This window comes from Mus caroli, unplaced genomic scaffold (genome assembly GCF_978045245.1).
Source record: "Mus caroli unplaced genomic scaffold, Mus_caroli_1 scaffold_6, whole genome shotgun sequence".
Lineage (NCBI taxonomy): Eukaryota > Metazoa > Chordata > Mammalia > Rodentia > Muridae > Mus > Mus caroli.
Window position 1 is genome coordinate 111,731,474 of NW_028227261.1, and position 118,100 is coordinate 111,849,573.

The 118,100-nt window shown below is 44.3% G+C and overlaps 1 protein-coding gene and 1 pseudogene across 1 annotated transcript; both read left to right on the forward strand.

Annotated features, from left to right (window-relative positions):
- The first annotated feature begins 1,938 nt into the window (after positions 1-1,938).
- Positions 1,939-110,157, forward strand: LOC110292950 (phospholipid-transporting ATPase FetA). The gene is made up of 29 exons (XM_021160642.1): positions 1,939-1,991; positions 5,341-5,384; positions 27,269-27,358; positions 33,748-33,803; positions 35,829-35,942; positions 36,929-37,027; positions 39,849-39,910; positions 42,824-42,896; positions 43,258-43,328; positions 51,797-51,879; positions 53,574-53,732; positions 56,048-56,136; positions 68,285-68,481; positions 76,647-76,855; positions 78,646-78,689; positions 88,370-88,532; positions 90,363-90,551; positions 91,778-91,893; positions 99,218-99,382; positions 101,423-101,534; positions 102,888-102,993; positions 103,341-103,488; positions 103,997-104,180; positions 105,322-105,545; positions 106,265-106,348; positions 107,200-107,445; positions 107,585-107,723; positions 108,966-109,096; positions 109,193-110,157. The coding sequence occupies exons 2-29, from the start codon at positions 5,357-5,359 to the stop codon at positions 109,376-109,378; spliced, it is 3,567 nt and encodes a 1,188-aa protein (XP_021016301.1). The 5' UTR covers positions 1,939-1,991; positions 5,341-5,356; the 3' UTR covers positions 109,379-110,157.
- LOC110292951 (FAS-associated factor 2 pseudogene) lies at positions 93,694-95,556 on the forward strand (annotated as a pseudogene).
- Positions 110,158-118,100: the final 7,943 nt, after the last annotated feature.

The window sequence follows — 118,100 nt, forward strand, 5'->3', positions numbered from 1 at the left end:
AGGCTGCTATGTCAGCCCAGGTTAGGCTTTGCATCCCAGTTCTTTTCAAGGCAGATAAGCTGTGGTAGCAAAACTAGGAAGGTAGAGAAAGGAAGGTTAAAATGAGGCCTCACAGAATCAGAAAAGACTTGACACAGAAAATACAGGCCACACATCCTCCTTCCTACCGTAGCCAGCACCTGCAACAGGAAACTGGATCCATTTCCATTGCTTCCTAAACAGATCCTTTCTAGTCAGTTGCCAAGTCATTTTAAAGCTTTCCCCCCCCCCACCCCTCCTAAAGCAGCTTTCTGTCACCTCTGCATCAAAATCATCCCCAGGGGCTGGGTTGGGTGGCTCACACTTTAAGACCAGCAGTTGGGAGACAGGCATTTGGATCTCTGTGAATCTGAGCCAGCTTGGTCCACATAGCAGTTCCAGGCTACAGCTAAGAAAATGGAATGTCCCTGTGAACCTACTCTCTATTTTCTAGTCCACTAATCTAGCTAAGGGGCTTGACTGGGTTCATTTTCTCTGCCAGTTAAAGAACTACAAGGCAGAGGGAGAAAAATCTCGACCATGACAGGTAGCTGTAGAGAAATTGCAAAAGGGCAGATTCAGCAGTCGGAAGAAAGCTTTTTATTAAAAGTGAGAAAATATTCCCATTCAGCAGGGACACAGAGAAAGACCCTCCTGCAAAGCAGAAGTCTATCTTCTTGATGGCTAGGAACTTGTAAAGTGTGAAAGGGCTTCCTCCTAATTTGGGGTTGGTTGGCCCATAACTGTTGTGTAAATATGTCCTGATCTGGCCTTGGGCTTGCTGAGGCACTCGGTCAGCAGGGGCTCCACTGACAGGAGGAGGTAAAAAAAAAATCTCACAAGACATTATTATTATTATTATTATTAATTATTATTCCCAGACCTTTGTCTTAGGTCAAGAGGGTGAAGAAGCAGCCAGGCATCTTGGAAGTTCACAGTCTTTATTACTTAGTCATGGCCCCTCTCATATCAGGAACTCTAACTCCTAGTATTTTTTATTTCCCTCCTCTGTATCACTGATAAACCCCAGCCTTTGTTCCTGCTCTCTCTCTCTTTTTAAAAAGTACTTTAACGTTTTATTTACATTTGTGTGAGCGAGTGTTTTGCCTGCATGTATGTTGCCTGCACGTATGCTAATGCACCACCTGGGTGCCTGGCACCCACAGAGGTCAAAAGAAGGCACCTGATCCTGGAACTGGAGTTGTGGATGGTTGTGAGACACCATATGGATGTTCTCTGCAAGAACAAGTGCTTTTAACCACTAAGCCATCTCTCTGGGTCCGTCCTCTTTCCTCTTCAGTTAAAAGCCACTTAGTGTTGTGAAGATTATATGCCCCAGTACAGGGGAATGCCAGGGCCAGGAAGTGGGCGTGGGTGGGTTGGGGAGCATGGCGGGGTGGGGTATAGGGGACTAAGGGGATAGCATTTGAAATGTAAATGAAGAAAATTAATTAAAAAAAAAAAAGCTACTCAATGGTCACAGTGGCTTCTAAGCTAAAACTTAAACCCCTCCAGGAATGCCCTCCACATACCCACCACATACCCATACACACAATTCCGCAGCTGAATGTGTCCTCAGTGCCATTTTACATTCTTGTGTCCATTCTTGTTAATGTCCAGGCACCTTTTCCACTACCTTTCAGTTTGTCACCTCTGGGAAGCCATCTGGACCCCACCAACTCTGGGCAGCACTCCCCTTTGTTATTCTCCCCTCATTAGCATGCGGTTAGCCCCTGGAAGGATCTGAGGATTTCATCTCAGGACTTGGCCATCTCACGGATTTAGGACTCAACTACTTCAAAGCCAGACTTTCCAGCTTCACCATCTGCAGAAAGGGGCGTGGCTGGAGACGAGCTCGCGGCAGCGCGTGGGCGGGCAGGTCCAGCTCTGGGCGGAAGCTGTGGTTCTGTGGCACAAGCGCAGAAAGGTGCGTTAAGATGGAGGTTGCTGGAGTAGGAGGCTGTGAGGCGACGGTAAGTAGGGGGCGCCCGAGGAGAAGTTACGGTTTAAGTTTCTGACAACATTGCTTGGAGACCTTATATTACTTGAACTACCGGGTGGTATTCATCCTCCCACTTCTTTGAGAATTATTGTAATACTCACCAAGAGAACTCGGTCAGTACTCCTCAGATATACAGCTTTCCCTGGCACTCCCTGAGATGTCTATCCAGACGTTTTCCGAAGACATTTATCCTCCTCCAGGTAGCTCCCAAAGGGCACACATTTGTCCATTTATTCCGTAAAGCAGGTTAACCCTAAGTCTCCCAGCTGTGTCATATCCCTGGTAACTAAGGAAGTTTGCTCATTTCCCCAAGACTGTTAAGATTCCTGGGCATTTGCTATCATTCTTTTCCTTTTATTGCCTACTTGGCAGGAAAAATTAAACTCTCTACCACAAACTTTCTAATGTGAATAAGTAGGTGTCTATCTATCTGAGGAACTGCCAAGGTAGACATTATTTCTTTGCTTCGAAACAGGGTCTTGATGGATAGCCCTAACTGGCTTAAAACTCACTGCATAGACCAGACTGCCCCAGAACTTGTACTGATCCTCCTGCCTCTGCCCCCCTGCTGCTACCATCACAAGTATAAATTGTACTTGGTGTCCTTGGAGGCCATCAGATCCCTTGGGACTGTAGTTAGAGACAGATAGGAGCTGCCATGTGGATGCTGGGACCCTATGCCACTGAAAGAGCAGTCTCCCTCCAGCCAGCCCCTTGATACAGTTTTAAACAAAAGTAGGAAAAAATTTCAGGTTAGAAGGTCTGAACTAGTGGATTTTTAAAGGATAGAATTACCCCCTTTAGCATGTTTTGACTGATCCCCGCGTGATCTTTCCAGACCCAAGAGCAGAAAGACCAAGCTGAAAAAGCAACATAAAATGGCAAAAGGACTTTTAGCTTGAGGTAACACCAACCTAGCATTAAAATGGTAACTAACTTCAACAAGGTGGTCTTTTGGTCTTTGGAAACCGTTTTTTTGTTGTTTTGATGAAGTAATATTTTTTGCCGACACTGTGCCCTTCAAGATTATGCCTCCTACATCGAAGGAAACTGATAGCAAATATATCCTGTTCCTTATGTGGTAGATCTTCATATGCTGCTTATAACCTTATAAAAACTATGACTGGCTCAGCATAGGTCATGATAGGGCACAGTGATGAGGTCTTTTTGTAGAACCCCTTTCTAAGCACTGCTGTTTGGCAGGGCTCCTTTTTGACTGTGTGTAAAGTCACCTGCCAGTCAGAGACAAATAGGTTGATGAGGGAAGGACGTTTTTTGCTCAGTATCCTCTTGCCATGTAGGTGCTGGGAAGCAAACGGCGGTCCTCTGCAAGAGCAGCACATGCTCTTAACCACTGAGCTGTTTCTTCACACTCCATAGATGTTTTTTCTAAGGTCGCAGTCAGAGTCTTGGCAGAAAGATAGTTGATATGGTCACAAAGATTTGACTTAAAGGCCTGGTCAGCAATAAAAGAACTGTGAAGGAGTAAAGACAAGGGAGAACAGCAGCAGTGAGTGGCGCCCCTAAGGCTGAAGGGGTAAAGGCAAGGGACTGTTCAGACAGAGTCAAGCTACAGCTAAGGCTCTGGGACCAGGGTCTTCCAGACCAGAGCTATGGTCTTAACTACTGCAGGGGCTGGAGAGATGGGCTCAGCGGTTAAGAGCACTGACTGCTCTTCCCAAGGTCCTCAGTTCAATTCCCAGCAACCATATGGTGGCTCACAACCATCTGTATTGGGATCAGATGCCCCCTTCTGGTGTGTCTGAAGATAGCTACAGTGTACTCATATAAATAAAATAATTGTCTTTAAAAAAGAAGAGAGGGAGAGAGAGAGAGAGAGAGAGAGAGAGAGAGAGAGAGAGAGAGAGCTAGCTAGCTAGCTTGAACAAGGTGCAGAGGAATAAATGCCCTAATGTTTTCCATGTGCTCCAGTTGCCAGCTAGTACTGTTCATTGGTAAGACCTAACAAGCAGTCTAGAGTCAAGACAGTATGAGGGATATAGTCCATAGAAGTCAACTTCCCAGACTAGGACAAGAGAGTTGGGGGATGGGAGAGAAAACAGCAAACTTTTTCTCAGGGAAAAAATAACCATTATGGATGCTTTCCAAATATTGTAGTGTTCCCTATGTTGAAATACTATAAGATTCAGTCTCAGCTGTCTGAGGATGCTGGTGCCTTTGTTGAAGAATGAGTGTGAAGATTCTGTGCTGTGGAATATGAAAGTACTCAGCATGTAGCCTGCATCCACCCTGGATGCCCACTTCATATTAGGACCTTTCTTACATGCCAGAATTGCTCCTTGGCTAAAATACCTTCTCTAGCCAAGGTCTCAAAGTATAAATGGACTGACTGAACGAAGGGAAAGATAACCTCAATTCCCAGGGGCCTGTTGTCCATTATAATGACTTCGGCTTTTAATGGGAGAAAGCTAAGAAGTCATTGAAAAGTTCTACAGGATCCTTACATCACAACATCAGGGCTTTTAATTCATCCACTAGGGGAAATCACCTGGATTTTTGTTCAGTGAGTTTGGATCACTTTTAAATTATTTAGATGTTGAGTTCCTTTTATATCGTATGAGGAAGTATATATTAATGGTCTTCAGCTTTGAATACACATTGGAATCACTTGATACTGGATAATACTGAATACACTATTTTGTTGGTAAGTTGGTTGATTGGTTGGTTTTTTTTTTTTGTTTTGTTTTGTTTTTTTTTCCAAGGCAGGGGTTTCTTTGTATAGTACTAGCTGTCCTGAAACTCACTCTGTAGACCAGGCTGGCCTTGAAGTCACAGAGATCCGATCGCCTCTGCCTTTCTGGAATTAAAGATAAGCATCACACTGCCTGGCTTGAATCTGCTACTTTGGTTAGTTTAATTTTGGCTGCTTGCTAGGCTTTTGACTTTTTTTTTTCAACCTGAACTGGATGCTGCATGTGCCTGTAATTCTAGCTATTCAGCAGGCTGAGGCAGAAGATTGTGAGTTCAAGGCCATGGTGCAACATAATGAAGCCAAGTCTCAAAACCAAACTGAGAGAGGCTAGAGAGAAAGCTCAGCAGGTAAGGGCATCCCTGCTCTTCAGGGAGACCCAAGTTCAGTTTCAAGCACCCAGCTTTGAGTACACTTAACTTGCACACAAACACAGGCACATCATTTTCAGATAGAAATACTTAAAATCCCCATTTTAGTGAGAAGCAAGATAACGTACATAAAGCACTGAGTAACGTGTCCAGCACACTAAATTTGTGATGAATGGTAGGTATTATTATAACATCAGGATGCCAGCTAACTGACAAAGCAGTTTTTGTTTCGTTCTTAGGTGGTGTTTCTCTGAGATGAAATACGTAAAAGCTTTTGTTTCAGGTAAGTGCTCAGCTCCTATCAGTTGAGGTGCGGGCCTCAGCAAGCAGCCCTGTATTGTCCCATCCTACACTGTACTGTACTTCACACAGTTTGTGCTTCCAGGACTCCTGTCCAAGCACCGAACTGACCCCTTCCTAGGAACACCGTATAACCTGGGGTCTGCATCTAACTCACTGAGAGGGGCCTGCCTAGCATGCACAGTGCCCTGGGTTCAGTCACCAGATCAGGATGGGGTGACACTGTTTGCCAGGTGTGCTGGGACACATCTGTGAGTCTAGAATGTGGGAGGTGGATGAGGATGGTCAAGAGTCTGTGGCCACCAGCTTCACTTACATGAGTGCCTGTCTAAGAAAAAAAAAATTAGAACTTTAAGACATTTGGTTAGGATTCAAACTTGATTTGCCTCTGACCTGGCCTGAAACTACTTTTGCTACAACTGTGAGAGGGAAAAATTGCAAAATTGAACTGAGGTCATTATTGATGGTATTAATTTGTACCTGAGAGTAGTGTTTAAGGGTACTCTTTAGAGGACAATAAAAACAATGTTTAAAGAGCTGAAACATGTGGATAAGTAATTTAATTCTGAACGTTTGTAAGCAGAAAACCGTGCTATGGTAACCAGAGTGAAAATGTCTTCCCCAAAGCTTAAGGTGAGCATGTTTCTGGTCTTTGACTTAGAAGGCGGACAGCAATCCAGCAGACTATTGCTGAGTGTATCTGTTTAACTGAGATTACAGAGCCATCGCTTCTTAGTGTTTGGTAATCCCAGCCATTTGGCCCATTGTAAGACTTAAAGGAGGAAGGAAAATACAAGAGAAGTTATTGAACGTCTCTGAGAGACGTGCTGGAGAAGAGAAATTCCTGAAAGGGTTTGAGGATGGATAACACGGAGTAGAGTGCATTTGAGAATTAAGGTAAACAGGAAAGCTAAGATGTTCAAGGTTAGTGCTAGGGAAAAGTGAAGTATTCATACTTTGTTTGGTTGGCTGCCCATGTAGCAGGCAGATAGATCAGCTAGATATTAGGGCTCAGATCCCTGGAACATAACTCATAACTCAGTGGGCACACTAGCTCCTGATGGAAGACAACCATAGAGAAGATAGACGGAGCACCACATCAAGTACTACATTCACGGGCTAGGTACTCGTGTGCTTCAGTGCTAGGCAGCTGAGAAGAACTCAAGTTACAATTTAGACAAACCCTGCTACTGACCCTTCCTAGCCTTTCAAGGTTTCATAAGAGTCAAGAGAAAGTATATGCATAAAGGAATTTATAAACAGAGCTGACTGGAAATGGAACAGTTGTCTGAAGAGGCTTTTTTCACTGCAAGTGTTTAAGCAGGGTGGACATAGAGGAAAAACTACTCAGGGTAGATAGGTAAACTAGATAGCTCCCTGCGCCCGTCTGATTTCTGCAGTTTCCAGAATCAGAGTGATCCTAAGAGGTCAGCAGATATCCAGAGTGACTCCTAGCTCAAGAATTCTTGGTGAACACGGAAGGCAGTTCTGTGTTTTGTTGTGTTTAAGACAAGGCTTCACTATGTAGACCTGGCTGGCCTGGAACTCTTCTGTGTAGACCAAGCTAGCCTCAAATCCACAGAGATCTACCAAATCCACAGAGATCTACCAAATCCACGGAGATCTACCTACCTCTGACTCCCAAGCGTGAGGATTAAAGGGTTACATTGCTCTGCCCAGCTGAAAGGCAATTCTGATTTTTTTTAAATACCATGAGATTTAGTTTAATTTAGGCATGCTCAATTTGATATCCTTGTGGACGTACAGAGCCTGGGAGCCTCACATGGGAGTGACTTAGGCTCCCATTAGAAATGTGCCGCTTTTTACTGTAAAGTACCATATGAGACTGAGTCCCCCGGTGTAGGAAGCCGGGTTAACTTAGTCACAGGAGTGCCTCACTCCATGGCTACCACGTTTGTATCTAATGAAGTAGGGCGGCTAAGGATAATGTGCCTTTGGGTTGCTATTACCTGAGAGACACACAGATCCCAGAGCTGATTTTCAGCATCAGCCAGATAATGTGCATGCAGTCTTTGTAGCAATTGTCTTAATGAATTTATCAGCAGGAGACATCATGTAATGTGTATTTTTCGGGAGATTTTCCTTGGACTGTTATTTTAAATAAATCTACCTATTGTTTGTGTTCACTCTTTCTTTAAAAAAAATTCATTTTGTGTGTGTGTGTGTGTGTATACACATGTGTAAAGATCTCAGGAATTGTGTGTGTGTGTGTACACATGTGTAAAGATCTCAGGAATTGGTGTGTGTGTGTGTGTGTGTGTGTGTGTGTGTACACATGTGTAAAGATCTCAGGAATTGGTCCTTCCATGGTGGATTTCAGACACTGTGCTCACACAGCACAGTCCCTTTTCCCACTGAACCACCTTGCCCAGCCTGTGCCCACTCCTTACTTCTTCCCTGGCCTTCCCTTCTCGCAGGAGAATGGGAGGTGAAGATGGGGGAAGGGATGGGAAGGTGGGACTGGGAGGAAAGAAAGAAGGGGGGCTGCAATCAGGATTAGTGAATTGTAAAGTGAATAAATAAGTGAAAAAATAATGACTGTGGCTCCAGTGACAGTGGCAAAGAAGATAAGATGCTTAAAAAGGGTTATAGCACAAACAACAATAGTTTATTTTGGAGAATAAAATCAAAGTATTATGGGAGTTGGGGGGGGTAAAGTATTTTTGTCTGTGGGATCATGGAAACTTTATTGAGAAGTCCCCAGAATTTCCACTGGCCTTTGTGAGATGGCTTTGGAGGACTCTAAGATGGAGGGAGGCATCACTTTTAGAAGTGACATTACAACCATGGCATGGATGATGAAAATGTGGGCCACATAGAGACCAGTGTGCATAGAGGTAAATAGTGGAAGAGAAAGATAAAGCAGTAGTTTGGGTACAAATCCAAGCATCTTGACTGTGACTCTCGACAGCTGGGCCTCACTGCTGCTAAGGCAATCAGTGGTTAAGATACCACATTAGCTGTTGCTGCTCAGTGCTCAGCCCTGACTGCTGTCAGAAGATGCACTCCTGCTTCCTTGTTTGTGTTACCTCACCTTTTGAATGCTTGTTCTACTGTGTCCTGTGTAGGTTTGAGCACGAGAACACAAACCATTGGTGTATTTGACACCAGAGGAAACTGGAGACTTCCCTGTAATATCTAGTGCTGTGACATGGTCAGCTTAGAGTCTACACTAAAGCATCAAATGATGCTGAGAAGGAATGCCAAGCCTTCACTACTGTGACTACTTCCTCCTGTAGAACACTCTGGAGGGCTGGTGAGATGGCTCGGTGGGTACAGTTACTTGCTGGGAAGCCTGAAAGAGTGAGTTTGATACCTGGAGCCCACACGATGGAAGAAAGGAACCATCTCCTGCAAACTGTCCTGTGACTTCCATATGTTGCTATGGCATGTATGGATACATGTGTACATGCAATAAATGGTAAACCATTTTTCTTTCAAGAATACTCCTGGATTGCCCCTCTCCAGAGGACTGGAGGTCCCTGGCCCCTACTATAACAACATTATCACCAAGAAGGAAATAGCCATACCGGTCATTGACCCTTTTTTTTTTTTTAAAGATTTTTAAAGTTTAGAATGTTAGACAGGAGGTTAACTCAGAGACTGACTCACTAATAGCCCCCCCCAAAAAAGGAAATAACTAATAGGTGTAGTGGTGTGCTAGCTCATGGCCCTTACACAGTTATATAGGTGGTATTGGGAGATGCTCGGTCCAGTCAAAGCAACTTAAAGACAACTTCTCCAGGGAATTGTGCAGAGTGCTGTTGTCCTTTCCCCTAGCAAATAATGAAACCCCTGTGTGAATTTGTGTACCTTTTACAGCTACTTAGGAAAGACTGGATTCTGGGTAAGTAAGGCTTCTCTATTCCTGGAAATGCATTCATGGAGTTACAGAATAGTGAGGCAGGGAACATATGTCTGAGATCAAGGAAGGTAAACTAGCCACTGTGGTGTGTGCCTGTAATCCCAAGGCATGAGAGGCTAAAGTAGGACTGTTATGAGTCCAGAGCCAGCTGGAGCTACATACCAAGCTCCAAGTCAGCCAGGGCTATGTAGCAAAACCATTATTGGCCTTTCCTTTTCTTTTTTGAGAACTATCTGTTCATTTCATTAGCCCACTTATTGTCAGTTTTGTGTCTTTTGCAATTCTTTATATATTTGAGCTATCAACTCCCAGGGCAAGGATTTTCTCCCATTCTGTAGGCCATCTGTCTCCTCTGCTATTGATTTCCCCTGCTATAAAGAAGCTTGCTAATTTTTTGTAGTGCCTTTGTTAGTACTTGGGACTATTTCCTGTGCTAGTAAGTCCTGGTCAGAGATTCTCGCTTATACCTATAACTTGAGATGTACTCTCTGTGCTCTTTTATAGCAGCTTCGGGATTTCAGTTCTAAATTTGGTGCATATCCAGCTGGGTTTTGTGAAGAGTGAGAGGTGTGGCTCTAAGTCTGTTCTTCTGTAAATAGATGGCTTTGCCAGCAGCATTTGCGGCATCTTTTCCCCATGCCTTTGTCAAAAAATTGGTAGCCACTGCTGGGTATGTATGTATAATTTCTGGGCCCTCTATCCTACTGCATTGATTTAACTGCATGTTTTTGTGCTGGTACAAGGTGATCCTATCCCTATCACTATCACTTTCACAATCACCGGGTAGTTTAATTTTTTTAAAGATTTATTTAATGCATATGAGTACACTGTAGCTGTCCTCAGACACACCAGAAGAGGGCATCAGATCCCATTACTGATGATTGTGAGCCACCATGTGGTTGCTGGGAATTGAACTCAGGACCTCTGGAAGAACAGTCAGTGCTCTTAGCTGCTGAGCCAGCTCTCCAGCCTCTCCGTAGTTTAATTTGAGGTCAGGTATTATGATCTGCCAGCAGTGTTTTCTCTGCTTAGGATTTTCTTAGCCATGCATAGCCCTTTGTGTTTCCATGTTTGATTGTTTGTTTGTTTTTCTGTAAGTCAGGTTCTCACTATGTAACCCTAACTAATCTAGAACTCACTAGTAGACACAGCTGGCCTCAAAGTCACAGAGACTACGTGCCTCCACCTCATGAGTGCTGGAATTAAAGGAATGATGGGCCACCATCCTAGCCTTACATAAGAGTTTTTGTCATTAGGAAAATGCCAGTAAACCATTTTGAAATTCTATTTTACCCCATACAATCATAATAGCCCTAAATATTTTTAATTGAAAATAAAACCACCATATGACTCAGGTACACCACACACCAAAAGGACTCTATATCCTACCACAAAGATACTTGCAAATCTGTGTTTATTACTACACTATTCATGAGCCTGGACCCAGTCTAGGTGTCCGTTAAATGAAGAATGGACAATGAGAATGGCATAGATGAACCAGGAAGTTTCTTCCTAAGTGAAGGAAAGGTTGGAGTCAAGGCTGCATGTAAAACAGTTTCCTAGGGCAAGACACACCAGGAAAAACAGCTGGCTTATACAATACGGAATTACTTAGAGTAGAACACAACCTCAGCTCAACATTTTGGTTTAGGTTTTAGTTTGAGGTACCACATGCTGCCCCAAATTTATGGTGCTCTGATGCAAAGTTCTGAATGCTGGGATTACACGTGAATACCTTTTGTGTAACAATTTTCTCCGTTGTTAAAAACAGTTCCTTCTCACTCTCATGACTTCTCAGTGGCCTGCAGTTAGCTTTACTAAGGTGACCATGAAGTTCATCTTGCTGGATCCAGGGCCTCTTTATCTGGTCTCTCCTCTCCTAGGCCTCTCAGCTGGGATGAATGTCCTGGAGCTTATGCCTGATCTCTCTTCCCAGCTGATCTTGTGTCTTCCAAAGTTCTAAATATGCTTGTTATATTGGTATCAGAAGCAGAAAATGAGACCCAAAGCCAGGAGAAAAAATCAGTCCGAAGAAACAAACTTAGAAGTAGGAGAAATAAAGAGAAAATACGTGAAAGAAAGGAAGAGAGCAAGAGAAAAGAAGATCTGCTGGTAGAAGAGTGAATAATTTTCCTTCAGTGCTTCACAGTTATACCCAGTTGTAAAATGTGATGCTCCTCAGTGGCGTAGCAAGCCACGGCGTACAGGGAACTCTGGAGCCACATGCCCCCAAGCATGCCTCTCCTGTGCTTATTCATCTTACTTCATACTTGCACCCAAACCACTGACAAAGCCTGTCAGCTTTAAGACCTATCCTCTAATCAACCAGTTCTTGTCATCTTTATTTCATAGCCTAAGGTTTCTCTGCTACCATGTCTCAGATACCTGCAGAAACCTTCCAGTATTACTGCTTCCTTTCTCTTTTGTTTTCACCCCCCCCCAGCCCTTATTAAATAGAATAAAACAGAATGAAACCAGATGGTGTTCCTGTATTTAGATCAGCTTTTAACATTTTTTTTTTTTGAGACAAGATCTCACTATATAGCTCTGGCTGTCCTGGAACTCATTGTATAGATCTGGCTGGCTTTGAACTCATAGAGATCTTCCTTCCTCTGCTTCCTAGGGATCAAAGGTGTGCACCACTATGCCCAACAGGTTCTAATTCTCTCATTGTCTTAGTTAGGGTTTTACTGGTGTGAACAGAAACCATGACCAAGACAAGTCTTATAAAGGACAATATTTAATTGGGGCTGGCTTACAGGTTCAGAGGTTCAGTCCATTATCATCAAGGTGAGAACACGGCAGCATCCAGGCAGACATGGTACAGGAGGAGATGAGAGTTCTACATCTTAATCTGAAAGCTGCTAGCAGAATACTGGCTTCCAGGCAGTTAGGATAGGGTCTAAAAGCCCACATCCACAGTGACACACATACTCCAACAAGGCCACAGCTTCTAATGGTGCCACTCCCTGGGCTAAGCATATCCAAACGATCACATTCCACTCTTTGGCTCCCCATAGGCTTGTTCAAACATATGAATCTATGGGGCCATATCTAAACATAGCATAAGGCAAAATACATTTAGTCCAACTTCCAAAGTCCCCATAGTCTATAGCAGTCTCAACAATGTTAAAGGTCCAACATTCGAAGTCTCTTCTGAGATTGTCCTAGTCATTTAACTGTAATCCCAAAGCAAGATGGGAAACCAGCTGGGCAAACTCCAAACTCTGCATCTCCATGTCTGATGTCAAAGAGATCTTCAGATCTCCAACTCCTTTTTCATCTTTGTTGACTGCAACAACTGTCTCCTAGGCTGGTTCCACTCCCTGTTAGCAGCTTTCCTCAGCAGATAGTCCACAGCTCTGGTATCTCAAACAAGTTGTTTGAGATACCAGAGCTGCCTTGGAGACAACTTGAAAAGGTGACAATCTCCAATAGGCTTGTGTCTTCCCCCTGCTGCATTGTGACAAGCACCTATGGCTGGGCAGCCAACATGGAGCGGATCATGAAGGCCCAAGCACTGCGAGACAACTCTACAATGGGCTACATGATGGCCAAAAAACACCTGAAGATCAACCCTGACCACCCCATTGTGGAGACCCTGCGGCAGAAGGCTGAGGCAGACAAAAACAATAAAGCTGTCAAGGACCTGGTGGTGCTGCTGTTTGAAACTGCTCTGCTCTCCTCTGGTTTCTCACTTGAGGATCCCCAAACCCACTCCAACCGCATCTACCGCATGATTAAACTAGGCCTGGGCATCGACGAAGATGAGGTCACTGCAGAGGAGCCCAGTGCTGCTGTTCCTGATGAGATCCCCCCGCTGGAAGGTGATGAGGATGCCTCTCCCATGGAAGAAGTGGATTAAAGCCTCCTGGAAGGAAGCCCTGCCTTCTGTATAGTATCCCCGTGGCTCCCCCAGCAGCCCTGACCCACCTGGCTCTCTGCTCATGTCTACAAGAATCTTCTATCCTGTCCTGTGCCTTAAGGCAGGAAGATCCTCTCCCACAGAATAGCAGGGTTGGGTGTTGTGTATTGTGGTTTTTTGTTTGTTTGTTTTATTTTGTTCTAAAATTAAAAGTATGCAAAATAAAGAAGATGCAGTTTTATACCAAAAAAAAAAAAAAAAAAAAAAAAGGTGTAGCCCAGGCTGGCTAATTATTCTTCAAGTTGTCTCCAAGTTGTCTCCAAGGCAACTTCAGTGTTACAGCTTCTTGTTCCAATGACTGGGAACTACATATGATCTTCTGGGCTCCTCCAAAGGGCTGGCATCACTTCTCCAGCTCTGCCTTCTGTAGCACTCTAAGCTTAGGTTGATCCACTCCACTGCTGCTGCTATTCTTAGTTATTATCCACGGCACTGGCATCTCCAGTACACTGGGGTCTTCTGTTGTGACTAGGCTTCACCAAGAGCCTCTCATAGGCTCTCTTCATGATGCCAAGCCTCAACTCCTTTGCATGAATCCTTTAGTCCTGAGCCATCAACTACAACTGAGGCTGTACCTTCAGCAATGGCCTTCCATGGCTTCTCACATTACCAAGCCTCAGCTGCTCTTCATAACCCTTCATGCCTTCAAACCCAGTACCACCTGGGTTGCTCTTACATATTACCAAGTACTGCTGCAGCACTAGGTACAATCTTGGCTATCTCTGGAACACAGGTTCTTTGTGTTCTCAGAAAACACTTCCCAGATTTCACCTCAGTGATGCTGATCTCTTCTTAATCACCACTAATTTCTTAGCCCTAGCTAACCAGCATCAATTGTACCAGTAGTCCCTTCTATTCTGGATTCTAAAGCCAGAGCCACGTGGCCAAAGCTGCTGAATTCTGCTGCTTGCTGGAGCTGGAACATGGCCCTCTTGTTCTTTTACATAATCCTCACCTTTCTGTTTTCCACTTCTTCACTGTCTAAAGTTCACTGTTCTGTTACTTGCTCTGTTCTAGGCTGGCCTTGAACTTAGAAATCTGCTTGTCTTTGCCTCCGGGGAGTGAAGGCTTGTACTACCTTGCCTGGACCTAAACTTAGCTGGATGGGATCTTTCCCCAAGGTCACTACTCCCTTAATTCAATTTAATATCCTTGAACACAGGATTCAGCTCCATTTCACTCCCTGGTGCCCCTTTGACACTCGAACCATATATTTTATATTTTCCCTTTTTCAGCTTGCTACACTTACTTAAAATGCTCTTCATGAGACTTAGCAAGAGAACAAACTACATTATGGATATTTCAGAGACTTCCTTTGTCAGTGCAATCAATCTGAGTCTCCTCACCTTAGACTCAGGCAGACTCTTCAGACAAGGGCAAAAAGTAGCCACATTCACCAAAATACCACCAAAACAGTCTCTAGGCCACATATTGAAATTCTCATTGACACCTCTTGGGCAAGGTCCACACAGTTCAAATCACTCTCAGTAATAAAGTCTTCCATATTCCTAGTAGGATAGCCCATTAAGCCTCATTTAAAGCATTCCACTGCTTTCCACATCCAAAGTCCCTAAATCCACATTCTTCCAAACAAAAGCATGGCCAGGCCTAACATGGCAATACCCAAGTCCCTGGTACCAACTTCTGCCTTAGTTAGGATTTTACTGCTGTGAACAGACACCATGACCAAGGCAAACTTACAAAGGACAAAATTTAATTGGGGCTGGCTTACAGGTTCAGAGGTTCAGTCCATTATCATCAAGGTGAGAACATGGCAGCATCCAGGCAGACATGGTACAGGAGGAGATGAGAGCTCTACACCTTCATCTGAAGGCTGCTAGCAGAATACTGGCTTCTAGGCAGTTAGGATAAGGGTCTTAAAGTGCACACTCACAGTGACACACCTACTCCAACAAGGCCACAGCTTCTAATGGTGCCACGCCCTGGGCTGAGCATTTTCAATCCATCACACTCATCCTTTTTTTTTTTTTTTTTAATCTGTCTTAAACTCTTGTGCTGGCTTCTCATTATAATCCCACAGTGAAGTCAGACTTCTAGCTGATCTTCTACAGTGCCCAGCATGACCTGGTCTTTACCTAATTCTTAAATCTGACTCCTGTTCTCAATGCTCTTGAGTTGCTGGCCCTTTCTCTGTACAAACACATCAAGTTATATTTTATCTCAGAGTTTCTAGCAGTTGCTGCTGGTTTTCAGCTTGCCATGGTCTTCCATATCTCAGAGCTGTGCCCATTGTCCCATCATTCAGGTCTCATTTAAAGAACACTGATTCTCACCACAACCAATTATTCCCTGGGCCACTGCCCCATTAGACACATTCATAAAGCACGTGGTAACTTCACTCAACCATCAGCTGCACTGTTGGCAGAAGTTTGTCAGATTCCCCTGTATACTGATAGCTATTATAGAGCCTGGCTGTTCATTTGTTGAATAAGTAAATTATACCTCCTCTTGTTCTGCATCCTTAACATGGGGGTGGGGCTCGCTGTGCTACAGATTCTTACAGTTGTATTGGTTTTTTTTATTGTTGTTGCTGTTGTTGTTTTTCAGTACTGGGAATTAGACCTAGAGGTTTTATATGCTAGGAAACCCTTACAACTGAGCTTCATCCTCATCCTTAAATTACTGAGTCAGAGTCGCACTGAGCTGCTCAGCCTCGCCCTGATCCTGCTCACTGTACAGTCCAGGTTATCCTGAACCAATTCTCCTGCCTCAGTTTCCCAAGGAGCTGGGTTACAGGCCTGTACTGTCATGCTAAGCTTGCAGTGACCTCTTAACTTGCTTCCCTGTTCTCAGAAACTTTCCTGATCTTCAATACATCACTATGAAACTCTAATTTTCTTGAATTTTAATGTTCTTGAATATTAGTAGTTGTCTGTTAATCAACAGACCCGCCCCCCCACCAGAGCTCTCAGGGACTAAACCACCAACCAAAGAGTACATACACAAGGAGGGACCCATGGCTCCAGCCGCATATGTAGCAGAGGATGGCCTTGTCGGGTATTGGTGAGAGGAGAGGCCCTTGGTCCTGTGAAGACTTGATGCCCCAGTGTAGGGGAATGCTAGGGTGGTGGTGGGGGAGCACCTTCATTGAAACAGGGTAAAGGGGGGATGGGATAGAGGCCTTGCAGAGGAGAAGCCAGGAAAGCGTATAACATTTGACATGTAGATAAAGAAAATATCCCCCCCCAAAAAAATCTTCAATGACTTCCCACGGTATCATAAAGTGGGCTGTTATAAGTGGTTTCTTCAACTATTCAAGGACCTATGTGAGATGAGAAAAGTGAGCATAATTCTAGCCCTTCCCAGAGGGGTTTTATGTTCCCTGTTGATTTGATCCAAGGACAAATTGAGGAGGGAGACAAGACAAAGCAGGAATGAGTATTTTCTTCTAAAGAAATCTATCTTCCCTTCCTTCCTTCCTTCCTTCCTTCCTTCCTTCCTTCCTTCCTTCCTTCCTGTTTTGTGGAGCTGAGTGAGTATCAGACCCAGGGCCTCATTCACACTAGGCAACCACTTCCTCCAGTATCCTTGAAAAAAAGATTTCTATAAGAGATTATGGGATCTTTGGGGGGAAGTTGGAGAGGTAAAGGAAAAAGAGTTATGCTTGAGAGACTTCTCTCCCCCAAATAATCTAGCTGTGAGAAGCCAGGGCTGTAACTCAGGTCAGGTGAAACACTTGACTGGCCTGGGATGTACAAGGCCCTGTGAGGGTCCCCAGAACTATAAAAGAATGAGAACTTTGAAGTTTTAACCATTTTTTTCTCCCTTGACTATGAAACACAGAGAAACAAACAACAAAATGAAACGATAGACATAAACTGACTGACATGGACAGAGTGGTGGCACTCCAGGGACAAACAGTAGAGTTGGGGGAATACCAGAGAGGGAGGAGAACCAGATGTCCAGCCAGAGGGACCCAGGACCAGAACAGGGCGTTCCCACGTGGAAACGAGAGAGGAAGCAGGATGTCTCCTGATCTCCTCTTGACCCTAGGAGATTTTGCTGCATCCAGGCCTCCTCCTTTGGGACTCTAAAAGTCTAGGCCAAACCAGAAACAAAACCAAAACAAAAAAATACTTCACAGGTACAAGGAACTTACCTCCTCATGGAGGAAGCAGGCTTGGTGCCTTGTTTTATGTTAACTTGACACAAGCTAGAATCATCAGAAAGGAATCCTCAACTGAGAAAATGCATCCCTAAGATCTGGCTGTAGGCAAGCCTGTAGGGTATTTCCGTAATTAGTGATTGATGCTGGAGGCCCCACCCCATTGTGGGTGGTGCCACCCTGAGGATGGTGGTCCTGGATGCTATCTTGCCAGCCCCTAAAATAAGAAAGCAGGCTGAGCAAGCCAGTAAGCAGTACTCTGTTGGCTCTACCTTAGCTCCAGCCTCCAGGTTCCTGCCCTGCTTGAGTTCTAGTCTTGGCTGCTTTCATGTTACAAGGAACTCTGAGCGAAATAATCCCTTTCTCCCCAGGTTGCTTTTGGTCGTGGTGGTTTTGTCACAGCAGTGGCAATGATACTGCACCGTTGAGTTCTAAAGTTCCTATGTTTGGGAAGTCTTTGCTGTTAGAAGTCGTGAGTGCCTTATGGAGTGAATAACTAACAAAGATACTGAGCGTTTATAATGGCAGTTCTGGCTCTGCCTTATAAATGGCTTTTTTGTTACCTTTTTATTTGTATATGTTTATGCTACATGAAATAAGTAAACATTTCACTTTTGCTGAGATTCTGTGGAGAGACTCAGGATGGGAAACTTGATTTCTGGGGTCTGACTTGGGCTTGATAGATAGGTAGGGTGTAATAGCTAAACCAGAGGGCTGGGGAGACTATGGTTTTAAACATTGACTTTAAGAAAATATAGTTCTTATTTTAGTCGATCAGTGATAGGCACATCTGCTTCGGTGAGAGCTCTTTAGATTCTTAAAAGCACTTGAGCCTGCCAGGAGTTTGCTCATTTGCAGTCTCCTCTGCTCCTGCCTTCATGATGAAGAGCCTCCTCCCCCGTGAGACAGATTTACTCACTGAGAGCCTAGCACAGCCTCCATGGCTGCACCTCTGGCAGAGAGAGTCACTGGTGGTGCTGCGCACAAAGAGCTCATTGCTGTACCCCACCGTGCTTATAGTTTACCTGGCGTTCAGACTGAGACACAGACAAGCTTAAGACCTTTCTCCCAGTTTTTTACTTAGTAAATTATTCAGTTGTCTGTGTATAAATAGGAGTGGTAGAGGAACACCAACAGCAGTTACAGTTGAAGTTGGTCTGCCATAGTCTGCAGTGTGGTCCAGTCAGAAGACTATAGGCTAATGGTTCATCAATGTCCTCTTCCCATCCCTAAGTTTCAGGTCATCTTCATTCCTATTTTATGAATTCAGACCAGGGTCTGGGCAGCCAGGGCCTGTGAGTCCAGGGTAGTCGGGTCACTTATTTCCTCCTCTGGAGTCTGACATCTAAATGAGAGAGCTTAGCTCCTGCAATGGCTTCTGTAGTCTACTGTTATTCAGTATCTTTTTAAATAACTCTAACGTTTCTCAAAATAGTTTTTATGTGACAACTTCCCCCTTCCTATATTTATTAATTAAAGGGGAAATGGTTCACAGTAGTCTTAGCTAGTTATCTCGGTTCACATCACTAGCAGCAAGGCATCTAGAGCATGGTCAGCCTTCTGTTGTGTACTAGAAAAGGCACAGCAGACAAATCAGAGACACATTCAACAAATCAGGCTGGCAAGATGCCTGAATGGGTAAAGACTTTTGCTGCCAAGCTCGACCGCCTGAGTTCAATCCCTGACATCCACTTGGTAGAAAGAGAAAACAACCACGTGTTGTTTCCTGGCCTCCACGTGTACACCATGATTTGTGTATGTGCATGTGTGTGTGTGTGTGTGTGTGTGTGTGTGTGTAAATGTAAATAAGTAAATGTAAAACTTTAAAAAAAAAAAAACACTGAGTAGTGCTCTTCAAAAGTGTCAGAGTTCAAGGCAAGGAAAGAGTGAGTGACAGTTACAAGTTAGAGGATCTAATGGCCAAACACCATGTGAGATTCCAGACTAGCCCTGGAACCAAAAATATAGGAGAGGGCAAAACAGATATCCAGTGCAAACCTCAGTTAACAGTGACACCCCAAAGTGTACTTCTTTCTTTGTTGAGTGTTCTGTGGTTACATAAGGTTCTAACAGAAGGGCAAGGCACATAAAGCACATATGCACATATGGAAATTCTCTGTAGTTTTTGCTACTCTTCCTTAAGTTATCTCAAGTAAGACATTTTAAAATAAACACAGTGACAGGATTGGCAAGATGGCTCAGCACTTAAAGATGCTTGCCACCAGCCTGACAACCTGAGCTCAGGCCATGGAATCCACGTGGCCGAAGGAGCGAACTAAGCTATGTGATAGCCTCTGACCTCCACAGAAAGACAGACACATGTGCACTCACACACACACACACAGAGTTTAAAAACCACAGCAACTGATTAGACATGTTTTATTTTAAAGCAATTTAAAAATTATTCCACTTCAGCGTTCTTCATTTTCTTTTTTTTAATTTTTAATATTTTTTATTACGTATTTTCCTCAATTACATTTCCAACGCTATCCCAAAAGTCCCCCATACCCTCTCCCCCACTTCCCTACCCACCCATTCCCATTTTTTTGGCCCTGGCTTTCCCCTATATTGGGGCATATAAAGTTTGCAAGTCCAATGGGCCTCTCTTTCCAGTGATGGCCGACTAGGCCATCTTTTGATACATATGCAGCTAGAGTCAAGAGCTCCGGGGTACTGGTTAGTTCATAATGTTGTTCCACCTATAGGGTTGCAGTTCCCTTTAGCTCCTTGGGTACTTTCTCTAGCTCCTCCATTGGGAGCCCTGTGATCCATCCAATAGCTGACTGTGAGCATCCACTTCTGTGTTTGCTAGGCCCCGGCATAGTCTCACAAGAGAGAGCTATATCTGGGTCCTTTCAGCAAAATCTTGCTAGTGTATGCAATGGTGTCAGCATTTGGAAGCTGATTATGGGGTGGATCCCTGGATATGGCACTTCAGCGTTCTTCATTTTCGTTAGTATATACTGAGTTGGTGTAAAGTTTTGACAAATATGTAAGTTGTAAAGAGTAATAACACAGGCATAAGAGGAGCTTGAGTTTTTTGTGTCCAGCCTGTCCCTACCCATCTCTGTACCTCAGTCCTGAATTGCCTAGTTTTTATTTCCATACTTTCCATATGGGTTTATCTTAATATATTTGACATAAACCTCTAATGATATGTTTTTGTATGATATTTAAATCGAGTAAGTAAAATAATAACTTTACATATTATTTTTATTTTTTTATTAATCATTTTATTCATTTATATTTCAAATGATATCCCCCTTCCTGGTTAACCTTCCACAAACCCCCTATCCTATCCCATCCCCCCTCTTTCCCCTCTCCCCTTTGACTCTATGAGGGTGCTTCTCCACCCACTCAGCCACTCCCCCCTCACCATTCTAGTGTCCCCTATGCTGGGCCATCAAGCCTCCATAGGACGTGGGCCTCCCTTCTCACTAATGTCAGATAAGGCCATCCTCTGCTATATATGTATCTGGAGCCATAGATCCCTCCATGTGTACTCTGGTTGGTGATTTAGTGCCTGGGAGCTCTGGGTGGTCCAGCTAGTTGATATTGTTCTTCCTGTGGGGTTGCAATCCCCTTCAGCTCTGTCAGTCCTTCCCTTAGCTCTTCCATTGGGGTCCCTGGGATCAGTCCAATGGTGGGCTTTGAGTATCTGCATCTGTATGAGTCAGGTTCTGTTAGCAAGCGATTCTTGGTGTCAGCAGATCAGATGGATTCCTAGGTGGGGCAGTCTCTCGATGACCTTTCCTTCAGTCTCTGTTCCATTTTTTTGTTCTTGTCTTTCCTTTGGACAGGAACATTTCTGGGTTAAAAAATTTGAGATTGGTGGGTGGCCCCATCCCTCGTGCCTGTCTACGGGATATGGTCTCTACAGGTTTTATCTCCCCTTTGTTGGGTATTTCAGCTAAAAGTCATCACCCTTGGGTCGACTTTTATTTATTTTTATTTTATATACATTGGTGTTTTGGCTGCATTTATGTCTGTGTGAGGGTATCAGAATATCCCCTGGAACTGGAGTTACAGACATTTGGAGCTGCCATGTGGATAATGGGAATTGAACTCAGGTCCTCTGGAAGAGCAGCCAGTGCTCTTTAACCACTGAGCCATCTCTCCAGTCCCAACCTTATATATATATAGTCTTCTGTAATTTATTTCTTCCCAATTGGACTCATGAGATTATCAGTTGATGTATATAATTGTGGCTTACTCATTTTAGTACTATGTAACTTTCCACTGTATGATCAGACCATAAGTTACTTTTTTCTGTTTTGTTTGTTTGTTTGTTTGTTTGTTTGTTTTGGAGATAGGCTCTGGTGGTTTGAGTGAGAATGTCCCCCATAGACTTAGATGTTGAACACTTGGTCCCAGTTGGTGGAGCTCTTTGGATAGGTTTGAGAGGTATGGCCTTGTTTGGAAAAGGTGTGTCTCTGGAGGTGGGTCTTGAGGGTTTTTGGGGGGGGGGTGTTTGAGACAGGGTTTCTCTGTATAGCCTTGGCTGTCCTGGAACTCACTTTGTAGACCAGGCTGGCCTCGAACTCAGAAATCTGCCTGCCTCTGCCTCCCAAGGGTCTTGAGAATTTAAAATTTTTGCCGTTTGAGTTTGCTCTTGGCATCTTGGTTCAGGATGGAAGTCCTCGGCTTCCTGTTCCAGCTGCAATGCCTGCCTGATGACATATTTCCCTGCTGTGGTGGTGATGGGCTCAAAGCCCAAAAAGCCCTTCTGTTTATAAAGTACCTTGGTTGTGGTGTTTATCACAGCTGTAGAAAGGTAACTGATAAAGGGGCTCACTGTGGTGTAGCCCAGGCTGGCCTGGGACTTGCTCTGTTGCCCAGCTAGCCTCAAACTCAGAGATCTACCTGCCTCTGCCTTCTGCTAGAGAAAAGAATGCAGCACCATTCTTGGCTGTAAGTTACTTTGTTGTTGTTGTTGTTGTCTCTGTGGAGCCTTGGCTGTCCTGGATCTTGCTCTCTAGACCATGCTGGCCTTGAATTCAGAGATCTGCTTGTCTCCCAAGCACTGAGATTAAGGTCGTGTGCCACCACTGCCTGACCAGAAGTGACTTCTTCATCTGATGACTTCTAGTCTTGCTGTTACGAGCAGCTATTTCAGATATCGTTATATATAACATAAGAGTTTTGCTCTATGCCTGGACGTGGACTTGCTGACTTATAGGTTAAGTGTTTCATCAGCTTTATTAATTTATTAATTTTTTTTTTTCGAGACAGGGTTTCTCTGTGTAGCCCTGGCTGTCCTGGCACTCACTTTGTAGACCAGGCTGGCCTCGAACTCAGAAATCCGCCTGCCTCTGCCTCCCGAGTGCTGGGATTAAAGGCGTGCGCCACCACGCCCAGCAATTTATTAATTATTAAGGCAAAGATATTTTTCCAGAGTGGTTGTCCAAATTTTTGTTGCTGTTTTGTTTTGAATTTGGAAATTGAATCTAGAGCCTCACACATGACAGGGTGATGGTTAATACTGTCAGCTTGACAGGATCTAGACTCACTTCTCGTTATCCCTGGGAGGGAGTCTCTGGGTCAGGCTAATGAGGCAGGAAAGCCTACCTTAAGTGTGAGTGGCCCATTCCTCAGGCTCAGGTCCTGGGCTGAATAACAGAGGAAACACGCTAAACACAGGCAATGCTCTGTTTGCTGACCGCAGGCACAGTACTAGCCACCAGGACTTCCCTGCCACAATGCACTGTCCTTGTACTGTGAGCCAAACACACTTCCCCCTTCCGTTGTTTTTGTCAGTGTGTTTTACCACAGCAACAGAAAGCAACACGCTAGGCAAGTGTTCTCCCACCCATCTGTGCCCTCTGCATTTAGTTTTTATTCTGAGACAGGAACCCATTAAGTTGCTCAGATTGGCTTTGCACTCACTGTGTAGCTCACTGTGGGCTGGCTTTGAACTTCCAATTCTCTGCCTTAGTTAGACTTCTAAGTAGCTGTAATTACAGGCCTATTGCCATCAGGTCTAACGTGGTTGTTCAATTTTGAATATTACTGACAATATCTATGTTCCAGTTTCACTTTCTCCCTAACACAATATTTTTAGACATATTTTTTCCTAATGGGGCACCTGTAAATTAAAATTTTTAAATATTGTTTTTTGTTGAGTGGCTATTTTGTGCAGAGCATTGTGTCAGACAGTGACTGTTCAGCTGGAGCCAGGCGCTCATCCGATCTGAGTGTGCATCATATTACACTGGAGCTAACTGGAAAGAATATTGAAGCTATTAAGTTAGAGGAAGAATGAAAGAAGGCAAGTGGGAGAAATGGGTTCTGGGGGAAGCAGGAAGAGATGGATAGTCCTACAGTTCTTACTCAGCCTCATAATGGAGACCAGGAATGCATCTTGTTTTTAATTATCCCTAAGCATCTCTAACAAACCTTTTCCTAAATTGCTTTCTCCATTCTGCTTCTATCAAATTTCTTTATTTTTAAAGATCATTTGCAAGAAAAAAAAAGAAAAGAAAAAAGAAACGAGACAGGAACTGGTTAATAGCATCGACGTGAATTAGTAGCAGGCTACAATAAAACCCACATTTCTAGCCCCAATCCATTCTTTGTTCCACCTCTTCCTGTATCCCTCCAGGACCCATTTCTTGTTTCTCCCCCTCACATTCTTTCCTTTCTCCTCTAACTTAATAGCTTCAATCTTCTTCCCAGTTAGCTGCAGTGTAATACGTGCGTGGAAGTCAGGGGACAGATAGGGTGGGTGGGTGCCTGGCTCCAGCTGGACAGTCCTTTCTGGGGCCACTCCAGGCTACATACGTGCTTGCTGACCCTCTCAGTGGGCGTCTCCCACTATGCTCTCACTGGGTCAGAGAGCATCCAGACTTCAGACCATCTCATTCTTTAGTTATATAACTTTAGCTATGTGTATGCATGTGTCTCGTGTGTGTGTGTGTGTGTGTGTGTGTGTGTGTGTGTGGTATGTGTGTGTGTGCGAGCCTGTGTGTGTGTGTGTGTGGGTAATTGCCTGCAGAGGCCAGAACAAGGCATTTAATTGGTCTCTGTGTGTATGTTGTGTACACACGTGTGTGGAAGTCAGGGGACAGTGTTGAGGACCTGGTTCTTTCTGGTCTTTCAAGCTTGACAGCAGGAACCTTTCCCTGTTGAGTCATCTTGCTGGCCCCGACCATCATATTTCTTTCTTCTCTATTTCAGGAAGGCTACCATGGAGGTGTGGTGTCCTGAAGGAGAATGAGAGAAGGCCCCTATAGGCTCATGCATTTTTGACTGTTTGGTTCCCAGTTGGTGGAACTGTTTGGCAAGGATTAGGAGGTGTGTTCCTATTGGAGGAGATGTGCCCCCTGTGGGTTGCATTGAGGTTTAAAAGGACTCACAGCAGCCCCATCATGGGCTCGCTGCCCTGCCTCTTGCTTGTAGATTAAGATGTGAGCACTCAGCTACTTCTCCTGTGCCATGCCTGCTGCTGTGCTCCATGGCTGCCATGATGGATTCTAGCACTTTGAAACCATGAGTTCCAAGTACATTCTTCTATAAATTGCCTTGCTCATGGTATCTTATCACAGACCATGAACAACAGGCCAATAGAAATGTAACCAATAGAGGAGATGAAAATTCTCAGGGGGTGGACTCAGTGCCTCAAGAACCATGTTTCAGAATTGCTGTTATTAAACAAACCCTACTGTCACAGCTGAGACCTTTACTCTAGAGGTTGGACTAAAGAATTTATAGTCCATGCAAGTTTTATTTCACTTGCCATTCCATCCCTGGGACCACATGGGTAGAAGGAGAGAACTGGCTCTTTTAAGTTGTTCTCTGACCTCCACATACATGCCATGGTGCGCACGTGCACACACACACACACACACACACATACACACACATACACGTGAACACACATGTGATAATAAAATTATGAAAACTAAAAATCTGGACACTTTTATAGGAAGTTTGCACTTACCAATTTGTCAAAGCACTCAGCATTTCATTTTCTATGATTCTACAGCTAATTGTATATGTCTTCACACAAGTGTCCTAATCTTGACTCATCTACATGTGGTAACTTGTGGGACCTCAAAGAAACTGGTTAGAATAAATACATTTTATTGTTGGGTTAAAAATAGTGTATCGGTTTTTCTCATACCTGAGGGACAATGTCTGAAATAAATATCTTAAGGGAAAAGGACTTAATTTAGTTCAGAGTCTTTGATCCATGGCTGCTTGGACAGAACATCATGGGAGCAGGAGCCTTGCAGAGGAGCAATAAGAGGTAGAGAGCAAGAAAGGCCTAGGGTCTAGGTCACCCTTGTGCCCATTCCCAGCAGCCTACTGCAAGGCCCCACTTGCAGAATTTCCAGACCCTCCTGGAGTGGCTTTAAACATTCAGCACACGATCCATGGAGGGCATTGCATATCCAAACCATGGTGGATGGAGGAGGAGGTGGTCAAAGTTAAAACAGTTTTCAAAAAGTTAAAACAAACATGGCTTTTATCTAAAAGGACAGATGACCGGCTAGCAGAATGGCTTGGTGACTAAAGGTGTTTGCCACCAAGCCTGAGGACATTAATTAGAACCTCAGAACCCATATGGTAGAAAATGAGAACCAACTCCCACAGGTTGTTCTCTGAACTCACAACTGTGACATAAAAACTAATTAATTAAACAATTAATGTAAAAGACAGATATCAAAAGACATATTGACTATGAAAGAGGCCTATCTGGGCTACAGTGTGAGTTCAAAGTCAGCCTGGGAAACTTAGCAAAAGAAAGAAAGTCTGGTGATACAGCTCAGTGGGAGCATTTACCTAGCATGTCTGAGACCCTCGTTGCAATCCTTAGTATTATTAAGAAGCAGAAGAAGGCGGGAGGAAGAGGAAGAAGGCAGGAGGAAGAGGTAATTGTTTTACTTATGAGAGAACCAGTAAGATGTTACAGTCAGTTAAAGTGACAATTTAGGAGTTAAATATGTATAAACTAGTCAATAAAGAAACGTAAGAAGACAGAGGCAAGAGGATTAGAAAGTGAAGGCCAGCCTGGGCTACATAACAAGGCACTAGCTCAGACAAATTAAAAGAAAGATGAAGATTTCTGAACTGAATATAAAATGTGTAATGGCTAAAGTACAATATGCCACAGCCTTTGGGGTTATCTTTTACCTCAGGATAAAATACTTGTATCTCTACTGGATAAAAGTCTACAGTTTACCTCTGCTCTAGAGACTAGTAGAAAGCTAACCCCAGCTGTAAGCCCAGCACTGCATTAAGATATCACCCAGCAGTTTCTGATAATTTCTTCTCCTGGCAGACTATAGTCATCTATATGCTGTCCTACATAAAGCTTGTTTCTTGTAGCCACCTGCGGCCACACAAACTGGGTTCCTGAGTGGGAGGCTGGAGCTGTAAAGGAGAGAACAACAGACAAGAAAAGAGACCAAGACAAAATTTCTGATCATGGCCCAATGTTTCCTAAGAGTCTGTGCTTTTAAAGGGGGGGGGGGGAGGCCCATCCCCTGCCTTGCCAGGCTTCTTGATGCTTTGTTGTCAAGTTGTTAGCACTTAGTCTGCCAGAGCTGTTAGCATTAGGTTGCCAATACCACAGGCTGTCAGCTATCTCAGGATTATCTCAGGAAGACAGTTGGGTAGAAGAGCAGTGGCAGGTGACAGAACAATAAAGCCATCTAGGTGAGAAGGCTCCACCCAAGGTGGTCTCATTCTCAGTGGCAGCAAGGTCTGAGCCAGCCTACTCAAGACTAGGGGAGGCTACAGTTTTTCAAGCTCTGAAACTATCTTTATAATGAGGGTAAATGCAGTGAATTCTAAAAGCTAGTCATTTGTGTGAGAGTGCGATTATTTTGGGTTTCAGAGATGGAGTTGCAAGTTTCTTAAGCACGTGTCAGGATGAGATAGTGCTGGTGTGAAGACCCTCACTGCAACCTCTTCATTTCCTTACAGAGATTTCATGGGATTGTAGCTGTTACTGCTCTGCAATGCAAGAGAGGAGGAATGAAGACAGACAGAAGGAAGACAGACAGAAGGAAGAAAGTAGGTGAACCAGAAAGGTCCGAACATCCTTCCCGCTGCCTCAGAAAAGCATGTGTGTTTCTGTGTGTGTGTTTCTCTGTGTGTGTGTGTTCATGTGTATATTTATGTGTATGTGTATATGTTTCTGTATGTGTGTGTGTTTGTGTGTTCTCCTGTGTGCAAGCACGTGCATGTAAATGCCAGACTTGGCCAACATACCAATCAAAATAGCAAGAAATGATCAGGAAAAGAAATACATTTTGCAGAAAAAAAGTACTTCATGCTTCTAAGAACAAAAATGTCCCAGTTTTGCTATATGAGAATTCTAATTTCAGTAGTTTAATATTTTTGTTTTTATACCTTTCCAGTATTTAGAAATTCAGCAGGAAAAAGGCCATTTCTTTCTCTCTTCCCACCTTTATAACTGCTTCTTGCTAGCTAAGGTATTTAATATCGTCTTTTTGTGGACAGTTGGGTCTAGCTGGTGCTAGGAAGGATTCCAGTATCACTTCATGAAGTCTTGGGTCAACCAAAGCAGTAAAGGGTGCAGGAGGGAGCACACCCAGCTATCTTTCAGGGTGGAGCTGCCTGGCTTGGGATAAGTTAACTTTTGACATGAAGTTTTAAAAAAGCAAGCCAAAATGTCCTTCCAGACTTAGGATTCCCTTTGAGAACTGGGTAAAGTGCAGAGGATGAAGTTAACTTGCTGATTAAAGGCCACACCAGCCTAAATCCTGACTCTGCTACTTGCTCTGTCTTCTTAGACAAATCTTAGTTTCTCTGGGCTCCGTGGGAAAGTGCTCGCTGAGGGCGAGCAGGCCTTGGGTTGGTACCTAGCACTGCACACAGAGGCTCTGGGTCGCAGCATGTATACATTCTTAACTTGATTCTTTCACTACTGTCCTCAGGATCATTCTGGGCAGAGTCTGTAGCATCTTTTATTACGTTTCTGTGGCCAAGTGATGCTCTATTGTAGAGACTCGCTGTAGGTGTCCTTTTGTCAGTGAAAAGGCATGGTTATTGCTGTACTTTTTGTCTATTACAAGTAACTGTTATGTCACAGATTTGTCCCAGGTTTTTGTGTGGCCACCCAGTTTCAGCCCTCGTGGTTCCTCACAGGTCACCGTTGTTGTTAGTGAGGAGGCGTGGAGGACACTGAAGGACTTTACATCTTTCCCCAATAACTTGGTTTTGGAGTCTTCTACAGTGAAAATGTATTTCATATTGCTTTGAATAATTAAAACCAGTGTAACCACATTGGGAAAATCAATGGAAAGGCGAGAAAATCAGGGACAGAAAGGGAGAGAAACCAGTGTGGGAGGAGGAAGACACGATAGCATGGCATCTGGACAAAGCTCATCAGAGGGCTGGAGGCACCAGAGGGGAAGAACATGTGCTGTTCTTCAGAGGACCTGGGTCACTTCCTTGCACCCATCAGTAACCCCAGTTCCAGGGGACCCAGGACGCTCTGATCTCGATGTACACCAGGCATGCACATGGTACACAGACATACATGCAGACAAAACACCCATACACACAAAATAAACATTTTAAAAGAGTTAAACAGCATTAGAACTAGAGTACAGTCCAGTAAAACATTTAAATAAACACACAAAAAAATGGGCATTTAGGTTACACAACCCTGTGAATACACTAAAGCCACTAAGTTATACATTTTAAGTGGGTATACTCTATGCTGTGTAAGTTACTCAGTCATCTGAAGTGGCTCGAGCTTGTTTCTGGAATTATTTTTATCTCATCTATCTTCTTAGAAATAAGTCTGATTATTTTAAAGTAATTGTTTCCTTGAAACTTGGTTCAGCTTTCCCTCACATTGCTGTTTTTTTTTTTTTCTTCAGAATTTAAGAAGATGTGAGTTATATTGTCTTGGATTATTTCCCTAGGAAGTCATAAGAGGGCCACTTGATGAGGACAGGGGCCTTTATCACAGCTGTGCTTAGGGAAAAGCTGAGGATTCTTTGAAGATGTGAAGAAAGAGGGGAAATCCTTCCAGACAAGTACAGTGGGATTAGGGATTTCTTGACCTTAGTAGCAGGGGCTGGACATAGAGCCTCAGTTTAATGCACAACTTTTATTGTTAATTGTTCCACATGTAGGTTGTAGGTTGTGGGATATCATTGTTTGCTCGCTCTCTCTCACTCTCTCTCTCTCTCTCTCTCTCTCTCTCTCTCTCTTAAATCAGGCAACTCTACACAGAAGGGATTAATTGCTAACTCTGTTGAAATGACTTAGTTGCTGTCATCTAGGCACCTTCTCTCTAAGGGGCCTGTGTTACAATGTTCCCAGCTCCTAGTTTCCCTGCCTGGGAAGGCATTGTGGCAGGGCAGCCATGACAACGATGTCTAACAAGACCTTTACCACACTGATGAGAACTCACTGCTCCTGCATTCCAGCATCCCCCTGTCCTCTGTGGGAGTCGGCTATGGATGTTTCTGTCCACTTCTGCCCCAGAGGGGAAAGGGTCTTTACTGTATCACATAAGGGCTTGGGGGAGGGGGAGGGGAGCTTCTGTTTCCAGCAAGTCCTCAATCAGACCATTGACACACCAATTGTTTGCTCATTGTTTTCCAGACAGACTCTGATTATGTTGCCCAGGTTGACCTCAGTTCCCCATCTTGCTGCCTCAGCCTCCACAGTGTGGGGATAACAGATGTGCCACCAAGCTGGATCTTCAACCAGCTTTCTATGGACTCTGCTTAATAAAATAGGATGTTTTTCTTCTATGAGATTTTTATTTTCTTTAGGGTCTTTTGTTTTATTTTTATTCTTTATTAATGGTGCTGGAATTTAACCTAGGCATGTGTTCTGCCGTACTCCAGTGAGACCTAGTCTTTTAGCAACTCTCCTTGTGTTTTCACTGAGCTCACAGAAAATCAGCGAAGCTCATAGGATGTTTGGAGAGAGGCACAGGAAGACTGTGGGGGCTCAAGATTCAGCCTTTGCTCAGGGTCCTTTCAGCCTGGCTGCTCTGTAGTTATGTGGGTCATCCCTCGGGCAGAGGATCATCACCCTCCTCTTCAGAGTCTGCACAGAAATCTGACCTGAGTGTGATCAAACATGTTTGTAAGCATCTTTTCATGTGTGTGTTTGCTCATTAAACAAATCTTCATTAACTCTAGAGCCTTTAAGCTGAAGTGAGCAGTGGTATGCTGAGATTTAGAGAAAAGAAAAAAAGGACTAGCCAAGCATGGTGGTCCATGACTGTAGTTTCAGGACAGTGATGCTGCAGCAGTGGGGTTGCCTGTGCCAGGTCAGTGATGCTGGAACAGTGAGCTTGCCTGTGCCAGGTAAGTGATGCTACAGCAGTGGTCTAGCCTATGCCAGGTCAGTGATGCTACAGTAGTGGGCTTGACTGTGCCAGGTCAGTCTGGACTAGTGATGCTTGGCCTCAAAAAAAGAAGAGAAATTTGAAAAAAAAAAAAAAGAAAGAAAAACAAAAGATATGCAGCAACAAAAACTATAATTCTTATAGAAAGGAAGAGTAAACATTGCGCATATTTATTGTATACATGATATTTTAAGATACATATGTACATTTGGTAATGCTAATTAACATGCATTTCCCTGCATAGGCTTTTTTTTTGTGAGAGTATTTAAAATTCACTCTCAAGGATGCAATATATTATCAACTACAGTCATTGTATCAGTAACAGATCTCTTGTATCTGAAAATTTGGTCCCTTTAATTAGCACTTCCCAGACCTTCTCCAATCTCTGCCTCAGCCTTAGTACCAGGATACTGGTCAGCCATAAAAAAGTCTTGTCATCTATGACAGCATGGATGAAAATAAAGAGCATTGTGTATCTGAAATGAGCCAGGCAAAGAACAGTAAAGGCTATACGATCTCATTATTACTGTGTACAGCCTCAAAAGTGAGTCTCAGCTGGCTCTGGTGACACAGTTATAATCCCAGAACTTGGAAGTCAGAGACAGGAGGCTGTCAGGCTTGAGGCCAGTGGGAGCTACATAGCTACATAACCTCTCTCTCTCTCTCTCTCTCTCTCTCTCTCTCTCTCTCTCTCTCTCTCTCTCTCTCTCTCTCTCTCACACACACACACACACACACACACACACACACACTATAAGCACTATAAGGTAGGTAGGTAGGTAGGTAGATAGATAGATAGATAGATAGATAGATAGATAGATGGATGGTAGAGAGAGAGAGAGTCCCTTAGGACAGCAATTGAGCGAGTTCAGAATCAGCGGGGTAACCTTGTATGGAATCTTTGAAAACTGAAAAAGGAAATGCATTTCTACGTTTTGGAGCCATGAGCCAAGAAGATTCTTAGAGAGCCGGAAGTGCTTCAACATGAACCCAACACAGCTAAGAGGCAGAGTGGCTGCTAGGCCTGCTCTCTGAGGGAGTGGACCCTGTGGAGAAGTAGCCTGGTAATTAGTAAAGTAGAAGGCTAAGCAACAGTGTCAACTTCCAGCCCAACTCCCCGGCAGGGCCAGAGCTCCCAAGTTCCTCTTGCTACCACGCGATGACCACCCACCCCACGGTCAGCCATCATAACACCCAATTACCTGGTAGAATCAAAACTCTTAATGCCTATAATTATGGTTAACCAATCAGATTTATGTGTCAATAAAATCACAATTTACAAGATGCCAATTCAATAATTTCCGAGCCAATTGATAATGATAAAAACTTTATCCCAATTATTCTAACCTTATGATATCACATAACTACCTGTGGATGGATCAAGCCACCCTGGTTCACATCTGCCTCCAATCTCCTCCCTTTCTCTCTGCTGTGCTCTCCATCTCTGCAACTCTTAGCTCCACCTCCCTCTCCCTGTCCAATCACAGGCCTCCTGCTGCCCTAATGTTGACAAATGCTGACAGGGAAAATCCTGCAACATTTGTCACTGCATTTCTTTTAGACAGGACAAATTTTAGGTCAAAAGCTTTGTGGGTGGGTTGGTGTCCTTATCCTTCCAATGGGTTTCCTGCCTGGGTATAGAAGGTGGCCCCTTCAGGCTCCACATCCTTATTGTTATGCATCTTGGCTAAGACCACCCTCATTGACTCCTGGGAGCCTCCCCCATCCTAGGTCTTTGGGACTTTTGGGGCCTAGGACTCTTGTACTCAGCTTTCCCTGCCCCACCCAGCTGGCATGTCTAGCTTCTATGCCGAGCTTGGTGATGATTTATTAACGGGAGTTTACTGAACAACTGTGTTGGAAGAGCTTCTGTTTTTCTTCTCATAGCACTGTCAAAACGAAGAGTTCTGTGATGCTAACTGGTGTGGAGCTTTCTCCTCAGAGGCAAGGAGGTCATCCCAGAGCAGAGTCCACCAATCAACTTAGCTCTCATGCTACCTTCACCTGGACAGTGTGGGCCATAGCTGGAGGCATGACTCAACATCCCCACTTAAAGGAAGTTAAAGTCCAGGCCTCTAGAGCATCTGATGATCTAAGTTGGTTTTGGGGGGTTGTTTGCTTGTTTGTTTTTGTTTTTGTTTTTGTTTTTTTAAGACAGGGTTTCTCTGTGTAGCCCTGGCTGTCCTGGAGCTCACTCTGTAGACCAGGCTGGCCTCGAACTCAGAAATCCACCTGCCTCTGCCTCCAAAGTGCTGGGATTAAAGGTGTGCGCCACCGGTGGCCAGCTTTTGTTTGGTTTTTATGAGCAATCCTCAGCACACACACAGATTTGATTATTTTAGTAGAACATCACAGTCCACGGAAACATCAAGCTTATGCTTACTGCTTAATGTAGGTCCTTGTTCACCTTCCTTGAAAGTTTGATCCATCTGTCTCCAGCACCTGAGTGTGTGCCACCATGCTCAGTGTGTGTGATGGCAAGGATTGAACTCAGTGGCTCGTGCTTACTGGCAGACAACCAAGCAACATCCTTGGCCCTTTCTTGTGGCAGGGGAGTGATGGAGCACCTTGAGTCAGGGCCTCATTATATAGCTCAGGCTTGCCTCCAACCTAATACCCTCCTGCTGCAGCTTTCCAAGTACTAAGATTACAAGCATTCACAACTACCTCACTACTGCCTAGCCAGGCATCCCATTTTTTAAATTTACTTTTTATTTATTTTGAAACAGGGCCCCATGTATCTCAGGGTGGTTTTGAACTCATTATGTAGGTGAGCATGGCCTTGAACAGAATTCGGATCCTTCTGCTACCATTTCTCAACTGCTAGAGTTCACACTTACACCACCATACTGGTTGGTGCAGAAATGGGCTCAAACGGAGCTTCTTCCCATAGGACGAGCACTCTACTGACTGGGCAGAACTCGCACTCCCAGCACCCAAGCCTTGTATCAGAACAGATACCTCAGCAAGAAGGTGTGAGGAGCTGCTGCAGCCGTCACTAGCACACGGCATCCGGCTAACCTAAGAGGCTGTTCTCATCACGTTTCTCCTTTTCTTTCAGAGGAAAGGATTTTGCAGGCCAACAATAGAAGGTTCAACTCTCTTTTTGAGTATCCGGTACGTGTCAGTGGCTGGTGTTCTCTACATTCTCCTTCTCAGGGATGGGAGGAACTCCTTGTGAATACAGAAACTACAGCATAACTTTCCTTCCGTTTAAGCTCCTCTATTGTAAATGTGCATGGAGAGCTCAGAAGCCAACACCAACTCAGAGTCCTTCACTCCGGAAAACACATCTCTTCTAGGATTTTGTATTTATGTGTAACTCCTAGAAAAGAAAATTTTTCTAGCTTTTCTCACAATCCCTCCACAGTTCTGTTCACTTCGACATCCATGACAACACACATATATTGGCACCATTTATGCACAGGCTGTGCCAGTTCCCATCTCTTGATGAACATTAACTTAGCCAGCTCTGCTGCTGAACATTTACAATATCTCCAGCCTTTTTCTACGATACATGGTCCTGAGTGAACTGCACTATGCATATCAGTTGGCGAATCTGTGTTTGTATATCGGGTGAGCTTTCTAGGAGTGAATTGACTAGGCCTAATGGTAAACAAACATATTTTTTAAAAAACGGCGACACATTTTTGCAGAGGACCTTCTGAAAATATTACATCCATCTGTATTTCTCTGTGTTCTGGAGAAGACCACTGACTGCACATTCCTGCCAGGCTAGTTCTGGTTTTGTATTTTTTCTGAGATAGGGTCTCACTTTGTAGCCCATGCTAGCTTCAGACTGCTGCTGACTACCAGGCCTCCCAGTGTTAACGGCTGGGTTGCAGGCATGCCGTTTCTGTGCTGGCTTAAGCTGGTTATCATCAGTCCTTCCCATCCTTGCCAGCTCTTAGATGAAAATGGTAATTTGTTACTCAAACTTTGGAAACTTGAGTGAAATTAATAAATCTCTTTGTGTTAGCCTTTTATATATTTTTAAAGCTACCTATTAATGATTTTGTCAAATTTCCTGGTTTTTTATTTTTACACTTACTTATGGAGTCATTCATAACATAATGCATGAATTGTAAAGCCATGCTTCCCGGCTGTCTTTGCTCACATTTGCTCTCGCGTAGGAGCCACTATGGAGAGTTTCTCACGGACTCATTGGTGCCTTCTGAGTCCATAAAGGAGATGTGACTAAAGTTCTTTTTTTTTTTTTCTATATTTTTACACTATTCTGGACCCTAATGGTTTTCAGGGTCCTGATTTCATAAGAGTAGTTATATAGGATTTCCTCTTCAGATTTAGCTTTAAACAGTTCCTTATATAAATGACCATTTGGGTCATTTCCGCCTTATTCACACACAATGGTTTTGTTTTCCTTGGCTCGGCTTAGCTTTTGAAAGAAGGTCTTGCCATGTAACCCGGGCTATCCTTAAACTCAAACCTCCTTCTTCAGCCCTCTGAGTGCTAGAATTATAGGCATGCAATACCACATCCCACTTCAAATAATGCTCTTGTATGTTTCTCTCTGTCTGTCTGTCTGTCTGTCTGTCTCTCTCTCTCTCTCACACACACACATCATGTGAACATGTCATTCTAAGTATATGAAAATATACATGGCCATATATATTTGTGACTCCTGCAAGGTATTAATCTATGATTTCTGAACTATAGATCCTGAGTAATCCTGGGTAAGTGGGAGCAGGAGTTCTCTGTCTCTGTCTCTCTGTCTCTGTCTCTCTGTCTCTGTCTCTGTCTTTCTCTCTTTCTCTCTCTCAACACGAAAGCTAGGTTGTGGTTTCTTGTTACTTACCCTGAAACATTATACAGGTTGTGTGATTTCTCCAGGCTTGAGTTAATTCATTTAAATATAAAGTGAGTTTGGTGACATTCACTGTATATGACAGACGTGGGAGTTAAATACAACTAAAAAAATGTTAGTCCTCTTTCTCCAGAATCTGTTGCCTGTCTCATTCACCTTTGTATTGACAGGTCCTGCCGCAGGTTTAATAATACCCCACATTCAGTAATTATAGTCTGGAGGTTGAGGGGATAAACAGATCACCCAGCTTTGAGCTGTCTTGCTCTTCTGCTCGTGCTTGCTCTTTGTTGTTATTGCTATGTGTAATTTACCCATAGGACAATTCCATCAAGACATCCAAGTATGGTTTCTTTAACTTCCTGCCCATGAACCTGTTTGAACAGTTCCAGAGACTTGCAAATGCCTATTTCCTCATTTTGCTGTTCCTACAGGTATGGCTGCTAAGACATTTGCAGTATGCCCTAATCATCCACTTTGAGGTCAGCCTATATTCTCAGTGCCTAGACTAGGAGACACCCTCTTCATTTTGACATGGACAAATGGCTAGCTGGAGTCTTTGTCCAATTCCCTAGAGTAGCAGAGGTCAGGATTAATGAGGGTGAGGCAAGCCTCTGTATGGAGACACAAAGATGGGGGCCCATGGGAAGAGAACGCCTTCATTATGGCTGTATCAAGTTCAGCTTGATCGTAGGAAAGCACAGTTTCTTCACTATGACCCTATTCCTCTTTCTCATCCCAGCCTCTGTGATAGGAAACTGATACATACCAAGGGGAAAGAATTGCATAAAATATAAGCAAGCCCGCACAAGGGAAGGATTCCACCTAGGGATGCCCATATTGAGAGGAGGGGACGGATCTCTCACTTTCCCTTGCACTGAAGGCGTGGGGGCCATCAAGGGTTTCCCGTGCCCCCTGCCTTTTACGCTTATGTTTGGGTGTTCTGCCTACACGTATAAGTTTCTGTGTCATATGCATGCCTGGTGCATAAGAAAGAGAGCATCAGAACCTCTAGAATTGGGGGTACAGATGGTTGGTACTAGGATTTGAACCTGGGTACTCTGAAAGATTATCCAGTGCTCTTTACTGCTGAGCTATATCTCTCTAGTCTTGCCATATGAATGCTGACCATTCTATCTTCCAATACCTTTCATTATTGGAGAAGAAATGACTCTTTCCCATTAGGACTAAGATAGAGACATTCACAGCATGTGTCAGCTTGGAGCCTTTTATTCTTCTTTTGGGAAACGCTTACTTGGATTCAGGAATACAGGAAAGCTACAACAGTGAAGAGCAACTAGGGCCATTGAGTTTATTAGTTTAAACCTAGAGAGAAGAAGACACTGGAGGCAGGAAACTGGGGGGCAATGTGTTCTTCTTTAGGTTTCCTAACCCTGTGGTCTCTATTTCCTTCTCAAAGTTGGTCCCGCAGATCTCCTCCCTGGCCTGGTACACGACTGTGATACCCCTGATTGTGGTGCTATCCATAACTGGAGTGAAAGATGCCATCGATGACGTGGTGAAGTGGCTTCCTGGGCTTCCCTCACTATACCTAGTAATTGGGCTATGGGCGAAAAAGACTTCCCAGAACTACCTTGTGCCAAGAAGTACTAACCAGAGAGACGTCTCTCATATTTGTTCCTTTATCTATCCCGGATGCCATATGGTTTCTACAGAGCCAAGACTAGTGGTTTCTGCTTGGCCAGAAACAGGCAGTGCAGGCCCCCCCCCCTTTTTTTTTTTTTTGCTCCACCACTTTAGGTCTTTCTCCAGAATTCCTCCCTCTTTTCTCAGAAATCCAGCCCCTGCCCCTTAGCTTTGTCTGGCTTTGCTGTCATCTCTCCTCACTTGACTCCTTTTATTTCATGTCTCTTCCTTCTTCCCGCTGTGCCCTGCTCCGCCTTTCTCCTATTCCTACTCTTTCTTCTCTCCCTCCACATTCTCTTCTCTCCAGTGCTCTCTCTTTCCTTTTCCAACTGCCACTTCTGTTTGGCATGCACAGAGAGGAGCTCTAGCAAGCCCTGTGGCACGATCAGAGGCCTACTCATTTCCTGCCATTGGAAAGAGATACTGGCCTGTCACAGCCAATGCTGGTTGTAAGGGGTCCCCTGGGTGCAAATCCTCCTAGTAGGGTTTGGGACGCTTTCCTGTGGCATCTTCAAAGAGGCCTGGTTTTGTCAAGACAGCATATGGACTAAAGTTGAAGAGTAGGCCATTCCTCACAATGCCTTTTTAACTTTGTAAAATCTAGGCTTACTTCTGGGTCTTCAGATCTATTCCAATGATCAATGTGTCTGTCTCTGTACCAATACCAGGCAGTTCTTATCACTATTGCTCTGTAGTAAAGCTTGGGGTCAGAGATGGTGATTTCCCCAGCCTTTCTTTTACTGTTAAGAATTGTTTTCACTATTCTGGGTGGTTTTGGTTTTTTGTTTGTTTGTTTGTTTGTTTGTTTTTTGGTTTTTTTTTGTTTTGTTTTTTTGCCTATCCAGATGAATTTGAGAATTGCTCTTTCCATGTCTTTGAAGAATTGTGTTGGGATTTTGATGGGGATTGCATTGAATCTGTAGATTGCCTTTGGTAGGATGGCCATTTGAGGGCCTGCAGAAAGAGTGTAAACAGGCAACTTCAGGAATAGGAGGTTGGGGGGACCCCCAGAATGCACCAGAGACCTGAGAGACTCCCAGGACTCATAGGGAGGAACCTTTGATGAAATGTCCAACAGTAGGGAGAGGAAACTTATAGAGCCCACCTCCAGCAGGAAGATAGGACATCAAGTGAGGGATGGCGTTGCCATCCCACAGACCCATAGTTGTTCCTATCTGAAAGAATTACAGAGATAGAAATGGAGGGGAGCCTGAGGAAAAGAAGGTCCAGTGACAGGTCCAAAGTGGGATCTAGGTCAAGGGGAGGTCCCAAGGCCTGACAGTATTGCTGAGGATATGGAACGCTCACCAAAAGGGATCTATCATGACTGCCCTCCAAAAGATCCAACAAGCAGCTGAAAGAGTCAGATGCATATATTTGCATCTAACCAATGGACAGAAGCAGCTGACCTCTGTTGTTGAATTAGGGAAGTCTGAAAGAAGCTGAGGAGAAGGGTGTCCTATAGGAGGACTAGCAGTCTTAATTAATCTGGACCCCAGAGATCTTTCAAATACTGGACCGCCAAACAAAGAGCATACACCAGCTGATATGAGGCCCCCAACACACATACAGCAGAGGACTTCCAGGTCTGTGTTCATTCAGAGATGATGCACCTAACCCTCAAGAGACTGGAGGCCCCAGGGAGTTTAGAGGTCAGATGGGGTGGAGGGTGGAGGCATCCATGTGGAGATGGGGTGTGGTGGGGAGGAGATGTGGGATGTGGAGCAGTGGAGGGTGGGAGGGGAAGGGCAGGGAATAAAATATGGAGTGTAGCCGGGCGTGGTGGCACACGCCTTTAATCCCAGCACTCGGGAGGTAGAGACAGACAGATTTCTGAGTTAAAGGCCAGCCTGGTCTACAAAGTGAGTTCCAGGACAGCCAGGGCTATACAGAGAAACCCTGTCTCGAAAAACCAAAAAAAAAAAAAAAAAAAAGAATATGGAGTGTAAAAAATGAATTACAAATAAAATTAAATTAAATTTAAAAATCTAGGCTTACCACATACAGTGGCTTAGATTTCAGTCACAACTCAGATACTCAAATGAGCTACATAAACTCATTTTAGCTCAGGACTACATAATACCGGGCTACCATTACCTTCTAGTGAGAACTGAAAACTCAACTTGCCAGTATAAGGCAACCCAGCTACTTCTGGTTCAGAACTCGTCTCTGAATAACTGTTTGGAGAACCTGGAATCATGGGAAACAGGGTATTCTACCTGCCCCGTCCTAGTCCTGCCCTTCTCGAGGGGAGAGAGAGCTCCACCTCCAAGGAGTGGCTCTTGTGATCCTGCATTAGGGCACTGCTGTGTTGGTTCTCCTGCTAGCATAGGTCTTTGAATATTGGCCTCTTTACTCCCCACATCTGCTGTAGATGCTTCTGGGTGCCCCCTCCCCACCCCAGTTCTTTGTACAGCATGAGGGGATCCCCTAGTGTTGTCTGCATGTGCCCTGTCCTCTCAGCTTTTAAGTCATTTTTTTAAGCTCCTAGGCATTCATTTTTTATATTTAGTCCAAAGATGGGTCTCTTTCTTTTCTGCCTTCCTTCCTAGTTTCCAATGAGCTTTAGCCTCTTAGTCTGGCTTTGATGGTAGGAGGGCTTTGGGATATGGAAGAGAGAATCAAAAAACATTAAAATTGTACATGCGAGTTTCTATTTGTTTATTTCTTGAATGTTTGCCGTGTGATTTCAGAAAAGACACCGAAGTGACCAGCAGATCAACAACCGCTTTGTTTCGATTCTGGTGAACGGCAGGTATGTTATCTTAGGAAAGCCAGGCTAGGTGGGATTGGCCTGTGACGAGGCCACCATTGCTAAACCTTAATATGGTGTGGACTTTAGAAAGGTAATTCAGGACAGTGAAATGGCTTCATGATAAACTTAAAATGAGTTTGTTTCTATTTCATTGAGGTCTTTCTTTTTGAGATGCTGGGGATCAAACCCAGGACCTCAATGTTGGGGTCCAGGAATCACCTAATTGACCACACAAACACCGATCTTAGTCAGACAGGAACAGTTTATTGAACACACACCTCAGGACTGAGCAACCAGGGCCATGGGTCAGATTTGGGATCTGAACCATGACCCCAAGTTGAGGTCCTATAGACCTTTTTAAGCCTGAAGTCTACAGATACCCGTGTCATGTTATCCCACCAATCAGGATTTAAGGATAGATGATTTCCTTAGGGACATGTCTTTGATGTACATTAGCCTGCTCCCATTGGTTGGGGTACTGAACTGTGGCAGGGGACTTGCCTTGTCTAATATTCATGTTTTAACTTGTCTACCAGCCTGGGACTTGTCTAGCATCCATGTCTTAACTTGCTAACCAGCATGTCAGTTACTCACATACGTGTCTCTTTCTGCCAAGTAGGATGTCAGTTCCCAGGGAGGTCTTAAGAACTTAGACTTTACTTGACCACTACTCAAAATGAAAGTCTTATTTTAAATAGTTTCTTACATCTTTTATGTTGGGGTTCATCCAGGGGCAGCTTATAAAAGCAAATATCATAAAAGCTTAGACACAGATGCAGGAAGTGCTGTTTTGTATTGTGGGTAACTATGCAAAACAGTTCTACTGACCTCTATCATGATTGGTTTCCAAGGGCACAAAACATAACAGAATGTGTAATCAACTTGGCATTAGAACGCTTCCTAGAAACAGCAGAAACCTATGAGAAAGTTTGCTTATAATAGAGGCTAGCCAGGTAACAGTTACCTAGGCCTTAACATTTACCTAGGCTTTAACCTTCCACCTTGGCCTTAACACTGGTGTGTGCTAGGAAAGAGCTCAAAGGACTTGCCTGTAGATGTCTCTAGTATACCGTGAAGTGTCATACTAACTGAGATGCCTCTGGGCTTCTTTCCTAGAAAATGGAAATAATAAGCTCTGTCTTAGATACCTGAGAAAATAAAATGAAAAATATATCCAAGCAGTTAATAAATTATAGCGTGAAGTTAATATGCCTGTGACCATTATCACGGTGACTGGCCTCAGGACATTTGTCTTTAGAACATAATGGGTTCTGACAAGGCTCACTGGCTGCACTACCATAGCCTTTCATTCAGGCTTCAGCTCACAGCTCACCAGCCCAAGATAGTGTCCGAACTGGCTCCACAGCTGAGCTACGTGGTGGTAAGACTGGAACAGGGCAGACATGTTCCTACAAAGGGCAAAATGTGGAAAATACTCTAAGGGGCGTGGCAAGCTGTTACAGAGCCATGTCTGACAGAAGGAATTATGGGGGAGGTGATGTCTGTGCCACCTCTGGGTCAGGGAAGCACTGCAGACGTTAGAGTTCATGAAAGGAGCATGAGGAAAGCAACCGCAAGCCTGACAGTCACCAGGGACACACGCCTGCCTTTCTCAAGGTGGCCAGCTCGAAGGGTACAGGTCTCCTGTAGCTCTGATCAGGCCATTCTGTTGTCCAGGCTCTTGGCATCTGACCCCTCATTACTCAGAGTGAACTGTTTCCTCCAGTGTTTTATATAGCTGGAAGTTCTCAAGACCAAAAGGGTGAATTACTATTAAAATGGGGAAGGAATAATATTGTTTTAAAAGGCAAAACTGAGTATATTAGAAACTTATCAAACTGAGGAATTTCTGACCAAATAAATTTAATCAGATGAACTCCCTCAAATAACTCAAGTACTTGTATTTTTTGTTTTTGTACACAGTTTTTGGGGAAGAATTTATCACAGAGAGAATTTAGGAGTTAGTCTGAGGCCCTGGTGTGCATGTGTGCATGTGTATGTAAACATATCTGACTTTTAACAGAGAAGAAGTGACTTAGGAGTACTGTTGGAAAGTTGGAGGGAGGGAGGGAGGGAGGGAGAGAGATGGGGGGGAGAGAGAGAGGGGGAGAGAGAGGGGGGGAGAGAGAGAGAGAGAGAGAGAGCGCTGGTATTGTTGAATCTGCTCATACTGCCATCATACTACCAGACTCCCTTTTATAGGAAATGAGGATTTAAAGGGTCAAAGGTAACCCGATAAAAGAAGCAAATAAAATTAGTAAAGCCAAATGATAGAATACATTTTAGCCATATAATAAAAGAATGAGTCCCGCCAGGCAGTGGTGGCATATGCCTTTAATCCCAGCACTTGGGAGGCAGAGGCAGGTGGATTTCTGAGTTCAAGGCCAGCCTGGTCTACAAAAAGAATGAGCCCCATCTATATATGTCTTCTAAGATATGTTATTAAATAAAATATGAAGACAGTAAGGTATCTACTATTTGTCTTCATTTCTTTGAGACAGGGTCTCACTGTATAACCCTGCCTGGCCAGGAACTCTCTATGTAGAACAAACTGGCCTTACACAAATCTTTCTGCCTCTGCCTCCCACGTACTGGGATTTTAAACCTTACTGTGTAACTTTGAAATATATTTGGGGTAGAGGATTCTATGAGTTGATATTTTCTAGGAAAGTTTTTAGAATATAGTGGCTCCCTTTGAGAAACAAAGCTACCTGCTAGGGAAAGCGATGTGTCCAGAGAGACAGAGCTTGCTCTTGACTGTGCAGAGCATGAAGCGCCAGCACACTCTGCCCTCTGCATCTTGGCTCCCTTCCCTCCAGCCTGTCCTGTCTCTTCTGCTTTGTTCTATTTAGTTACAGAACAGAACTTTGGAGAGACTGTCTCAGCAGAAATTCAAGGCCCATTTTCTTACAGGGTTGAGGAGATCAAGTGGAGGAATGTCCAAGTGGGGGACATAATTAAGCTGGAAAATAACCATCCTGTTACAGTGAGTACCTCCTCCGGCGCGGCTTCTCGCTCCTCTCCGTGTGTTAGGATCAGGGAACACTATGGCATTTTTGCCTCCACCTCTCTTGGGCACCTTTCCGATGCCTCTGGAGATCATCAGCTCTGGAGATCATAGGCAAGAAGCTTTTCCTGTCTATCTCTCTTATCGTAGCTTCAGGTGAAATGGAGCAGTTTTGAGAGAAGTGTGTGGTTGCAGTGATGGGGTCATCCATAATAAGCATAGACCAAGAGTCAGCAAAGTTCTTAGAGTGAACGGCCATTTCCGAGGGACTGCATCCCATCACACTGTAATGTTAAGCGCTGCCTCCTGTCTCCCTCTTCTCTGACCTTTCTGATTGCAGGCAGATATGCTGTTGCTCTCTAGCAGTGAGCCCTACGGCCTGACATACATTGAGACAGCAGACCTGGATGGGTAAGTGTTTCCTCCTCATAAAACACTAAGGAAATCTAGCCATATCAGAGGGCAAGCATGACACAAGAAACGAATATTGTTCTCACATTGGAGGTAGTAGTGTATGTCCCAGAAAACTAAAAACATCTAAGTGAGAAAAGACAAGAAGCTACAGCCATGGCACCCTCCAGGCTAAGTCTGAGCCACGAGCAGCAGTAATGAGTGTTCACTGGATCCAGAATCCGGAAACTACACTCCAAATGCTCTATCTCGAAACTTGACTCAGTCTGCTCTCCCTGCCTGCAACTTCTACAACTTGTCTTTAATGCTTGCAGATTGAAAATGTTTGAGAAAAGTTTACTCTGTACTGAATATGCACAGATTTTTTTTTTATATAGCACTTGTGTTATGTGGAAAGAGTGCGTATTGGTTATATGCAGATGCTGGAGCATTTTATAAAAGACAGCTGAGCATTGATGAATTTAGGTTTTCATGTGTGGTCCTAGAACCAGTAGCCTGCAGACACTGAGGGACAGCTACGGCCCGTGGTGTTGACCAGCAGGAAGGGCAACCATAGCGTTGTAAGAATTCAGAACGGGGCTGCAGAGTTTCCAGGAGGAAAGTGAAGCAAAGCAATTGTTACCTAGAAAGAATTGTAAGTGGACCTTCCTTTACTCACAGAACTTGAGGTCTTACATGGGAAGATGGAGGCCATTTCAGAGACTTGTGCTTGTGATGAGCTTGTGGTGGCCACTCTTGGCTGTCAACTTGACCACATCCGGAATAAACCAAAACCAAAGTGGCTGGGTACACCCATGAAGGAGAGGCATTTTTCCTTAATTAAATCATCTGAGGCCGGAAGCTGGTTAGGCTTTAATCTGAGCTGCATAGTGACAGCCTATAGAAAGGACATGGACGAGGGACATGCTCACTCTTTGCCTCCTTGCCCTTACTCTCAAGACACTGGTAGTAGAGCCTACTTCTTCGGGATTCTGGCATGAAGAACAGCTGACACGTCCAGCCTTGTGGACTGAACAACTAACTACTGGATTCTTAGAGTTTTTGTTGGGAGACAGCCATTGTTGGATTGGCTGGCTCCCAGCCTGTAAGCCACTCCATAATGTAAATATCTGTGTTTTCCAGAGGTCTTAAGCGACCTCTGTGACAGGGTTGTTCAACTCCCAAAGAGGTCATAATCCACAAGGTCTATAGAGAACCACTGTTCTATAGCAAAAGAAGTATAAGCATGACTTTTAAAAAAATTCTGGAATAGGCTTCCAACTTGCCAACACCTCCAGCTTCTGAAGATGCCCTGGGAGTATCGGAGCATGTTGAAAGCCCATGGCTAGAAATATTTGGAAGGCTTGCTGCATGGAATAAAGAATTTAGTGACTCTGTGCATAAAACTTTGGACAATTTTTGGGAAAATAAGTAAAATAATACTGCTGGTTGTATCTAGGGTTTCTGGATAAATTGACAACAGAAAAAGAATGAATTTATAGATAAACTTAATCAGCTTCTAGTACCTCAAGATACAGTGTGAAAGGCAAAGGCTGAAATGATTTCCTGGCTCCAGATGAGCATCAGCAGTCTACAGGTTCTACGTGTGCCCTGGAGGAGAATCTTCTCTCCAGCAGCCGTAGGGCACAAGTTGCAGAAAATCGGATGGAATCCCCCATTGTTAGGTTAGCTAAATGCCAACAAAACTCAAATCCCAACCTTGGATTGGTAAGTTTGGATCCTGCAAGTTGGAATGGAAATGTTGGGGGGACTCTACTGAGCTGCAGACCTTGAACCCCTCAGATTCTGGAGGGTTTAATCACATGAGGAAGTAGTCCCTCCGCCCTTAGCTCAGGGTGTATCCCAACTCCCACCTCCTGAGGAAATTAATCCTTCCTTGTCTGCTAAACTTTCAGCAGTCTTCCCTGAAGGAGACTCCGGGCAAGATAACACCAGTGTCTCTCAGGTCCCTCCAATGGTCTTAGACCTAGAACCAGACTTAAGGCTAAGCAGGCTCCTAGAGGGGTAATAGAAAGTTTAGTCTATGAGGAGGTGCACTATACCATTTAATGAGTCTACTGATTCATTCAAATAGAAATCTTGTATGTACAGAAATGGATTTTAAGAGTTATGGATAATAGTGAAAGGAATAGAAAACTAGATCAGGCTTGAGTTTATTGATATGGACCCACAGAGTGGATGGAGATTCTAGGTTTAATATGGAAGCTCACACAATTAAACAACGCAGGTCAAAAGTTTGAATGGTTGGCTGACGCGTCGGTCAAAAGATGGTCTACTGAAAAGGAGTGGGGATGTCTGATGTCCCTAGGCTTAGTGTTGATGAAGAGATTTTAAGGCTCAGAAAATACAGTGCTACAGTAGGTACGCTATAAGATACTAAGCTTCCACAGTGGGAAGGCTCAGAAGACAAGCCCTTCACCAATACTGTAAGACACTGTCTATGTAAAAACCACACCTCTTAAAGGAAATAAGAGATAGTTTACTTTGGAGCAGTTTTGAGTGACCATGGCTCAGGAACACAGGTTATCCCAAATTCCATGTTCCCATGTGGAAGCAGTTTCACAAGGTATTTATAATTTTACAGAATGTAAAAAGTCGTAAATTCAAGGAAACTTCAAATATATTGGTGGAGCTGGGCATGGTGATACATGCCTTTAATAGCCCTCAGGAAGCAGAGGCAGGCGGATCTCTATGAGTTTGAGGCCAACCTAGTCACTATATAGTGAATTCTAGGACATTCCTAGCTATGTAGAGAGACCTTTTCTCAAAAAAAAAAATAAGTAAAATAAAATCCATTGGTGGGTACCCCATTGAGACAGGTACAGTGAGATGTAGGGAGCTAGCTAGTCTCCAGGCTGAAGATGCTACTGCTGACATTCTTAGCTCTTGGACTGGCAGAAGCTAGTGTTCTGCTAAGTCAATAACTTCTAAGAAGTCTTTACTTAGTATCACTGGATATTAGTTCAGATCAGAGTGAGATAAGCATGGCTGTTCAAAGGGCTAACACTGGCCTAAGATACAGTAGCCTCAGAACCTACAAATTTTCAGTCTCTCCACAGTACTGAAATTCCAGTTGTTCCATCAGTCTCCACAGACATAGAAACTCTTTTGAGTTTCTGGTTTTGTTCACAGGCAGACACAGTCTCTATTCAGGAATTTTCATTCACAATACAAAATGATGAGGGGGAGCAGCACACTCGAAGAGCTTTGTCACCACCATTTCCCCTGTGCCACACCTTAGGGCTGGAGATGCTGCTGCTCAGTTGGCTTAATTGGGCCCCAGGGTAGCAGGGGCCATGTGGCAGCACTGATTCACCACAGGCAAAATGATAATAGTTACTGAAATGGGCAAGAGAGAAAGCATGTCCATAATGGGCAGGATGATTTTTATGGTGGCATGATTCAAATGGCCCTATGGTACTGAATCATGTACTGAATCATGGCAATTCCAGACAGGAAGTAGGTAAGAAGCCTACTGCATTCTTGTTTGATCTGTATGAGTAGAAAATTTCTCAAAAAAAAAATGCTGCATTGGATCATGGCAAGAGAGAATCTCAGTTGATGAAGCAATGTTCAGATGTGAACCAGTGTGCAGACCCAGAACCCCTTGGATGAAAAGACAGCCAGGTTTTCGTGAGGGAGGACCTTGATGCAATCCCTGAGAGTTGTACTGTTTTCGTCTATCCTTCCCCAGAAGGACTTACACTCTCTTCTAAGGGTAACTGTACACTGGGGAAAGCAGTCAGACTTTCCAGGGTCTATTGGGTACTGGTTCCAGGAGACTGGTTTCCAAGAAGTACTGTGGTCCTACAGCTCAAGTAAGGGCGTATGGATTTCAGGTGGTTAGTGGGGTTTCGGCTGAAGTTGAGCTCACAGTGGGTCCACTGGGTTCCTGAACTTATCTGTAGTCATTTCCTAAGTCCCAGAGTGAATAATTAGGATAGATATACTTAGAAGTTGTCAGAATTCTCACATTGGTTCTATGACTTGTGGAGTGAGGGCTGTTATGTGGAAAGACTAAATGGAAGTCATTAGAGTTGTCTCTACCAGAGAAAATAGTAAATAAAAAACAGTATTGCATCCCTGGAAGAACTTCGGAAATTACTGCTGCCATCAGGGACTTGAAAGATGCAGGGTGGTGAGTCCCACCACATCTCCCTTTAGCTCCCTATCTGGCCAGTGCAGAAGACGGCAGGATTGTGAAGAATGACAGTTGACCATTGATAAGTCAATCAAGTGATGACTCTAATTTCAGCTGCTGTACCTTACTGTCCTTACTCCAGCAGGTTAATATATCTCCTGGTACATGGCCTGGTATGTAATATGCAGCTATTGATCTAGCAAATGCCTTTTTCTTGGTACTTTCCATAAGGACTACAAGAAGCAATTTGCTTTCAGTTGGCAAGGCCAGCAGTATACCTTTACAGTTTTACCTCAAGACTATATTAACTCTCTATTCCTGGGTCATAACTTAGAAGGGATCTTGATCATCTGTCCCTTCCACAAAATATCACACTGATTCACTGAACTGACAACATTATGCTGATTGGACTGAGTGAGCAGGAGGTAGCAACCACTTTGAACTTGTAACACAAGTGCACATCAGAGAATGAAAAACAAACAAACAAACAAAATTCAAGGGCCTTCTACCTTGGAAATTCTTAAGAATCCAGTGGTGTGGGGCATGTAGAAATTATCTAAGGTGAAAGGTAAGTTATTTCACCTGGCCCCTCCCACCACCAAGAAAAAAACACAATGTTTACTGGGCCTGGATTCTGGAGACAGCACATTCCTCACTTGGGTGTGTTATTCCAACCCATATACCAAGTGACTCTAAAAGCTTCTAGCTTTGAATGAAGCTCAGAACAGGAGAAGGCTCTTCAACTGATCCAGGTTGCTGTACAGGCTGCCCTATCACTTGAACCAAATGATCCATCAGATCTGATGACACTTGACATGTCAGTGGCAGATAGGGATGCTGTTTAGAGCCTTTGGTAGGCCCTTATAGGTGATTCAGAGAAGAGACCTTTGGGATTTGGGAATAAGGCTCCACTATCATTTGCAGAAAAATTATTCTCCCTTTGACAGCTCCTGGCCTGCTATCGGACCTTAGTGGAAACTAAACATTTGGCAATGGGTCACCATATTAGTATTCAACCTGAACTGCCCATCAGAAGGTGGGTGTTGTCAGAATCACCAAGTCATAAAGTAGGACATGCACAGCAGCAATCCACTATCAAATGGAAAGTAGTTTATATGTGATTCAGTCCAGGTAGGTCCTGAAGGCACAAGCAAGGTACATGAAAGTGTTGCCCAAATGCCTATGGTGTCTACTCTATTCCACTGCCTTCTGCTCTCAATCTCATGGGGTGTTCCCTATGAACAGTTGACAAAGAAAGAGAAGACAAGGGCCGGGTTCACTGACTGTTCTGTATGCTGTGCATGCACCATGCAGAAGTGGACAGCTGCAGCATTAAAGCCCATTTCTGGGACAGCCCTGAAATATGCCAGCAGAGAGAAATCCTCACACTGGACAGAAGTGCACATGTTTGTATATTTTCTTGGATGGAGAAATGGCCAGATGCGCAATTGTTTACTGATTCACGGGCTGTAACCAATGGATTGTCTGGGTGGTCAGAGATTTGGAAAATTAGTAAGAAAGACATCTGGGGAAGAAGTATATGGATAGATCTCTTTGAAGGGGCAAAGGCTGTGAAGATATTGTATCTCATATAAATTCTTATCAAAAGATGACTTCAGTAGAGGAAGGAACTTAATAATCGGTAGATAGAATGACCCATTCTGTGGACAGTCAGCCTCTTTCTCCAGTCATCCCTGTCATTGCCCAGTGGGCACATGAGCAGAGCAGCCATGGTAGCAGAGACGGAGGTTGTACATGGACTTGACAACATGGAGTTCCACTCACCAAGCCTGACCCGCCGACAGCTGCTGCTGAATGCCAGCTCTGCCAAGAGCAGAGACTAACACAAAGTTCACTGTTCCCCGGGGTGGCTGGCCAGGAGCCTGGTGGCAGGTTGACTGTTGTTGGGCTGCTTTCTCATGGACAATGCTTTGTCTTTACTTGCATAGATCCTTCTAATCCTGGCTATAGATATGCATTTCTAACGTGCAATGCTTCTGCCAAAACCACCATCCATGGACTTACGCAGAATGGCTTATCCACCATCATGGTATTCCACACAGTATCGCTTCTGACCAAGGAACTCACGTCACACCCAGAGGTGTGTGACAGTGGGCCCATAATCACCGAATCCCCTGGCCTTACCATGATCCTCACCAACATAAGCATCTCGTCTGGTAGAAAGATGGAATAGCCTTTTGAAGACATAGTTAAAGTGCCAATTAAGTGGCAGCAACCTGGAAGGCAGGGGCAGGGTTCTCTAACAGAGGTATATGCTTTGAATCAGCATCTAGTATATGGTATAATTTCTCCCATAGCCAGCATTCATGGAATGAATCAAGGAGTGGAAAAAGGAATGATCCTACTCACTATCACCTCTAGTGACCCACTAGGAACACTTTTGCTTCCTGTTCTCCATTCTGCAGGTCTGGATGTTTTGGTTCTGGGTGGGGGGAGGGTACAGGACACTACTGCCAGGAGCCACAACAAACATTCCATTGAACTGAAAGCTCAGACTTGCCCCTGGCCACTTTGGGCTTCTCATGTCCTTAATTCAGCCTAAGAAAGAAGAGTGTTAGGAGAGGTGATTGGTCCTGATTATCAAGAGGAAATTGGATTGCTTCTCCACATTGGAGGTAACTAAGGTTATGTCTGGAGGTAATTAAGAGATCCTTTAGGGAGGGTGTCTCTTGATGCTGTCAAGTCCTGTGATTAAAGTCAATGGGAAACTACAACAACCCAATCCAAGCAGGATGACAAAGGGAACAGACCTGGAAGGAATGAAGATATGGGTCACTCCTCCAGGAAAAGAGCCAAGACCTGCTGAGATCTTGCTGTGGGTGGAGGAATCACGAAATGAATAGCAGAGGGAGGAAGGTAGGTATAAGTACCAGTTACGGCCACACGACCAGTTGCAAAAATGAGGACTACAGTTGACATGAATGCTTTGTCACATTTTGTTAATAGTGCATTTGGGCAAATATTCGTGTTTTCTTTCCTCTATTTCTTTGTCATATAATGTAACATCAATGGAGAGAATATCAGTGATTATCATATTTATGTTGAGGTCCTAGAGGAACATCCTTCAAGGGACACTAACCCTATTCTGAAATTTATAATGCATTTCCCATTGTGTGTGGGATAGTTATGCCATGTTTGGCCTAATCATGACCTGGTTAAATATACAGTGCAGTTGTGGTTGTACACAAGATAGTTATATCATGTTCAACATAATTATGACCTGGTTACATATATAATGCATTTGAGGTTGTATGTGGGGTAGTTATATCATGTTAGGCATAACTGTGAGCTGGATAATGTTTTCATTTGGAAATTAAGTATGACATAAGGAGATATGATTGTGTGTTGATTTGACAAGGGATAGATGGACTTCTGGTGGCTATTCTTGATTGTAAACTTGACTACATCTGGAATTAACTAAAACCCAGGTGACTAAGCACATCTACGAGGGATTTTTCTTCATTAAATTATTTGAAGTGTGACAACCCATTTTTAATTCAGATCTTTTGAGGTGAGAAGGTAGACCTTTAAACTGGGCCACACCTTCTGGTGGCCATCTATATGAAGGACATGGCTGAAGGAAGTGCTAGCATTTCGCCACTTGCCCTCACCCTCAGTTCACTGGTGTTAGAGCCTAATCCTCGGAGATTCTGAGATATACTGGCTAGCTGGGACATCCACCCTTAAGCACTGAACAGCTACTGGAGTCTTGGACTTTCTGTTGCGAGACAGCCATTGTTAGACTAGCTGGACTGTAGTCTGTAAGTCACTCAATAAATCAACTATACATATTATGAATATGTGGATAGATAGATAGATAGATAGATAGGCATCCCATCAGTACTGCTCCTCTACAGAGACCTGACTAATACTGTACCCAAAACCTTTTGAAATCTATTGTTAGTATCTCAGTGTGTTCTTATATCCAGAAATGTTTCACTGTGGTCTTTCCACGATCCCTGTAAATATTTATGAACTGTTTCCTCAGAATTTTAAGTGGCTTCTTACCAGAACCTGCTCTGTGTTCCTGAGGAAGCAGGGTTGCTCTGTGACGTCTCTTCAGCTTCTGTGACATACCTGACCAGCTAGTTCTCCTATGTTGGCTAAAGTAGGGGAGGGGGAGACAGGGAGGCACACAAGAACAAGCAGTAGCTAGTGTGGGGCATCATACACCTCAGACCCTGAGCCTGTATTCAGCTGGCAGCATTTATTTTCTCAAAGCTATTGAGGAGGCCTCACAAGCGGGCCCTGTGCTACTGTTGGGTATATGTCCCATACATTGATAAACCTGTGGCCTTTACTCTAGGGAAACCAACCTGAAAGTGAAGCAAGCCATGTCCATTACCAGTGCCATGGAGGACAACCTGGAGCTGCTGTCCTCCTTTAATGGTGAGCTAGAAAACAGGCTGCCTACCCAAGCTTTCACCAGCAGAGGACTAGCTAAACAAAGATGGCATATCCGTACAGGAATAAGACACAGTCCAGTATAAACAATATGCAAGTCGATAATCACTGACACAGGGAAAACATATATAACTTAATAGAAATATATAGATTATAAGAGACAGCATACTACGTGTTTTGGAGAAACATGTTTGCATACATGCATAGGATAAAAGGCTTATAAAGATGTAGTTCAGAAGGCTAATAGTGTTTTTTCTCTAAACAATGAGTAGATTACAGTGTTTCTCCAAAGCCTTTAATCCTAGCACCTCAGAGACAGAGACCATCAATCTCTGAGCTTGGGATCAGCCTGGTCTATACATAGTGAGTTCCAGGCTAGCCAGGGACAACCTAGCCTGTCTCAAAAAAATTTTTTTCTTCATCATTTTAGCATGTTATAAGTATTTACAAAGCAGATCCAGCAGCGTGGCTCAGGGAGTAACGGTGCTTGCCTCCAAGCCTGTGAGCGGAGCCTGGTTCCTGGGACTCAGGTGGTGGAAAGCAAGAACCAACTCCCATGTGTGGTCTTCTGATCTCTACACACGCACATTGCATACATTCCTCCTGCTCAGGCGTGCAGAGTAAACAAAGCCAGTAACGGTTAAAAATATTTTCAGAGGATATATTTACCAATCATGGAAAACTCAAATATTTCTATTTGGAAAAAAATAGTAGGTTCACCTTAGGGTAAGCAATGTTTCCACTTCTTGAGCCTCACTGACACTGATCTGGCAGTACTGAAGCTGACAGATCACCCTGTGACACTTTTCTCTGGGTGATCTATAGCTCTTCCTTCCGCCACGTCCTTCATATAGACAGAATTATTGGTTTGCTTGTTTGTTTTGATGCCCTGTGTAGCCAGACTTTGGACTACTTTATGGGTTCTTTCTTCTTCCATCCTTCTTCACCCCTCTTCTTCCACCTTTACAACCCCCTAACATTAGATAGGGGAGAAAAAAGGATAGAGGGGGAAGGGGGTGGCATTATCATTAAACTGCTTCCTGCTGATTGGGGGCATTGAGTTCCTTTGGCCACGTTTGATCTTCACCATCAGGGTGTCTAATTTCTTCTTATTTCCTCTTTGCACATGACTACTTAACAAACCACAACCAACATCAGCCAGTAACCTGCCAACAGTTCCCCCAACTCTCGAGGAGTCCCCAGAATTCCAAATGTCACACACTAGTAGAAACTATCTGCACAGGCGTGGTGGCGCACGCCTTTAATCCCAACACTCGGGAGGCAGAGGCAGGCGGATTTCTGAGTTCCAGGACAGCCAGGGCTATACAGAGAAACCCTGTCTCGAAAAACCAAACAAACAAACAAACTCTCTGCTGCTCTACAAATCATGCCCCTGCTAGAGCACGAGACAAATCCTGGTCAGCTGCCAGTGCACAAGGGGAAGCCGCCCCACATCCCACACCTGGGATTAGAATGAAAACTTACTCCTATTTTTGTGTTTTTCTTTAAAGAAACCAAAGTTCTCACAACAGCCCTGAAATCTTTTTGGTTTTCTAAAGGAGAGTAGTGCAGGATAGGGAACAGTTGAGAAAAGGTAGAGAAAAACCAATGTGCTGTATTATAGCAAAGAGGTTTTCTTTCTGCCTTTCGGCTGAGCATTCTCCCCACATTTTCTGCAGGAGAAGTTAGGTGTGATCCTCCTAATAACAAGCTGGACAAGTTTTCCGGAACCCTGAGCTACCTGGGGAACACCTACTTACTGAACCATGAAAGGCTTCTGCTCCGTGGCTGCGTCATCCGGAACACAGATTGGTGCTATGGTTTGGTCGTTTACACTGGTACGCTTCCTCCCCGCCACAGCCAGACCCAGCCCGTTAGCACCTGCTCACCACCCAGCTGTGGGTAGTTCATCCTTAGGATGCGGGTACAATGTCCAAGCATATGTCAGAACGGTGGCTTAGTGGTTGAGAGGTCAAACAGGTCGCTGGATGGGAAACTTCAGAAGAAACTGATGGGAAAAGTGACTCTGCTCCAGGCAGTGTGCTTGCGACATACCAGTTCCATGTTTGCTCGAGGATGGCTTAGTGTTCAACACCATAAGGCATTCGTGGGGCCTTGCAGCATATGCAGACACAGGAGAGGGTTTCACACAAAGAATAGCAGAATTGTCATGTGATGAAAGGATACATGGTGACTCCCATAAGAAGGAAATATAGACTGTGTTCATTATGGAAAGAGATTTAAACTATAATGTGGAGACTTCATCCAGGAGAAAAGTACTACATTAGTGGCCCATCTTGAGATGTCACTTAGAATCACAACCCACAATATGTAGTGAAAGGTTTTCTTGGTTCACAGCATAGTTAGGAAAGAAAGCCTCTGCACCCTGAGTAGCAGTAACATTGATAACCTTTCCCCCGTCCCTGTAGATAATCAATTTAAAAGGAGGAAGGACTTAACTTTTTACTCAGTTTCAGAGGTCTTAGTCCAAGTTTGTGTGGTCCTGTAACTTTAGACCTGTAGCAAGGCCAGCCATCATAGTGGGAACTCATGATGGGGCGAAGTTACTCATGGCATGGTGGCTGAGAAGCAGGAGAAAGGAGGGGGACCTTCAAGAATCGCCCCTAATAACCCAACTTTCCTTCACAAAGTCCCTTACCTGAAGTTTCTACTACCCCACAAGAGCGTTACCTACTGGAGACCAAGCTTTCAACAGATGAACGTTTAGACACTTAAAATACAGGCTTTAACACAACCATAGCTGCAGTAGGAGGAATTGAGAAAGGTTTACCATAGAGAACATTATTAAACTTGAATTTTTGGAGGTCTTTTTGAGAGCATCCACTCTTAAACATGGGCTCCCAATTCTCCTTCTGTGGAAAATAAGAAGGCTGCCACCCTCTGGAGAGAGAGGCTCACGAGTGGAAGGAAGCCTAGCAGAGTTCTGTTCATCCGCTCTTGATGTAGAGAGGCAGCTTCTAAGCTGCTTACTTTCAAACGATGTAGAGTAGGCTTTCTTCACTGTGTGTCAGTGGTCACTCACCCAAGAAATCCACTCCTAGAAAGGCCATTTGTTCAGATGAAGGTTTTTCCCAGAGCAATAATAGTGCCAGCACAGCTTCGGTCCCTTGTGGGTCTTGGTTTGCTCACAACAGTAATGAACTCTGGGGAGTCCGGGCAAGTCTCACACTACAGAAAGCATCATGGAGCACTCGGTGCAAACTTGAGTGGCTATTTCTGATGTGCAGTGCTCAAGTTCTGCCAGTCTCTCTTCCTCCTCCTCCTCCTCCTCCTCCTCCTCCTCTTCCTCCTCCTCCCCCTCCCCCTCCTCCTCCTCCCCCCCCCCTCCTCCTCCCTGAAAGCTAGGGAGAGTAAGGTCGGTCTTTCTAAGGACTCTAGAAGATATGGTCCCTGTAGCTGCCATACTCTGCCTTGAACTTTTCAAAAACCCAGACCTGTGAAGGGCTAGAATGCTACCATGTACGCTGTGCATTCCCAGTGTGCTCACATGCCAGCAAAGCCCAGCTGCTCACAAGGCCATCAGTGAGCACATGAGAGGCACCCCTTCACTAGAGCACATGTGGACAGCCGCCGGATGGGCAACAGCCAGAGAAATCACTCTGTACGGTGCACTCTTTGCCCTCTTAAGAAGATCCCCTCTCAACTTGCTAGCAATTTCTCTAACTAGGGGTTTGCACCTCCATGCCATTTCGGGCTCCATGCTCACTGTCTGTGCTACCATAGAGGAGCATGGCATCCATGTCTCTCAGTCACAGAGAAGTCTCACCTCCCCAGCTTTTACCTCAGGGGGAAAAGCAGTTACTGCTACCTCCTCTCAGTTAAAGAAAACAAATACATCTTTTATCAGAAAATTCCTGCCCTAAGCTATATAAATTAGGAGGTGATGAGGGACACTTCTGTGACTCTTGTTCTGTGTTACTTCATGGGAAAAATCAAGAATTCACTGAGGTGCTGGTGAGAGAGGAGTTGGTATAGACACTTAGTAGGGAAACACATGTTCCTTTCTGTGTTATTGTTGATTGCATTTCCATAAGAGGTTAGAATGACTGCACATAAAGGTATATGTCAACACAGTTTGAAGCTCTAAGTATATTCAGTGATTGTAAAATCTTGATTTCTCTATTTTGCTTAGGGCAAGACACCAAATTAATGCAGAACAGTGGACGGTCCACCTTCAAACGAACACATATAGATCATCTCATGAATGTCCTTGTGGTCTGGGTAAGTTAAACACCTTCTTTACATAGACGTATGTCCACAGCAGTAGCAGGCATTTCCATGTCAGAATATAGTTGTTTAAAAGTCACCCCAAAAGCTAAGATGTGAGCCAGTAAAGAACAGATGCAATGTGCAAGAGTCTAGGTTACTCTTTCTGTGTAAGAGAATGACAGTTAGGGATCTGTGGCCTTTGGTAAGTGGGTCCAGAGTTGATCAAGGGCCCTACTTTAGAAATAAAGATACTTCCTCATATCAGATTTGATCATGACCTATAATAACACACCACGTATTCTATAGAATGCCTTATTCAATCCAGTAGTTTTAAAGCTGTAGTCCTCAAAGGAGTCTTAAGAGTCTACAGTGAAGACAGAAGATCTGATAGGGTTTGCTCCGGCCTTATCTGAGTTTCTGCTTCAAAGAGAGCAACTTCTCAATGTGCTGTTTTATAATATTTCAATTGGAAAACAAGGGATCTTCTGCTTAAAAAAAATAATCTGAAAACCACTAATAAAGGGAATCCTGAGAAGGGGAAAGAGGTCATGTTCCTTTTGTTTTGTTTGCCTTTTTGCTTTTGTTGTTGGTTGGTTGGTTGGTTGATTGGTTGGGGTTTTGGGGTGTTGTTGTTGTTGTTTGTTTTGGTTTGTTTGTTTGTTTGTTTGTTTTTCGAGACAGGGTTTCTCTATGTAGCCCTGGCTGTCCTGGAACTTACTCCGTAGACCAGGCTGGCCTCCACATCAGAGATCTTCTTGCCTCCAAAGTGCTGAAATTAAAGGCGTGCACCACCACCAGCTGGCAGAAAAGATTATTTTTGTTTTGTTATTTAGTTTACATATACATTTTCAAAATAGTATTTCCCTGTCCTAAACTCTTCCCAGGTTCTCCCTACCTCTATATCCACTCAGCTTGCTGTTCCTCCCCCATTTTTCAGAAATAAAAACAAAAAAAGCAAAAGCAAAAAACAAAGATCACAACAAACCAAAAAAAAAACAAAAAACAAAACAAACCTAATAGGAGGAAATATATCTTAAAAAATTCCCACAAAAACTATACACACAAAAAAATCCATGGAGTCCATTTTGTGTTAGTCAACTGTCCCAGGGCATAGGTCGTGTTCTGGTGTGTGGTTGATAGGCCTGGGACATCCCACTGGAGAAAACCGATAGTAATTGTTAGTCGTAAATGCCTTCTGGGTTAGGATGGACACTGTATTCACACCCCCTTCTCCATGCCGTGATTTTGTCTGGTTTGAACTTGCACAGGTCTTGTGTGTGCTGTCACCGTGTCTATGAGTTAAAGTGTGGATCATCTCTGTTGTGTCTGGATGACAGTGTTTCCTTGAAGTCATGTACCACCTCTGACTCTTACAATCTTCCTGCCTCTTCTCCTGCATAGATCCTTTAGCCATGAGGTGAGCTGTTTGACAGTGATATCCCATTTAGGGCTGAATGCTCCAGAGTCTCTCACTTTCTGAATATTGTCCAGCTGTGTGCCTCTTTATTAATCCTCATCAACGGAAAGAAGTTCTTATGAAGGCTGAGTGGTGCACAGTGCTATAGGAATAGCAGTATGTGGTTAGGAATTATTATACTGCTGTGTTCCTTCAGCAGAATAGTAGTAGGTTTACCCCTAGGGACCATGACCTATCTGTTCCTGGATTCTTGCCACTTTAGCAGTGTCAGACATGGGTTCAATGGTTGGTCGCTCCTATAACAACTGTACCACTATTGCTCCACTATCCTGCAGTCAGGTTACTGTTGTAGGTCTCCAGGGATGTAACTAGGTGATGTCGATGGTTACCTTTCTCCTCTGGTAGTACGCAAAGTACCTTGCAGCACCATGAATGCCACCCAGTTGAGGAGAAGCTTCTAATTAATTTTTTTTTAATTTCACATGTATTGGTGTTTTGCCTGTATGTATGTCTGTGTGAGAATGTCAGATTCCCTGGAACTAGAGTTATAGACAGTTTCAAGCTGCCATGTTGGGGCTGGGAATTGAACCTACGTCCTCTGGACAAGTACCCAGGGCTCTTAACCTCTGAGCCATGAGATGAAGCTTCTAGTTGGGCATTAGCTCAATTTCTCATGTTTGATGACATAGTAAGTGGTGTCTTGAGCAACTGGGCCCTACCATCAGGTTGTGGATGGTAACTAACCAATTGCCTTTGCAGTAGCTTATGATGTATGAGCTTATGTCCTTGGGCCCCTTTGGCCAACGACTCAACAAGAGTAACCCATTCTTGGCATTGGAGGCTTTACTTAGTGGTATAAGATATACAGTTGGGACACTTGTCTCCCTCATTATTTGTCTCCCTCGTTATATCGTGACTCTACTGAAATTCCTTTCATATGTGTATATATTTTAGGAAGCTTCTATAGTGGTAGGTTTCTATATGGATTTTTAAAATTAGTTAACTAATTAATTAATTAATTAATTTACATCCCAAATGTTGCCCCCTTCCCATTCCTGCCTCGAAGAGTTCTTCTCCCATCCCCCTTCGCCTCTGAGAGGGTGCCACCCCCAGCACCCCCTCTCCCTGTGGCATCAAATATCTACAGGATTAAGTGCATCCTCTCCTACTGAGGCCAGATAAGGCAGTCCTCTGCTACATATGTGCCAGAGGCTAGCCTGTATATGCTCTTTGGTTGGTGGCTTAGTCTCCTGGGAGCTCCCTGGGCTCAGGTTAGTTGACACTGTTGGCCTTCCTATGTGGCTGTCATCCCCCTCAGCTCCTTTAATCCTTTCCCTAACTCTTCCATAGGGTGTCCAACCTCAGTCCAATAGTTTTCTGTGAGTGTCTACATCTGTCTCAGTCAGCTCCTGGTAGAGCCTCTCAGAGGACAGCCATACTAGGCTCCTGTCTGCAAGCACAACATGGCATCAGTAAAAATGTCAGAGACTGGTGCCTGTCCATGGGATGGATCCCAAGTTGGGCTGGTCACTGGTCATCCATTCGTTCACTCTGTGCTCCATTTTTGTCCCTGCACTTCTTTTAGACAGGAACTCTGTAAGGCTTTCAGGAAGACCTTTAATGTTAGTTATCTCTCCCCATCTTCCCACCTCTACCCTGCTCTCCTATATACCTTACCACCCTCCTATTTTAGTTTCCCCTTTATTTGTTATATTCAATTTCTCTTCCTTTGGAAGAGTCCTTCTTCCCCATTGCTCCCTTACCTAACCTCTGTAGATATTCTGATTGAAACACACATTTAAAGCTGACATCCATATGTAAGAAGAAACATGCAGTGCCTGTCTTTGGGGGGCTGGGTTTCCTCACTCAGCATGATTGTTTATAACTTTATCCATTTTCCTACAAACTCCATCATTTCATTTTTCTTAATAGCTGAATAATATTCCACTGTGCAAATGTACCACATTTTCATTATCTCTCCATTAGTTTATGGATATCTAGAATGTTTCCAATTTTGGTTATTATGAATAGAGCATCAGTAAACATGTGTGGAAAAATATTTGTGTAGTAAGATGTAGAGTTCTTTTGTTAGATGCCCAAGAGTGGTATAGCTAGAGCTTGTGGTAGGGCGACTTTCATCTTTCTCAGGAACCTTCACACTGGTTTCCATAGTGCCTGAACCAATCTGCACTCTGAACCAATCCCACGTGGGATGAGGAAGTGTTTCACTTTACCTGAATCCTTCCCAGTGTGGACTGTACGTTTTTAAATTTTGTATTATTATTATTTTATTTATCTCGGGCATTCTGATTGAGGTAAGATGAAATCTCAAAATAATTTTAATTTGTGTTTCCCCGATGGCTAAGAATGTTCAACATTTTTTTAAGTGATTCTGAGTTATTTGTGTTTCATCTTTCAAGAACTCTGTTGAATTCTATAGCCCATCTTTAAATTGGATTTCCTGTTTTATTTGTGTTGGTTCGTTTTGTTGTTGTTTGCTTTTTGCTTGGTTTTGATTGTTTTACATTTTGTTTTATATGGTCTAGATACTAACCCTCTGCTGTGTGTATATTGGAACAGGGTTTTCCATCCTCTAGGCTGCCACCTTGCTTGAATGTTGGCTGGCATTTTTTGCAATACAAAAGCTTTTGAGTTTCATGAGGTCCCATTAGTTAATTGTTGACTATAGGGCCTGTGCTATGTTCTATTCAGAAAATCTTTTCCTGTGCCAATGAGTTCAAGCCTTTTCCTCACTTTCTCTTCTATCAGATTCAAGGTATCTTATTTTATGTTGAGTTCCTTGATCCACTCGAAGTTCAGCTTTATGCAGGGTGATAAACACGAATCTATTTGTAGTCATCTATGTTCTATCTAGTTGATCAGCACCATCTTCTGAAGATACTATCTTTTCTCCAGTGTGTATTTTTGGCTTCTTTGTTAAAATTCAGGTGTCAGTAGGTGAATAGAATTGTCTGGGTCTTCAATATGGTTCCATTGATGATATCTCTATTTGTATGCTGATACCATGCTGTTTTTATTACTATAGCTCTGTAGTATAACTTAAGATCGGGGTGGTGATGTCTCTAGCAGTTCTTTTATTATTTAGGATTATTTTAGTTATACTGGTTTGTGTGTATGTGTGTGTGTCTGTGCAGTTCCATATGACATTAAAGATTTTTTTCAGTTTCTGTGAAGAATTGTGCTGGAGTTTTTTTTGATGGGGGTTGCATTGAATCTGTAGATTAGTAGAATGGCTCTTTCCTTTTCTTTTCTCTTCTTTTCTCTTCTCTTCTCTTCTTTTCTTTTCTTTTCTTTTTTTCCTCTTAATTGAAAATAGATTCTTCTCTCATACAATTTATCCCAACCACAGTTTCCCCTCCTTCCACTCCTCCTACCTTCTCCCCTCAACTCCCCACTCTGCCAAATCTACTACCCTTCTGTTTCCTCTTGAGAAAAGAACAGGCCTCCAAGAGACAAGAGCCAAAAATGGGGCAAAGCAAGACATAATAAGACAAGGCTAAATCCCTTATATCAAGACGAGACAAAACAACCCAATAAGAGGAAAAGTCTCAAGAGGATGCAAAAGAGTCAGAACTACACCCTCTTATACTGTTGGAAATCTCACAAAGTCATGAAAATAACAGTTATAACATATATGCAGAGGACCTGGTGCTGACCATATAGGCCCAGTGCTTGCTGTTTCCGTCTCTGTGAACCTGTGTGAGTCCTACTTAGTTGATTGGTGAGCCATGTTCTCCTGGTGTCCTTTGTGGAGGTGTGGTTCTGATGCTTTGATTTAATCGAGAATCTGCGGGTAAGGATACTGAAGGTCCTTGTCCCCATTGGTTTTTGATCAATCAATACGGATGCCAACAGCCAATGGCTGGGTGGAAAGAAAGAGGTGGGGCTTCCAGGTTCCTGCAGGTTAGGAGAGAGGAGGAGGAAGAGAATTGAGATACTTGGGGGAGGGAGATGGAACAGACTTAGAGCTACAGAAGAGATCTTCTAAAATGTAGGCAGAGAGGGAAAATGGCCCACTGAAGGGCAGCCCAGCAAGACCAGTGGGCTTCACCGAAGGTAACTAGGCAACTAAGCTAAGGGCTAATTTAGAGATGTTGAGCTAGGAATAAAGGGAAGGGCATATTAGCCGCAGGAGGCTTAGAAGAACCCAGCTACTGAGTCAGTAAGACAGGTTAAAAATGAGCTAATGTGTGTATGTGTGGTGGTGGTGTGTGTGTCTTGACTCGACAGGAGCTCAAAGCTGTGTAGCCAAAACTACCCACTGCAGTGCTTCATCCCCTTTGATGCCTACAGTTTTTCTTCCCTCTCTTCTGTGGGGTTCACTGCTCTCCGAGGGAAGCAATCTATCTGATGGAGACCTCCAATTTAGACTCTCTTTCTATACAATGTCTGGCTGTGGGTCTGTGTTCCCATTCCCTATTTGCTGCCAGAGAAAATGACTCTGATGATAACTGAACAAGGTACCAATCTATGAGTATAACAGAATATCATTAAGAATCATTTCATTTGTTTGTTTATATTCCTTCTTTATATTTAATCTTTTTTTTAACACTCCAGATTTTCTTCCTCTTCCAGTCTACCCTCTGACTGTTCCACATCCCATTCCTCTTCCCTACCTCCCTGTCTCCAGTAGGATGTCCCCACCCTCCTTTTGCCACTCACGTTTGATTCTACCCTAGGCCTCTTGGGATATCCAGGCTCTGGTTCCTGGCTCTCCTGGCGGTATAGGGGATTTGCTCCCTCTCTTGATATGGGCCTCAAGTTAAACCAGACATTGGTTGGCCACTCCCACAAGTTCTACATCACCATTTCCCTAGCATATCTTACAGGCAAGACAGATTGTAGGTGGAGGGTTTTGTGGCTGATTTTGTGTCCAGGTGTCTCTTTCTGCAGAGAACTTTCTGGTACCAAAGAGACTAGAACATAGGGGTGAAGGCTCCAAGGCCACACCAGCGTGACCTTTCTCCATTCAATGAGCGGAGTAAAAGTTGTCCTGAGCAATGAGGCCCCGCTGCCAGTTTTCAGAGAATGGCCTTCTATCCTGGCATCAGCCTGGGCTCTGTAGGGATCTCCATGGGACCACCTCGGCTAACAGTTCAAAAGAATGTAACCCAGTTCCACCACTCGATGCCTGGCCTGACTATAAGAGTCACTCTCATAGATTCCTGGAAGTTTCCACTGCACTAGGTCTCCACAACCCCTACCAATTTATGAGCAGGGAGATCTTTCCATCGTTTGATATTTTCAATTTCTTAAAGTTTTTATTACACAAATTTTTTCAGTTGCTTGTTTAGAGTTATCCCAAGATATTTTTTGAGGCTCTTGTGAAAGGAACTAGTTCCCCGATTTCTCAATATGTTTGTCAGTTATATGTAGGGAGGCTATTGATTTTTGTGTATTAATTTTGTATCCTGCTACTTTGCTGAAAGTATTTATCAGCTGTAGAAGTTTCCTGGTAGAATCTCTGGTTTAAAGTTTTTTTTTTCTTTAGATTTTCTTTTAATTTTATGTGCATGAGTGTCTGCCCGCATGTATGTGCACCACATGTATGCCTGGTGCCCTTGGAGCTCAGAAGACAGCCTCAGATTTCCTACAGCCACTGTAAGCCATTATGTGGATGTTGGGATGGAACCTGGGTCCTCTAGGGGAGCAACAATTTCTCTTAGCCACTGAGACATCTCTTCAGCCCTGGGAAACAATATCTTAAGAAAGGGAGGGAAAGAGAAGGTGATGGGATTGCATATGATACAAAAGTTAAAGGGGAAACTAGCTCTCTATGAGGAAGGAAAGGAACCAGACAGAGAAGGGCAGGAGGGATGGGGGAGGGAGTGTGAGAAAGGAGACAGACTGGAACAAGGTATAATGATGCACATGTATGGACATGCCTCAGTGAAATGTATTATTTTGTGTGTTAATTTAAAGTTTTTATATCATGAAGTAGAGAAAATCTAAATATAAAAAGCACTATCATATGTAATGTTCACTTTGATAATAAAAGCTTAAATTGAAGACTAGTAGTAATTTATGCCCATTCTGGCTGACACAGACTACTTTTGTTCTCTTTTTTGTAGTAGTAGTAGCCATTGTCTTAACCACCGAGCAATCTCCCCATTTCCTACCCTGCTTGTGTATAGAGGGGGTTAATTTATTTTTATTTTTTTCCCTAGACAGGGTCTTGCTATGCAGCCTTGGCTGGCCTAGAATCCACAGAGATCCATCTGCCTCTGTAGCCCCAGTGCTGGGATTAACATTGTGCACAAACATACCCAGCCCTCCAGGTCCTTGTTTTGTTCTGTTGTACACTGTAGCTGTCTTCAGACGCGCCAGAAGACGGCGTCAGGTCTCATTACGGGTGGTTGTGAGCCACCATGTGGTTGCTGGGATTTGAACTCAGGACCTTCGGAAGAGCAGTCAGTGCTCTTACCCGCTGAGCCATCTCTCCAGCCCTCCTTTTGTTCTTGTTGGATGGAAATTAACTTCATTATTCAAATGATTTCTGTGCATAACTGAGCCGTTCTGGTAATATCTACACTTAATTCCTTTCCTTTTCATTTCCTTGTGTTAGTATCTGAAAATATCTTTAAGTGCCCTTTCTTTCAATGTACCTCTTGTCAATGTCTAAGTTATAAACCATCTTTTCTCTTTTCTCATGAGAAGTATCTTTAGGGCTGGGCTAGAGCTCATTGGTACAGTACTCACATAGAATGCTCAAGGCTGGGATCACCAGCACTGCAAAAAAAAGTGGAAATTAGAGAAGTTTTAAAATTGCAGCTCCTTTTCCAAGTCCTTTTTAGATAGAGTACATATGGACTGGAAAGCTAGGGAGGCTGCTGAGCCTTCGGAGCAGCAACAAGCACCCACCATCTCTTTTTCCACTGCTTAGTGCTGAGCCTTCCCAGTAAGCAGAGTTCCATGTACTGATTTTAAAAACAAAACCAAAAACACCACCACCACCACCAGATTATCGCCATCAGCGATTAAGGAAATTGATGTAAGCAGAGGCTTCTAACAGCTTCAGGAGCAGGTCACATCACCCAGTAAGCAAGCTCACGTCATCAAAGGTCATCTTCAAAACAGGATGTCTCCTGTCAGCCTAGACCCATTGAACGGTTTGCATATCTGTCTGAAAGGGAAGAACAGTTGGTACCTGACATCTGTAGTGGGATTTTTAACCTTTAGAGTATTTTTACACTATTAATTACAGGTTTGTTATACCTATAAACAATGAAAAATCAAGAAATACATTAACTGAAACATAATACTGGTAAATATTCTAAAAATTCCACAGGGGAAAAATGTCCAGGGCGAGTCTGTGACTCATCAGATGGTGTTATTGCATGTCATGGTCTGTGTGTAAAATGTCCCCTGAAGGACCTCATGCCCTGCTGCTGACTTTGGGGACATTGTGGAAACTTTCCCGGGTAGTTCTGCTTGGGGGGGTGACTCCCTATGGGCAGGCTTGAGGGTTCTAGCCCAGCTCCACTTCTGGCTCCAGCCTCAGTTTCCTGGCCTGCCACAATGTGAGTAACCTAACATATAGTTCAACCACCACAGAGCCACTCATCACAGGCCTTCCCCATCCGTGATGGACTGACTGCATCCCTAAACTATCAGAATAAACCCTTCCTTAAGTTACTTCTTTCAAGTTTTGTCTCCCCAAGAGGCAAGTACACTGAGATCCAGTGTGTATCTAATATGCACCAGATACTGTGAGACTCATAAAGTGTGTAAGATAATGCCAGTTCTGAAGTGTGCAGGTCCGTTGAGAGGGAGGCATCCATGTCAGCAGTCACTAGTCATTGTAAGTTTTTTTCATTTGTTTGTTTGGTTGGTTGGTTGGTTGGTTGGGTTTTTTTTTGGGAGGGGGGGGTTGGTTTTTTCGAGACAGGGTTTCTCTATATAGCCCTGGCTGTCCTGGAACTCACTCTGTAGACCAGGCTGGCCTCGAACTCAGAAATCTACCTGCCTCTGTCTCCCGAGTGCTAGGATTAAAGGTGTGTGCCACCACGCCCGGCTCTATTCTATTTTTTTCTTTATTTTTTCTTCCTTCCTTCCTTCCTTCCTTTCTTCCTTTCTTCCTTTCTCTCTCTCTCTCTCTCTCTCTCTCTCTCTCTCTCTCTCTCTCTCTTTCATTTTCTAAGTTTTATTTGACAGTTACATCTATGGAGATTGCTTGCCTTGAGCCCCAGAACTCACATACAAATATGAGGTGTGACAAAATGATGCCAGGTAGGACTGCTGACCAACTGAGCTAGTCTAACTAGGGAACTCCAAGCCAGTGAGAGATCTGTTCTCAAAGGAGGTATTCCTAAAGATGACATCCTCTGGCCTATACACACAAGTAAACACATGTGTAGAATGCATGTGTATACACATTAACATTGACATATATACATCTATAATTAAAATGCACATGTATTAGTCCCATCTATCCAGCTAGGTAAAACTTCTCATCATCAAGGTTCTTTTTATTCTATTTTATATCCCCAGGAAGAGAAAAAGGAAAATGCACATCAAGTCCCATTTAAAGATTGCAGATTGGCACGTGTGGTGGTTTGAATAGGCTTGGCCCACAGGGAGTGGCACTATTAGGAGGTGTGGCCTTGTTGGAATAGGTGTGGCCTTGTTAGAGGAAGTGTGTCACTGTGGGGGTGGGCTTTGCCAGTCTTCTCCTGTTTGCCTTTGGAACATGAGGTGGAACTCTCAGCTCCCCCAGCACCATGTCTGCCTGGATGCCACCATGCTTCCCGTCTTGATGATAATGGACTGAACCTCTGAACCAGTAAGCCAGCCCCAACTAAATGTTGTCTGTTATAAGAGTTGCTTAGGTCATGGTGTCTCTTTACAGCAAAGGAAACCCTAACTAATACAGCATGTATGTATATATATAAAAAAAAACAAAACAAAATAAAAATAGATGTGGGGGCTGGAGAGATGGCTCAGCAAGTAGGAGCACTGACTGCTTTTCTCTTTCCTACCACTCACACAGCAACAAACAACCGTCTGGACTCCAGCCTTGATTCATCCTCATGGGTCCATGAATGTGTGCACATACCCCCCCCCCCACACAAAGCTTTTTCCAAAAAGTAATGAAACTGTTTAGAAGAATAAAGGTGACAAATAAGAGGAGAGAGGTGAGAAAGGGAGGGGCAGAGGCAGGCCAGGGACACATGTTCAACACACAGCTTGTACTGATATGAAAACTTTAAAGTGTATAATAAATTTAGAATAAAAGGTTGCATATCTTCATCATGTGAAGAAATTATGAAATTAAAAAGCTTATAGCCAGAGATCATGGGTTGAGACCAGCCTGGGCTCATGGTGAATTCCAGGCCAGCAGAGCTGCAGAGCAAGCCCATGTCTTTAAAGGAGCAGGCTATAGGAGAGGAAGGAAAGCATGCAAGAGGAACGCAGGGGAAGGTGAGGGGGCCACAGGAAAAGGAGCAAGTTCTCAGCTTCCAGAGAGGAGTATGGATCACTAGCATTTGACTGCCGCAGCCCCAGCAGCAGCAGGTCCATATCAAGTCTGTCAGGAAACTACTTGCGGCTTCTAATCCAACCATCAGATAAACAATGAGATATAAATACAAATTTTGGACTCTGTAGACTTGGCTCAGTGTCTTAAGAGCACTTGCTGCTCTTTCAGAGGACCCAGGTTCAGTTCCCAGCACCCACACAGCAGCTCACAGCCATCTGTAAGTTCAGTCTCAGGGGACCCAGTGACTACTTCTGGCTTTTGCTGGAACCAGACATGTACATAGAACACTTACATATGTAGAAGCAAAACACCGTACACATAAAATAACAATTTTTAAATGAAATGAAGAAGTACCTTTATGTATCTTTGACCATCATGGAAGTGTAAGTCAAATTATATCGGTGGTTCAGGGGGCCACATTGGGATTTCATTTCACCTCAGAATGGCTACCATTGTGAAAACAGAAAATAGCAGGCACACAGGAAAAAAAGATATCATATGCTCTATTGGTAGGAATATAAATTAGTCCAACCACCGTGAAAGCAATAAACTAGAAGTGGCATTCGCTACGCACTGCTGAACCACTCCTGGTATAAACCTGAAGGAGTCAAAGTCAGCACTCAGCACCCAGCGCACCATTACTACAGTCCTTCTCAGCCACTGCCCTTGAGGATCTGTAGTTCAGTGGACCCGTGGCCTGCCTCCCACCATCACCACATGCTGAACTGTTCCACCACTGCCATCTCCCTTATCTCGCTATCCGTTTCCCCAAGCATCCTCCCTGCCCCCAAGCTGCGCCAAGCCAAAGCCACACAACTCAGTGCGTCAACACGGCAGCCCCTCCAGCTCTGTTTTGGAACCTGCATCTCCTACTCAGTATCCAAGTGATTTGAGGTAGAACATTGTCTTACGCTGAATATCAAGATTTTCATCTGTCAGAAATGTCCATCAGTATTAATCAACATGTAAAGAGCTTGGCAGAGTTCCTATGAATTGGTACCTGGTGTGTTCTGGTTGTTGGTACCTCCCCTCAGAGTCTCACAGAGGCTCCTGCTGACCTGTCTGTGCCCAGTGTACAACTCTAGTGTCCCCGTCCCCACCCCCACTCCACCCCCCCTCCCCCAGGGCTCCCCACCCCCCATCACTCCACTCTCCAAGGGGAAACACCTATGAGAGCTAAGACTGCAGAGGAAGGATGAAGTAGTATTCATATTTGCTGTTCTGTTTTTGTTTTTCCTGTACAGATTTTCATGTTTTTAGGTGGAATGTGTTTTCTGCTGTCGATTGGACATGGCATCTGGGAGAACAGCAGAGGCTATCACTTCCAGGCCTTTCTCCCATGGAAGCATTATATTACCTCATCGGCTACGAGTTCTGCCCTTATTTTCTGGTCCTACTTCATAGTGCTCAACACCATGGTACCCATTTCCCTCTATGTCAGGTGGGCATCTTTGACCATCTCTGTACAGGCGAGGGCATGACTTTCCTCTTCCTGCTTTAATAATCAACTAGAGTATGGTATTTTAGAAAGCATGTGTTATGTGATTTCTTCCTTTCTTTTCTTTTTTTCTTTTCTTTTTTTTTTTTTTAAGACAAGAGCTTGCTATGTAACCCAAGTTGACTTGAAACTTCAGACCCCCCCTGCCTCAGCATCAGGACTGGGATTACAGGCATGCGCCACCATTCCACCAAAGCTCACTATGTATGCTTTAACTCTTTTCTTTTCACAGGCTTGGTGTGTAAAACACTCTGAGGAGTAACTAGAAGTTGCATAAATGTCTTTCATGTCTAGAACACTGTGTTAGATATTATGTGATTTATATAAAGGGATACTTGCCCATCCCCTTAAGTAACCTGTAAGTGACTGTATAAGACATGCAAACACATAAAACAATTAGTAAATAGCACACAAACTTGTTGTTGCTTAACTATGCCAGACAGTCTTTTCATACCAGCGAGCTAGGCTCTCACTCACACAGATAATGCAGAACTCAGATAAGAAGAATGGAACTAGGTGTGGTAACTCGAATAAGAATGCTCCCTCCAGGATCATTAATTTGAATTCTTAATAGGATGAGGAGATGTGGCCCTGTTGGAGGAGGTATGGCCTTGTTAGAAGAAGTGTGTCACTCACTGGGGGTAGGCTTTGAGGTTTCAAAAGCCCATGCCAGACCCAGGGTCTCTTTCCTCCCTGTTGCTTGTGGATCAGGATGTAAAACTCCCAGCTCCAGGGCCATGTCTGCCTGCCAGCCACCATGCTCCCCACAATGATGATAATGGACTGACCCTCTGGAACTGTAACCAAGCCCCAATGAAATGTTTTCTTTTGCCTAGTCATGGTGCCACTTCATAAAAATAAAACAGAAGGTATATGCTTTATGATCTAAGTTAAGTTCCAAATATGTGTTTATATGTGTTCTCTCTTTTTAAAAAATGTATAACTTTATTTTATTTGTTATTGTGAATTTAAGTTTTCAAAGTTTTTCTAAGTTTCATAATGTTTTCTGGCTTTCATTGGAATATAACAGTTTTTGTTTTGTCTCTAAATTTATGAATTTGAGGTTTTTTCTCTTTCTTTTGATTAGTGTGGGTTTGTAAACTTTATCTGTCTTTTAAAGAAGCAGTGTGTGTGTGTGTGTGTGTGTGTGTGTGTGTGTGTGTGTGCCTCCTTTCCAGGTCTCCTAAAGCCTGACTTCTGATATTCCAACCCTGAAAGCATTCACCATTACAGAGTTACCGTATTTAATAAATGACCACCTAGTATGTGCCACATCCTTTACTCGCTGCTTGCTCTGGGCATCACCTGTCTTCACCATTCAATCCTGGAAATGCAGACAGGTCCCCAAAGCCCTCAGCTCCAGTTCTTCTGATTGCAGAGCCAATACCTTATCACTAAACTGTCACCCTGGTCCTTCACTCTTGAGCAATATTGTGTTTGCTGTCTAAGCTAGAGAAATGAGACAGGAAAGAGATATAAAAGAAATACAAGTAGGAAAAGAAGTTATGATCCTTCTTTTCAGATGACATGATCATACATTTAAATGACACTAAAGACTACATCAGAGAAGTCTTAAATCTAATTTAAAAAAAAACACTTATTAAAATACCAGGACACACAGCACACAGAACAATTGGTAGCTTTTCTCTATACTGATAATGATGTTTTTAAGTAAGGAATTGGAGGGAGGAGTTCTCACTCACAGGAACTACAAAAACAAAGTGTCTACAAGAAGGAAAGACTTCTACAGTGAAAACGTTTAAACAGTGAATAAATGAAAGAGAAGAAGACACTAGAAGACTGTAGCCATCGAGCAGCTGTGGATAAACTGGGTTACCTGGAATGGAGGCTGGAAAAGAAAAGAGACGGTTGTAGAGAAGGAAGAAGCCAAGACAAAGGTTCTGATCAAGGCTCAAAGTTTAATACTCAGCACTATGTTTATATAGAGAGCTCCTACAGACCCATCTTTTGTTTCAGCTGGATTATGTTGCAAACAGGCTCAGCAGGTGGTCTATTCCTCAAAGCTCCTGTAGGAAATTGCAAAATCACAAGGCCTGACACTCCACCTAGGTCATAAGACAGTTGTGGCAAGCACTCAAGATCTGTTTAGCCTGCTCAAGGCTGGGGGAAGCACACAATCTCCCCCATTTTGTTTTGTTTTTAAAATGAGCAATTATCAGTAGCTGGACGGGGGGGGGGGGGCGCACAAGATTTACTTGTTTTCCATAACCATGTCTAGGATATAGAGCGGAAAGGCAACCGTGCCTGTCTTAGGTCAGTGTCTATATTGCTCCTTTTACCCGTCATGGAGGACAAACATAGCATTGATGTATGTCTCTGTCTTAGGTCGATAGGAGCGCAAAAACACTCTTACCCTCTCTGACTACTGGCCTTCTATAGCACACTCTTTTCCATATGAATGTGTACTCAATGCATTACTTCATAGCAATGGATAACTGCCATGGTGAATAGCTGAGCTTGCTGAAAGTGATCCTGTGTAAAGGCAACCAATTTGTTTAAGATACATGGTCCAAAAGTTAAAAGCAACAAAATTATAATTAATAGTCCAAGCAGTGTAGAAATTAAAGTTTTAAGTCATAGGGAATGGAGAATCAGGGTTCAAACCATCCCTGATTCTGTCCTTTTTCTCTTCCTTTTGACTAGTTCTTCTCTAACTTTAGCCATAGAATCCTTTACTATTCCTGAATGATCGATGTGAAGATAACATTTCTCATGGAGGGCTGTGCATAGTCCTCCCTGTTGACGGAATAAAAGATTAGGAGCTTAAACACATGCACTAACACTTGTTTGAAATTCAGATCCTGTCCAATTTAATCTGCTGCAAATGTAACTTCATAAAGAACTGCAACTAACTTCCCAATATGTCTCTGAAAATGTCCAGAACCAGCCTTCCAAATGAAGCCTGTCATTTCCTTTTTTTCCAATATTGGATTGATTTCTAGACCAGTCCATGATTGAGTCAGAATAACTGTCACATTAAAGGAAAGAGAAGAGTCATCATAACTTCTCCTGTTGATTAATTTTTCTAAGTCAGTCTCCACAGTCTCCATGTTCTCTGTCCCACAAGGTCTAAAAGCTTGAAGCAAGGCAGCTTGTCCAATCTGGGATATAGGCAAGCAAAGGTGGGTCAAGAACATGTGTCCAAAACAGCTATCCTGTAACCATTGTCAGGGCACTCAGCAAGCTCACAGGTCAGCATCAGTCTTTGTCTCAGCATCAGCATGTCACACCAATCACTCTGGCAGCTAGCACACTCCTGTAGCATCCTGTGGAAAAAACACAAACATGCCCTCTTCCCCATATTCCTGGTTGGGATCATGCCATATGCCAGTCAGTGGATCCTTCCATTTCACCTAGGCATAAATAAGTATGTCTAGTTGTAGGGTGCCATAGACACTCAGCAGAGAGTTCCTTAGCATCCAATTTTTTAACAAATTTAAAAATAAAAAGCTTGATTTAAATAATGTATATGGGGATATAATTCCCCCTTTTTGTGTTTTATGAAGATACTGTTTTAAAGTTCCATGGGCCTGTTTCACAATACCATGTCCTTGAGAATTATGAAGAATCCCAGTAATATGGATACTATTAAACTATCAACAAAACATCTCAAAAGCTTGACTGTAATAGCCTGTTCCATTATCTATAACACCTGGATAGATCTGTAATCCTTTTATAATAATGCTGCTTCAGCCTAAGAGTGACCCCCAGGTCCCTGGAGGCAAGCAGGGTTAGAACTCCCATTTCTGGGGTCAGTACTGTGTAGATGGTAGAACTGAGGTCCAATCCTGCACTTCCTGGGATTGCTCTGATAAGTTCAGAAATGGATTTCCCTGGCTTAGCAACAGCTTCATGATTCCAAAAACTGCCTGTTGTGAGTGCCTTGGGGTCTGAGACTGACTCCTCCTCACCAAGGAACAAGCAAGGCAATAAACACATTTCTAGGGACAAGTCAGGATTACCAAGACAAAAGGAATGTCACACAAGCCTCTGCTAAGGCTGCTCTGAGTTTTGCATTAACTCAATTGTAAATGTTTCTTAAATCTCCACTTGCTTGATTTTTTTCTTAATTACAAATATGGGTGAGTTAATTCTGAGCCTGTGATGGAACTGCAAACTGCAGCCAATGGAACACTGGCAGTTTAGCCATAATTTTTAAGTTTCTTTTGCAATTTTAGAGCATAACCATAGTTTTGGAAAACAAAACCCAATTTTTAACAGTGTAAACAATCCATTCTCTTTAAAAATCAATACCAAGAGCATTACTTTCAAGTTACAAAGTTTGGCTGCCAGTTCTTATATATGAATTCGTGACAGTGCAACTTTTAATACCTCATTAAAGAGACATTGTTTTAAATCCTACCCTTTAGAAGTCTAGTTTCTAGGATAAGAATTACATAAAATATTATCCCAATTTAGAAGTATCTTTAGACACCTGTTTTCCTGGGTTGGCTCATGCCACGTGTTGTTGTTTAGAATGACTCCAACCCTGAGTTACCAGTTTTAAGCTAACTTTCTGTTACTAATGTTACAAATTTCTAATCATACCCAATAACTTATAAGGCAGTACTCTACTACCAAGACATGCAGAACATATTTATACCTTTAAAACCAGTCAGAAACAAAAATGAAGTGGCTATACACATCTTATATATTTAGACCAAACACAATTTTTACTTTTTTCTAACTATAATTTCAAGAGAAAAAGCACCTTGTCGCTTGCTGAGCCCAGTAAACACAATCAGAGGTTTCCCGAGTAGAAACAACCATCAGCTTACTTGCCATAGAACTTGAGAAGCTGCTGGCCCCTTTAAGAGCAGCTTTTGCAGACAAGCAGATCCTGGCAGGGCTTCTCCAGCTATGCTAGACTTCTAACTACAGGTGCAGGGCTCCAAAGGCCAACTGAGACTGTCTTTTAAACAAGTTAAACTAAATCAAGGGGTGGACAGCCAGCAGATAAAGTTTTAATCATTTTTCCTTTTCAACATGAAACACAGAAAAATAATCATTCAAACAACGAAACAAAACCAGACGTAAATTGACACACATGGACAGATTGGTGCACCAAGGACAGACAATAAACAGGGGAGAAAACTAGATTTCCCAAAGGGACCTAAATATAACCAGAGCTAAGGATATCTCCAGTAGGAGACAGACAGGAAGCTGGATGTTTCCCGATTTCCTCCTGTCCCTAGGAGAGATTTGAAATAGCTTATTTCCATTTTTCTTCTCTTTTGCTAAAATGTCCTGGACAGGGGACAACTGTTTTCCTGAAACCTACTTTCTCTCTCTCTCTCTCTTTCTCACGTCATTTATATATTTATCATCCCTACTTTTGGGAAACATGCACAGCATAAATCTACTTGAGCTAAGAATTTTTTCTAAAATCTGTTTTTTAAACCCTGCTCCTCTCACCTGATGCAGCTCTTGACTGCAGACAAATTGCGCTGTCACCCCTAGGTGAATTCGGCAACCGGTCAACACCGCTTCAGCCTAGCTGTATTCCCTTAATGTGCCTCCTACAACAACATCCTCCAAAAAATAGACTTATAACTAGCGTTAGCATTAATGCTGTTTGTTGCTTACCGTGCAGTATACTATTGCTTTTCTTCTGTTTTCTGTGGAGCTCCACCCAAGACAGCATTTCTCAGTGGGTCCCCACCCCCTCCCCTGTTTTTAGTCCCCTTGTTCAGGGCACCACCTGTAGCCGTTCAGCGGTCATGGATGAACTGGGTTACTTGAAAGGGGGTCTGGAAAAGAAAAGGGATGGGTGTAGAGAAGGATGAAGCTAAGACAAAGGTTCTGATCAAGGCTCAAAGTTTTTCAGCACTGTGTTTATATAGGGAGATTCCAGGGACACATCCTTTGTTTCAACTGGATTATGTTGCAAAACTCAGTGCTCCTGTAGGAAATTGCAAATGCAGAGAGACCACTCCACTTAGGTCATAAAACAATTATGGCATGCACTCAAGGTCTGTTTAGCCTGCTCAAGGCTGGGGGAAGGGCACAGAAGAGGGAACGTCCTCCCACGTCCCTGGGTCAGCAGATTTAATATGAAATTGCCGATGGCACCAAACGCAGTTTTACAGATTCAACACAATCTCCATCAAAATCCCAATGACAGTCTTTATGACACTAGGAGAAAAAAAATGCTAAAACCAATGTGGAAGTACAAAAGACTTTGTAGCCAAGCAATCCTAAGCAGGAGAAAAAAGTGCTAGAGGTACCCCAGTATCTGATCCCATATTAGAGAGCTGCAGTAACTAAAATGTCTCGGCACTGACACACAGATAGATATGGTGACTATGCGATAAGGCAGAAGACCTATTCGCACAACTGCAGCCACCTAGTCATTAATAAACATGTCAAAAACATACACTGGAGAAATGACAGCCTCTTCAAAATTAGGACAGTCACTGAGGTAAACAAAATCAACCAGACCCAGACAATTAACTGTGTGTTTTCTCTTCTATGTGGAATCTAGATTTAAATTTGTATGTGTGTGTGTGTGTGTGTGTGTAAAAAGTTTTTTTTTTTTAAAGCTTTACACATTTTTAGGGTTTTTTTTTTTTTTTTTTTTTTGTTTTTTCGAGACAGGGTTTCTCTGTACAGCCCTGGCTGTCCTGGAACTCACTCTGTAGACCAGGCTGGCCTTGAACTCAGAAATCCACCTGCCTCTGCCTCCCGAGTGCTGGGATTAAAGGCGTGCGCCACCACCGCCCAGCTTTACACATTTTTAAAAAGATTTTATTTATTTACTTTATATATATATATATATATATATATATAGTTTTACAGATTCAACACAATCTCCATCAAAATCCCAATGACAGTCTTTATGACACTAGGAGAAAAAAAATGCTAAAACCAATGTGGAAGTACAAAAGACTTCCAAAAGACTTACAAAAGACTTACAAAAGACTTATATATATATATATATAGTGAGGGCATCAGAGCCCATTACAGATGGCTGTGAGTCACCATGTGGTTGCTAAGAATTGAACTCAGGACCTCTGGAAGAGCAGTCAGTGCTCTTAACTGCCATCTCTCCAATACCACCACCACCACCCTTGTTTTTTAAAGTAGTAGTGATAACCTTTTACATTTTTAAAGATTTATTTATTATGTATACAGCATCCTGCCTGCATGTATGCCTGCATGCCAGAAGAGGGAACCAGATCTCATTATAGATGGTTAGGAGGCATCATGTGGTTGCTGGGGAAAGAGATTTTAAGGGAGGAGACAACAAAGAGGGTAATGAAAAACATTTGATGTGAATGCAAACGGACACGCGGGGGAAGCGTGGAGGCTAGCAAGACAGAAGGGTGAGAGGAAGGCTTATGGGGTGGGTGCACAAGAACAAAACCTCATGAAAACACCACGTGGACGCCATTGTTTGTGTGCTTACTCAAAAGTTTTGACTCGGCTCTCACTGTGTAGCCCTAGCTAACCTGGAACTTACTCTTGTAGACCAGGCTGACCTCAGACTCACAGAGGTTCAACTGCCTCTGCCTCCTGAATGCTGGGATTAAAAGATCGTGCCACCACACCTGGATGCATGCTCACTTAAAATTGATCTGATGATACTCATGAGACTCTCTGGTGTAGAGAGAGGTCAATCGAAAGACAGAGTGCAACAGGCCAGCACTGGCTGGAATTTGATCAAGGATAAACCCCTAAAACAGCCTCTGATTTTCACAGCTCTTTCCTGAAGCAAAGAATATCTTAGCATTGCAAGTTTCTCTTTCCAACATAGCCATAGTAATAGTCTTTTTAATTACACCAACAACCTTACCTTTTATAAGTTAACTGTCCCTCCAAAGGTACTTTTTAAATTGACTCTTTCTGGACACATTGCAGAAGATGAGTGGAAGCAAAGTATATCCCAGACAAATTAATGAGTTCTATTAGGGTCCAAGTGGGGAAACCTTGCATAATAGTAGCCAGGGTCAGAGCTAGGATGCACTGGCTGGTGTGGGATCCACATATAGACCCTCATCTATCATGGACTTAGAAGAAGCAAACCAAAATAACATATCTGTTTGTCCTGCTCTCACCATTATCCTCTTTTCTTGCTTTCTCCTTAGTGTGGAAATAATAAGACTGGGCAACAGTTACTATATCAACTGGGATCGAAAGATGTTTTACGCCCCAAAGAACATGCCAGCACAGGCTCGCACCACCACTCTTAATGAGGAGCTGGGCCAAGTCCAATACGTGTTCTCTGACAAAACAGGAACCCTGACTGAGAATGTGATGATTTTCAACAAATGTTCTATCAATGGGAAGACCTATGGTACGTGCACGTCCTGCCCTCCCTGAGCCTGGGAGAGGCTGCATGGCGGGCTGCTTTCAAGTATGCCAAGTCTATAGAGACTCTGAAGTTCTATTCACCTTCTGTTCTCACAGCCCTTTATGAACTAAGCTGGGAATGGGAGAGGCGGCCCTCCCCAGGGAAGAGCACACCAACTGCTTGTCCAGTGCCAATTAGGCCTAAAAACATACATACATGTTATATTACATGAGCTCAGTAGACTATATATGTGTGTGCGTGTGTGTATATGTGGTTAGACATAAATACATATGTGTACATATATATATAAAGTATATCTACATATGTTTATGTGTATATATCAAAATACATATGCATGCAATAGCAATTAGTGAAAAAAGGGGCCATAAATTTGAGAGAAATTGGGAGGTTATATGGAAATGTCTGGAGGGAAGAAAGAGAAGGGAGAAATGATGTAATTGTATAATAATCTCAAAAAACCACTTCTAACCAGAAACATATTTATTTAGCACTTAGTAGATGAAATATTTTGTTTTGTATTTTAAGAAGACCAATATTTACAAGATTTAGTCATTAGTCTCAAGGGATTCCCAGTATCTTGGAGAAAAATAATATGCTCAATTATTTATAAAATAAAGTCAAATGGATATTGGTAAAGGGGTAGAAATTTTTCATTGAGAGTTAGTTTTTGAGTCTATAGTAGAGTATAGCAGCTGATTGCAGTTCACTGTCTTATATGCTTCCAGCTCCAAGCTGATAAGAGATCTTGTTTAGAAAAACAAACACACACACACACACACACAAAGGAAGAAAGGAAGGGAAGAAAAGGAAATTGTGAATGGTGTGTTCTAAGGAATGACATTAAGGCAGGCCTCTGGCCTCCACACACACACGAGTGCACATGTGCATCCATATACAAAAAAAAATAAAAGAAAGCCTTCTTTTAAATTACCCAGAAACCCCCTTCCTGGATACCCTCCTACAGCAGAAAAAGAAAGTAAAACAGGTATTTGCAAGTATTCGCTGTAGCATTATTGCTCAGAAGTAGAAATATCCCATATGTTCATCAAAAGACATTTTAAAGTAGGCAATGAGTATTTGGAATATGATTTTCTCATCAATAGTCATGAAATTTGGTACCTGGTCCAACACGGATAAGCCTTAAGAACATTGTGCTTAGTAAATGGCCTGACACAAAAGGACAAGTCTTACATGGTTCTCCTTGAGTGAAGAATCTAGAATAGGAACAATCCACAGAAATGAAAGCAGAAAGGGGTGTCGAGGGGCTGGAAATGAGGGGAGTAGGGAGTTTCTCTTTGAAGTGCTTACAGAGCGTTGAGTGCTGAGTATGTGGTGGTAGGTGGCTCCTTAGCCTGCAGGAGGCTAGGGTGTGAGCCCCAGCACTGCCAAAAACAATGCACTGCAAATATATGGTAATGATAACTGCACAGCACTGCAGATGTAATTAATGGTGCTGAGTTTTAAAAGTGGTGCACACCTTTAATCCCAACACTTGGGAGGCAGAGGCAGGCAGATTTCTGAATTCGAGGCCAGCCTGGTCTACAAAGTGAGTTCCAGGACAGCCAGGGCTATACAGAGAAACCCTGTCTTGAAAAACAAAAAAAAAGAAAGAAAGAAAGAAAGAAAGAAAGAAAGAAAGAAAGAAAGAAAGAAAGAAAGAAAGAAAGAAAGAAAGAAAAGGAAAAAAAAGTGGCAGGCTTGTAGCACACACAATAAGATAAAAACTTCCCTTAACCCTTCACTAAGTCTCTGCTCCATTTATTTGCCAATAGGTTATTCCTACGACGACAATGGAGAGTATGTGCCAAAATCTCCAGTGAGTAATTACAGCTTCTTGTGATTTACATGTGGGGAGTCAGGACAGAAGTATCTTTTACACACTTCCGTCTCTACTCCTGAAATAATAAGATTTTAGTGGCCTAACATTTTTTTTAAAAAAATTATATATATGGTCTGTCTTCATTTGAGAAATATTTATGAAAGTTGTCTTGTCAGTGTTGGCTGTGTCTCTACCCTCCTCCTCCTTCCCGCCCCACCCCCCCCCCAATCTCTCTCAAAGCAATTCATGATCATTGTCTTAGTCACTGTTCTATTGCTGGGAAGAGACACCATGTCCCAGGTAGCACTCATAAAGAAAGCGTTTGACTGGGGGCTGGCTTAGTTTCCAAGGGTTAGTCTGTCATCAGTAAGGTAAGCAGCAGATAGGCATAGCACAGGAACAGCAGCTGAGAGCTTTACTTCCTGATCAGCAAGCAGCAGGCAGAAGGAAAAATACTGGGATAGGCATGGGCTTGGACATGGGCTTGGATGCCTCAGAGCCCACCCCAGCAATACATCTACTCCAGTAGGACACACCACACCTTCTAATCCTTCCAAACGGTTCATCTGCTGGGGACCAACCATACAAGTAAATGAGCCTGTGCAGGCATTCTCATTCAAACCACTGCATTCCACTCCTTGGCTCCCAGAGTTGTAGCCATACTGTAGTGCAAAATGCATCTGGTCCAGTTTCAAAGGTCCGCATAGTCTCAGTCTCACACTTTCAAAGTCCAAAGTCTCTTCTGAGACTCAAGGCAGACTCTTAACTGTAACTCCCTGTGAAAGCAAAAAGCAGACCACATGCTTCTAACATACACTGACCCAGAATATACATCACCATCCCAAAGGTGTGGAAAGGAAGCATAGTGAGGGAATACTGCCCCCAGGTGTGATGGCTGTAATCACTTGTCAGCTTGACCACATCTGGACCCAGGTGTGATGGCTGTAACCCATTGTCAGCTTGACCACAACATCTGGACCCAGGTGTGATGGCTGTAATCACTTGTCAGCTTGACCACATCTGGACCCAGGTGTGATGGCTGTAATTGGTTGTCAGCTTGACTGCATCTGGAATTAACTAGTGCCCAAGTGGCTGGGTACAACTGTGAGGGATTTTTTTAATTAGATAATTTGAAGTGAGAAGACTCACTTTGAATCTGAACCTTTTGAGGTGAGAAGATCTACCTTTAATACAGCCCATATCTTCTGCTGGCAGCCTAGGTAAAGACATAGAAGAAGGGAGCTTGCTCTCCTTGCCTGCTTGCCCTCACTCACTCCGGTAATTGCATCTCTTTGCTTATATTAGAGCCTACTTTTTGCAGATTCTGATGTACACCGAAGACCAACTGAGACTTCCAGCCTTGTGGGACTGTTTCTGTTGGTAGACAGTTGTCATTGGACTAGCCAGGCCACAACCTGTGAGCCATTCTATAAATGTCCCCCCTCTCCCTTCCTCCCTTCTTTCCTCCCTCCTTCCTTTCCTCCCTCTCCCTTCTTTCCTCTCTCCCTCTCTTTCTCTGTTTCTCTATCTCTCTCTAATATATATTTATAATCAGCCTGGACCTGTTGAAGAGCCTTCTCCTGTCCCAGGCCCCACACAAAGCTAGCAGCTTTCTGTGTCACTTGGTATATAGGTTGAAGTAACACACCCAAATGAGGAATGTCCTGTCTCTAGAATCCAAACAGACCCACTATACATTGTGATTCTTTCTTGGTGCTGGAAGGGGCCAGGTGCAATAATTTATCTTTCACTCTAAAAGGTGCTTTTCTAGTTCAGAGACCAAAAGTCTTCCATACTCCTCCAAACAACAGCATGGTCAGGCCTATGGCAGTAATATCCTATGTCTGATACTAACTTCTGTCCTAGTCGGTGTTCTATTGAGACACCATGATCATGGCAACACTCATGAAAGAATTTCATTTAATTGGAGGCTTGCTTACAGTTTCAGAGGGCTAGTGTATTATCATCAAGGCAGGAAGCAGACAGCATAGTGCTGAAGCAGTAACCAAGAGCTTGACATCCTGATTCACAGGCAGCAGGTAGAGGGGAAGACACTGGGTCTGGCATGGGCTTTTGAAACCTCAGAAACCCCCCCCCCAGCAACACACCTCCTAATCTTTCCAATCAGTTCATCAACTGGGACCAAGCATTCAAACATATGAGCCTATGGGGCCGTTCTCATCCAAACCACCACAATTTAATCATTATAAATATTTTTAAATGGGGGCTGGGCTGTAGCTCCTTTGGTAAAGGGCTTGCCTTATAAGTATGAGGATGTGAGTTTGGACTACCCACATAAGAAGCTGATGCAGCAGCTCTCTTCTATAGCCTCAGTGGGAGGCAGTCACTGGAGGTCACAGGTCAACAATCTAGATAAAAAGGCAAGCCCTTCAATGGAAGATGCTATCTTAAAAAGATAATGAGGAAAAAGAACTGTCCTTGATGAGGGTGAGGACTACATTTTTGTGGGTATAAAGACAAATACTTAGATTGTAGTTAGGGATTTTACTGGTTTAATAAATCGGCAGTTGTAGATTCTTATTAAAAATCCATGACTTCACTCATCCTGTGTAGTTGGCTAGGTCTCCAGTTCCAAGAACAGTGCTTTTTGTTGGGTGGGTCTTAAGTCCAATTAGAAAGCTGTTGGTTGCTGCCAAAGGATGTGTGCCCCTCCTGCACCCTTTGGGGTTACTGTGCTGTGCAGGCCTTTGTTATGGTTCACAGGCATCAGCTGGGCACAAGTACTGGTTGCTGTCCTCCTTTAGAAGCATGCAAGGCCCGTTCTGGAGCCCACAGAGCTGGTCCTCAGGGAGAATGCTTTCAGATCAGTTCCAGTTCAGGGGTCTCTGAACCCAGACTGAAATATATGGTGTCTTCAGTAATAGGAACTTGGAGAAAAACCACACCAATCAAATGCAGACTTGTGGAGCCCAGTTCCAACCAATGCATCTACAGTACAACTCAGTACAACTCACCTGACACCTAAAGCTAAGGATCATCACAGCCAAAGGTTCAGAAAGATAGAAGAGCCAGAGGAAAAGGGAGTTTGCTGTGAGATGGTCTCCTACAGTCTTACCAACATGACTGCCAGAGCATGAGCTGAATAAGAATAACCACAGACAAGCTAAAATGGATGGGCGGGGCTGGGGGGAGGTGGTAGCCAGGAGGCTTCAACCCTACACAAAGGATTATGGGCAACTTAGGAATTCGGGGAACAGGAGAAGTAGTCTTATCCAGAGACGAACGCACCAACTGGTTATCCAACACCAAGTGGCCATCCCTGAATATACATGGAAGTAACATGATGTATACAGACTTGGCAGATTGTACTTATGTATTTAAGAATACACACACATGCACACAACTTGTATGTAACATGGTTAATGAAAAAGAGCCATGAGTTTGAAAGAGCAAGGAGAGGTATGTGGGAGATTTTTTAAGGGAGGAATGAAATGGGAGGAAGAATGATATTTTTAAAACCAATTTTAAACATTTTTACATATTTGTATGTATGTGCCTACATGTCTACTTGTGCACAACATACATGCAATACCATGAAGATCCTCTAGAACTGGACTTAGAGGTGATTGTAAGCTGCCTGGTGCAAATACTGGGAGGCAAACCCAGGCCCCCTTCAAGAGCAGCAACTGCTCAAAACTGCTGCACCAGATCTCCAGCACACACACACACACACACACACACACACACACGGAGGGGGTGGCAGACAGAAATCAGAGTGTGTGTGCTCTTTCCAGGATCCATTTCTATAGGTTGCATCCTGGACATCTCAGCAGAGCTTGCTCCGCAGTATCATTGTAAGGTTGTGTGTATGTCCTAGTTAGCTATCCAACTCCCTGTTGTTTCGCATGTTCTTTTACCAGCACAGTAACATTTGGTGAGCTCCTTGATGGCCTCGGTCTTTATTACCAGAGAATAAAGTCCTGGCATCAAAATTAGCTAGACAAACTAGATAGGTTTGCATCCCACAATAAATACATGAAAATTACTTTTTCCCCATATCCTTGTTGATGTTAGGTTTTAACAATTTTTTAATCTGTGGATATCAAACTGATAGAAAGCCAAGTGGCTCACTATGTCCCTACCCTTTTCTGACTCAAGGTTTCCCTACATAGCCCAGGGTAACTTGAAACTTGTGATTCTCCTGCCTTAGGCTCCTGTTACTGGTATTTGGGACTTGTACCACCACACCTGGCATATTACTTTTAATTAATGCATTTTAGCTAATACATGAAGACAAAATTAGACATTTGTGAGATACAGTATAATGTTTGGTTGGGTTTTGTTTGTTTTTGTTGTCCTTTTGAGACAGGGATTCTCTGTGTAACAACCCTGGCTGACCTGGAACTCATTTTGTAGACCAGGCTGGCCTCAAACTCACTGAGATCCACCTGTCTTTGCCTCCTGAGTGTGGGATTAAAGGTATGCACCACCATGCCTTGCATAATGTCTTATATCTCCTCAAGCAGTTATCCTTTCTTTATGTTAAAAATATTCAGAATACTCACAGGGTGGCTGGGGAGAGCTAGCCCCACTCCTCACTTGCTGCAGCACTTAGGAATGGGATGGGAGGGTTAGAGTAGGGACACCCATACCTCACCATAGTAGAGGTAGCATAGTAGAACTGGCTCTGGTGGTGTGGGAGAGCTGGCCTCCGGGTGTGAGAGCGGGAAAGCTGGCCCCAGTACTGGAGAGCTGGCTTCACCCCTCACTTAGGCAAAGAGCAAGAGTTGGCCCGAGTGGTATGGGTGTGGTCCAGCTGGCAAGCTGACCAACTCAGCTACCACCCACACCCAGGGCTTTGAGTTGGCCCACCAGCAGTTTATAGATCTACCCCATCTATAAACTGCTGGACCATGAAGGAGCTGGTCCTGCAGAGCCAAAGCTGCAGGATCTCCATGACACAGGGCAACAACAGGATATCCAAAAGGAGTCCTGGTGAGAATCCAGCTTTGATAGTGTAGCAGAGGCCAGAGACCTTGAATAGACCAATGACTCACTGCAGTGAACATTTGCAAGTAAAGATGTGTGGGACACACTGTGACACACTGGAGCTTCTGTGGCAAGATGGTTTTTGTTTGGTTAGTTTTTTGGTGTGTTTTTTGGTTGGTTGGTTGGGGTTTTTGGGGGGTGGGGTAGAGAAGGGTGGGTGATGCAAGGGCAGAGGGTGGATATGAAGACATGGGAAGATGAATGGGGTTGGGATAGATAATGTGAAATTTGTTGGGTTTGGGAGTTGCCACACAAACCATACAAACACCAATCTAAGTTAAGCAAGAATAGTTTATTGTATACACACCTTAATACCGAATGTTCAGGACTGAAAAAAAAAACAAAAAACTCAGAAGCCAAATTTCGGTAACTAGTCTGATCTCAGGATAGGCTTTTTATAGGATAAACCAGGTTCAAAAGGTTAAAGGGCAAGGAGGGGAGCAGATGGCTTACTAGGTAAGTATTATCAGCTAACCTTGAGCCGAGTGGTCCTGGGTAAGGAAGGGGAGGAGTGTCAGAACATAATCATATTTCTTTTGGTTCTTCAGTGTCAGCCACAAACCCCACAGTGAGCTCATTCATACGTAGGTACAGGAAGGACTGCCAGTGGTCAGCTCTGACTCAAGATATTTTTTAGTCTTAACAATTCATACTGACCTTTGACTTGATGGGTCTTACATAAAAGCTTTGTGAAACGTCTGAAGATGAGCAAACCTCATGCAGAACATACAGAACAAAACAGAATATGTGATCAGCATGTCCTTGAGCCAAGTCACATCTCTGTGTCAATGACTGGCAGGCATGGTACTGCAACAATGTGAACTAGCTGTCAGGCATGGAACAAAATGGTTACAGCTATTTTGGGGAGGGGAGGGTTTAGACCATAACAAAATTCACAAAAATATTGAGAATGCCTTTTTCCGACTTTTTGAGATGGACAGCACAAGTTGTTCTCTCTAGTCACATTGATGAGCCTTGCTCCTTCCCTGACCCCTGCAGCTTAGTATTCTCAGCTCCCGTACAGTCTCTCATCATTTAACTCCACGCTGTGATTATCAGGTGGAATTCTGTGTACTCCTGTTTCCCCTCTCATCTCCTATTGAACACTTACTTACCTTTTAGGTCTATTCACAGAGTTATAAAATGTATGTGCACACGGAGGTCAGGGGACAACCCCCAGGAACTGGTTCTTTCCATTTGCCATGGGTCTCCAGGATCAACCTCATGTTGATGAGCAATCTTTTTGGCTCAGTTTTTAGTGCCTTTAAATGTTTTTACTCTGGGGGCTGAAGATATGGCTCGGGCAGTTCAGAGTATTCGCTGCTCTTACAGAGGAGCTGGGTTCAGGTCACGGCACCCACATGGTGGTTTACAACTATCTACAACTTCAGTTCCAGGGTTTCTGACACTCTTCTAACCTCTGCAGACACCAGCTACACATGTGCTCCACTTCCATACATGCAGGCAAAACACTCAAACACATAAAATAAAATGAATCTAGATGGTTTTACCATGTAGAGTTTTGAATTTATTTTCAAATTTATTGGCCTTTTCCCTTTGTGGGCATACTATATACTTCTAATCCATATAGTTATAAAATTATCTATCTCTAGTTGGTTTGTTTTATTGTTTTTCCCAGTGTTGGAACTCAGTTCTTATGTATGGGTTTGATTTTAAACATCTCTTCTTAGAATCTCCATCCCTGCCTTGAGGGTATCCCTCGTACTATCACTGCCCGCTAGACCCAACCCTGAGCCCTTAACCACCTGACTTAAGTACAGCTAACTTAGCTACCAGCTGCCATCTTATTCCCATCCAGCCAAAGAGCTGGGGTAGGGGATGGGAAAACAGCCTGTGCTTTCCCCAAACAACAACAACAAAACCTTCCAGTTGTCAGTCTCTATATTAATCACCATCTACTGACGAACGAGGCTTCCCTGATGAGGGCTGAACAGTGCACTAACCCTTGGGTCTAACAGTAAGTAGTAAGCGTTAGAGAAACTCTCTGTTTAGTTAACAGGGTCGTGCTAGTAGGTTCTCCCCTGAGGCCTGTGACCTGTAACCTACCTCACCTCAGGTTCCTGGCCCTGTTAACAATGCCAGACATAAATTCTGTCTTATAGAGCAGGCCTTAAGTCCAGTCAGAAGGTGGTTGGTTACTGTCATAACGTCTTTGTCGTTATTGCAGCAGTGGGCATATCTTTCCAGGACAATTTGTTCTGTACTAGCAGGGTTAACAGCTGGGTAAGACTAATGAGTATTTCTCTGCCCTAGCAGCATGCATAGCAGCTTGCAGCTAATATAGCTGCTAAGCAGAAGGGAAGCCTCCAGGCCAGCCAGCTTGATTTCTACTATCACACGTTACTTATCTAGAAGGAAGGATTTAAAAACAAAAACAAAAAACTTACTTGTATCACTTTCCTGAGCTTCAAGATTATGTGCACAATGGCTACTTGCATGACCTCTGTGTATCCAGTTATTTCACTGTACAAACTTCTGTACCTACTGAATATCCTATTGTGGTAAAGGACCTCACCTTCTATCCAGTGGGTCAATGGGGAAATATAAAATTACTCTTCACTCTTTTCTTTTTTTATTCTTTTGTTGTGTTATACCAATTCCAGTTCGCTGTGTTTGCATATTCATCTTAGATTTAATATTTGTTGTCAGTTCTTCATCATTTCTCCTGTGAGTCACTAAATCATCTCTGTTGGAGGAAATATTAAATAATCGGCCCCATCCCACGCTAAACCCAGCTATTCTCTGCCTCGGCAGACTGGCTGGCCATGCACTGGCAGGCAATGGGCAGCCTGTTCTTATCTTGTGGAGACTCTCTGACTCTGAGCCCCCAAATCTCTCCACCCAGCTCACTAAGTTCCCACTGGCGGGTTGTGGTAGGTTGCCACCAAGCCAGCCCCATGCTTCAAAACTCCCGTGGCCTTTTGTGGTACACATCAGGCAAACTTACACTTTGCCATGGTACCTTTCTCTCTGGAACCCAGTCAAGCTGCCGAATGAAGGAAAACACCACACCAACTTAGTTCAAAAACAATGCTAACTCAATCTCTGGGTGCAACAGCTAGAATCCTAATCTTGTAAGCCATATTAAATCTAAATCCTCTGGTGGCAAATCCTGGTGGATCCACCATTGAAACGGGAAAGCACTTGCAGCTACATCTTGTCCTCCCCCTTACCCCTTCCAAAAGCTCCTATCTCTCTCTTGCCTACTCTTTTTCTCTCCAACCCAGAAGTCCCGCCTACTCACCCAGTGATTGGTTCCTTCATTCTTTAGGGGGTGGTTCACAAGAAGTCACCTGAGAACATGACTCCTTTCCTGTTCGACAACCCCTCCTGGGAAAGGGGAATTAACATCAAAATACAAGAACCACCAAGGCCATCCACAACCTTTCTCCTAGCCAGTCCCCATTTCATCTTGCTACTTTCAGTATATTCTCTATACAGATGCTGGAGGCTTTCTGACAGATTTGATTGGTCACTTCTAGTGGAAAGTTGCAAATAACATGATAATGCAGGAGCTAACCCTTCCTCTCCAGCCTTACCAAAAGCCTGTTATTTCGGAGAATGTACCACTTTAAGCTGCAAATTCTAGAAATGCCTCAGGGGATGCTATGTAATGGGTTCTCCTAAACGTTTGAGCCCATAAACTTATAAGAGCTTGTCTCTTGATGATTGGCTAAGAGGGGCTTAAGGATCTGAAGACTGTACTTGTTTTGGCAAAACTCTTTGCTGGATGAGATATACAGAAGAGCCAGCTTAGCTCACTACAAACCCCCCTTCTCCGAACAATGCACCAAGTAGAATAGCTCTGTGTGTGCTTGGATGCTGGGGCCCAGCACAGGTGATGGTACAACAATAAAGAACTGGAGAAAGAGCTCTGAAAATTCTGATATGGACTGGGCAAGTATGCTAGCCTCCTGCAGTCGCCATGGATGTTGACAGCAAGGAGCCTAACTTGAATGGAGAAGAGAGCCTGTGTCTGAAGGACCAAGGTCATAGCCAGGCAGATAGTAAATCCACAGAGTGAGGTGAGGACTAAATAGAGAGACCACTAGGTGAGACCATGGGAGTTGGCGGCTAGAAGGGCCGGGTATGCTTACAGCTCAGACTATATTAAGTATGTAAGTAGTCATGCACTGAAGCTTGTCTGTGGCACTTCCAACATTCATCTCCAGCCCGTTTCTCTCTGTGGGATCCGGTATGATAACACCATCCTGTGCAGGGCCTTTTCTTTTCTCAGCCCCCTAAATCACACAGAAGAAAGCAGAAATAAGAATTTTCTCACTTGCCAGTTATTAACAGAGAGCAGTTAGTCCTTCATCCCCTCAGGTTTGATTATCAGATAGGACCTGGAAACTGGAAAAGTCAAGTTTGACGGGCACCACTGATTATTTTCTGTGTGCAGAGTGTGAGTGAGCAAGGGGTCCGCCAAGCCACACTTCCCTCAGGAAGGAAGTTTCTTCCCTGGTGCAGGTCAATAAGCAGCCCAGCTCTGCATGCCAGAATCCAGTGGCGCTTGCACCTTCTCGCTTCCTCTCCCCTTCTCATTTCCTTATAGATCTTGTCACATTCCAGAAGCAACCCCAGTGTGACAGTCTAGAAAATGTGCTCCTGTGGCTGAGAGCCTTGTTCCGGGATTTATGTTCCAGAAAGACAAGGTGGACTTCTCTTACAACCACCTGGCTGACCCTAAGTTTTCCTTCTATGACAAGACTTTGGTGGAAGCAGTGAAGAGTGAAGACCCGCTGGTCTACCTGTTCTTCCTCTGCCTCTCGCTGTGCCACACGGTGATGTCAGAAGAGAAGGTGGAAGGTGAGCAGGGGCCTCATGACTGGACACCATGTTCCCACATCAGGGTGGGCGGAAGGATTTGAACAGTCTGATCTAGGAGAGGTCTTTCTAACAAAGGAGCACCACCCACTGTGAAGTGCTGAATACTGCAAGCAGCCAGGGGAGAGTGACCTATTGGTTTAGGGAAAGAATGAAAGAATCAGTCACTGATCACGGATCCATCTGATCAGGCCTACTGCCTTTGACAAGGCTTCCTGAGGGCTGAGTTGAGTTCTCTTCTTATCCCTTACAATGTAAGTGACACCTCATGTCTTAGTTTCTTTAGTAACCAAATATGGCAAAGTCATCCATAAATTCACCCAAACTATTTTTTATAATAATAAATGAAAAATGACTGTTTATTCATTATTAAGTTTTTAATGTTTTTAAACTCTGTTAGTATTATTTTTAAGTATATGCATGTTTTGCCTGCATGTGTGTCTGTGTACCATATATATGCCTGGCTCATAGAGGTCAGAAGACGACATCAGTCCCCTGAAACTGGAGGTACAGGTAAGTCACCAAGTGGGTGCTGGGAATTGAACCAGGCTCCTCTGGAAGAGCAGCCCATGCATGCTTTTAGCTGCTAAGCCATCTCTCCAGCCCTAAGAATTCTTACAAACAAGACTTTAGGCTTCCAAATGAATCATATTCTCTCGAGTCAATACAGTTACTATTCCCAGTAACACTGTGTTTGGGCATCACTTCACAGTTTTACAATCACTTCTGTGTTTATCATCCATAATCCTTCCTTACAGCATCATCTGAGACAGGCAGATGGGGGGAAATAACCCCAGTTTTACTGAGGAAGCTAAAACTAAAAAGAGGTCCAGTTACTGAAATCTTACAGTGAGAAGGACAGAGATAGATAAGATTCCAAATCTCATGTCCGCTGGCCCTGCAAATCCCCACCCATCGCACCTCACTGGGACTGCCATACCAGCCAGCAGCTATCTAAAGCAGAAGGGGTAGTGCTTGTTGTTGTTCAGCAGATTCATCCAAGTCCGACTTAAAATTATGTTCACCTACCTTATTCGCAAAGATAGGTCTCTGGTGATGCTTTTTTAAAAAGCAGATGGCCTTCAGAAACTAATCCAGCACCTCTGTTGTAGACGTCTTAGAGAAGAGACTCAAACCTTCTGAGTGGTCAGCAGAGAAAGACTAATAGGATGGGGAGTCATTACCATCTCAGGGTGCACTAAAGGGGCCACACTCATACGTATTCTGTATTATTACTAAATCATCTATCCTATTGGGGTGGGGGTGTTCGAGATAGGGTTTCTCTGTGTATCCCTGGCTGTCCTAGAACTTACTCTGTAGACCAGGCTAACCTCAAACTCAGAAATCCACCTGCCTCCACTTCCCAAGTGCTGGGACTAAAGGCGTGAGCCACCACTGCCCAGCTATCATCTATCCTATTACCTTACATATTCAACTCAATTTTTCTCCACCAAGATTTGTTATTCTGAACTCAGTATATTTGAGCAGGACCCAGGAACTGCTCCTTGAGCCATCTTTACCCACTACAATTCGAGAGTAGCCAGCTGCTCTGCTTGTGTGTGCTACACACACCATTGTGGTGCTGTCAGACTAACCAGAGATGGTGAAATCAGTTGGAGATATTGGAAATGAAAATAGATTTGCATGGTCTACATAGCCTGGCCTTTTAGAGCTCGGCACGTAAGGACATTTTGAAGAATTATGTCATCTTCTGGGTTCCTTTATGTCAGCCACTGGAAACATGGTTTTACTTCTGGGTGGACCCTCCTTGCTCATCTCTGTAGGCTCTGTTGCCTTTCTCTCTCTTGTCAGGTGAGCTGGTGTACCAGGCTCAGTCACCAGATGAAGGTGCCCTGGTTACGGCTACTAGGAACTTTGGCTTTGTGTTCTGCTCCCGCACACCTGAGACTATCACAGTGATCGAAATGGGGAAAATCCGAGTTTACCGCCTACTGGCTATCTTGGACTTCAGCAATGAGCGCAAGAGGATGTCTGTCATTGGTGGGTGCACCCTCCATGTCAGTCAGTCTGTTCTCTTCTGTTCTTTGCGTACATTTCCATGTTGACATCTTTCTGTTTCATCTACACACAAATTCCTTCTCCCACTCACACGACTTCTCTCAAACATACACACTTTATCTCTCATCTCCTTTAAATTATCTCCTATGCATAAATAGGGGATTACTGCAAGTGCTATGTCCTTCCTCTAGTACTTCCGCCGGTGACTTACCAGCACCGTCAAGTTCGAGTAAGGACAGAAAATGAATCCATAAATCCTGAGCATGGCATAAGAGATGGGAGCAAATAATATAGATTGCTCTCTTCACCCTTGGATTCAGCCAGCTGTAGAGCAAAAGTATTTTAAGAAACGGTTGTGTGTGGCCTGAGTGTATAGGTAGGTTGTGAAGGACACGCTCAGCATTCACAAGTTAAATATGTTATATATGTCCTGAGCAGGTGTAAATGTTTATATTTGTTATTATTCTCTAAAGCAGGATTACAGCTACTTACAGGGATGTAACTCAGTCATAGAATATTTGCCCAGAGTCTATGAGTCCCGGGGATTGATTCTTAATATAAACACACACAAATATAACATTTTCATTATATTGGGTAGTATTAGTACTCTAAAGATGATTAAAGTATATAACAGGGTAAAGACAGGCTACATGAGACTAGCATCTATACAGATGCTCTAGACTATGCAGAGCTTATGCATAGCGCTGTATCCCATCCCTAGGATATTGAGAAACATACAATGGAAATTCACAACATCTGCTCTTTAACTTGGCTTTAGACTCAGACTAAGAGAAAACCATCCCTGGTGCTAGTCTTGGTCTGGGCCTTGAGACTAAGAATTCAAATGTGACAGGGTGTGGCAGTACATACCAGTAATCCTGCCAGGTGAAAGGCAGAGAGGAAGAGAAAGGATCGTGCGTCCCAGCTCAGCCTGGACTCCACAGCAGGTTCCAAGCCCCAGCCTCAGATAGTTGTGAGACCCTATCTCACAAAACAAAACAAAAACAGCTAAATAATATTCTGCATCAGAATCTTCCGTGGAGGATATTGAACTCACAGTAGAATTGTTTCTCCATCCAGTTCTTAGCCTCCAAAGGCAGCACAGAAACAAATGTTATGGGGAACAGGCTCCTGAAGTTCTTCAGAGAGCCAAAACAAATTAAACAGCAGGCCTGCGTGGTCACTTTGCTTAATTTGCTTATCTTTAGTTCGGACACCTGAAGACCGAGTCATGTTGTTCTGCAAGGGAGCAGACACCATCATCTATGAGCTGCTGCATCCGTCTTGTGCATCCCTTAGTGAAGTGACCATGGACCACTTAGATGTAAGTGTTAAGGTGGCAATAGATGGAAGCAGTGGGTGGTTCCCTACATCTGGGCACGTGACCAGAAATGTCCCTATTGTAGGGTGTGTGTTGACATCAGTTTTCTTCAGTTGGACAAAGACTAAAACTGTTTTATTTTGTTGTAGTCTCACTGACCACATTTCCAAATTCTGTGTCAAAGAATTATGTGGGACAAGACCCTAGAGGTATAACAAGGATCCTGTCTGTAGGAGCACACATAGCAATCAGAATAATTCTACGATTCCTGCCTGCAGAGGTTAAAGACCTGGAATTTGCTTGAGAATATGGTCTGCTGATCCAGAAGCCCTACTCCACAAGACATGTTTCCTTTAGGGCAAAGGCAGAAAGCAAGCTCCAGGGTATTTGATACCTCCCTCCGGTATCCAGTCCCCAAGGTCACCTTCCTTCTCTGTCTTACTCTACTTCTGCCAACCAGCATTTGGGATATATCATACTAAGAAAAAGAGTGGCAGGAAACCAGATCACTATACTCAGAGATTCCTAACCTCTACCTGTATTTGTAAAAGGCTAGCAGCTTAAGGAAAGATGCAAAGGACAGGATAGGGAAGAACAGATCAGTAAAATATTCCATAAAGTAGATTGTAGAAAATTCCGTTTTACTAGGCATTAACACAGAACCGGAAGCCAGAGAACAAATTCCCAGGAAACATATGAAAAGATGCTTGACATCACGAGCTATTACAAAAATACAATAAAAACCATGAAATATGACTTTTCCCTATACCATTTTGGTTCAAACCAGATGACCAGACCATAATATATGTCATCTAGATGTAGAAAAATGGAGCCCTCATACATTGCTGATAAACAGGTAAAATGGTATCGGCACTTGGAAAAACTGTCTGGCATTTCCTCACAAAATTAAGCATAGAGTTATCATATGACTCGGAAATTCCATTCCTAAAACTGCTTCCAGAGAAATGAAAACACATTCAAAGAAAAACCATATATGAATGTTCATAGCAGATTATTCATGGCTGTAAAATGGCTGGAGTGACCCAAATGTCCATCAGCAGATAAAGGAATAAATAAAATGTGCTTTTTTTTTTCTACAAAGCAATATTTGTAATAAGAGGGGGTGCAGTGCATGGTGCTATAGATGAACCTTGAAAACATGCTATATGACAGACGCCAAAAGATAGCATTTCCTGATGCAGCTTACAAAAGCTACTGAGCAAGAAAGTACATGCTGGCTCGGCTCAGCAGATAAAACCTGATGATCAGAGACAGGGCAGGGCGCACATGGAGCAAGGATAGAACCAACTTCCACAGCTGTTCAGGGATGTGGGGGCAGGGATGAATAGATAGATAGATACGAACATACATAGCATACATAAAAATGAATAGAACATTAAATGGTTTTTGTTTTTTTGTGTGTTTGTTTGTTTGTTTGTTTGTTTGTTTGTTTGTTTGAGACAGGGTTTCTCTATAACTCTGGCTGTCCTGGAACTCACTTTGTAGACCAGGCTGGCCTCAAACTCAGAAATCTGCCTGCCTCTGCCTCCTGAGTGCTGGGATTAAAGGCATGCACCACCATGCTCGGCGAAAATTAAATGTTTTAAAATGCAAACCAGAGATTAATGGTCGTGGGGTGAGAGTCAGGGTGACTGCTAGGGACATGTTTGACAGGAGTCTGATGGCCATGTGGTGAGCATTCTACAAACTTGGTGGATTCTAAACTGAATTGTGCATTTTAAACCAGTGAATTTTAGAGTATGTGAACTACATATCAAGTTTTAAAAACGAGTTTGGCAGGAGCGTAGAGGCGGCGGCAAAATGGCGGCGCCTGAGGAGCAGGATCTAAATCAGGAGCAGACCGAGAAGCTGCTGCAGTTTCAGGATCTGACTGGCATAGAGTCCATGGAGCAGTATCGCCTTGCCTTGGAGCAACATAACTGGAACATGGAGGCTGCTGTCCAGGACAGACTGAACGAGCAGGAAGGTGTACCAAGTGTTTTTAATCCACCGCCAGCTCGGCCCCTACAGGTTAATACAGCTGACCACAGGATCTACAGCTATGTTGTCTCAAGACCACAACCAAGGGGCCTGCTTGGATGGGGTTATTACTTGATAATGCTTCCATTCCGGTTTACCTATTACACGATACTTGATATATTTAGGTTTGCTCTTCGTTTTATACGGCCTGACCCTCGCAGCCGGGTCACTGACCCTGTTGGGGACATTGTTTCATTTATGCACTCTTTTGAAGAGAAATATGGGAGGGCACACCCTGTCTTCTACCAGGGAACGTACAGCCAGGCACTTAACGATGCCAAGCGGGAACTTCGGTTTCTTTTGGTTTATCTTCATGGAGATGACCACCAGGACTCTGATGAGTTTTGCCGCAATGCTCTCTGCGCACCTGAGGTCATCTCACTGATAAACAGCAGGATGCTTTTTTGGGCTTGTTCTACAAACAAGCCTGAGGGGTACAGGGTGTCCCAGGCCTTACGAGAGAACACCTATCCATTCCTGGCTATGATTATGTTGAAGGATCGGCGAATGACTGTGGTTGGAAGGCTAGAAGGCCTCATTCAACCTGATGACCTCATCAACCAGCTGACATTCATCATGGATGCAAACCAGACTTACCTGGTGTCAGAACGTCTAGAAAGGGAAGAAAGGAACCAAACCCAGGTGCTGAGACAACAGCAGGATGAAGCCTACCTGGCTTCTCTCAGGGCAGATCAGGAGAAAGAGAGGAAGAAGAGGGAGGAGAAAGAGCGGAAACGCCGGAAGGAGGAGGAGGTGCAGCAGCAGAAGCTGGCGGAGGAACTTGCAGGAGGAAAAGGAGAGGAAGCTGGAATGCCTGCCCCCTGAGCCCTCCCCTGATGATCCTGAAAGTGTCAAGATCATCTTCAAGTTACCCAATGATTCCAGAGTAGAGAGACGATTCCACTTCTCACAGTCTCTAACAGTCATCCATGACTTCTTATTCTCCTTGAAGGAAAGCCCTGAAAAGTTTCAGATTGAAGCCAATTTTCCAAGACGGGTACTTCCCTGTGTCCCTTCAGAGGAATGGCCCAACCCCCCCACACTGCAGGAGGCGGGACTCAGCCACACAGAAGTTCTCTTTGTTCAGGACCTGACAGACGAATGACACTTTACTGCCTCCTTTCTCCCACCCCAATCCCTAAAAGAAACGGAAAAACAAAAACAGAGAACAAGAGATAAATTCATATTATTATTATAATACAATATTTTTTTAAAAAACACTGCTGCATCCTATGGAAGGATCAGAAACCATGCTGCCTGCAAGAGTCACAACCTGCGTGCGTCCGTGTGCAAAAGGTTAGCAGTGAGCACTGCCTGCTTGGCAGACAGCAGACTCGCCTTCCCACAGTGAAGAGACAGCGGCCCTTGTGGGGAAGGAGACATTCCCACTGTTCACAGTCATTCTTGCTTTTGTAGAAAGTACAAATGAAACCCTCCAGCAGCAGCTCCTGAGGACCTGTTCCTCCCACTTCTGGAGGAAGGGAGGAGAGCCCGGAACAGACTGCCCACAGTTTATGAATAACTTTGTTTCTGTTTGCTTTGTAATGATAATGACCAAAGGAATGAGGCTGACTTAGGTGTATTTTTTTCCTTAGATTTGATAAAGAGCCGATGCCCTGGGCTCCAGGGCTCCGAGGCGGTGTAATAAAGGTGCCCTGGGCTCATTTGCTCATCCTTTGCCACTGTTCCTCTCCAGGTGGTCCCAGAGAGGTCATTTGGTTTGGTACAGTTTTGCCACTTGTGTATCCCATTTGGAGGAAGTCTCGGATTGTGACCCACAAAAGGCTGTGTGTGGGTGTGTGCTCACCTTTACACACAAGTACAGCTTTTCTTTGGCATCTGTACCAGGTGGTGGTAAAGGGGTCTGAACCAAAGGCTTGCAGCTCCTGGTTCCCCTCTGGCTGCACTGCTGCTCTTCCCAGCTCCCCTCACTTGACAAGCTTGGTGCCTTCCAGAGGACTAGCGGCCCCTTCCCGGGCTCACCACTCCACCTGTGGATGCTAGGCCTGTTTCAGTGCAAGTGTGATAACAGTGTCTAAGGATAGCCCCATTGCAGGCATGGCGGTGCACTGAGAGGCAGAGGCAGCAGATATCTGAATTCCAGGCCAGCCTGGTCTACAGAGTGAGACCCTGTCTCAAAGTAAATTTTGAGCCAGGAACTTTGAAAGAGAAATTGGCCTCCCAGCCCATGTGTGTTGGAAAGCGCATTCCGTGGTACCGGAGACAGTTTGCAGCCTTGCTCTTGCCGTGGTGAAGCAGCAGGAGCCCTTTCCCCCCTCGAAATGTCTCATCTGTGACTGAATGTTTGGTAGTGGATATGTGGTTGAGCCACGTACTGCCACATGCCAGTGCGTGCTGATAAGTATTCCAGTGTGGACTAGCTCAGCTGGTACAGGCTTGGCACACTGCAGCTCTCTGAAGTTACCGTAATCACTAGGAGACGGTGGGCATTCCAGTCGAGAGAAAGCATAGTTTGTGTTGGTCACCTCCAAGAGCCCTCTAAAGCCACTGCTCTCTAATAGTCCTGTGCTTCTGTCCTCTGCTGCTTTCCATTGTTAGAGGGAGCATGGTGAGGACGGAAGGCTCGTGAAGCTATTCAGAAAACCCATGACTATCCCCGAGGCCCTAGCATAGGGCCTTAAATTCTACCTTGGGAAATGTTAGCACTGCTAGGTCTGCTGGCACTACAGTGAGGTTGAGAGGACCCTCAGATGAAGTCTGTCTTGCTGACAGTGATGCAGAGGGACTTCCCCACTCCCAGAGCCTCCCTCCCAGATTGTAGTCCCTGCCTGTCTGTCTTCCTGGCACATGGGCATGTGGACTGTGAACATGTCTTGTTCACAGCTGCTTGGAGAAATTCTGATTTCTCCCTCTTAATCTCTTACTGTAATGTGTACCTTTTAATTTTATGCCCTTTGCCTTTTGATAACTGCAAAAGGATACTAGATGCCAGACTAATAAAGATAGGGTCCCCTGTTGATGTCCTGGAGGCTTGTGCTGAAATACCTACCCAGCCATGGAAGGATGTTCCTTACTGGCTTGCTTCCCCTGGCTTGCTCAGCCTGCTCTCTTATAGAACCAAGATTACCAGCCCAGAGATGGTCCCACCCACAAGGGGCCTTTCCCCCTTGATCACTAATTGAGAAAATGGCTTACATTTGGATCTCATGGAGGCATTTCCTCAACTGAAGCTCCTTTTTCTGTGATAACTCCAGCTGTGTCAAGTTGACACAAAACTAGCCAGTACAGCAATTCAAGCTGTAACACAGAGAAGCACAGCTTCTAGCCACTAAAACAGGGATCAGCAAACAGGTCACATATGCCACGGACTGAACTCAGTGGGTCTCTCAACCCATGGGAGAATTCAGGGTCCCAGTACTTAAGTGGGAAAAGAGTTGGAGGAAAAATGACAAATCGACATGAACACAGAGAGAGTGCTATATCTGAATGTAATGTCTCAAAGCGAGCATCAGACTTATATTACAGAAGAAAACAAAGAAGTTAGGTGACACATCAGCCAAGGTACATTGAAGTTATTTGACTCAAGACAGAGAAATGCATACATAAAGACTGGCAAGAACCAGGCAGTGTTTACAACTGAGAAAAGATCAGCCCTATCTAAAATCAGCTCTTCACAGGAGCCAGGTGAAAGGGCTGATACGCCTAGGTGCAATACTAGTCTATTGTTAAACCCACCACCAGGGGTCCCTTAGTAAATACCTAATTATGTTATTCCTCTGGGCCTAGAGAAAAACATGCACAATTACATGAACAATACAATACTCTAGTTCTTCCTTAACCCACAACCCACCTTCTTTCTACTATTTTGTAATGTAGGCTGCCATTCATGTCTGTAATGAGAATTCTAAGTTTACTATTTTGAACTAGCCCTGAGTTTTCTAGCTCTTATCCAGTAAAATACTGCAATAAAGCGTGCAAAACTCTCCATACTACAGCAGGGACAAATCTGGTCATAGGACACCAGAGACTCTCCAGGAGACGAGTTTCTGTGAAACTTTTTGCCTCAGGACTGCAGCCAAGCTTTTGGACTTGCCATGCAGACTTCACTGGAATGGGTGTGGCACACATAGAAACAGGTGGCGGGAAGGACTTGGGCATAGGGACATGCTAAGAGGAAAGAAAACCACACAAGTAGAGATGAGATGTTAGTAGGTTCTGTAAAGTGATTTGTCAGAGGGATTAATGAATCTGTCGCTGTATTGTCCTCTTAATGATATCAAACAGAGAACCAGCTTCTGCTGCTACCAGTTCCTTCTTAAGTCTCCTGAGATCATCTCTGGCCCAACAGGACAAACACTTAAGATTTGGAATTCCCTATGTGCACTGCCTTACACTGTTTAAGCCTGAAGTTAACATAACTGAGAAGCTATACAGGGAATAAAAGCATTTATGTTTTCTCTGATCTTTCAATGCCAGTGAATTCTCATTCACTCTATCTACAGTACTAATGTAGAATACTGTTGGTTTCAAGATCTTAGGACAGTGATCTGCTTTTGACCCCTTCTCAGGTAGACAAGCTCTGCTCTCTCAGCCAGGACCTGCATTCTCTTCCAGGCCTCCTTATGACCAAGGGTACCCCTGCAGCAGGGCTGCCTATGGCTAAGATACATCTGTGGCCAAGGAATAAACACAAACTCACCCAAGGAAGTTTCTTCTGTGGTCTTACTAGCACAGTTGTCTGTTACATCTCAGCTGAGCAGTAAGATGTGGACAGACTGCACGTATGCGCTATCTAAATTGTCTGTCATCCAAGAGAGGGCGAGGGAGAAATGGGTTGTGGATTTGCCAAAAGCAGTAACGCCTTTTGATGTACTCTCACCTTGTAGCAACTCCTCCTTAGTTTACTGTTCCTCCACTTTCACACCATGGCCACCCCCTCTGTGTAAGGGGCACATTATCATCACCCAAATCTTAGGAGAAAGAAACCTAGAAGGCTTGGTCTTTCCCTGAGTCGCGTAACAAATTCTAGGTAAGCTATAGCTAAAACCTAGAACCTTCTTTCTGAAAACATTCTCAACCTTGTTTGGTTTTAACTTTTAAGATACAGTCTCATTATATAGCCTCAGCTGGCCTGAAACTTAGGACCTGCCTCTCTCAGTCTCCCATACATGCATCCCTCACCTGGTCTTAGTACAAGACTGGTCCCACGGTACCAAGCAGGAAACCCTAGCTCACAGGCAGAGGGGCCCTATGGAATCAGTCTGCCAGTTCCTTATCTCAGCCTTACCCAGCTGAGACTTGGCACACACGCATCTTCATCTTCCAGGATTTTGCCAGCGAAGGCCTTCGCACCCTCATGGTAGCTTACCGAGAGCTGGATAAGGCATATTTCCAGACATGGATTAAAAAGCATGGTGAAGCCTGGCTGACTTTAGAGAATCGAGAAAGGAAACTAGCTCTGGTCTATGAAGAAATCGAAAGAGACTTGATGGTGAGTCTGAAGAAGCTCGAGACAAACTGAGTGCAGGGATGGTGGGGGTGGCACCCAGAGGACTGAGGAGGGTAGGCAGGCTCAACAGAAAGCTTGGAACCTTTGTGCCTGGGAGACTAAGTACAGAAATTCAGACCGATCGGACATGCCCAGAACCATCTAAATCCATCCTGAACAATTGTTCTGACTGAAGTTTTTTTAAGTCCTTCTTACCCCCTAAAATCTGCTCAAAGAAATGACATAGTCCGAGGCTGGGAGTGAGCTCAGTTGAGAGAGTGCTGACCCAGCACACACAAGGCCCTGGGCTCCTCCCTCAGCAGGGCCTGAAACTGGGTATGGGAGTATGCACTGTAATTGCAGCACATGGGAGGACGAGCCAGGAGGAGTGGGACCTCAGGCTCATCCTCAGGTACATAGCAAGATCAAGACTCTGTCTCAAAATAGAGGAAGAAAGGAAATGGGGAGGAAGAAAGGGAGGGAAGGAGGAATCAATGCAGAAGAGAAGATCTGAATAATGTACAGATTCAATAATTCAAAATGAATTACTGTCATAAGACAAATTAATGAAGGGCTGCCTAGGATAGATCTGTCCTACATACCAGTAGAGAAAATGAGCAAAAGATATGTGTGTATATGTGTACACACACACACACACAAATATATATATATATATGTATATATATATATGTTACATCTTACATAAGGCAGCTAATCTGCATGGTGAGGAAGACATCTGAGAGAATCCTCAGGAAGATGTCAGGCCAAGCAGCTGTCTAGCTGTGTAGCTGTGCAAGCAAGCTCTTCGGGCGCTGTGGTGGCAATAGAACAGACCTGAGCAAGGGCAGGCTTAACCTGTTAGTTAAAGATCGGAGCAGCTGGGACAGGGTGAGTGAAAGGATCAGAACAAGGGCCCTGAGACAGGGAAGATGAGAGTCCTCAGGGGCCAGTGTGCTGACAAAGGGCAGGAAGCCACAGGAGGATTCAAGCAGAGAAGACAGCTTCTGCAGTCTCCACTCTGCACACTGCGCAGAGCAGCTACCAAGGAGAAGGGCACACAAGAGTGCAGCACTTTGTTCTCTTAAAGAGCATCAGTAGAATTTGCAGGTGGATGGATTATGGGCATAAAAAAAAAAGAGAGAAGTTAAGAAGACCCTAAAAGGAGGTGTGTGTGTGTGTGTGTGTGTGTGTGTGTGTGTGTGTGTGTGTGTTACAAGACAGATCAGGTAGCTCTACTGTAAAAAGACAAATTAGTGACAGCAATAGTCAGTAGAGCTCTCAGCTTTCCTTCCTGTCTGCCTTTCTGAGGACCTAGCAGGAATCACTTAGTAGCTTGTCCATCTCCCAGTCTCAGTTTAGCCGTGGGGCTCAGCCCCACTTCAGCTCCTTAGGAAGAAAGACTATACACAGGCTCAGTGTTAGACCAACGGTCTTGTAACCCAGGGAGGTGGAAAGTTCCAGAAGTTTCAGATGGTCTCAAAAGGATCAAAACATAACACTTAAGGTCTTGTGGGGTTGAAGGGAACTGGAAATCTCTCTTCTAGAACTCACCACACTGGGCCCTGGGAAGAAGCTGTGGTACCCGGAGAGGTGAAGGGACCAAGAAACAGATGGCTTGGTATGGGCAGAGAGCTTCATATACAACACTCTTTCTCCAGCTTCTAACGCTGTGTTTCTAAATTTCAGTGTGTGGTTAAGATACTGTGGGTATTGCTCAGCATAGTGGTGCACGCCTTGGGAGGTAGACGCAGGTTCATCTCTGAGTTCAAGGTCATCCTTGTCTACAGAGTGAGTTCAGGACAGCCTATACATAGTGAGTTCCAGAACAGCCAGATCTGCATTTTCAAGACCCTGTCTGAAACAGACCAACCAATAAACAAACAGCTGTGTGTGTCAAGGGCAGAGCGTGCTGAGTCTTTCCTCCTGGGTCCTCGGGCCAGGACAGGGAGCTCAGAGCACTGAGGGGCCCACACGGTCTCTAGTTGCTCTTAGTGTTGAAGCTCTCATCCCTGACCTTACTCACCGATTGTCTCCTGTCTGAAGTTACTAGGGGCCACAGCCATAGAAGACAAGCTTCAGAGAGGAGTACCTGAGACCATTGTCACCCTGAGCAAAGCCAAAATTAAAATATGGGTTCTGACTGGCGATAAGCAAGGTAAAGGTCAGCGCTATCCTAGAGAGCCCTCTTCCTGCCAGGTAGACATTTCCTTCCTTGCTTGCTTGACAGATACCAGTAGCTCTGACCAAGGCCTATGCAGGTGCTATCTTCCTTTCCACTTTTGGACATAATTTGTCATTTGCTTTGTACAGTGGTTACTTTATAACATGGTCTTTAACAGCACCATTTCTGTTGTCCCCATGGCCTGTTCTTACCGAATGCCACCTTCTCATCTGAAAATCCTGACTGCCGCCACCCTTGTTCAACTACCATCCCCTCCTGTCTTCTCCCCACTCTTGTCCTTACTGATTCGGTGTAGTCTACACTCACCAGCTTAACCCCCACAACCATCAGCCTAGTCCTCCTCACATACACTAATCTGTGTTACCCCTCTGCCCAGGACCCCATGGTGACTTCATGATGTAAACACCCTTTGGCCTTCAAGGACCTAGATAATATGTTGCTTTATCTCCCTATTGTAACCATAATCTTCATTTTTCCTACTCAAAACACCTTTGCTTCTCCTACACAGTCCTATGAATCCTTCAAGGACTTCCAGAGGAAGAATTTCTGGGAAAAAAATTTTTTTCTGGAAAATTTTTTTCTGGGAAAAAAATTCTGGGACTTCTTTTCTGAATTCTCATCATATTTGTAGCCAGTATTTGGATATTAATTTTTTTCTAATATTAATTTATTCCAAATTCCAGATTTCTTAATATAAAGAAATGATATAACTTGAGCATGTCTCTGTTCTCATAAAATGTAGTATAGAAATAGGAAATATAAAAACCACATCCACAGGCCAGCAAGATAACTCAGAGGGTGAGAATGCCTGACTCCAAGACTGACAACCTGGCATCGCTACCTGGGACCCAAAGGGTAGAGGAAGAGAACAGACTCCTGCAAGTTGTCCTCTGACCTCCACCCGTGTGCATGGCACACACTGTCCTCTGACCTCCACCCGTGTGCATGGCACACACTGTCCTCTGACCTCCACCCGTGTGCATGGCACACACTGTCCTCTGACCTCCACCCGTGTGCATGGCACACACTGTCCTCTGACCTCCACCCGTGTGCATGGCACACTCATACACACTCACAAAAAGGCTTTTTAGGGACGACTAAGCCTGAGCAACCCCTCTGCTCTTCATAAATGACTCCTAAGGCAAAGCCAAGTAGACACTCTCCAGTTAATGCTTGACTACAGTTGGCCCTGGTTCATGGAAAATCCCTGCATTTTAACTGTATGCAAGGCACACCTGGACCAGCGGCTCTGAGCCTGTTCTTCCTGCCCAAGTAACTGGCATGGTAAGTGCCAGTCAAAATGAGACCCGCATTCCCTTTCCCTAGAGACTGCTGTGAACATCGCCTACTCCTGTAGGATATTCAAGGACGAAATGGATGGGGTGTTCATGGTGGAAGGCACAGATAGGGAAACTGTTCTGGAAGAACTCAGGTACACACGCGAAAGCAGCTGCCGTCTGGACCCAAGCCTTCCACTCACCTTTCCCCAGGAGAGAAGAAACAGCAGAGGGGAACAAACAAAACACTCAGAATAATTGAGATAATTTTATAAAGAAGTATTTGACATAAAAGACCCAGAGTGTGGGCGGAGAAATGTGGGCATGGCTAGCTACTATAACCCATGGCAGCCGAGGCCCTGGGGGCCAGGCCGGGCAGCACAGCCTGCCATTCTGTAGGAGCCTAGGACCCTCCCTGTCCACTTTTCCCTTGGGTGTGTTTTTTTCTTCCTAAGTTGTAGAACTTCAGATGAGACTCTGACCATGCTGTTTTGGCTTCCAGAACAGCTAGGAAGAAGATGAGACCTGAGTCTCTGCTGGAATCAGATCCCATAAACATGTACCTCGCCAGGAAGCCCAAAATGCCTTTCAAATCACTTGATGAGGTGGCCAATGGCAGCTACGGCTTGGTCATCAGTGGCTACAGTCTGGTGGGCAACACAGAGCCACAACTGTTTCCTTATTCCAAATCACGCTATTCCTAGATCCAACCTAATTGAGGGAAATTTTATCCCTTCCCTATTTTCTGGGTGACCCTACTCCCCTTCCCTGGGGTCCCTTACCTGAAAGTCATCTCTCCCCAGGCTACTCCAGGCAGGAGTATAAGAAAGAGAAGCCAAGAAAATTCCTTCTTTATTCTTTATCTGAGTTTTTTCTCTACTAACGTGGCTTGCTACTCAAAGGAAAGGAACAAATAAGGAGAGCAAGACCCTTCAAAAGTCACTGGCCTAATGGCCCACTGACCCAATGGGAAGTTCCCAGTGGAGGCTGAGCCAGATGTGAGGGTACCTAGAACTAACTCAAGAGGTCGGCCCCTTGGGGGTAGAGCACCTTGTGAGGAACAGGCTTGCCCTAGAAAGTACAGGAGCGGGCAAAGGGAAGGTCTGACCCAGAGAGACTTAGGGGTAACACATTAAGTAAGTGTGTCCTGGTCTGCAGGCCTATGCTCTAGAAGGGAGCCTGGAGTTCGAGCTGCTGCGGACCGCATGCATGTGCAAGGGTGTGGTCTGCTGCCGGATGACACCCCTCCAGAAGGCCCAAGTGGTAGACCTGGTGAAGAGGTACAAGAAGGTGGTGACACTGGCCATCGGGGATGGGGCCAATGACATCAGCATGATCAAAGGCATGTGAGGGGACGTGGGCAGTAGTTCCCATCCATGACTTACCCCCCCCTTTCCCTCCTCTATGGGCAAACTGACCCGAATGGTCCTGTGGTGTTGACTCACAAGACCTGTCCTATGAAATATGCATGTATTGTTTGCCGCTCCTTCACACCAGACTCACTTACATCTACATCCACAGGCATGCACACAGTGAGATTCACCCACCTAAACAATGAAGGTAAGTGCAGACACAGATGTGCATGGCCTGCGTGAGCCCAGGCACACCCTTGCTTCACAGCCGGCTGTGCAGCTGCCATGCCACTGTCTGAGATGGCATTAAAGAGTTCCCAGTTCAGTCTTTAAGGCTTTAGAAATTTCAGTTATCCTAGCGGGCATTGTAGGACACGCCTTTAATCCCAGCACTCCGGAGGCAGAGGCAGGTAGATCTCTAAGTTCAGGGCCAGCCTGGTCTACCAAGTGAGTTTCAGAACAGCCAGGGCTACCCAGAAAAACCCTGTCTCAAGCAAAGGAAAAAAAAGGAAAACTCCGTTAATCCTGTTAAGCAATAATGTAGGTGTACTGGAGAGAAATAAGTGAACGTGAGTTGCCACGAAGTAACTGAAACCTTTGGGAAATGCAGTCGTCTATCCTGTCAAATGCAACCTTGCTTTATCCAGCAAGTTTCTTTCTCACTAGCCAAGTATGTACATGGCTGTCTCTCTGAACAGCTGGCTTTTAGCCCCCAAGATAAGCTGGGTAGTTAAATATTGTGTTAGATCAGCATTCATCCTGGATTTTTAATTTATTTAAGTAGCTTCTGTGGATGACAAGGAATTCAAACCACAATTATTTAAACAGTAAGAAAAAGTCCAGGTATCGTCAGGGCAAAAGGAAGCATTCTGGCACTGGCCGTACAACACCAAGCAGTCTACATGACAGAATCCAGAACAAAGGGGCTGTTTCCCGTGGTGTGGGGAAAGAGCAGTCAGTCACAAGGCGGAGAGTCCACTCAGAAGGTGCAGCTCTAACTGGGCATGGCAGTATTTGCCAAATGTAAAGCCAAAGGTTTGTACAATCTCATCTCCGTGCTCCCTTCACACTTCCCAGTGTAAGGACCCAGCAAACCCGCCATGTCTTAGAACTGTCTGGCTTTCATTTCAGCTGCCCATATCGGGGTTGGCATCAGCAACCAGGAAGGGATGCAGGCCACGCTCAGCAGTGACTTCTCCTTCTGCCAGTTCCACTTTCTTCAGCGCCTGCTCTTGGTGCACGGCCGCTTGTCTTACAATCGCATGTGCAAGTTTCTCAGCTACTTCTTTTACAAAAACTTTGCTTTTACCTTGGTGCACTTCTGGTATGCCTTCTTCAACGGCTTCTCTGCGCAGGTGAGAGGCGAGGTGGGGGTTCCATTCTAGCTAGCCAGGCATCCATGGTTCTTGTCGAGGGGCCAAGAGTGTAAAGTGTTGGCATCATCTCTTCACCCTGCATGAATCCCAAACCTACATTAACCTTACATTCCAGGTCATAAGGGTTCCGTTAGTGGCTGCTACCTTAGGAACGCTCCCATGAGATGGCGCTGTTTTCAACTCAGGCTAAGCTGGTCTTGGGGAGTGGAGTGAGCCTGTGGATAATAGGGAGGGGAACCTCACTAGATCCCAGGGTGAAGCGCAAAGATGGAGAAGAGCCATTGCATCTTTCTCCTTGCCCTGTTAGTACACGTTTGGGGTTGCAGAAACTACTGGATGCCACCAAGCAGAGAAAGAGAAGAACCTCAAGGTCTTTCTAGAGGTACAGGACTGTGGCTAGCTCTCCCTGGGAGCTGCTCCATGTCCTTTCTGTACCCAGAGTGACTGTGCAGGTTGTAGAGGGTTCTTTTAGGTCAATCTTGGAAGCCCAGCATAGCCTTGCCCCAGTCTGGGCATGTGGACTCTACAGTAAGATTGAAGAAAGACTGGGACTCTGCATTCCATTTCTAGAAACTGATCAAACATGCTTTCTGTTAGTAGTGGGTAGGGGACCAGGAGAGGGCTGCATTGGACCTGAGGGGCCGAGCTGGGGATTCATGGAGAAAGTCATCTAAAAACTCTCCTCGATACTCTTCCAGACAGTTTACGACATCTGGTTCATCACCTTCTACAATCTCATCTACACTTCCCTCCCGGTCCTGGGCTTGAGTCTGTTTGAAAAGGTAACACCCAGGAGCAGGCCTCACAGACAAGGCGGAGACTCTGGACTCAGAGGGCTGGGAAGAAGCCGGGTGTGAAGGCAGTCATTTCCAGAGCAGGGGAAGGACTTGGTCCCCCGGGGAGCATCCTAAGGGACGCTGGGGTATCCTCTAAAAATTAGTGCGAGGAACACAGCCACTGAGAAACCGAGAAAGGAGAGGCCTGTTCACAGCTGACAGGGAGGAGACAGCTGCTGCAGAAAGACCTCGGTGGGCGTAAAGGCTAGGCATAGGACTGTGGGCATAGTACCTTAAGACACAGGGAACCAGCCCAGGGCTCCAAGTCTGTTCTTAGAAATTATGTCTGTAGTAAGAGTCATGACACCTCTCTCCCTGACTCTTCTACTAACCTCCATTTCTGGGCACCTTGGTAGAAAAAAAAGTCTCCAAAGAATACAATAGATAAGGGTTTGCCAATCCTAATGGATTTTCCTGCCTCTGCCCACTGCCTTTGACACAAAGCATTTAACCAAAGGAACACTTACTTCCTGGGATTTAAGCCCTACCTCCTCCCCTTTCCCAAGCTCAGCCCTCCCTTCTAGCTGCCCCTGAGCCAAATCCCCCCTCCCGTTGGCCTCTTCCAAATCCTCACTGCCTCCAAGTGCCCCACATCTCCGAGACCATCTCAAGGTTTTCTAGTACTGCAGAGCCTCACCGAGAGAGGACTGTGGTCGCTGCTCTGCTCTCTGGTTCTGCTTCTCAAGCACCCTGTGAGGAAATGGCCTGGGCAGCCTGGCCACAGACTCAGTGAGGCAAGATGGAGATGGGCCCTGTGGAAGGCCCTGACCTCCCTCTTTCCCCTGCGGTGTTTGCAGGATGTGAATGAAACTTGGAGTCTGTGTTACCCAGAGCTGTATGAACCAGGACAGCTCAACCTGTACTTCAACAAGAAGGAATTTGTGAAGTGCTTACTGCATGGCATCTACAATTCCTTCGTGCTGTTCTTTGTCCCCATGGGGACCGTCTTCAACTCAGAGCGCAATGATGGGAAAGACATCTCCGACTTCCAGTCCTTCTCCCTGCTAGTGCAGACCACCCTGATCAGCGTCATGACAATGCAGGTGTGGCCCCTCAAAGTGGGACCAGGGGACCGGGCGGGGAGGCAAGGGGGCGTCGACAGGGAACACCTTCTGCTGTAGGCTCAGGGGATGGGCATGCTGACAGGTCATACGGTATCACACATGAACTAGCGCTTTTCAGATTGCCCTGAGGACAACCTCCTGGACGATGATAAACCACACCTTTACGTGGGGCAGCCTGGGGCTCTACTTCTGCATCCTAATCTTACTGTGTAGTGATGGCCTGTGTCTCAGGTACCCCAGCATCTTCAATTTCCTAGGTAAGACCTGACCAGCCAGGGTTTGGCATGGGGACTAATGGAATGATAATTTAATGTTTACTGAGAAACTCTATATTATGATGCTTAGAGGTATGAATAAGAGATAAGTCTCTGTTCAAAATGGGTGCAAAACCTTTCCAGGAAAATATTTCACTTTAAAATTTACATATTATTTTTCAAGTATTTTAGATTATTTGACTTTCACAGGTGACAGAACAAGAATTCTGCACTCTGGTTTATGTTTTGCCTGCAATGTGTGCCCGTGTGAAAGGGCCAGATCCCCTGGAACTGGATTTCCAGTCAACTGCTGATCTTCATGCAGTCTATTTATGCAACTTAGTCAAAAGGGGTTAGGGCCCTTTGGAAACCAGGGCTCCAGCTGTGAGCTACCCTGTCAGTGGTGGAAATTGAACCTAAGTCCTGTGGAAGAGCAGCCAGTGCTTTTAACCACTGAGCCATCTCTCCAGCCTTGTTTGTTTGTTTATTCAAACAAATGACCTGAAATTCCAGTGCAAGTCCCTTTCTGGTGACTTGTCCTGCCTTACTGTCTCACGTGGCTCTCCCTCTCTCCTTGCCATTCATCTGGATCAAACAAATAGCTGTGTGCGTGTGCTCTGTTCTCAGAGTAGCTGTGCATGTGTGCTCAGTTCCAAGCCACTAACTCATTTTTTTCCTCCAAAGCTTTCAATTTTTTTTTTTTAGTTTTATCACATTCATTTGTTATATAATTATTTATTTATTGTGTGTGAGAGACAGACAGACAGAGACAGACAGATGGAAATAACAACTTAGAGGAGTTGGTTCTCACCTTCTACTGTGTGGATCCCAGGGTCAGGACTCAGGTCACCAGACTTGGCAGCACGCTTACCTAACTCTGAGCTGTCCTGCAGGCCTCCGTGCTTTCTATTTGTCTTCTGCACAAGTGCACTAGCTAGGTGCCCTTATAGCCTACTCTCTCCCTCCCCTGCTCCGTCCAGCCCTGCCTTTAGAGGGAGACAAGGGTGCATGAATTGTCCCAGTCTTCATAGCAGCTTCCTAACCCGCTACATCTATCTGCTGAGTGGCTGTGCAAAGTGCAAAGTGTATAGCAACGTCACCCTGATAGTCCTTCTCAGGAGACTAGACTGACTGAGGATCTGAGGACTGCCATATAGCTGTGTTCTGGCTGATTTCTCCCCACCCCAACCCTACCTCCTTCCCCAAGCTAACTTAGCCTCTTCTTTCTTGGTGGACTGCCCACAGGTGTGGCCAGGAACAGCCTTAGCCAGCCACAGATCTGGCTGTGTCTCATCCTCAGCACCATCCTCTGTATGATTCCTCTGATCGGATACAACTTTCTCAGACCACTCCTCTGGCCCATCAACGCTGACAAGGTGAGTGGGAGGAAGGAGCCTGCACAGGTGGGCCTCACCGTCCCCTTTCACTTGGCCTCCCTGTCTGAAAACCTTGCCCCCATGCTCTGCATATAGGTTCTGAACAGGATCCATTTTTGCTTGAAACATCCAATACCAACCCAAGTCCAGACCAAAATAAAACATCCAGGCCTTCGACGTTCTGCCTATGCGTTCTCCCACAAACAGGGCTTTGGGGCCCTCATCACGTCTGGCAAGACGCTGAAATCCAGTGCCTTGGCAAAAAGCAAGAGGTTCTTGTAAAACACAGATGCCCTTAAGGAAACCTTCACCCAGTCAACTGTTGCTCTTCATCCCTTTTATTTCTGCAACTTTAGTAAAAGAGGGATCAGGGCGCTTCGGAAACCAGGGTTTCAACTTCTCCACTCCCCAGAAAGCTGTACCCAGGAAAGGTAAGGAAAGAGGTGACAGCCCCTCAGCCAGGGCTGCAGCATTTCCAGAAGAGGCAAGTCTAAGCCTCCCGGCATTCCCTCAGTTCTTAACCCAGACAAGCACATACAAAAGCCATGCAAGGGGAAAGGAGGAGGAAGATGGGGCCTAAGCATCTTAATCTGGCCCCTGACTCTGCCACACACAGAGCAACTATAACCCTTCCCAGACCCCAGGTGACAGTGTTCCCACCCAGACACTGTTCTCAGATTTATCTGAAAGATTCAGGGGGCCAGGGTGAGTATTTTGTTGGCCCTGAGTAGCGAAGATGGGGGTAGTAACTATGAAGAGTTGGTCTTAAGAAGCTGAATGAGTTTCTGGATCAAGTAGGAAGAGAAGAAGAAGAAGAAAAGGAAGAAAGGAAAGAAAAGGAAGGCAGTCCTGCCTGGATAGGACAGCTCAGAGTTTTGCCTTCTTGCCCTCTGACCCCTTGGATCTAAGAACTGATGCTTATGCAGGCATTAGAAGCAAGAGGGGAACAGATGCAGGGGATTAAAACAATAACTTCTCAAGGGGATCTAAGCCATTACTGGTGAGCATTTGTCTTCTATAAAATTATTTTGAGAAGTAATTATATGAACTTTGTATGTACTTGCGCAACTGTTTCTAAGACGTTTGTGGAGAAATAAACAAAGAAATAAATTGCTTATTTTGAAGACGTTTGTATGATCTGTTGGGGCCCTGGAGAGAACCACATAACTTGAGTGCCGTCATTATGAAGCATAATATAAGCACACCCTATGCCCCCCCCATCCCTCCCTCTCCTCTGTCATCCCCTCTCTACATTTCTGCCCCTAAAGTCAAGGTTGGCCTTAGCCCAACCACACATTTTAAGTACATAGCTCTATCCAGTTCACATACCTTCAATGTGTGTCCTGAGACTTCGACCCTAGGGTTTAAGTTTTCTGTGTATCTTTTTTTTTTGTTTGGGGGGGGGGTTCGAGTGTATCTTAAGTAAGCTCATGACTTCCCATACCGACAGAAGGACGATTCTCAGCTCTCTGGACCCCATCTCTCCTTAGATACTAGCAAATGGAACCTGAGGCCCTTTACTTAGTTACTTAGAATGTAAACTCAGCATGCCTAACTTAAACTGACCATCCCCCTGCAACCCTCCCAATGCCAGGACACCATCACTGTCACCCTGTCACCCAAGGCCCAGAGCAACTGCAGCCATCCTCTGCTTTTTCTTCTAGTCACTCAGTCCCCATCAGGGCGCAGAAGGACTTCATCCTTATCTCTAGGTTTCTGTTCCTTCCTGTTACAATGATATTATTATCTTTGCTCAGAATTATATCACCTCTTACCACCCACACAGGAACACACTCATGTATACACACACACATGTATACACACACACACACACACACAGCGCCTGTTTCTCTGATTCTTCTTCATCTAAAGCATCCACATTACTATTTCCAGATTCATCTTCCTGAAAGGAGGATTTGTTCGCGTGTATCCCCAGCTTAGCTCTCTACACAAGTTTAAATCTATACCCTGTTGGTGGTCTCTTCTAGCCTCGGCTTCAACCCCCCATCCGTCTGCCTTTGCCTATCCTGAAATTGCTGGCTTCCATATCATCAGGAACATAGTGTTCACATCCTCAAATGCTTTCCCACAACCTCTTTGTTTCCTAGTGAACTTAATACTTATCCTTACGAACTCGGACTCACTGCAACTAGAAATAATCTGTTAGCTTACCAGATGCCACTGAGTTGTCTATCACATGACATCACCCGACTATGGGACTCACAGGCTGGCCTAGAACTGACTGGCCTAGTCTGGCCTTAACTCATGATCTTCTTGCCTCCCGAGTGCTGGTATTATAAGCTTGTTCCCAGCCCAGCTTTAATGTTATTTTTTTTTCTTCAGGCACTTGCCCTAATTTCTTGGTATGATTAGTTTCTGTTTATGCCTCTGTCTGTGGCACTTATCAGAAGACTGTACGCATGGTTAGCTTCCTGTTAACTACACCTCTAACAGACGTCAGTTGGATGAATGGTGAATGGCAAGAATGACTAGAAGCTGCTGCCCTGCCTGTGTAGTTTTTAATGTGTGGATGCCTGTGGAGAAGTGTGCGTGAAGTGTGCTCCCCTGTGCGTGGAGGCTGAGGACAGCCACAGGCGTCGTCATTCTTAGTTCACCTCCTTTGCAACCTTTTATTGGCCTGATGCTCCCCAATTAAGCTGGGCTGACTAGCCCTTCGGCCCCAGGTTTCAGCGTTGTCTCCAATGCCCTGAGGCTGGCTTCCCAAGCAAGCACCGTCTCTTCTGCATGGGTTCTGGCGTGGAAGTCAGGTCTTCGTGTTTGTCAGGCAAGCACTTGACCAGACCTATTTCTGTTTGTTTGTTTATTTGAGGTAGGATCTCATTCTAGCCCAAGCTGACCTGGAATCTAATCTATATATAGCTCAGGACAGCTTTGAACTCACACGTCGAAGCTCTCACACGAGTGGGAGGAACCACCCCAAGCCCATCCTTGCTTTGTCTAACTGATAGTTACCTGCTCTGTTTGGGCCACCCGCTCTACCTTCGCTTGTCAACACAATCTCCTGTTCTTTGGGGTGACTCTCCGCTCTGTTAGAGAACAGTTTAAACCTTTGATTGCTTATAGAACCATTTTCATAATGGTTTGCCTCTCTGGCTTTTTTACCTAGGCCATGAATGATGTCCCAGGGGAAAGAGCCGCATGCTGGTTTTGTGGAGGCTTCTTTTATGGACCGTATGACTCTCACCATCCCACAGAAGCCAAACACTACATGTTTTCCATTGTTGACTTAGTCTAAGCTTGCTTCTTGCCTTTTCCTTGCAAGAATGAAACTCATCCTTCGGTAGGCTGTTTCTAGTCACTCTCTGGGGGCCTCAGAGCCTCTTCTTGTGGCACGTGACTACCCACGATCTCCCACAGAAGACATCTGTAAAAGTAGAGTTTGGACCAGTGTCATCCTCAGAGCTCCAAAGCGGTCAACACCCTCTCTTGGTACTTTATATGCATCTTGGCATGACTCTCCAAGCCTTAGTCTCTAAAGAGGAGCCGGACACTAAGTACCACATGCAGGAGCGTGTGTGCAGAACAAGTTCTCAGCTCATCACTGCCCTGCGTACTTTGAGGAAAGGGACAGAGATGTCAGATCTTTGGGAGGGAACAGTTAGTGGCTTTAAATTAGTCCTCAGCTCAGTCCACATCGAGAAGGATATGAGGAAATATTTGGGAAGAGTGTTGATACAATTGATAGATATGATTAGGAAACACAAAATATGAACACCCTATTTATCACTAGAAAGTCTTTTAGAAAGCAAGAAAAGATTAGCAATCTGCCCTGTGCCAGAGCAGGAAGTGTGACTGCTCTGTGCTCTCATGGATCTCCAGGGCAAAGCATTACCCAAAGACCATGCAGACCACATGACAAAGGACACACTGTAGTGGTGAGTTTAGCTAACTACTCTGTGCTCCCAATGGGTCACAAGTGTGCATGCACGCCAGTTAATTTTAATATGCTATGACTAGCTTAATGGCTGGGCATTTCTTTTTGTTGTTGTTTTTGTTTTGTTTTGTTTTTTTGAGACAGGGTTTCTCTGTGTAGCCCTTGCTGTCCTGGAACTCACTTTATAGACCAGGCTGGCCTCGAACTCAGAAATCCACCTGCCTCTGCCTCCCAAGTGGGGCATTTCTTTCTTTATTATTTTTTCTTTCTTTATTTATTTTTCCCCCCATTCTCACTCTGGCTCTGTTCGCTCTGGCCCAAAGATTTATTATTATATGTAAGTACGCTGTAGCTGTCTTCAGACACACCAGAAGAGGGCATCAGATCTCATTACAAATGGTTGTGAGCCGCCATGTGGTTGCTGGGAATTGAACTCAGGACCTCTGGAAGAGCTCTTAACCACTCTCCAGCCCCCATGGCTGGGCCCTGCTGTGCTCCTGAGGTAGCATCTTTCAGAATTATTATTTCACCTCTGCTACCCAAACACAATTAGGGACACTGGCGGGCCTTTAAGTCTGGTCTTTCTTCTTCCCTGTCATGGCGATCTCTCCTCCTCTCTCTAACCCAGACCCCTTGAGGAAAAGCTAAGTGAAGATATTTGCTGGAGTCTAAAAGCACTTTGTGACAGCATACATCAGGTAAGAATTTTCTTCTCCTCATCTCCCTACTGTCCTGCTCAGTCTCTGGAGAGATGAAGGTTGGCAAACTGGGAGAAGAGAAAAGTGGGTCAGCATAAGCATCCACTTAGCTCCACTGTGTCTTCCCACTGGACATGAGCACCTGCAATCCAGCAGAGCTCAGGAACAAGGCAAAGCATGCTTTGTAAATTTTAAAACTTAAAGGGCTGGCTAAGCGGTAAGAGCGCTTGCTGCTCTTGCAAAGGACCTGAGTTTGATTCCCAGTGCCCACATGGTGGCTCATGACATCTAACACCATTAGGCATGCACAGTAGCACAAGGACATACATATAAGTAAAACACTTATACGTCACAATAATAAAAGAAATAAATATAAAAATTAATCCAGGCTGTGTTGTACGCCCATAATAACAAGACTTAGGAAGCAGAGGCAGGAAGATGAGAAGTTAGAGGCCATTCTTAGCTGTATAATGAGTTCAAGAGCAATCTGAGGTATGTGCGGTGGACCCTCTATCTAAAAACCAAACAGATCTGTTTCATTAAATCACCTTAATTACTAAAATGGAAGCTAAAGTTACAAACATTGATTGCTATCTAAAAATAACTAGAAATTTCATGGAATTCAGAGTCAAATATATAGTCAGAGACGAATATCTTTTCAATTTTTTTGAGATGGCGTCTACCAGCATAGCCCAGGCTGTCCTAGAACTTGTGATCCTTCTGCCTCAGTTGCTCAAGTACTGGAATTATAGGCATATGGTCCCACATTTAGTCATTAAATGGTTTTATAGTTATCCCTCCCTTCACAATGTCTATTTTTTTGAAGATTGTAGTTACACAGACACACATTCTCTTATAGCTTGCTAATTAGACCTATAGATTCGTATGTAGACCATCCCACGGCCTTGTGGAAATCTCACTCTCCGTTCATCACGTTCACCCACATACGCAGCAAATGGGCATTGAGCACCATGATCCGGGTGCTGGCCGAGACGCCGCAGACACGGTGAAGGGAGAGACAGAAAGATTTCTGTCATCATAGAGCGTAGACAGCAACACATAAACATCATCCAGTGTCCAGGTTCTGCTGCTGACAATGCAATGCCACCAGATAAGGACATTCCATTTTTTTTTAAGCTTAGTTTGAAATAAACATAGGATCACATACAATGTAAAAAAGGCGGGGGGCGGGGGCTTCTTTTGCTTAACAGTTCCGGCCAAAGCCTGAAAGCCACATCTATTAATAGCCTGTCTGTTACTAGAAGCCGTAGCAGTACAAGCCAAGAGCCATGGAGTGTTCCAGTGACCTAGCCAAACTAACTTCCATAGGTGATCCATTCTTGAGATAAATTATTAACCCATTAATTATTAAAATCCATTTATGAGGACAGAGTCCTAACCGTACAGGTCTCTCTCTTAATACCTTGTCATAGGGAGTGATGAATCCGGGGGGAGGGGGACAAACCATTATTCCAAGTTTAGCAGATAGGTGCTACTCTGATTTTTTTCATTATTCTGTTGTATATGTTTTGCTGCATGTATGTCTGTGCATCACAAATGCACAGTGTCTGTGGAAGCCAGAGGAGGGTCCCCTAGAACTAGAGTTCTAGGCAGTTGTGAGCAGCCATGTGGGTGCTAGGAACAAATCCAGATTCTGTGGACGAGCAGTCAGTCCTCTTAACCACGGAGCCACCTCTCCAGCCCCACAACTGCCACCCTTAATAGTGGGAGGCTATGGAATGACAAACTACCACTTTATACTTAGTGGTCCAAGAAGGGTGTCCTGAGAAAGTGACAGGATCTGATGGAGGGTAAGGATGCTTGCCAAGCAAGTCTGGTGACTTGGTCCATTCAAACCCTGGAACCTTTATAAAGCTAGAAGGCAGAATGGACTCTGAAAGTTGTCTTTAACCATGTGCATGCCTATGCCATACACACACACACACACACACACACACACACACACACACACTCAGAGAGAGAGAGACAGAGAGAGAGAGACAGAGAGAGACAGAGACAGAGAGAGACAGAGAGAGACAGAGACAGAGAGAGACAGAGACAGAGAGACAGAAGAGAGAGAGAGACAGAAGAGAGAGTTTTTCAAATCTATGGAATCGGTGGTGAATGCTTTGAATCCTAGCACTCAGGAAGCAGAGACAGGCAGATTTCGTAAATTCAAGGCCAGCCTAACATAGCAAGTTCCAGGCCAGACAAGGCTACATAGTGAGACCTTGTCTCAAAAATAAATAATAAATAATAAATAAATAGCATGGAAAGACTTTCTGTGCAGCATAAATAGCTAGTGTAATAATCCTAACATAGTTGTTAACACAGCTATACATAACACAACAAAGGGCTGGGTAGTTAGACAGATGCGGTTGGAACAGTAGAGAGTTTTAAATCCCATTTGGAAAGATTTTGCTCAAGCTTCTCTCATAGAGAACAGGGTACAAAGGTGACATCAGGGAGACTACGAGGCGACTGAAGTGTTCCCTGTATGGTTCAGTAATGACATGAACTAAGGTCATCACAGTGGCGGGGACATTGATAGATAAAGGGCACATTTCAATTTCTGTAATTTTTATTTTATGTATATGGCTGTTTCGTCTACATGTCTGTGCGCCGTGCGCATGCCCGGTGCCCACGGAGGCAGGAGGCGTTGGGTCCGCAGGGGAGGAGAACAGGAACTACAGAGGCCTGGGCATGAGCTGCCTTGTTTGGTTGATGTTTCTGTGAGTTCTGCTCTTTTGCTGTTACTGTTTTTGTTTTGTTTTGTGGGATGTCGTTGTTGTTTGGGTTGTTTCCTTTTTTGGATGGGGAAGGAAGAGGAATGGATCTGAGAGAGATGTGGGGAGAGCGTCTGGAAAGAATGGAGGGAAAATTGTGGTCAAATGTAATGTATGAGAGAAGAATTTTAATGGAGGCCTCAATTCTTGAAACTACATAACCTCTTTTTTTTAATTCCTTTAAAATTTTTATGACTATGGGAGTTTTGCCTACATGTACATACGTATGTGCACCAAGTGCGTTCAGAAAGCCCTGGATTCAATTCTGAGCACCCACGTGGTGGCCCACAACCCGAGCATGGGGGGGGGGGGGAGTCTGACGCCCTTTTCTGACTTCTGCATGTCCAAGGTGCCTCCTCCTTTTGGAAGCGCTAACAACCCTCTCCACTTCACTCTCATGCAAAATCGTCACGACTTGACTTTGGGACAGGGATTTGTGGCACAGTTTTTAATCCAAGCACTGGAGAGGCAGGCAGGTCTCTGAAGCCAGCCTTGTCACTTACTGAGTTCCAGGCCGGTCAGAGCTACATAGTAAGATCTTGCCTCAGAAAACAGAAAGCAAGACAGCATTTCATTGTCTCTTCGTCCTTTACAGGTAAGCCTGGAGTCGTTATGGGAAGGTCTCCATCATCCATGCCAGCCCAGCGGTCCCTTCCAGGGATTCACCAGTTCTCACCCCTCAAAGCTGCCCCTCTGTCTTCCCACATATGCTGGCTCCTTCTACAGCTGTTTTTGCTTTTTGCTTGCTTGCTTTTTGAGGCAGGGTTATGTCTGTAGCCTCATCTGGCTGGAATCCACCACATAGAACAGGCTTACCGGTACATGTATTCTCTCTCTCCCTCTGTCTTCCTCCCTCTTCCCCCACCCCATTACTCAGATATAGGCCAGATTAAAAGTAAATAAAGGCAGGTTTATTAGGAGGCAGCTCTCAGGTGGGCTCACCGATCTCACGGTGGAGGTCCGTGAAGTCACACATCCAGGTTCAAGCAAGGGGGATTTTAAAGAGTTTAGGCGAGGAATGATGACGTGCCAGCTAGGAGCTGGGATGGTGTCCATACACGGTCAAAAACTGAGCCCCTGGGTGGGCACTCTGGGTAGGTTGCCGGAAACAGGGAGATGTGCTTACATATTAGCCCGGAGTTTTCTCTAAGTAGAAGGAGGGCGGGCTTGGGGGGAGGGGGTAGTAGTGCCCAGTTTATTTAGATGAGCAGAGGTGCCAGCCTAACACCCACCTCAAACTCACAGAGATCCGTCTGCCCCTGTGGAATTAAAGGCATGTGACACAGTGCCCAACAAACTTTTACCTCTCACTCATTCTTTAAAACTCATTTCCCATCACTTCTGTGACTGCGAGGCAGTGTGACTTTAACCTGCCTCTTTGGCTGGCCTATCAAGGCTGTGATTCCTAAAGGACAGGGTTGGGAGGCACTGGTAGCCTTCATTTTCCCAGCACCGCACTCGCTGCCCTCCTAGGCAGGAGTATGGGTGCCAGATTTCACCCTGACTGTGCATGGGGTATTGAAAATACCAACGCCCGAGAGCCATCCTGCCCACACCACACCCCAGTGGCTGAGTCCACTGGTCTCAAGGGAAGCCAGGCTTTCGCATTCTGTCCTTGTTCTTCT

Bases quoted from the DNA above. Each gene is read 5' to 3' on its own strand.
- LOC110292950 (XM_021160642.1), top strand. From the start codon at position 5,357: ATGAAATACGTAAAAGCTTTTGTTTCAG. The intron at 43,329-51,796 runs GTAAGTGTTTCC...CCTTTACTCTAG, and splicing joins GAGACAGCAGACCTGGATGG to GGAAACCAACCTGAAAGTGA. The intron at 78,690-88,369 runs GTGAGTAATTAC...TTTATGTTCCAG, and splicing joins AGTATGTGCCAAAATCTCCA to AAAGACAAGGTGGACTTCTC.